We start from the raw sequence: 144,179 nt of genomic DNA, 5'->3' as shown, positions 1-144,179 counted from the left end.
GGGAATCTTCTTTGGGGAAAGACCATAAAGGGACTATCCAGCCAGGTGACCTCCTTTTCAGAAGAGAGATGACCACCATCCCCTTGGAGCCACCAATCCACCATGTTTTTCGTTGTCAGCTGTGGCCCTTGGAGGTAGAGTCAGCAGCCAGACGTTTCACCTCAGGGGTGCCCTAGCAGTGAGGACCGGCTGTTAACATCTTTTATGAAATGCTGGTGGAGGTGAGAGCTCGTGGTGTGTTTGTGTCTATCTGGAAATACACTGAAAACTCTTGGTTGGGCCCCTGGGCAGAAGATTGATCAATATCCCAAAGCTGTGATTGTTTACTTCTCTCTTCCATGCCTGCACCATAAAGCCTGGAACGGTGACTACTGGCCCACAGCCACCCAGGAGCAGCTGTATCGCACAGCTCAGGGCAGTAAGATACAGGCAGAAGTCCACAGGTAGTATTAACCTTACTAGGAGAAAGTGCTTCGTTCTTCACCTCTGTACCCTTTATCCTTTTCCTTTTTCCCCCTTCTCTTCCTTCCCTGACCTCCTGTTCTCTAGTAACTGAGACCCAAGTTTTGAAGCCACCTTCTTCCTAGGAGGAGACTAGCATGAGAGTGAAAACCAACACGGGAGGCTTGGCAGAGCAGAAATCAGAAAGGTGCTAATTAATGAAATCCGCAAGTTAGGACACCACACCTTGGTATGTCAGTGACGGAAACTGACTTGGAGTGTCTATAAACCTCGGTCACAAAATCTCATGGTCGCTAGAAATATGAAATGAAAGTTCTCTGATGGGATCTTTCAGTGAATTTTTGAGTAACTGTTGTTGAAAAATCCCGTCTTCTTTAGAGAGAGAGAGAGAGAGCGATTCCTTCAGGGCAGGGGGTGGTTTTTTGCTAACTCTTCTTCACCTTCCACCCCTCCACAACATCTAAAAGTAGATCCTTAAATACATCTTGGCCCACTGTGGCAGAAATGTCTGCAGCGAATGCCAGTTATCAAGGGGTTATCATTTTTACGAATTTATTTGAGTTAAAAACTCCTGAAATCTTTCTTGTCATTTCCTGGCCCTTGAGGAATTTCAGAAGGGACCCAATAATTAATAGCAACGTAGAGACATTTCTTTTTAAACTGACACTCAGAAGTGTCATTGCTCAAGTCATGCCACCTGTCCAGCCCGGGCACACGAAACAAATGGTCATTAGTGTCGCAATCTTGGCGTCTTGGCATCTGGTATGCATCAAGCGATTTAGATGTACTTTTCCTGATCCTCACAACCTGGATGTAGGTTATTCTCGCTCTTAAACAGATTTAAAAAAGAGAGTTTCTCAGGTAAATTAGTATCTCTAATGACACACAGTGCATTAAGTTTTGAAAGGGGTTCCTGGTGTCAGAGCCTTAGTTTTCCCCTGTCTCCACACTACGTAAAGGCAACTCTTAACATTACCTGCATGCTTAAAACCTTTTCCTATTCCTCCCTGCCCACTCCCACCTCTTCCAAACCTCTCAATCATCCCATTCACAGGATTACCCAAAGTCAAAAGTTTCCTCTGGGGTTGCCACTCTCTAAGACAGTGATGGAGTCTGAATGACCCCCTTTATGGTGTGAATTCTTAAGTGTTCTTCTTTGTTTTCAGCCACTCTGTCTATTCTGGAGATTCTGTTACAGAGGAACTCGGTGAAGTTTCTGTTTATCCTTATAGTTGTTGATCTCTATAGTCCCAACACTGGTGAGAAGAACTTCGAAGCATATGTGAGTAAATACGATATTTTCTATTAACTAGAAGTTCTGCAGCTTGTTATTGTTACTTGTTATTGTTACTGTTACCAACCAGTATTGTACCAGTATTTGGTTTTCCGAGCCTGCTCCTGAAGGGCAACAGGCAGCGGGTGTGTTACCAGTGGGGGATGAAGATCTTGAGGAAAAAGATTGAGTCTATTCAAGCGTTTTCCACCTCCTCCCTCCTCAGGGTCTGCATTCTTGCCGCCTTGCTCCATGGAGCAGAAGTGCGGCCTCATGGTGCCCTCTTGTGGTCATGTGTTTAGTTGCAAGATGGTGGGGGAGTTCTTTGCAACTATGAATAAAGAAAAAGAGAAGGAAAAAAGGTCCTGCATATGTTTTTAGTCAGCAACAAGTTTTGAGATGTGACAGTCCTGTCAAAACAAAAAAATTCAACAAACTTCAAAGGAAGCACAACAGAAGATATGTAGACACATTTTGGAGCCTCGTGACACAGCCCCGCTGGAAAATGTGCCAAAACCATTTGAAGGACAAACAAGAAGATCCGAAAGGGAAGTAGGGTCCCTCACACTCAGGTGTGTGGTAGTTCGGACAGAGACCTGGGAGCCAACCAGCTGAGATGCGGAGGGAGAGCAGTAATGCCAAGGCCAAACAGACCTTCACTTTTCCTGTTTTCTTCTGTAGGAAGATGAATTTACTGCCCATTTTTAAAGAAAGTGTGAAGATCTTTTTCTGTATATGAAAGGCAGTTCCCAAATAAAAATTATGCTCTTTAAAAAAAAAAAAAAAGAATGTAGGAAGTTCTGTACCCAGCGCAGGAGTCTGCTTGTCCCTTTCCCTCTACCCTCCCCCACTCTTTTTTTTTTTTTAAAGATTTTTAAAAAATTTATTTATTTGACAGAGATCACAAGTAGGCAGAGAGACAGGCAGAGAGAGAGGAGGGGAAGCAGGCTCCCTGCTGAGCAGAGAGTCCGATGTGGGGCTCGATCGATCCCAGGACCCTGGGATCATGACTTGAGCTGAAGGCAGAGGCTTTAACCCACGGAGCCACCCAGGTGCCCCTTCCCCCATTCTCTCTTAAACAAACAAACAAATAAATAAAATCTTAAGAATGCCAGAAGTTCTGCAGTTCCTTCACATACTGTCCATCCAGGCATGAACAAGACAGTGTCCCTGCCTCCACAGAGCTGACATTTTAGTGGGAGGCGAAGGAAGACATAAACAAACAAGGAAACAAGAAAACTTTAAGAAGTGAGTGTCCCCCGGAGAAAAGAAAAACAGGAGGATGAGATGGAGACAGACATGGAGGAGAAATGGGAAGAGGGAGAGGGAGAGAGCCCTGGAGGTAAGAAGTGGTTACATTCTGGATACATCGTGGAGGTGAACCTGATCTGTTGACAGATCGGGTGTGGGCCGTAATGGAGAAAGGAGCCAGGGTGACGTCAAGGGTCTGGAGATGGGGAACCTGCCGAGGGGGCCACCTTCTGGTGGTCAGGTCTTGCAGACGATGAGCTGGCAGCGCCCCCCACCCTGATACCCGATCAGTGGGCGCCTAGATGTGGGCTACCCAGGGCTGACGGGGGAGGGGGAGCTTCCCGCTCACTTGATGGACCTGCTGACTTGCCACACGTGTGCACTGGGCGGGCGTGTGCTCTGGGCGGGAGGAGCCAAGGGGGCAGCGTCCCAGAGGAGACGGAAACTCCCAGGGGCCACTGGGCTCTGAAGGCAGCCCAGTCAAGAGGAAGGAGGGGGCCTGCCACCCAGCTTGGATGGGGGGGCCTTGAACCTGGGCACCTCTTGGTCAGGGGGCCAGGGAAACCCTGGAAACGACTGGGTTTTAAACCCAAGGAGAGGTAGAAAGCCCTAGGAATCCTGGAGAAGATCTGCCTGTGATGAGGTTAAGCTGTTTTCTCCTAAGCGCAAAGGAGTCATAGGAATCTGGTCATGATTTCCATTCAGAAAGTTAAAAAAGAAAAAGAATTGACACACGGGGTCACAAACCTGTGCCATTCTTAAGCTTTCCGACTCTGTCGAGCTCTGAGAGAGGAGTCCCCCTCCTGCTTCACCAGAGTCCTGGCCCTGCTGGGAGTCCTGGGGGACAGCACATATGGCAGTTAGCCCCCCCAAGGGGCATGTGTTCATCCACCGACAGCCGACAGCCATGCATAGCTGCTCCCAGGGGCCTCTGGCCCCGCCTGTGTGTGTGGCCGAGCACTCAGGGGGATGCAGGAGCTGGCGGAGGAGGCTGGGGGTGCCCTGAAGTGGTGGGACTGGTGGGGGTGGGGAGGCACGGTGACATCTCCCACAGCTGTGCTTCCCAGCTGCTGCTCCAGCGCAACCTTGTCCCCGGGAGCTCCCTCGGGTGCTGGCGACTATAGTCAATGTCCTTTCGGGGTGCAACCTCACATCTTCCTTCCTGGAGCTCGTCACTGTCCCTCTGAGCCCAGGACCTCCCTCCTACAGCTCAGCTCATGTTTGATGGTGGCATTCCCTCCCCACTGCACCCCAGTCTTCTTTTCTGGGGATCAGTAGCCGCAGTTTCTTAAATGCTCCTCACATTCTGCCCAAAGGCAGGAGAGCTCTTAGCATTTCTTTGCTTTTTGGTTTTGCTAGTACAGAGAGACCTTCGATGAATAATCATGCATATGTTCCATTTCACAAGTGGGCAACTATATTTGTTAGATAAAATCCTAGAGGTAGGAATCCTAGAGGTAGGAATCTGGCTCCAAATGTATGTGCTGTTTGCTTCTGAAATAATCTAAACTATTTCCTTTTCTTCCTCCAACCCTCCCTCTCCCCCCACCTTTGTCTCCCTCTCTCTCCCTCTCTCTCTTGCCTCTCCCCTTTCCTCTCTTTTCCTCCCGTCCTCCTTCCTGGAAGTGGGAGCTGGGATCTTGTGCTGGAACGTTTGGGGAAGGTGCGTAAGGAGTATGGGGAATATTTAAGGTTTGGGTTCTTTGTCAAATCGGGATCGAAACTGGCCGATTTCTGTCCGCTCTTGGAGAAGACAAGGTGAGGATCCCGAATTCTAACTTGAAGATCCTGTAGGATCCTGAAATCTTTTTTTCCAAGTTTCTACCAGGAAACATCATTCGCCCATGTTCTTTCTCCTGATGGCCAAACACGCATTCACACCACCCGGCGTGGGCTCTCCGTCTCTGAGTGACACATCCTAGGATATCATCATAAAACAAAAATAGCATATCTACATCCTCAGAGAAATAAAAAATAGAACTACCACATGACCCAGCAATTCCACCCCTGGGTACTGATCCAAAGGGAAGGAAAAGAAGAACTCGTGTTGGATTTCCCTGCCTGGCAAAAAAAAAAAAAAGACACCTTCACAGAAGCAAAGCCTTGCTCTGGAATGTGAGACTCTGCTGTGACAGAAAACAAAAGCTCAGTGGAAAGCACCCCATGGGTTGAGAACAAGTCCCTTCAGGGCACCGAGCTTTGAGTCTGAAGAAAACCTAGACAGAAGCCAGCTTCCTGCCCCAGCTTGGCAGGAGGGATCCTTGGAAGCTCCCTGGCTCGCTGGCTCTGGGGAGGGAGCAGGTAGCGTGGGAGGCGGGACCCTGCGGGGAAGCAAGTCTCCACTTCCGCCTGTTTCAAACTGGCAGTGCCTGCTCTCTGCTCTGCTCTCCTCAAAGGGCCTGCGGGGGTGGTTTGCCGTGTAGCTAACGAAGGCGCCTCTGTGCAGACCCTCTCAAAGAACACACCGGAGGCAGGAGCATTTCCTCTTGGAAGCCACCATCACGTCACCGTCACCGCTCACTGGCTACCTCCTGGTTCCCCCTGGGTGCCCCCCCTCCCCAGGGGAGCCAGCAGCCAAATCAGCTGTCCTCTCCAAGTCTCTTTTCCCCAGTCTGCAAATGGGCACAATGGTAATTTTGCTTTTTGTCCTCATTGGAAAGATGAAATGTGTGTTATTGGGACAGTTTAGCCTGCCCTAAGATCCGGTGGCCTTTGGGATTCCAACCTGGCAGTTTGTTGTTGCTGTTCATTTATTTCGACAGCTCAGCCTGATAAATGGGCTGTGTCAGAGGACAAGCAGACAAAACACACTTTTAGAGAATCCTAGGGAGGCTGTTGGGTGCGTGTCCCTGAGACTCAGCTCCAACCCTGTTACTAACCTGTTTGGTCACTGAGTGCAGGTCCCAACTCCCCCTGGGTCTCGGTTTCCCAGCTGTATGCTGTGGGGTTCGATAGAGCAGAGGTGTTTTTTGTTTGTTTGTTTTTTAAATCTATTTATTTATTTGACAGAGAGATCACAAGTAGGCAGAGAGGCAGGTGGAGAGAGAGGAGGAAGCAGGCTCCCTGCTGAGCAGAAAGCCCGATGCAGGGCTTGATCCCAGGACCCTGAGACCATGACCTGAGCCGAAGGCAGAGGCTTTAACCCACTGAGCCACCCGGGTGACCCTAGAGCAGGCTTGTGTGAGACCCAATTAGAGAGATTTGAATATATGTGCCCAGTCCCTAGCTCGGGGTTCGGAGGCTCTGGTCAGGGAGTCTGGAGTCTGAGTTATAAATGAGGGGTCCCAGGCATTCTGATGGACCAAATAGCCAGAGTAGACCAGGTGTCTCTGGGGTGCCGCTGCCTTTCCTATACAGCAGTTGAGGGAACTCTTAGAAATGAACCATGCTCAGGCTCTGGAAGCTTGAGCTTGGTGATGTGACCACCTCCCTGTGCTTGGGGTGCCCACCACATGGGGATGGGGAAGGGTTGTTATTTCTGTTTCCCAGGTTGGGGGAGGGAAGAGAAGAGGAAAGGTAGGCACACCTGGCCTGTCTGGGATCTGAGTCCTTGACCTCTAGGGAGTTACCAGACCCAAAATCTGGGTGGGAGGGGCGGCCTGCAGTTTCCCCGTGCCTCTATCTGGCCTGAGCAGGCAGCAGAAGGGAAAGCTTCCGTCCCCCCACCCCCCACCCCATGACAGTCCCTAAAGAGGGGAGGAACCAAAGAGACCCTGGAAAGTTGATTGAATCTTTAGTAGTTCATTTCTTTCTAATGACTTCATTAAACAAGCAAAAAACCCCCGGCTTCTTCCATGGGAAATGAAACTGAAGAGTATCCTTCTTAATATGGAAATCGTTTCCTGAATATGCAACATGATTTTGCATTTATCTACCTTAAAAGTTTGTTTGTTTGTTTAGTTCAGTTGGGGGAGGGGCAGAGGGAGACACCCTGAAGCAGACAGACTCCCCACCGAGCTGAGTCTGACCGCCCCCCCCCCCTGAGCCGAAACCAAGAGCCGGATGCTTCATTGAGCCATTCAGGTGCCCCTGTATTTATCTGCCCCAAAATTATTTTTAAAAATCTCTAAACATCTATCTCCCTTTCCTGTGCCTTAGAGTCATACAGACCTAGACTAGGTCCTCCGGTTGCCATTAACTAGCCGACTGACCCTGGACAGATTATTTTTACCTCTCTGTGTCTTAGTTCTCATTTTAAAATTAAGAAAAATAAAACCTACCTCTGAGGGCTGCTGCAGCAGATTGTGATTTCCAAAGATCGTGGCAGTGTGACCCCCACCCCCTAACACACACACTCTTCATCTCATGTGAGCTCCACAGTCCTTCCAGCAAGAGGTGGGGCCCACAACAGGTCTCCTTGAATCCGGCCAGGGCTGCGGTATGGCAGGAGGGGGTCCTCTGGCACTTCTGAAACGAGATATAAAAACACCTCCTTCTTTTGGAATGGAGCCACCATGTTGTGAGGAAGCCCAACCCAGCATAAGCAAAGGGCCAGATGAGGTGTCACATGTAGGTCATCTCAGTGATATCCCCATGTCCACGGGCAGCTTCATCCACCAGACCTGTGAATACAGGTGCCTCCAGGTGGTCCCCGTGCCCAGCCCTCCATCACTCCAAGCATCGGCTCTGCACACCGGAATAGAAACCCTGCCCGACATGAATGACTGACTCACAGAACATATGAACCTAACAGCACGGTTGGTTTTCTTTTGCCATTCATTTCGGGTGGCGATGTCCTCCATAGCCGTAATAGCAGGAATGGTTGCTGTAAGACTTAAATAAGATATGGTATGTAATGTGCTTAATTGTTCCATCACCATCGTAGGGAGAAATTCTAACATAGACGAGCACGTAAAGGTGTAATTGGTATGTAAGGGGAGTTTGTAAAATCCTGCTCTCCATTAGAGAAGATACCTCCTTACCAATACTCAGGAAATAGTTATAAAAATAGTTATAAAAAATGTCATCAAATAAGTCTCAGCACATCTAAAATTACTGCTATCATAGCTCACCTGCCATTCAACACATACTGAGAGCTGTTGTGGCCCAGGGACCAAGACACAGCAGTGAACCAAGGGGAGCAGAGTCTTGCCATCTTTCTTCCAGAGGGAGAGATGGACAATAAGCACCAACTGTGGCAAATACCTACTATGTCATGTGGTGATAACTTTTTTATGGAGGCAAAAACAGAGCAGGACAGAGCAGACAGGAAGTGCTGGGGGAGGCTGTCCATTATATATGGGGTGATCTGGACAGGCCTCTCAGAGGGAACTTTGGAGAAGATGTAGGTAGGAAGTGAAGGAGCATGTTGTGCAGATGTCTGTGGGAAAAGTAACCTGGGAGGAGGGCGGCACAGCCAGTGCAAAGGCCCTGAGGTAGGAGTGGCTGGATGTGGGAGAGCGAGGAGGCCAGTGTGGTGGGAGTGGAGGCAGAGAGTACGCTCTCCACCAGGCAGTTACATTGGCAATTAATAATGTCAAACCATGGAAATGCCCTCAGGTGTTTAGAAATGTCAAACTATTTCTCGAGTAACTTAAGGGTCAACAAATAATTCATAATGGAAGTTTAAGGTGCTTAGTGTAATATGTGGCTTGATCCATAGCAAAACAGCACAGACACTGAGGGCCGAGTGGGTGGCTGAGGGTGGAGGCTAAAAGACCCCCCAGGAGCCATGTAAGAGACCAGCTCCAGGCCCCTGAGGCCAGAGGAGGCCCGCCAAACCCAGGACGCCCAGTTCAATTTGAATTCCAGATACACAGTAAGTGACTTTTTAGTTTTACTTATTTATTTAAAAAAGATTTCATTTACCCATTTGTGAGACAGCACAAGCAGGGAGCGCAGACTCCCCTCTGAGCAGGGAGCCCGCGCAGGATTCCATCCCAGGACCCTGAAATCACAGCCTGAGCCAAAGGCACATGCGCAACCCACTGAGCCACCCAGGCATCCCAGTAAGGAACTTTTTAGACTATGTATGTCCCATGAACTCTTAGAGGCCAAAGGTAGGCCGCCCCCAAATGTGCGGCTTTGGCAGGCTGAGGATGAAGCTGGCGTCCTTCCTGTCAGCATGAACAGCACAGGTCACCTCAACCGTGGGCACTGCTGACCAGCCCAGCAGCACGTAGGCGCAGGCTCCAGGGAGAGGGACGCTCTCTTATCTTTCAAAGGGACCTGCGGGACACGTGGTTAACCAGCACCGCCCTGGAGACAGAATCACCAGGTGTACCTAATGAAGAAAGGCAGGTTTTCAGAATCCAAGTCTCTGGGGCAGAGAAGAGCATGAAGGGGGTGGGGGAGGGGTGGGTGTGCAGAGGAGCCCCGCCCGCATCCAAACCTACCCATCCACAGCCTCCGCCTCCTCAGGAGACCCCGCCCCAAATTTAACCCTTCAAAATCCTCACTGGCAAGTCATGGGGGGGGGGTGTTGGGGCCTTTTTGAGCATCAGGTCCCCATTGTCCTGGGTGACACTACACCAATAAGAAGGCTATATCTCCTTATGGCAAAAGCTCGGGGTTCGTTTTTACTGACCTGGTGGGGGACAAACTCTTCTTTGTTTTGGTTCCAATTATTTCACACAGAAGTTTCTTCGGAGACAACCTGGGCAAGGAGGACACTCTGCCCCTCCTCGTCCCCCTGAAAGCAGGAAATACATCGCCCACGTGAGGTACCCTCCCGGCCCCAGGTGGTGAAGAGACTTCCCATCAACAGAGATGGGAGATTTGGAGCCCCGAAGGCTATAGAAACAACTCCCGTTTCTTTCTATTACTTTACAACCCCAGCCTAAGTTCTGTTTAGAATTCCTTATGAACGGAAGCTCCCAAAGTTAAGCTTTCCCTGTTGTATCCATTCCTCACGGATGTATTGTCTTTTTGTCTGAAATGTATAAAGACGGCCTGCCTTGGTCATTTCTTTGGCTCTCAATCTCATTTTCAGGCTTTCAGGCATAGGGGCTGAAACGGTGTTTTTTTCCCCCCTCATGTCAATTTAATTCGTAGCCCAGTTGGAAGACCTTGACGGGTAGAGGAAGAATTTCTCCCTCTCTATGCAATATTTGTGATTATACTTATGCTAAAAAAAAAATCGTTTTGTATATGAAATTCAAATTGAGCCCCCGTGTGTGTGTGTGTGTGTGTGTGTGTGTGTGTGTGTGTGTGATTTCAATCTGGTCATCCTAGCAGGACACTGCAGGGGTGGTGTGAGGGAAGGTAGAGCAGAGTCACATCGGTCTCCAGCCAGCCTGTAAGGTCTGAGGAGAGTGGGATGTTTTCTGGGCCTTCCCTCTGCTTCCCCGCAGCCCTGCCCCGTTTCATAGCTCTCAAGGAGGTGCACCTGGGCAGCAGAGGGCACTCACCTTCCCAGCAGTCTGAGGGGCTGGCTTTGCCAACATGCTCCACGCCAGGACTGCAAACCACCGTCCACCCAGCCAGCCTGGGTCAGCTTGTAGCTGCTCCCACCGGGAGCACCTAGAGCCCAGGCTGTGGGGACGGAAGGCTCAGGATGTCGTCCCTGGGGTGTGGTGGAGTGCGGAGGACCCTGGATCTGGAACTAGCTGCAGCCGGGGCTGAAATCCCACCTTGCGTTTCGGAAAACAAGCGAAAGACCACACAGCCTGGAATCTTTGAGTGGAAAAACCAAGTGCACCTAGCCTGACGTCAGATAAAGCACATAGTTTCCGACTATGGTTTTGTCTGTGCAGTGGGGAAAACTGTACCCATCTCATGGATTCATCCTGAGAAGAAAGTGAAAAGCTGTGTGTGGGAAGTGAGAATATGCTTGGGGACCAATACATGGCATCTTTTTGGGGTCCATGGGGCTCTCTGGGTGGGGGGTGGTGTCTGGAAGCTGCGTTACACTTCACATAGGCTAGAAGATGTCATTCTTAAAGAGTGGGAGTGGGGTGAGTTGCTCATGAGGATTTCGGGAGCCCCCAACTTTGTTTCTGGCACCCTTGTTAGTACTGAAAACCTTTCTGAGTCTCTGTTTTCTCATGTGAAGTAAAAAATACTTCCTCACAAGAGCCAGATAAGAATGAACCTGAGGCTTGCGTTTGGTACATCCTCACTCAGAGCGGGTACCCAGAGGCTGTTAGGGTCAGCATCATGTGTCTCTGTGTCTCCGGTGCCCTGGGGAGTCCTTCGAACTTCAGAAGTGCAGAGACATAGCCCATGGAAGCAAGCACGGGAAGGGCCTTTTTCCTCTAGAACCTTCTTTCCGGGGCAAGAAGTCCACAGGAGGGAGCTCGGGGAACTCTGATCAGGGAAACCAGCTGCAGAGTGTTCTAGAGAGTTCCAGAGGGAACTGGTGGGTAATTGCTGTTGTGACTACCAGTTGTCTTCTCAAGTCTTTTCCAATTTAACTACCGGGGATTCAAAATTTTTCTTAGACACTTGAACAAGCCTTTAGCCTTTCCCCACTTTTCCTGCAAACGCCTTCCCCTTGCTTTTCCCCCCTTTCTGTGCTGGTGTTGATTCTACCAGGTTCTAAATCATGAATAAGTAAACCCAGGAGTTCCCCAAACTGTCTGGGGCTCAGATTCACCTGGAAGGATGTGTCTCAAAAAATGCCGACTGTTGGGCCATCTGAAGGTGAAGGGAGTGTGTCGTTCATCAAGCGGAAGAGGATGGGGCATAATTCTGATGGGAAACCAAGTCTGTGAACCACTGGTCCAGTTCTACTTGGCTGTTTATAATTTCTTCCTTTGCTTAAAATAGAATAATTCACCGTTAAGATCACAGACCATCTGTTTCCAATGTGAGGCTCTGTGGTCTTAGGACCATCAGCTTCACCTGGTACCTTGTTGGAAATGCCAACACTCAGGTCCCACTGCCGACCTACTGATTCCCAACTCTGTGGCTGGCATCCCACGCTGGTGTCCTAACAAAACCTTCAGATGATTCTGATGCTCCCTGAAGTCTGAGAACCGCTGCGACCACCTGAATATTTGGTTCTTTAAATTGAGGTTTTAATTCACCTGGGGTTGGATTTGTGGTGTGGTTCGAAACCGTACACTTCCCCGCAGTCGTTAGGAATCAATCTCCTGTCATTAAATGTTTCTTCTGTTTGTGAACACCCATTATAGCTGATGCTCCCTCCTGGTCGCGGAAATGTTCAAAATCTAGGGGGCAGGGCGCCTGGGTGGCTCAGTGGGTTAAGCCTCTGCCTTCCGCTCAGGTCATGATCTCAGGGTCCTGGGATCAAGCCCCACATTGGGCTCTCTGCTCAGCGGGGAGCCTGCTTCCCCCTACTTGTGATCTCTGTCAAAAAATAAATAAATAAAATAAAAAATCTAGGGGGCATTTAAGACCCTTATGCCAAAATACACACCCTGAGCGCCAACGGAAACCGGCAAAATATGGGGGGATAAAGATGGGAGGGATGGTGCCTAAAGTAGAAAGAAATTGCATCTCCTCCCCTGCCATCTTCCCATCATCAAAGAGCTCGTGTCAACTATCTGGAGTGTCTCCTCTTGTTTATACAGATAGGTTAAAAGCACCACACACTGGGCCCGGCACAGAACTCTACCGTTGTTCTCAGCAGTATACACACCATGCCTCCAGGCCAGCGGACCTGGATTATCCTTGTTCTAATAGTGTACGGTATCCCCTCATGCTGAACCCATCGTTTGATCACCTCTTGTGTGTCGGTTTAGGGCCACTTGCGATGATCGAGAGGTGGTTTGGACAGGTTGGGATGATGGGGAGGGGGAAGGGGGATGAGCTGTGCAGAGCAGGGTAAGACATTTCGGGATTTTTCCACTTCAGCAGGGGAGAACACTTGTATCAAGAAAGTGGGGAGATACTGGTTTTTCTTTGGGAAACGCCTACAGATTTAAAACAGCGTTGTTCAGAGAATGAACTCGATGGGTTTCTCCAGTGGTAGGATTTCCAGCAGTGCTGGTGCCCCTCCCCTCTGCACCCTGATACCCACATGGTCTGGGCGCCCAGGCAAACATCCTACAGCTGCCTTAGGCTTGGCAGGTCCCACCCCCAAGTTCTGCCCCAAACCTTACTTTCTCTTCCTCCTCCTCCCCACCCAGTCTTGGGTGGATTTCCTGGGAAATCACCTCCCCATATTTCCATACATTTGCACCAGAGTCATCAAAGGGAATTGCATAAGAAATGTTGGCAGCCCACTGGGGCTTTGAGCGCTTTAGATCCGGTCTTCTTGGCAACCGAGAGGCCCTTTCTTGCTCAGCATAAACAAACCCCAGCACTCCCCCCACATCCCCTTCCCCTCAAGGTTCAAGTTTGCTTTGAAATCCGTAGCAAAGGATTCGAGGTGTGGCCTCATCTTGGCAAAAGCCTTAATTCCCATTATCTTAAGAGACTGTACCTATTACCCTCTCCCTCCCACATGTAATTTAATAAAAGTCATGTGTGAGAGGGGATTATCCTTCATTCATCTGGAGTAAAAGGTCATCTCGAAGTCCCAAAGGCCACTTCCCGGTGTGCCTGGGGAGCAGGCCCTGGGGAAGGGGGTGGCATGAATGCTGGTATTGCAGTTTGAATAATGACCACCAGAGGGCGCACTAATACTTGGGAACTGCTTGGTTCCACCTCCATTCTAGAAAAAGGCCTGTTAGTAATAGAGAACCAACCTTGTGTGATGTAGGAGTTCTCATCTCCTCTCCACACGTGGAATGGCTAATGAGATAAAGTGAGAGGCTTCTTGCTGGGAATTGGAGAATTCAAGGAGAAGCGTGTCCAGTAATGCAAATATTAAATTCTGCCAGTAATTAATACCATTGTTATCCCACGAGTGTAGACCAGCTTGGCTGGAATCATTGGCATTTACAGCTCCGAGTGGACACTGCATACAAATGTATTTCCCGCCTTAATGAGGAAGTCAGAACCTGCCTCGGAGGCACTGTTCATGGTGAAAACCTGATCTTTGAGCAAGGTGGTAAACGAGAGACATTCATGTTTGGGCCCCTGGAACCTGTGTGAAAATTAGTTTCAGCGGTCTGCTACAGCCATCGAGAGACCCGTGCCGTACCTGGTCCAGGGACCATTACAGGTTTAAAAGCCCAGGGAACAGCGGAAGGTGGCAGAAACATTGCCTGACGGAGCTGGATTTCCTCTAGAAAGACTCTTGTCCACCTGCCCTATCCTGGATGCTTGCTGTGGTATGGACGCTGGGCTTCATAATACCTTCATGGGTATCATCTCGCTCACCTTCATGATAGTTTGGGGAGGTGGGAGCCTTTACCTCACCCACTGAAAAAATAAGGAACTTGCTCAGCATAGTTCAGTGTTTACCCCAGTTCCGACAGGGACGGAGGTGGGATCTGAACCCACGTTGGTATAACATTCATTCCATACATTTGTTCATCAGACATAGATTTGGGGCCCTTTGTTCAAGGCGGTGTGCTAGGTGATTGGGATACAGCAAGGAAGAAGGAAGAGGAGATCCCTGCCCTGACAGAACTTGTGCTCTAGTAAGGGGTGGCTGACTCTAAATGAACCAATAAAAACCAAGATACTTTTGAGGGATACTGGTCAGAAAATAAACGGAGATTTTACGGTGATGGAAGTACCGGACAGACAGAGTGCCTGGGGAAGGCTTCCTGGATAAGGAGCCCAGGAGTGAGTGAGGAGACATCTCCATCCGTGGCAAAATCTGGGGAGGAACATTCTGGAAAGAGGGCTCAGCCAACGCAGCAGCTTTGACAGAGGACAGGGTAAGAGGAGGCCCGCGAGGCTGGAGCTCAGGGAGAGAGGATGAGAGACACAAGGGACAGGGGAGCTGATGGGGCTGGGCCTGTGTGTCCTACGCCCCTCACCGTCACACCACAGCTCCCCTCAGCCGTCTCCACACGAGAGTCCAGCTCCCAGACATATGTGTCGCTGTCAGAGGCAAGATGAGCCTGTGGCTGGATTCCAGCTCATTTCACCTTTTTTTTTTTTTAAACACTTAATTCATCCTTACTGGCCTCCCTGATTCCCAAAGGAAGACCCAGCTGCCAATTCCCTCTTTATTTTAATATCTCTCCGGGTCCCTCCATCTGCTTTGGATCAGGGTAGAAACTGTCATCGTCACGCCTGCCAAATGAAGCCCTACATCTCTGTTAACCTAACTGGCAGCCAGACACCAAGCCTTCTGATCAAGGGCAAGCCTGGCCTTTGGGACGACCAGAGGGTGCAGGAAAAGCCATCCCAGCTGAGTTTTAAGGAAAGCTCTAGGGCGATGCTTATGTCAGGATGGTCCCTGGGGTTCGTCCCCCAGTGTAGGAAAATGAAAACAAGTTAGCTGTCCATCCCCAGAAGCTGGTTAACTAAAATTTGATCTCTTCATATCATGGAGTATCAGGCAGCCATTAGAATAAGGACCTGGAGCCATGGTCATGACCTCACATGAGGGAGGTTGGAGGGGGACCACTGTGGATGAAGAGGGAAAAGCAGACTGGGAAACAGACCGTGGTCTGGCTGTGCATCGGAAGAGGTTATACAGAGCTCCATGCTTGTGACGGTGAGTGCCAGGAGCAAGTTTTGGAGAGTTCACAGCAAAATATTAACTGTTGTCTGGATGGTGGGATTTGGGTGATTGTCTATTTTCACTCTCTAGCTTAAACCCCTGCAGGGGTGCCCATTGTCCTAAGGATGAAGTTTCCACACTTCTCACAGGACACGCTCACTCAGGAGGCCAAGTGCTGTCTGACTTGTCCCCACCTTGGCAACCCGATCTACTAGCTCTTTCTTTTTTCTTTTTTTTTAAAAGATTTTATTTATTTATTTGAGAGAGAGACAGTGAGAGAGAGCATGAGCGAGGAGAAGGTCAGAGGGAGAAGCAGACTCCCCATGCAGCTGGGAGCCCGATGCGGGACTCAATCCTGGGACTCCGGGATCATGACCTGAGCCGAAGGCAGTCGTCCAACCAACTGAGCCACCCAGGCGTCCACTACTAGCTCTTTCTTAGAGCCCGTGGGCTGTCTCTCCTTTTCTCCAACAATTCTTGTCCCTTCTCTTGAGGCCTTGGCTCAGGCTTTTCCCTTGTCGGGAATCTTCTTCCCCGACGACATGCCCCAGCCACTTTGCCATTGCTGCCTCTCCTTCCTGTGTGGGTTCAGTCTTCACTTTCTTGGGGAACCCTCCCTCCTGTTGACTCCAGGGGGCTGCCAGGCTGCCCTGCCTCTGAACAGCTAACATGTACCCCCCCTACCTGTACCCCACCTGAGAGAAGTGCTCAGCCATTCCCTTGCCGGAGTATGGATTCCAAGATGGTGGCTGTGGCACCCGCCTCATTCCCGGGCCGGAGGGTCGCACGCATGCCACAGCTGCTCACAGCTCTGTTGAGTGAATGACACAAATGCCTTCCTGTACCGACTGCCTTTTTCTAACTAATGTTTAACTTTCCTTTGAGAAAAAAAATACTAAATAAAAAAAATATATATTTTTAAAAGGTTTTATTTATTTATTTGACAGAGAGAGATCACAAGTAGGCAGAGAGGCAGGCAGAGAGAGAGAGAGGAGGAAGCAGGCTCCCTGCTGAGCAGAGAGCCCGATGCGGGGCTCAATTCCAGGACCCCAAGATCATGACCTGAGCCGAAGCCAGCAGCTTAACCACTGAGCCACCCAGGCGCCCCAAAATAAAAATATTCTTCCTGACGATACACGATCATGGCAAGAATGTAAAATAGTTCTGAGAATGTTAAATTACCTCTGTGACATCATTTTTGGGATCAGAACACTAGAGCTATTCTCATGGGAGAAAAGGGACCAAAACAAAAATAAGACTTTTCCAGATCTCTTCCTTCCCTGAAGGCTGTGGGTAGGGTCGAGTGTGGGCTTTCGAGTCGGGCTGCCTAAAATCTACCCCTGCCTGGCACCAGTCTTGACCAGCTGTGTGACCTTGGGCACTTGCCTATACTTCTCTGATTCTCCAATCACTTTTTTTTTTTTAAAGATTTATTTATTTATTTACTTGTCAGAGAGAGAGAGAGAGAGAGAACAAGCTGGCAGAGCGTCAGGCAGAGGGAGAAGCAGGCTCCCTGCTGAACAAGGAGCCTGATTGATCCCAGGATGGTGGGATCATGACCTGAGCCAAAGGCAGAGCCCCCCAGGTGCCCCTTCAAGTCACATTTCTTACACGGACAAAATAATAACTCCTGCGTGTAGTGAGGGCTGAATAAGATAACACGTGTAAAGTGCTCAGCACAGGGTCACCAGTGCATTGTCTACCGTGGGTTTCCTTCCCCGCGGTCTCCGAATCCCCGCTCAGGGCTTCCCTTGGAGCAGGGGTTCAGTCCCTGGAGTAAATTTGTGGAAGTTCTTGTGATGTCAGCGTTACTCATTTTCTCCCAGGCTACCCAGCTCCGGGAAATCCCTCTGGGGTCTCCTCTCGGCTTGTTTTGGAAGCAGCAATCCTGAGGCCAAAACCTGTGCCGGGTGGAAGGCATACTTGCACCTTCGGGGTTGGGGAGCTGCAGCCCGCGGTGGTGAGACTAGAAGGGCCCTGAGTGGGTGGGCTGAAGTGATGTGGTTCTGTCTGGTCCCTTGAGATGGAGCATCGTTTGATGGGAGCTTGTCGTCTTTGCCTCTTCTCTTGCTCACGGGCCGCACTGGCCACTCTCTCATGGCCAGATTCTGGGAGTTCATTTGCCCCCATTGGCTGGGGACAAAAGTCAAAGCGGCTCCTTGTCTCATTCTCTTTGGTTTAATGAATTAAATTCAAAATCTTTATTGAAAGGCTTTGCGTTCAATTTCTCGTCTTTGGCCTCAGTTTATGCATTGGGGAGACCATTCCAAAGAGATCAGTGAGGGGCTTCAACCAGAATGGAACTGAAATTGTAAACCTAGTTTAAAAATGAAAGAATTTTGGTTTTATACCTAAGAGCTTTTTGTCAGTAAATTCACGAAGTCTGTTTTTCTGGTCCTGAGTCAAAAAACAGAATTTGGGAACTCCTCGGAGCCCGGGGATATTTATGAGAATTAGTTCTGGCATGTCCCAAGAATGTCCTCTGTTTTATCTTGGAGAAATGTTTGGTCTCATCTGGTCTGGGGAGCCCACGCCCCAGCCCGCCCTGGGCCTCCAGGAAGACAGATGGACATGGATGTGCCAGGGCAGCTGAGGCCAACCCCGGCCCCTCCTGGGCAGCCCTGCCCCACTCTGGTTTGTTTGGGGAGCATCCACATACCTTGAAGGAGAGGACACTTTGACCCCGACCAGGCGGGGAAACACTGAACATACATGATGACTTCACACACATAAACTTGCTTGCGCAAGCCCTTGGATTTCAGTGCATTTCAGTGCATTCGGTGAATTTCAGTGCATCCGGCAAATACTTCATTTTCCCGTAAAGTGTTTGGATTGAGCTCAATTCAGTGTTGCTAAGGATAAGGCTTGTTTTAAATTCTGGGCATAGGCTGCTGGTCCTTGAACGGCACCACCTCAAAACTCAGATGGCTGGGTCCGCTCCCAGAACTGCTGCTTCAGGGGTGCTGGGGTGGGGCCTGGGAATGTGCATCTCTCGCGAGTGTCCAGGTGCTGCCGCCACCAGTGGTCTGTGGACCACATTTTGAGAGTCAGTGATGGAAGAGCTTCTCGGTCTGCGTCCCCTGGTTCAAACTCCCAGCTGTGCCACTAAAAAACAAATATTCATGGGAAACACGCATAGTAGAAATGAACCATTTGAAAGTGAATAATTCAGTGGCATTTAGTTTATTCCCAGTGGTGTGCAAACACTGTCTCTATCAAGTTTCAGATCATTTCCATCATTTTGAAGAAAAAACCTCACACCCATAAGAAGTTTCACTCCATTTCCTCCCTTCTCTCCTATTGGAGTTTCTGTCTTGGGTTTATCTGTTCTGGGTATATCATATAAATGGAATCATAATACACATGACTTCTCATTTATTTATTTTTTTCTACACTTACCATGCTGTTTTTGAGGTTGACCCATTTTGTCAAATGTTTCACTACTCCTTTTTATGGCTGAATATTCCATTGTATGTGGATATCTACAATCTGTTCATTCATTCATCCATTGAGGTCTGCCCCTTTTTGCTGTGTGTTGTTGCTCAACTTACTTAGCCTCTCTGAGCCCCTGCTTTTTATCAGACCATTATCACAGACATTTCTTTTTTGTGGAATTGTTGTGAAAATGAGTTAGAACCCATGTGTAATAAGCTTCCTGGTACAATTCTAGGCACATATTTAATGTCTCAGAAGGGGAAGCTGTTATAAATACTCTTCAGTTTGACTTAGTATTTCTCAGAAGTAGATCCTGTGATAAGGATTTGAGCCCCCAGTAGCTTATTTGGGAGGTAATCCTGAGAATCATCTTGAGGGGAGTTAAGAAGGACACAGGGCATGGAAAGAGCCAGAGTGGATTGTGTTATCAAGCCAGCTATCATAGCCTGCACCTAGAGTGGAGTCTTTCTATTTTTTTTATTTTTTAAACATCTCTTTCCCCCATTCCCCATCCCCCCACCCCCCAAGTGGTTCATGCAGCTAAATCTTGCTGGAAACTCTGGGAAACGGTGTAGAGCACATTCCCTAGAGTTGTCCTGCTAGGAGGTGGGGTGTGTGTCGGGGGGTCTGGGATGTTTATATCCCTGCTCCTGCCTGCCACCCAGGGAAGGTTCATCCGGGTATGAATTCTGCAGCCCTCGGGGCTAGAGAGAGAAGTGTGGTAGAGAAAGCCCCGGGCAAGGAGAGGCAGGTGCTGGCTGTGGGCAGTCCCACTGTGTGCCGTGATGTGGCAGGCCGAGAGGAGGTGGGCTGGCACGGCAGCATCCGCTGTGTCCTTCCCGGCCAGTTCTGTCTTTGTGCCAGCGCTTAGCATGTCTATGCTCCATCTTTGCCATGAGATGAATGGGCTTGAATGATAGCTAGTTGGCTGTTTGGAGCCTCTAAATTCTGATCTGAATTCCTCCCTGGAGCCTAGCCTGGTGCTAGTTCTGTAGAACTTCTCACCGTTGCCCCTTGGGCAGCTGATGACGGTATCCTCAGTGGAACCCTCTCCGCGAGGCTGTTGGTTTGCCTCACCGGCTCTGCGGCCCCAGATACTTCTCTGCTGCCAACTGAACTGATGGCACACCCCCCGTCCCTCCACCGACTGAGTTAGCCCCCAGACCTGTTCATGTTAGTTGTGCGGTAATTTAGAATAAATTCAATTTAATGGATTAAATAATAAATAAATTGAATATCGTGTGATCCAATTAGATATAAGTGCAACATTTAACATTTCTCTGAAAACTACAATGAATGCTTTGGGAAGCTAATTTGCTGAACAAAATTGCTGTTGAATTCGGGGCAAGAAATAGTGAAAAATGGTTGTTAAAATTTGGAAGAATCCTTCATTCATAGGGCTTTGGAATGGGTCTAGATTCTCTCTGCTTTTGAGACACTGTTGACTGGGTAACTCAGTGCCTGATTCATTCCCCTTTCTTCCCAGTCTGCCTCTGTTACAGAGGCTATAGGCCAAATTCCCTGAATTTCCAGCTTTCTTGGGATCCTGGTGTGTTAGTGACCTAGTTCTTACTAATGAATACATGAAAGTGTGCTGAGGGAGGACGTGGTTATGAGAAATCAGGAACAGGTATATGTTAAGCCCTATGCTTTCCTCTTGTTTCTGCATTAAATGTAGGTAGAGTACCTGGAGCTGTAGCAACCGTTTTGTGATCATGAGGCTCTAACCCCAAACCAAAAGTCAGTAGAGTGGAAAGTCTTTTATGACACTCTAGAGCCACAGCACCAATGCAGGAATGTTTATCTTCAGACTTTGACATATTAGATAATTGAATGTTTGTATTACTTAGTTCATTGTTAGTTGTAGCCCAAAGCATTCCTAATTGATACAGCTTCTTCAAAGAACTTGAACCCAAAATTCATGGATGTGCATTCGGGGTATGGTTTATGCCAGAAAGGCGGCATGCAATCTTGGGTGACCCATCCACACGAGGATTGGTCATTCATCCCGCTGTTGGCTAATGGTGGTGTACCCATATGTTTTAGTTAAAATGTTACATAGGTAACTGGAATCTTGTCTTGAGAAGAACAGCAGTCTGACTCCCCACAGCAGACATTCTAGAGGACATTCACCAGTTGTCCTCAAGACTGTCATGATCATGAAACTAGACGGAGAAACTATCACCACCCAAAGGAGCCTGGGGAGACATGTCCCTAAATGCAACATGGGGGCCTGCCCTGGATCCTGGAACAGTAAGAGGACGTTAGTGGAGAAACTGGTGAAACCAAATGAGTCTGAAGTCTCATTAATAGTAACATGCCAAAGCGAGTTTAGTTTTGACAAACGTGTCCTGCTAATTAATAAAGGCTGTTAATAATGGGAGAAACTAAGTGATGGGAACTCTGGGTCCTGTTGGTGAAAACTTTCACTGCAAATCTAAAGTCATTCCAAAATAAAAAGTTTACTGGGGTACGTAGGGTGGCTCAGTGGGTTAAAGCCTCTGCCTTCAGCTCAGGTCATCTCAGATCATCTCAGGGTCCTGGGATGGAGCCCCACAATGGGCTCTATGCTCGGTGGGGAGCCTGCCTCCAGCCACCTCTCTGCCTACTGTGATCCTTCTCTCTTTGTCAAATAAAATCTTAAAAAAAAAAAAAGTTTACTAAAGGGGTGCCTAAGTGGTTTAGTCAGTTATGTTTCTGACTCTGATTTCCGCTCAGGTTATAATCTCAGTGTTATGAGATTGAGCCCTGCATCAGGCCCCATCCTGGTGGGGAACCTGCTTAAGATTCCCCCTCTCCCTCCCTATGGCCTCATTCTAAAATAATAATAATAATAATAATAATAATAATAATAATGAAATAGGAAAAACCCCCATTCATTCCTTTAGAAAAAGTTTATTAAAAATGCTCTGTAGGCATTATCAATCGCTTCTCTTGTGGTATCCTCACTTGGACAGACACTTGATGGACTCACCAACTACCAGTCTTCTAAGTAAGACATGGGCGTTTCTAGTGCACTTGGGGTGCTCACTTACGCTGCTTGCCTTGGTGATACAGAAAAAGAAATAGTTTACAAACAACGTTCTCTCCCTTTTTAGTCTACATCTCATAGCTACCTTATCATAGAGCTGCTTGGGGCTTTAAAATTTCAGTTTTAATATATTTATCTAAGGGCGCCTAGGCAGCCCTGTCGGTTAAGCCTCTGCCTTCGGCTCAGGTCCTGATCCCGGGGTCCTGGGATTGAGCCCCTGGTCAGGCTCCCTGCTCAGTAGGGAGTCTGCATCTCCCTCTACCTCTGCCCTCCTGCCTCTGTCTCAAATCTTTAAAAAATACTTATTAAAATTTAAATTTGTATTTACTTTTGAATTTAATCTATTTTCACCATTTTACTTGCAATTAATTATTTCTACTAATCTGATTTAATTTTATCTTCAATTTGATTTTTATATTTTATTATTATATCATGCTGGGCAAGTAGATAAACCAATATGGTGGTGAGAGGTGGTTTACGGATGGGCACGGGGCTCAGGACTTTGCTGGAGTGTTCCCAGGAATGACGCCCTCTCCTTTGGCTGGGGATGCTAGCTGATGGATGTTTGCCTGGTGACATCTGTGCCATCACCAACCCAGAAGCCTGCTTGACAGTGACCCTGGAGGCAAACAGAACCCACACTTAGTAACCAGCTTTCTTAACATTGTTTGAGCTCCTGGGATCTAGCCATGTTCCTATCCCCGGACTTTTCCATTTAAGAGCCAGTAAATGTCCTTGTTCTCTTTTTAAAGTCACATGGAGTTGGATTTCTTTCTCTGTCACTTAGAACCGTAGGATTTTTGTTGGAACAGTAGACTTCTCGCTCTTGCGATTTTCAGTTGAGTCCTTTCCCTCTGCCTCCCGTGGTCCTTAGCACGAAGCTATACACACCGCCTACTCTTGCGGCGAGTCCTGTGGCACTGGGTTGACTTCCTCGCTCTGCCCGCTCTTACCTGTGCAAGTTCTAACCAGGGCGAATTCCCTGACTTCTTAAGAGCCTCAATTTCCTTGTTTGTAAAGTGGGAATGAAAGCCCTGCCTGTGGGTCTTATTTAGATAATGAAATGAGGACATGCCTGTGCAGCACGAACTGAGTTTCATTTTAAATAATGAAATGTCAGTGATTTGGTCTCCTTTTATAAGTGGCCAGGTTGTCACGGACAGCAGCCCTATCTTACTTATCTTCGTATCTTCCACAATGCCCGGAGTCCAGCGGGAGGTTGAAAAATTTTAAAAAGGGTTAAGGATCTCTGTGCTGGTTTCTCAGAATAGAAAGCTGAGTAAGACACAGTGTGTCCCCTCAGGTCCTTCAAGCCTCGTGAGAGCCATCGCCAGGTTGAAGGCCAGTCAAGAACAAAAAGAGAACGTACCTGAAATAACAACAGACGGGTTCATAGACGCAGCCAGATTTTCTGAGCACCTACTTCATGGCAGACCCCGTGTTGGGGGAGGGGCTGTGAATAAAGTCAGGTGTAAGCTCTTCTCATTAGTGGGTAATGAGATGGGTAAGCAACTTGTGCATACGATTTTAGGAATGGGGAAGGGATATTATACAAATGGACTCATCCCCGTGCTTGAAGGTCGTTTCTCCAGCAGGGATCTACGTTTTTGCAGATACTGGATGGATGGCACACTGAGAAATGTTTCCCCAAGATCCGGCGGGACCATGGCCTCCGGCAGGCGGGCGGCTACTACTTTTAAATTAAAGAGAAAAAGACTTGGAATTAAAAAGACTTGATAAAAAAAAGTAGCAAGACTAAAAAAGAGAAAGAAAAGAGAACAACATGAGCACTGAATGTATTAGCACTAAAATAAATGTGTGGTTCCGAACACCCTTACCCACACACAAACTGGACTTGAAATAGTTATTATTTAAAAATATTTATTTTCGGGGCACCTGGGTGGCTCAGTGGGTTAAGCCTCTGCCTTCGGCTCAGGTCGTGATCTCAGAGTCTTGGGATCGAGCCCCGCATCGGGCTCTCTGCTCAGCAGGGAGCCTGCTTCCTCCTCTCTCTCTGCCTGCCTCTCTGCCTGCTTGTGATCTCTCTCTGTCAAATAAATAAATAAAATATTTAAAAAAAATATTTATTTTCAGGGGCACCTGGGTGGCTCAGTCGGTTAAGCGGCTGCCTTCGGCTCAGGTCATGATCCCAGGGTCCTGGGTTGGAGCCCCGAGTTGGGTGTGTTCAGTGGGGAGTCTGCTTCTCCCTCTGCCTGCTGCTCCTCCTCCTTGTGCCCTCTCTCTCTGGCTCTCTCGCTGCCAAATAAAATCTTTAAAAAAATAATTATTTTCATAGTATATGGTTTTGTAAAAACAAAACAAAATAAAACCACCAAGATATGTCTCTCTTGTTCTTAGTTGTCGAACTTGCCTTAAAAATAATGTAGATTTCCTCTTATCTCTATTTTTTATAAAACAAAATTAAGCCAAATGTAAGGCATTTCAGAATTGCAGACATGCAGAATCTTTACGAGGACCATTTGACCTGATTTGTTTCACTAATTAACAAAGCACCCTCCCCTGAATGGCATGTCTCACCCTACAGCACATTTTTAATCAAGGCATAAATTGTAGCAAAACCAAGGTTTTCTTAGCAAACCAGGAAGCACCACCTCGATGGAAAGAATGCATTTGTGTCGCAGCAATAACACAGCGGGAACCTGGATGAAGGGAGTGGGGAGTTAATTGCAGGGGGAATGAAGGGTCCCGAGCAATGACAACTTCCTGCCCCACGACAAGTGGCCACGAGCAGATGGCCGGGGGGTGTCTCCCGTGGCAGCTCACGGGAAGGTCCAGGTGCTGTCACAGGGCTGATGGCATCCAGTGACCTAAAGAGCAATTAAAGGAGAAATCATTTGGAGGAAAAAATGTCAAGAAGGACATGTCCCGGGGCACCTGGGTGGCTCAGTGGGTTAAAGCCTCTGCCTTCGGCTCAGGTCATGATCTCAGGGTCCTGAGATTGAGCCCTGCATTGGGCTCTCCGCTCAGCAGGGAGCCCGCTTCCCCCCTCCTCTCTCTCTGCCTGCCTCTCTGCCTACTTGTGATCTCTGTCAAATAAATAAATAAATAAATCTAAAAAATAAAAAGGACATGTCCCTGTGAACAACAATGTCTGCGCCAGGTAGCCTGCCTGACTCATTCTAGCTTGAGCAGTAAGAGGGGTCAGAGACAGAGGGCTCCCTGTGGTCCTGGTCCCCAGGGAGCTGGAGGGCTCAGATCTGAGCTCTGAGGGGCCTGCCCTGGGGGCCATGCCCACAGGCCTCAGTGATGGAGAAGTGAAAGTCTCCTGCTGGGATACAGTCCCCCCAGTGTTTAGGGAGACAGGTGCTACCTCCAGCTTTAGGGCTGTTTATATTTGGGGGCATTGCTATGTTTCATTTCCAACTTTAAAAAGTTAGCCTTTGCTAGCCCCAATGTAGGCAGGTAGTTGAGACTATTCTCTTAGGGCTCAAAGTGCTTAGGATTCTGCATTTCAAGAGAGCTTTGTTTCCGTCTCAATCTCTGCTCCCTCTTTCTGCCGCTCTTTCTGAGAGGGGTTCTCTGTGGAATTCACAATTCTAAATGACAGCTAAAATTTTTTGAAGTAGATTAAAGAACCTTAATACATCTGGTTCATAAAAATTCAGTCGTGCAACAATCTAACCTCTAGAACCGAGTCTTTCATGGTCCCATTTCCCAAGGACGATGCCTTTGCATGGCTGGGTGTATGTTCATCCAAACAGATTTTTAAAATTTTAATTTTAAATTAAAAAATTGTTTTCAGAAAGGGGTTGGGAAAGGGGTAGAGAAAGAGAAAGAACCTTCAGTAGGCTCCATGCCCTGCATGGAACCTGACACGGGGCTCGATCCCACAACCCTGAGATCATGACCTAAGACGAAATCAAGAGTCAGGTGCTTCACCGGTGGACTGAGCCATCCCGACGCCCTCTTCCAAATTTATTTTTAACGTACAAATGAATATATTATCGTTTTAACAGAAATGGAGCTGTTCATACATCTTGACTTGGCTCCCTATTGATGGATATTTGTTTTTGTGGCTGCCTAGTATCTGTGGACACACCCTGCTCATCTTGTGACAGTTTTCTGGGTAGCTCTGCTTTGTTTGCTTAATGATCCGTCATGGAGATTTTTCCGTATTGAGACTTAGAGACCCACTGCTTCCCTGCTTCCTTTGTTTAAGGACTATGGCTATGCGGTATTCCATTATATGGATATATCACCATTTTTTTTTCCATCTATTTCTCACCGATGGACTGGAGCAGAACATACATTTGGAAACTCTATTTCTCTCTCCATGCACACACACACACACACACACACACACACACACACACATTTATGGCACTTAGAGAAGTGCCGTAGGGTTAAGAAGAGAAAACTTAGGGTTAAGAAGAGAAAATAAGGAAGAGAAAAGTGCATACACACACACACACACACACACACATGCAAGATCTTTACAGCTGTGCATGTGTTCAGTGCTAGTGGAAATGGTTTTGTATGAATTACTTGGATATGGTGATCTATATTGCATAGGTTATGAAGCAGCTGTGCTGGTGAGGATGGGACAGACCTATTCTTTCTAGAAAGCCTTGATAAATAAGAAAGAGACTGTAGACTGCAGTCACACTTCAAGCTTTGCAGGTGTAGACGTGCGAAGAATAATATAGCACCCCTGCTTGGATAAGAGAAACAGTAGCCACGAGATCCTGACACTAAAGTCCAGCGTATAGTGAGGAGGGATGTTACTATAGGATGTTTGAGCCAAGACCGTGTCCCAGGAACTTGTGGTGGTAGGAAGAAGGATGCTAGGAAAGGATATTTAAAGGGGAGTTTGGGAGAGATAGAAAGTACAAAATAGGCTGGAAGTTAAGAGTATCAGGGTTGGGGCACCTGGCTGGCTTAGAGGAACATGTGACTCTTGATCTTGGAGGCATGGGTTCTAGCCCTGTGTTGGGTGTAGAGATTACTTAATAAAACTTTAAAAAGTGCAGCAAAGTTGCAGTCTTGCCTAGGATTTTGGGGTCAAATTTACCAAGCATGTAGACTCTTAGGATAAATTTCCTGTCCTTTGCCCATGGTGGAGGTTGCAAACCCATACGGCATCATTTTCCCTTTGAACCTGAGGTAGCTTCTCGAATCTTCTCTCACCATTGTTCTCAGCCAGTCCGAATAAAGTCAGGCCTGACAGGAGGGATGAATTTTGTTTGCAATCCCAGGTCTATAGGGACCTGTTCTATAGGGGATGGGTTTCGGGGTGGTGGAGCTTAGAATCGTCCTTGATGGATTCCCCTGTACTTTCCAAACCTTTGGCATGCCAGAATAAAAAACAAACATACCCCCAAATAAAAAAAAAAAAAAAAAAAAAAAACCCCAAAAAAACAAAAAAACAAAAAAACAAAACCCAAACCAAAAAAACCCAGTATGGAATGGTAGGACAAGCAAGGACTTTTGAGTTAGCCAGAGTGGAAGTAAAGACACTGGCTCGTCTGGGAACCTTGGATAGGTTAACTAATTTGCTTGGACTTCGTTTCCTCATTTGTAAATCAAGGAAAGGAATACGGCACATGAGAGCGCAGGAGGTATTGGAAAGTGAAGAGCATGCTATTGGAAATAATGCAAGTGCTCGATAAGCATTATTTCTGCATTTCTTTTTCATCTTCTTGCTTCCCTGTCTCGTTACGTGTCTCAGGGGAGGCTGACTGGCAGGACCTGGTTTATACGTGCACCCCGAGCTGCAAGGCAGTCTGGAAAGTGTGGTACCTCTAAGAGGAAGTGACCCAGTAAGTGGGCAGAGCGGGTGTCAAGCAGCACAGTTCTAATATGCCCATTGGAGCAGCTCGCTGTGCTCACTCAGCTTCTCCTTCATAATCTAACCTTGTAAATGACATGTCACTGGCATGTCACTGCTTCACGCACAGGCTTCACAGCTCATTGCTGTAGTCTCCCTGTGTTTCCCAAACCAAACGGGCATACATGAGAGCCTGGCTTGTTCTGCTCACTTTCAGGTGCCAGGCCATGACTCTGGTCACCGGACAACTCTTGGGCTGATTGGCTGTCCTTGTGTCCAGCTGCGCTTCTCCATCTAGTCTGCTTGGTCCAAGAAAGATGGGGTTGAGGGGCCAGGTTCCTGGTGACACAGGGTGGCTGACTGCCTGGGCTCCAGTGGCTGGGGTGGGGGATTATGCAGGAAGGTGGGAATGTGATAGACAGTCATGGATGATTCTAGCATATTTCACATCCATGATTCAGCCCAAACCTAGCTTCTGTGACATCACCCAGAACCCTGCCGCTAATGTGGGTGGTTTCTTTCGCTGACTCCTGAGTGTCACATGGCAGGTTGCACAGCCCTGGGTTTATCCTTCTCCTAGGGCCTTAAGCACTTACGTTCTGTGTCCCAGAACTACTGTGTGGGCCAACTACAAGACAAGCGTGCCTCAGACTACTGGTCTCTTGGGCTGGAGGTGACCTTGGACGGAAGCAAGCAGGCAGCCCAGGATTTGTGAGGAGCCCAGAAACCTCCTCTTTTCCCCCTGTCTTCTCTTCCCTGTGGCTTTTCTACTTTAAAGGAATCACCAACCAAAAGCACACGTAACCAAAGAAAAATGGAATAAATCAAACATCATGATATCTAAAAAGTTGCTGGGTCAAAGGACACCAGCAAGAAAGTGAAAAGGTCATTCACAGAATGGGAAGGAATATTTGCAAATCATATATCTGCTCTAGGAGTAGTATCCAGAATGCCTTTAAAAACTTCCATAATTCAACAATAAAAAGACAATGTAATTAATAAATGAGCAAGAGATTTGATTAGGCATTTCTCCAAAAGACAGATATATGGCCAAAAGGCACATGAAAGATGCTTAACAAATCCAAACCACAGCCAGTTCTCACTTTACACCTGTAGGATGGCCACAATAAAGACAATAATGAGTGTTGGTGAGAATGTAGAGAAATTTGAGCTCTTAACCCACTGCTGGTGGGGATATAAGATGGTGCAGACACGTTGGCAAATAGCCTGTTGGTGCTTCAGAAAGTTAGAGTTATCTTGTGACCCAGATTTCTCCTAGGTGAATACCAAGAGAACTGAAAACCTACATGCACACAAAGCTTGTGCATGAGTTTTTATAGCGGTGTGATTCAGAGTAACCAAAAACACAGAAACAAGTCCCGTGTCCCTCACCGGATGAACAGGTGAACAGAATGTGCTCTATCTGTCCGATGGAGTGGTATTCCGCCATAAGAAAGGATAAATCACTGATACATGGTGCAACATGATGCATCTTAAAAGCCTGATGCCGAGTGAAAGAAGCCAGACACGGAGGCCACATAGTGAACAATCCCATTTATGGGAAATGTCCAGAACCCCCAAGCCCCTGCAGACAGGATGTAGGTGGGTGGTTGCCAGGGGCTGCGGGTGGAGGGCATGGGGACTGACGGTGTTGTCTCACCCGGTGAAGAGCTTAAACAAAAGGAAACTGTATATTTTATTATTATTATTATTATTATTTTATTTTGTGTTTTGGAAGGAAGCCATTTCTAACGAGGCTGACGGTGTCAACTGCAGCCCCCAAATTCCATCGATCCTTTGCTATGGTGACTCTACTTTCTTTTGATTAATGGCCTTTAAGAAGAATTTTATTCCTGCGGGATGTTGACAAATTGTGGGATGGACGGAAACCACAAAACGTGTTATCTCCTGGGGCTTCCGTGAGGTTAGAACCCAGGTCTCTAGAGATGAAAAATTACTTCTTTGACCCACTACATGAGGAGACTTCCCTTAATCCAATTCCAGGGTGGCCTAACCCAAGCTAATCATATAGCCTCTGCAGCACTGAAGATTAATCACCGTGCCCGCAGATGTGGGGCCGTGGCTCTGAAGACTCAGTTGGCCCAGCTGTGGTGTGTCAATAAGCCATGTGATCAATGAAGGAATGGCCATAAAACACCCTTTTGAAGGCTTGAAAGGACGGGGACAGTGACAATAGTGGAGAGGGATGTTGGGTATCAAAGGATCGGTCACTGCTGCCGTTCAAATAAAGGGTTAGGGATTTATGGCCGCTCTTGGCCTATTTTCCCCAATTGTTAAGGGATGGTATTGGCCATATGGCCTTTCCTGTTGTGAAAACTCCCGGGTCAAATGTTATAAATTCTGTCTTTGACCGGGAGAAAGGATGAAAGCAAGGGACTTCCTTGTTTGAGCAAGGAATTAATAATAGAATGTATGGAGAAGTTAGGTTTTAAATCAACACTTATTTAGAATAGGCACTATTCGAAATGCTTGACTGATAAATTCATTAAGTCTGCACGACAGCCCTATTAAATGGGTGTGATTATTATCCCCATTTTACAGATGAGGGCACTGAGCCACAGAGAGGTTAAGTGACCTACCCAAGGTCACATAGACAATGAGTGGTACAGCCAGGATAAAAACCGAGCCTGCATTTTAATTTTGCTGTTCTGACTCTCAGTGACCTGTTGGGTTCATCCCACTTCAACAGCTTTCCAGACATCAGGGCTTCCAGAACTTTTAATATGGTAATCAGTATTATAAATCTTTAATATCTAGATAGAGGATATGATATTTTTCATATTAATTGCTCTCACTCAGGACATCTGTAATTTTGCAGAAGAGCTGAATTCAGATCCACACAAATCTGGTTCCAGGATCCAAATATTAACCATTCTGTCACACTACCTCTCAATGTGGCCCACTCTCCCAAAGATATTTTTCCCCTCAGACGATCAGAATGGCAGTTGTGGATTTTAAGTCTATGTTAAAAGCTGATCAGAACCGCGCTGTTAGTAATACAACCTGTTTGTCTCGGCGCAGGACGTCTGTCACTTTCCCCAGGCTGGCAGAGTGTCTATTCTCCCTTCTTTTTATTGCATTCCAGTTTTCCTTGGCGGGGAGGGGAGTCCCACACTCTCTCATCGCATGCAGTCAAGGCGTCCAATAGAAGTCAAGCAGATACTTTCCTGGGAATTTGAATCTTTCGTATTTGAGCTAAAAAAAATCCAGCACAAAACATGGTGGGAGCTGCTGAATTTTTCCAGGAGAACCTTGAGGCCGTTATGCTGCCTCCAGTTCCTTTGGTTCTAGCTTTTCTGACCCTTGGCTGTTGCATCAGTTACCAACGGCTATGGTAATGCTGTGTGACAAATGGCCACAAAACTTTCAGTGACATTAAAAAATAAGCTTTGGTCACATGTGTGGGATCAGCTGGCATTTGGTTCTTCCACCTTGCTGGGTTGCCCACAGGATTGGGGAATGGCTGGCAATCGGCGCATTCTGGGACAGAATCAGCTGGGGCAGCCTCCTCTGCTCCATGGGTCTCTTACCTTCCAGCGGGTGAATTGTGGCATGTTTTCACAGCTGCAGCAGAGGCACGAGAAAGTGCAAATACACAAGCCCATTAAAAAAGGGAAATTCCAACTTTAAAGAATTTTAAAAACCTATCTTGACACAATTATAGAGTCACATGAAGTTTTAAGAAAGACAGCAAGATCCTGTGAACCTTTTTGTGATTTCTTAACACTGAGATGTTGCAAAGCTGTATAGTGCAGTAGCACACCAAGGATTCTGATGCTGATACAACCCATTGATCTTGTTCAGATTTTCTCAGTTGACTGAGAGTTGACTCACTTGGTGCAGGTCTGTATTTGGTTCTTCCCAGTTTTATTGCAAGGGAGAATTGTGTATCCGTTACAGTCAAGATATGGTGCTGTTCCAACACGACAGAAATAACTTTGCATGGCCATGCCCACCTTTCTCTCATCCCCTGCCCCTTTCCCTTAGAAATCACTAATCTTTTCTCTGTTTTCTTTTGTTTGTTTAGATTTGTTTATTTGCTAGAGAGTAATGGTGTATAAATCTTCTTGTTTTACATTGTTAAAAGTCTGTTGGTAATATTTTGTTAAGGAATTTTATATCCATGAGAGACACTAGTCTACAGTTTTTTCTCTTTTTTTCTTTTTTAGTATAGTCTTCTGTTTTTAGTATCAGGGTAACACTGACCTCATAAAATGAATTGACAAGCATTGCCTTCTCCTCTGTTTTCTGGAAGAAGAGATTTTATGAAGCTGGTGTTAATTATTCTTTAAATTTTGGTTAAATTCTCTAGTGAAATCATCTAGTCTGGAGAATTTCTTTTGTAGGTATCATTTAAATATTCAGTTTCTTTGCTGACTATCATATTCACATTATCCATTCTATCTTAGTTTTGATGGTTGGGGTCCATAAGAATTTGTCTGTTTTCTCTAAGTTGCTGGATATATTAGTCTACAGTTGTTTTTAGTATATATTCCCTTACTATCCTCCTTTTTATGGATTCAGGATCTGTAGTAATCTCTTGTTCTCTTCCTGACAATGGTGATTTGTGTCTTTTTACTTTTATCAGTCGTAGAGGTTTATTAATTTTATTGGTCTCCCAACCCCCCAAACAGTTTTGGTTTTATTGATTTTCTCCATTTTCAATTTCATTGATTTCCATGCTTATTATAATTACTATTATTGCTGTTATTATTTCCTTTTCTCTGCTTTGTATTTTTATTTTCTTTTTGTAGGTTTTTTTTTTTTTTTGATTTAGAAACTTAGGTTATTGATTTGAGATCTTTTCTCTCTCTCTCCTTTTTAAAGGTTTATTTATTTGAAAGAGCCGGGGTGGGGGGTGGAGAGCACGTGTAGGGGGACGGGTGAAGGGAGAGGGACCAGCAGAATCTGTTGAGCAGGGAGCCTGACTTAGGGCTCAGTCCCAGGACCCTGAGATCATGGCCTGAGCTTAACTGACTGAGCCACTTAGGTGCCCCAAATCTCTTCTCTTTTCTACTGTAAGCAGTTAGTGTTATAGATTTCAGTCTCAGAATTGCTGAGCCACATATTTTTATTTTATGTATGTATTATCTTGTAAAGACGTTTCCTTGCCTTTTTTAATTTTTTAAAGATTTATTTATTTATTTTTTATTTAAGAGAGAGAGATCACAAGCAGGAGGGGCAGAGGGAAAGGGAGAGAATCTCAAACAGATTCTTTGCTGAGCGTGGATATGCTGGGCTCCATCCCTGGACCCCGAGATCATGACCTCAGCAGAAATCAACAAACTGAGTCACCCAGGCACCCCCGTGTCACATGTTTTTAAACACCGTATTTTCATTTTCATACTTTAAAAATTTCTTCTGAGGCTTACCCTTTGACCCATGAATGATTTAAAAGTGTATCATTTAATTTCCAAGTGTTCGAAGATTGTTCCTTTGTCTTTCTGTTACTGATTTCTTGTTTGATTCCTTTTGGGTCAGAAAACAAATTCCGAAGCTTTAATTTTTCAAAAAAATTTGGGGAGTTTGTTTTAAGATCCTGGATATGGTTTATTTTGGTGAAAGTTCTATGGACACTTGAACACAATGTGTATTCTGCTGTTGTTTCATGTTTCATAAACGTTGTTGGTCTCTACTGATTGCCAGGTTTGTTCAACTATTGTAGAGTTCGGCCCGTTTTCTTTCTAGTAGACCTGTCTCTTGCCAAGTGTCTCCAGGGATGACTGCAAAAATGTCCATTTCTCCTTTCAGCTCTATTAGTTTCTGTTTCACGTATCTTGAAGCTCTGTGGTTTGATACACACACAGGCAGACTGCTGTAACTTCTTGGTAATTGTTTTATGGTTACGCAATGTACTTTTTATGTCTTTTGTAATTCTCATTGTTCTGAAGTCTACTTTATTTGAATATAGCCATTCATGCTTCTAAAAATTATTAATCTTAGCATGATCTGTCCTTTCCTTTTGCTTTCCAATGTTGTCATTGTGCTTGAGGTGAGTTTCTTATGGACAGTGTGTGATTGTGTCATGTATCTGTCCTTCTGTCCTTCAGTTGGTGTATTTAGACCACTTACATTTACAGGGACTACTGACAGGTTAGGGCTTAGGTCTACCATTTTATTATTTATTTTCTGTTTGTTTCCCCTGTTTCTCATTTCTCTGTTCCTCCTTTCTTGCTTTCCTATGGTTTTCTGAATATTTGTAAGGGATTCATTTTTTGTTTGTACTATGTTTAGTGTATCTTTGTATTATTTCTTGAATTGTATTTATATAGTTTTTTCTTTTAGCGATAGCCCTAGGTTTTATAATACATGCACATAATTTATCACAGCCTTCTTGTATTGATGCTTTAGTACATTTGATGGAATATTAAAATCTTCTATTTAGTTTCCTTTTCCTCTCTACTGTTGAAATGTGATTGTCTCAAGTGGTTCCCCATTATGCACTGAGTACCACAACATAGGATGTTTTCATTTTTGCTGCAACCATAAAACATGATTTAAATGACTCAGGATGATAAAGACAGTCTATTTCTTAAATTCTGTCATTACCTATCTCACTTGTTTTTCTTCCCATTGTGAAGTTCTACTACTTCTGCTCCCATTCTTCTGTTTGTCTGAGAGCTTCCCTCAGCCATTCTTTATAAGGGTAGGTCTCTTGGCAACAAATTATCTTAGTTTTTGTTCATCTGGAAATGTCTTTATTTCTCCTTCATTCTTGAACAGTCATTTCATCAGATCCAGAACTCACGTTTGACAGTTTTTTTTTTTTTTTTTCATCACTTGAAAAAACATTGTGTCTCTTTCTTCTGGCTTCTATGGTTTCTGACAAGAAAGAACTCATCTGAGTTGGTGATCCCTGTTAAGTACTAGTAAGTAACCAGTTTCTCTCTGGTTGCTTCTGAGATTTTTCTTGGTCTTTAGTTTTCTGGAGTTTAGTTATGATGCGCCTTTGCATTGATTACTTAGGTTTATCTTACTGAGGGTTTGCACAGCTTCTTGGATCTGTAGGTTTATGAGGTTTTTTTTTGGTCAAATTTAGATTTTCAGCCATGATTTCTTTGAATATTTTTCCAGCTGTCTCTTTTCTTCAGAGACTCCAAAAATAGGAATGTGTGATTGGCGCATAGGTCCCTGAGTGGCAATTCATTTTTTTAAGTTTGTTTTTCTCTTTTGTTTAGATTAAGTAAATTCTACTCGTCTGTCCCCTTCTGTCATTTCCACTCTACCCTTGAGCTTATCCACTGAATTTTTTTTAGTTACTCTACTTTTGGTTCTATAATTTCCAGTTTTTAGTATGTGTTATTTATTTGTTAAAGTTTTGTCTTTTCATTTGAAAAAGAGAATTAATAATTACTTTTTGAAATAATTTGATGACAACTGCGTTAAAATTTTTGTGAGAAAGCTCAACATCTGATTTATTTCGGCATTGGTATCAGTTGATTGTCTTTTCTTGTTCAGGTTGAGATTTTCCTAAATCTTGATCCTATTTAATCTTTTTAATTTTAGCAGGAAGTCACTCTGTTTGGTTTAGTGTATAGGTTCTGGTCCATCTTTGAGGACTGTAATTCCAGTGGCAATTGAGTTTTTTGAGCTCTTGCAATGTTATTCTGCTCTTTGTTCTTCTGGCTCCTTGGAGCCCTTGCCAGATCCCTCCTGGTACTGCCCAGTGTTTGGGGGAATAGGTTCTGGTGGTTCTCTGCCACTGGGTGGGGGAATCAGAAGACCCTGGGCCTTATTTATCTCCTATGGCTGGGTAGGGAGTTAGGGATGCCAGACCTTGGCTGCCTTTTGGGTGGAGTGTCCGGAGATGCAGGTTCTGCTGGTGCAACCAGGTGTGGAATGTGGGATGATTCCCCCTGCTCAGGTAGTCTTTGTTGATGCTGTGGGAAGATTCGAGTGGGTTGTTCCCTGGAGCTCTGGTGCCAGTGCTGTAAGTAGATCGGGCTATTACTGATACTAGTTTTGGGTCTCCCTGCTATGTCCCTGATGGGGACTTTGGCCAGAGCTGGACTTTTTTTTTTTTTTTTTTTAATAACTCTTGGTGAATCTGGGTTGAAGGCTCTCTGATAACCAGTCTGGAATACATGTGAACTAAAGAGAAAACCCAGGGAACTTACCATGGTTTCTTTCTGTAAGTCCTGAGGTCCCTAGCCAGTCCACTTTCCTCTCTCCACCTTTTATGGTTGTTGGATTCTTTCCAGGGTATTTCGTTGTACTCAGAGGGCAGATATAGAGGGAAATTCATCTGTGCCCCCTTGGTACCCCCAAGTCCAATTGTAGCCTCTGCTAATGTTGCCCTGCTAGCATTCCATTGGCTAAAGCAAAGCACACAGTTGAGCCTAGTGTCAAAGGGAGGAGTGAGTCGGTCCAGCCAGGCTGGGGGGCACTGCCTGCTTACGTGCCAAGGACATGGAGATCTGGAGGGGTGAGAAATTAGGGTGGTACTTGCAAATAACCACAGTTGTCCTTCTAATTACATCCTCTTTTCCCTTAGCTGGAGTTGGTTTCTCTTGCTTGGAAGCAGAGAAGCTAGATGATAAACCATGCTCAAGTAACAGCTTGATCTGTCTGTAAGTTCTGAGTCTCGTGGGGGTTGGGACTGTGTGTCCCCAGTTAGCTGCTATGTCCTCAGTGCCTGGGAAAGACAATTTGGCAAAAAGTGCTGACTTGAACAACACCGGCATGGGGCATCTACCATCTCTTTTAGGACGCATAGTCACCGTGATGTACATTTGGTCTTCTTCACTGTAGCTTTCTCGTTGGGAGTCTCCAAGCCCTAGCTTGGAGCCAGATATCCCATGCAGACATATTTCCGTGACCATGAAGTAACTATGATCCAGATTCATGTTGTTATACTACATAGTATGGTGGGGTGAGTTGCAAGCAGCCTTTGACCTTTCTATTAAGATGGCTACCACAGACCCCAAACCTCAGTGCTGAGAAATCTGGTCAGTCTGGGAAGCTGGACTGGTACACATGGAGCTCTCCATTTCTCTGAAGTCATTTGGATCCAGACTGAAGAAAGCTATGAGACTTGACTCTGTGTGACCTCCCTAGTACCTCAGAGTTGGATTTTACAGCTCGCTCTCAGCAGAGCATAGAAGGAAGAGGACTGTGACATAGTCTCCCAACACACAGTGACCGTCCTAAAGTGGGCTGTGCCTGTGCAAACAGATGAACAAGGAGGACATTATGCCATGTATTGGGGCCAGGCACGTAGAAACACAGCCTTACTAGTGTCTTTTATTGTTCCCTGCACGTTCAATTTTCCTAGTAATGAAGATAATATTGATATGAGTAATACTAATGTCAACTTATATTTACTGACGCATTCATGCCACAAATATTTATATAACCTTATAACATCCTAATAACCGCTCTAAGAAGGGGCACTGTGACTATTCCCAGCTGACTGGAGGCCCAGAGAATTTAAGTAACTTGGAGTACTATCTCTTCGCTAGTGAGGAGTGAGCCCGAAAATGCCCTCCTGGTTCCCTGCCGCCCTGAGGAACCAGGGTTTTGGGAAAGGAGATTATAACAGGCATTGGAATTCTCTGACCGGCACTGGGGACTCAGGCAGACCCTATGCTCAGCGTTTTGTCTTCTCTAGTGGTTCTTCAGTACCAGAGCATGGCTTCTGATTTCTCTGATAGATCTAAATGCCAATTTAGAGCTGCATATTAATTTCCTCGCATTTTTTTTGCTTTTCTCACATATTCTGAGAGCACAGGCTGTCCCCTATAAGTCACTGTCAGCCACCTGTCCCTTCAATCAGTCCTGCACTCAGTCCTAATAGGACGACAGAAAGAGCCACAGAGCAGCTGCCCCGCCACCATCGGGAATGCCGAGGAAATTAATTGAGAATCAAATATTTGCCTACTCCAGAGTGATTTATCACAATTAAAAGGAATAATTATGGGCCCTTCGGGTCGTGTCAGAGATTTCGAGGGGTTGACTGCTGCAACATGTCCATAAATCAAGCCAGAGAAGAGTCTCCTTGGGTTTCAGTTTGGTCCAGCACAGTTTTCCAGTTGGGAAGCCAGGAGGTGTTCGGCGGAGTGGATTCCTACACCGAGGCAGCTTGTAAAGGCAATGCTTCAGGAGCATGTCGAGGGCAGCCAAATATTCCTTGAGAATCTGGTGGAGAGGCCCCTTTCTGGAAACTAAGAGCCCATCTGTCAGTAAGTCCACCATAGACAACTCACCCCCACCCCTGCTCACGGTGGAATTCTTCATGGTTTCTTAGTTGAGCACCAGATGTGGTTCAGAGCAAGTTCAGGCTGAGAGTGACCTCGGGGACAGCTGAGTCATATTTCGGATCTCCGTTCTCTGTAGGACATGTGCTCAGCAAGTGTGTGGAAGGCAGAGTCATTTGCACTATTTCAATTATTTCCCTTCCCCCCACCACCCTGGTTCCTTCCCCACACTCTCCGGCCAGTACATGTGATTGAATTTGCAAAAATCAAACCTACCATTATGCAGCCCTACTCCAGGGAGATGCCGAAAAGCCGTGACTTTTCAAAGTTAGAAAGCGCTTGGATGGCAGTTCTGGAAAATTCTCTCCTATAAACCATGATGACAGCTGGGATTGATTACCTTTCACTAATGATTCCAGCCCATGTGATCAAAGCAGATGGAGGAGTTAAATCCGAACAGTGTATTGGTTGTATAAACCTTTATTTGTCTTTTGTAAGGCTCTCAAGGTCAACTTTTAGGGACGTTACCTTTCAGAAATATCACACAGGTGTTGAAGTTTTCCATTGACAAGGAGGTTTTCCTTACGCTCACACTATCAGATGTAAAAAAGGTGCCCATGAGAAACTGTTCAGAGGGGAGGGCTTGCTGCTCCAGGACATCATAGGCTTTTGCAGAGTGGAGACAGTTTTTGTGATTAAAAGAAAGTGCGTGGGGTCTGCGGCAGTCTGCTTATCTGAGGCGTGCAGGCTTGCCGGAGCGACAGCCTAGTCTCCTAATTAACTCGACACAAACATCCCACACCTCCCTTCAGGCACTCAAGGTCTTTGCCATTCCAGTCACCTGAAACTCTGCCACTTCTTCTCCCCAGGGACAAACGGCTAGCCACGTGGCATTCACGCAGAAGAAAGGGACTTGCCCTGGGATGCCCTAACCTACTCGGGGTCACCGTACTGTCATTTTCCTCTGTATTCGCTCCATTTTTTCTGCTTTAAGGACCAAGTCTACCTTTTGGCTCCCTGTTTCCCAGGACGGCCTGTAATTCAGACTCCAATAGTAAAATATACATAACCGGCCATTTTACCGAGTCATCATTTATGAATACAGCTCGATTAATTTGTTTAGTCAGATGTAGAGGGGCAATAAAAAGTGATTGACGAAAAACAATTAAAACAGTAAAAGTAAATTGTTTGTGTCCATTAAAACCTGCTGAGGCCGTCAGTTGAAAATTGTAGGGCCTCAATGTGAAAATTAAAACTATTGATTTCCCCCTTACGTATGTGAATATCAGAGTTCTAATTTGTTTTGTTTTTACTGGCTGAAAGCCCCTGAGGTCGAAAAGAAGGTGCGCCTTCAATAAGCTCTTTTGGTGGAGTTAATAAAGATTTGGGAAGACAAATACGGGTGAGAAACAGAGGAGATGTTTTAGGAAAGAATTATGCGTCTGATGAGCACCCAAGGTGCCCTGCTGCGCTAATACTTGGTAATTTATTGCATTTTGGGGGCGAAAGTGGAAAATCAGCGGCAGAATATATGATATTCATAGGTTGAGTTTTTAGGGCTTTGTGTTAATTTATGTGACTAAGTGAGATATTTTTTTATTATTGTCATTTTATTTTTTTATGCGCTGCACTAAATCTTGTATTCCACGAACTATTATTTTTTAGTGTTCAATTAAAATACCGACATAAAAGGAATTACACATGGATAGATCTTGACTCCTAAGACGAGAACTTGGGGGAAAAACCCTGTGGATCAGATGGGGAGGTTTTCAATCAAGAGATATGATGGCGTTAAACCTTAGAATTCTGTAAACACAGACTAGCGTGTTTGGAATTCCAAGTATTAGGCTATCTGTCACTGTATCAGGTTGGGCATGAGTTGATATCAGGCTTACAGACTTAATAAATCACACATTGAGAATGCAAAGTGTTATATTTGGTGATTAAGTGAATTATCAAATAAACAAGTCAGACTTTCTCTTCATCTCTAAGGCATGGTTTTCGAAGAAGTTTTAATACAGCTAGAAAGTCAGCCCTTTGCATACAGCGTTGAAAAGGCTGTTACATGTGTGGTGTTACCCGAGTTTGACTCTCACACACTGATTTTTCAGGAAATAAAAGAGTCAAACAAATAGCTAATTTTTCCTTCTTGGGGAGTTGTTTCATTCACTCCCACCCAATGCTACAGAGTTCTCTAGAGAGGATATAAATTCTTTATCTGCAGGAAATGCTGTGGCTTTTTCCCCCTTCAATTTTATTTTTTTAATAGCGTTATGGAGGTGTACTTGAGAAGTAGAATTCGTATATATTTAAGGTATGCAGTGTGATGGTTTGATAGCCATATGCATTGTGCAATGATTACCACAATCAAGCTGACTAACCCAACTTTCCCTTACCTAGTTACTGTTTTCATGTGTGTGGTGGTAACTGTTAAGATTTACTCTTTTAGGGGCGCCTGGGTGGCTCAGTGGGTTAAGCCTCTGCCTTCAGCTGGGGTCATGGTCTCAGGGTCCTGGGATCGAGCCCCACATCAGGCTCTCTGCTCAGTAGGGGAGCCTGCTTCCTCCTTTCTCTCTTTCTCTGCCTGCCTCTCTGCCTGCTTGTGATCTCTGTCTGTCGAATAAATAAAAATAAAATCTTTTTTTTTTTTTTTAAAGATTTTATTTATTTATTTGACAGAGAGAAATCACAAGTAGATGGAGAGGCAGGCAGAGAGAGAGAGGGAAGCAGGCTCCCCGCTGAGCAGAGAGCCCGATGTGGGACTCGATCCCAGGACCCTGAGATCATGACCCGAGCCGAAGGCAGTGGCTTAACCCACTGAGCCACACAGGCACCCAGAATAAAATCTTAAAAAAAAAAAAAAAAAAAAAGATTTACTCTCTTAGCCAGTTTCAAGTGTGGAATGCAGTATTTAGTGACTGTGCTATACATTGGATTTCTGGAACCTAATCATCCCGAAAAACCAAACCTTTGTGCACTTTGATCCTCATTTGTCTGTCCACCCCCCGCCACGCTGCCTCCCGCCCACCCAGGTCTTGGTCCCCGGCAGGCACTGTTCTACAGTCTGCTTCTATGAGTCGGACTTTTCTCCTAGTCCACATATAAACAAGTTCATACCATATTTATCTTTCTGTGTCTGGCTTCTTTCCCTTAGCATCATGTCCTCAAGCTTCATCCTTGCCGTAAGTGGTCAAAACTCCTTTTTTTTTTTTTCTAAAATCAAATACTATTCCATTGTATGTATATATCCCATTTTCTTTATCTCTTCAGCTGGAGACAAACGCTCAAGGCTGTTTTCCTCCCTCGTTCATTGCAGGTTATTCACAATAGCCAAGATAAGCACTTGAATATTTCTTGAATCATTGACTTTCAAACATGAGCGAGCTGGAGACACGCTGTTCTGTTCGAGCGGTGTATTCCCAGGCACCACCTGCAGATCCTCTGATGTGAGAGGGTGGCAGACTTTGGAAGTACGCATTTTAATTAATTAATTTGGAAATAGGCATTTTTAAAAAGTGTTCCTGGTGGGAGGCCTTAGGACTGCCCATTGAAATATAGACTGCAGAACAGTGATGCTTAAATTTTGGGCGGGGGGTCAGAAATGTCCTTTAGAATCTTCTCAGAACAACAACCATATATGTATATGTGTGTGTATATATATATATATGTATTTGGCTGAAGGTGTCTGGATTTTATGGTCTGATATTAAGAACTTCCACTACTATATATATATATATATATAGTGTGTGTGTGTGTGTGTGTGTGTGTGTTTGTGTGGTGGTGGGTAAGCATTTTCACCCAGAAGAAGAATTAAGCAGGGAAATGCCTAAGTATCATGTGGTTTCTGTGCAAGACCTTTTTTTTTTTTTTAAGATTTTATTTATTTATTTGACACAGAGAGAGAAAGAGAGAGGGACAGTGGGAGAGGGAGAAGCAGACGCCCTTCTGAACAAGGAGCTGGGTGTGGGACTTGATCCCAGGACCCTGAGATCATGACTTGAGCTGAAGGCAGACGCTTAACTGACTGAGCCACCCAGGCGATCCTGTGCAAGACTTTTTATGGTCCTCCAGGGTTCATGCAGCTTCTGAGCTGAGGGTTTTGTGATTATTTGGTGGCTTTGGCTGTTTTCTGGTTGTGAGAGATACCGGGTGAGTAGGACCAGATGTGCAGACTGTGGTGTTCTGATCAGCCCTTTTCCTTACTGCGCAGGTGTTTTTATATGGCTATAGTTCTGAAGTTATTTTATATGGCTATAGTGAGCGGTGAGTAGGGGCTGGCACATGCTTGGGATGAAGGGATTTCCGCCATGCCCAGCGGGGAGACTGGGTCACACAACCTGCCCCACCTCACTGGGGGACCCACAGGAGGGTTGCGCTGACCTTGCAGAGTCACAGGGTCCTGCTGGACTGAGACCAACTTTTGCTGTAGACTGCAGACTTCGCGACACTTCATGTAATCTTTTCTTAAAAACAAAACTAAAAGTGAATTGGGTATTTTAGGTGGGCAATATCATTGCAAGGCTTACAACAGGAAAAGCATAAGACTCCAGGAAAAGCCCTCTCCCATCAGGCCTCTAGTTACTTGACTAACTTGGGAGAAATTTTACATAAAGGAAAGCAGATATATTTGTACATGTCATTATCCTTATCCTTTTAATTTTAACACAGTTGGTGGTGTATGAAACACATTGTTTTTTGTAAGTTTTTTTTTTTTTTTTTTTTTTTTTTTTTTTATTTTTTATTTTTTATAAACATATATTTTTTATATACATATATTTTTATCCCCAGGTCTGTGAATCACCAGGTTTACACACTTCACAGCACTCACCAAATCACATACCCTCCCCAATGTCCATAATCCCACCCCCTTCTCCCCAGCCCCCTCCCCCCGGCAACCCTCAGTTTGTTTTGTGAGATTAAGAGTCACTTATGGTTTGTCTCCCTCCCAATCCCATCTTGTTTCATTTATTCTTCTACCCACTTAAGCCTCCATGTTGCATCACCACTTCCTCATATCAGGGAGATCATATGATAGTTGTCTTTCTCTGCTTGACTTATTTCGCTAAGCATGATACGCTCTAGTTCCATCCATGTTGTTGCAAATGGCAAGATTTCATTTCTTTTGATGGCTGCATAGTATTCCATTGTGTATATATACCACATCTTCTTGATCCATTCATCTGTTGATGGACATCTAGGTTCTTTCCATAGTTTGGCTATTGTGGACATTGCTGCTATAAACATTCGGGTGCATGTGTCCCTTTGGATCACTACATTTGTATCTTTAGGGTAAATACCCAATAGTGCAATTGCTGGGTCATAGGGCAGTTCTATTTTCAACATTTTGAGGAACCTCCATGCTGTTTTCCAGAGTGGCTGCACCAGCTTGCATTCCCACCAACAGTGTAGGAGGGTTCCCCTTTCTCCGCATCCTCGCCAGCATCTGTCATTTCCTGACTTGTTGATTTTAGCCATTCTGACTGGTGTGAGGTGATATCTCATTGTGGTTTTGATTTGTATTTCCCTGATGCCAAGTGATATGGAGCACTTTTTCATGTGTCTGTTGGCCATCTGGATGTCTTCTTTGCAGAAATGTCTGTTCATGTCTTCTGCCCATTTCTTGATTGGATTATTTGTTCTTTGGGTGTTGAGTTTGCTAAGTTCTTTATAGATTCTGGACACTAGTCCTTTATCTGATATGTCGTTTGCAAATATCTTCTCCCATTCTGTCAGTTGTCTTTTGATTTTGTTAACTGTTTCCTTTGCTGTGCAAAAGCTTTTGATCTTGATGAAATCCCAGTAGTTCATTTTTTTCCCTTGCTTCCCTTGCCTTTTGCGTTGTTCCTAGGAAGATGTTGCTGCGGCAGAGGTCGAAGAGGTTGCTGCCCGTGTTCTCCTCAAGGATTTTGATGGATTCCTTTCGTACATTGAGGTCCTTCATCCATTTTGAGTCTATTTTTGTGTGTGTGGTGTAAGGAAATGGTCCAATTTCATTTTTCTGCATGTGGCTGTCCAATTTTCCCAGCACCATTTATTGAAAAGGCTGTCTTTTTTTCCATTGGACATTCTTTCCTGCTTTGTCGAAGATTAGTTGACCATAGAGTTGAGGGTCTATTTCTGGGCTCTCTATTCTGTTCCATTGATCTATGTGTCTGTTTTTGTGCCAGTACCATGCTGTCTTGATGATGACAGCTTTGTAATAGAGCTTGAAGTCCGGAATTGTGATGCCACCAACGTTGGCTTTCTTTTCAAATATCCCTTTGGCTATTCGAGGTCTTTTCTGGTTCCATATAAATTTTAGAATTATTTGTTCCATTTCTTTGAAAAAAGATGGATGGTACTTTGATAGGAATTGCATTAAATGTGTAGATTGCTTTAGGTAGCATAGACATTTTCACAATATTTATTCTTCCAATCCAGGAGCATGGAACATTTTTCCATTTCTTTGTGTCTTCCTCAATTTCTTTCATGAGTACTTTATAGTTTTCTGAGTATAGATTCTGTGTCTCTTTGGTTAGGTTTATTCCTAGGTATCTTATGGTTTTGGATGCAATTGTAAATGGGATTGACTCCTTAATATCTCTTTCTTCTGTCTTGCTGTTGGTGTAGAGAAATGCAACTGATTTCTGTGCATTGATTTTATATCCTGACACTTTACTGAATTCCTGTATAAGTTCTAGCAGTTTTGGAGTGGAGTCTTTTGGGTTTTCCACATATAGTATCATATCATCTGCGAAGAGTGATAATTTGACTTCTTCTTTGCCGATTTGGATGCCTTTAATTTCCTTTTGTTGTCTGATTGCTGAGGCTAGGACCTCTAGTACGATGTTGAATAGCAGTGGTGATAATGGACATCCCTGCCGTGTTCCTGACCTTAGCGGAAAAGCTTTCAGTTTTTCTCCATTGAGAATGATATTTGCGGTGGGTTTTTCATAGATGGCTTTGATGATATTGAGGTATGTGCCCTCTATCCCTACACTTTGAAGAGTTTTGATCAGGAAGGGATGTTGTACTTTGTCAAATGCTTTTTTCAGCATCTATTGAGAGTATCATATGGTTCTTGTTCTTACTTTTATTGATGTGTTGTATCACATTGACTGATTTGCGGATGTTGAACCAACCTTGCAGCCCTGGAATAAATCCCACTTGGTCGTGGTGAATAATCTTTTTAATGTACTGTTGAATCCGATTGGCTAGTATTTTGTTGAGTATTTTCGCATCTGTGTTCATCAAGGATATCGGTCTATAGCTCTCTTTTTTGGTGGGATCCTTGTCTGGTTTTGGGATCAAGGTGATGCTGGCCTCATAAAATGAGTTTGGAAGTTTTCCTTCCATTTCTATTTTTTGGAACAGTTTCAGGAGAATAGGAATTAGTTCTTCTTTAAATGTTTGGTAGAATTCCCCCGGGAAGCCGTCTGGCCCTGGGCTTTTGTTTGTTTGGAGATTTTTAATGACTGTTTCAATCTCCTTACTGGTTATGGGTCTGTTCAGGCTTTCTATTTCTTCATGGTTCAGTTGTGGTAGTTTATATGTTTCTAGGAATGCATCCATTTCTTCCAGATTGTCAAATTTATTGCCGTAGAGTTGCTCATAGTATGTTCTTATAATAGTTTGTATTTCCTTGGTGTTAGTTGTGATCTCTCCTCTTTCATTCATGATTTTATTTATTTGGGTCCTTTCTCTTTTCTTTTTGATAAGTCGGGCCAGGGGTTTATCAATTTTATTAATTCTTTCAAAGAACCAGCTCCTAGTTTCGTTGATTTGTTCTATTGTTTTTTTGGTTTCTATTTCATTGATTTCTGCTCTGATCTTTATGATTTCTCTTCTCCTGCTGGGCTTAGGGTTTCTTTCTTGTTCCTTCTCCAGCTCCTTTAGGTGTAGGGTTAGGTTGTGTACCTGAGACCTTTCTTGTTTCTTGAGAAAGGCTTGTACCGCTATATATTTTCCTCTCAGGACTGCCTTTGTTGTGTCCCACAGATTTTGAACCGTTGTATTTTCATTATCATTTGTTTCCATGATTTTTTTCAATTCTTCTTTAATTTCCCGGTTGACCCATTCATTCTTTAGAAGGATACTCTTTAGTCTCCATGTATTTGGGTTCTTTCCAAACTTCCTTTTGTGGTTGAGTTCTAGCTTTAGAGCATTGTGGTCTGAAAATATGCAGGGAATGATCCCAATCTTTTGATACCGGTTGAGTCCTGATTTAGGACCGAGGATGTGATCTATTCTGGAGAATGTACCATGTGCACTAGAGAAGAATGTGTATTCTGTTGCTTTGGGATGAAATATTCTGAATATATCTGTGATGTCCATCTGGTCCAGTGTGTCATTTAAGGCCTTTATTTCCTTGCTGATCTTTTGCTTGGATGACCTGTCCATTTCAGTGAGGGGAATATTAAAGTCCCCTACTATTATTGTATTGTTGTTTATGTGTTTCTTTGATTTTGTTATTAATTGGTTTATATAGTTGGCTGCTCCCACGTTGGGGGCATAGATATTTAAAATTGTTAAATCTTCTTGTTGGACAGACCCTTTGAGTATGATATAGTGTCCTTCCTCATCTCTTATTACAGTCTTTGGCTTAAAATCTAATTGATCTGATATAAGGATTGCCACTCCTGCTTTCTTCTGATGTCCATTAGCATGGTAAATTCTTTTCCACCCCCTCACTTTAAATCTGGAGGTGTCTTCGGGCTTAAAATGTGTTTCTTGGAGGCAACATATAGATGGGTTTTGTTTTTTTATCCATTCTGATACCCTGTGTCTTTTGACAGGGGCATTTAGCCCATTCACATTCAGGGTAACTATTGAGAGATATGAATTTAGTGCCATTGTATTGCCTGTAAGGTGACTGTTACTGTATATGGTCTCTGTTCCTTTCTGATCTACCACTTGTAGGCTCTCTCTTTGCTTAGAGGACCCCTTTCAATATTTCCTGTAGAGCTGGTTTGGTATTTGCAAATTCTTTCAGTTGTTGTTTGTCCTGGAAGCTTTTAATCTCTCCTTCTATTTTCAATGATAGCCTAGCTGGATATAGTATTCTTGGCTGCATGTTTTTCTCGTTTAGTGCTCTGAAAATATCATGCCAGCTCTTTCTGGCCTGCCAGGTCTCTGTGGATAAGTCAGCTGCCAATCTAATATTTTTACCATTGTATGTTACAGACTTCTTTTCCCGGGCTGCTTTCAGGATTTTCTCTTTGTCATTGAGACTTGTAAATTTTACTATTATGTGACGGGGTGTGGGCCTATTCTTATTTATTTTGAGGGGCATTCTCTGAACCTCCTGAATTTTGATGCTTGTTCCCTTTGCCATATTGGGGAAATTCTCCCCAATAATTCTCTCCAGTATACCTTCTGCTCCCCTCTCACTTTCTTCTTCTTCTGGAATCCCAATTATTCTAATGTTGTTTCGTCTTATGGTGTCACTTATTTCTCGAATTCTCCCCTCGTGGTCCAGTAGCTGTTTGTCCCTCTTTTGATCAGCTTCTTTATTCTCTGTCATTTGGTCTTCTATATCACTAATTCTTTCTTCTTCTGCCTCATTTATCCTAGCAGTGAGAGCCTCCATTTTTGATTGCACCTCATTAATAGCTTTTTTGATTTCAACTTGGTTAGATTTTAGTTCTTTTATTTCTCCAGAAAGGGCTTTTATATCTCTCGAGAGGGTTTCTCTAATATCTTCCATGCCTTTTTCGAGCCCGGCTAGAACCTTGAGAATTGTCATTCTGAACTCTAGATCTGACATATTACCGATGTCTGTATTGATTGATTAGGTCCCTAGCCTTCGGTACTGCCTCTTGTTCTTTTTTTTTTGTGGTGAATTTTTACGTCTTGTCATTTTGTCCAGATAAGAGTAAATGAAGGGGCAAGTAAAATACTAAAAGGGTGGCAACAACCCCAGGAAAATATGCTTTAGCCAAATTAGAAGAGATCCAAAATCGTGAGTGGGGAGAAAGGGGATAAAAAGAGGTTCAAAAAGGAAGAAAGAAAAAAGAAAAAAAAAAAAAAAAAAAAAGAATTTTTTTTTTAAAAAAGAAAACACCTAAGAAAAATGTAAAAATATATATATATATATTAGATAAACTAGTAAAAAATCGTTAAAAAAGAAAAAGGTAACAGTTAAAAAAAAAAAAAATTTTACCCGAAGGCGAGAAAAAAAAAAAAAAAAAAAATGAAAAAGAAAAAATTAAATTAACTGCAAGACTAAAAAAAATCACAGGGAAAAAGCCTTGAGTTCCGTGCTTTGCTTTCTCCTCCTCTGGAATTCTGCTGCTCTCCTTGGTATTGAAACCGCACTCCTTGGTAGGTGAACTTGGTCTCGGCTGGATTTCTTGTTGATCTTCTGGGGGAGGGGCCTGGTGTAGTGATTCTCAAGTGTCTTTGCCCCAGGCGGAATTACACCGCCCTTACCCGGGGCTGGGGTGAGTAATCCGCTCGGGTTTGCTTTCAGGAGCTTTTGTTACCTGAGCGCTTTCCGTAGAGTTCCGGAGGACGGGAATACAAATGGCGGCCTCCTGGTCTCCGGCCCGGAGGAGCCGAGAGCCCAGGGCCCCACTCCTCTGTGCGCCCTCAGAGAACAGCGCCCAGTTACTCCCGTCTGCCTGACCTCCGGCCGCGCTCCGAGCTCACCGAGCCTGCGACCGGTTCAAGGTAACACGGAGCTGCGAGCTTACTGTCGGCTCTGTCTCTGTAGCCGGCTTTCCCGTTCCAATACCCGCAAGCTCTGCGACACTCAGACACCCCCGATCCTTCTGTGACCCTGCGGGACCTGAGGCCACGCTGACCCCGCGTGGGCTTCGCCCCGGTTTAGCCTCTGGAGCGATGTCCCTCCGCGGAACAGACTTTTAAAAGTCCTGATTTTGTGCGCGGTTGCTCCGCCGCTTGCCGGGAGCCGGCCCCTCCCCCCGGGGTCTATCTTCCCGTCGCTTTGGATTCACTTCTCCGCCGGTCCTACCTTTCAGAAAGTGGTTGTTTTTCTGTTTCCAGAATTGCTGTTCTTCTTCTCTTCGATCTGCCGATGGATTTTCAGGTGTTTGCAATCTTTAGATAAGCTATCTAGCTGATCTCCGGCTAGCTGAAGCAGTCTCAGCTTGCTACTTCTCCACCATCTTGACTCCTCCTGTTTTTTGTAAGTTTTAACATTTACATTTGTATTCTTCTCTGGAGAAGAATTTAGAAAGGGAATGTGATACCGTGTGTGTAAATTTTATCGCTCTTTCTCTTATACTGAACATTGTGTATAATCCTAAACAGATGTTGTCAGGGGCGCCTGGGTGGCTCAGTCATTAAGCGTCTGCCTTTGGCTCAGGTCACGATCCCAGGATCCTGGGATCGAGTCCCATGTCTGGTTCCCTGCTCGGCGGGAAGCCTGCTTCTTCCTCTCCCACTCCCCCGCTTGTGTTCCCTTTCTGGCTGTCTCTCTCTCTGTCCAATAAATAAGTAAAATCTTAAAAAAAAGTCCTAAATAGATGTTGAATGGGTACAAACATTAGCGCATTTCCTGAGGGTTGAGTCTTAAGATTTGGAGCCAGGTTCTGGGGTGAGGCCAGAGGCATTGGTCGGCTAGCATAGGCACACCTCAGAGATGCTGTGGGTTCCGTTCCAGACCACCATAATGAAATGAATATTGCCCTAAAGTGAGTCAAATGAATTTTTTGGTTTCCCAGTGCATATAAAAGTTAAATTTACACTAGAGATTAGTCTTATTAAGTGTGCAATAGTATTATGTCCAAAAGGACAATGTACGTACCTTGATTAAAAAATACCTTATCACTAAAAAACGCGAACCATCTTCTGAGCTTTCAGGGAGTCCTAATTTTTTGCAGCTGGAGGGTCTTGCCTTGGTGGTGGTGGCCCTGAATGATCAGGGTGTTAAGGCAGGAAGTTAGGGCGGTTGTGGCAATTTCAAAAAATGGGACAACAATGAAGTTTGCCTTATTGATTGACTCTGCTTTTCACTTGAACACTTAGAGGGCATTGTAGGGTTAGTAACTAGCCTAATTCCAATTCTGTTGCATCTCGGGGAGTAGGGAGGCCTGAGGAGGAGACAGAGATAGGAAAGCCTGACTGGTCGAGCAGTCAGAACACATGCTCACACTCAGCTTTTATTGATTAAATCACTGTCTTATAAGGGCATGGTTCTAAGTGCTGCAAACAATTACAATAGTAACATCAAAGATCACAGATCACCATCACAAATGTAATAATAACGAAAAAAGTTTAACATGAGGTGAGAATGACCAAAATGTGACACAGAGACACTGTGTAGGCAAATGCTGTTGGGAAAATGGCTTCATGAAGTGTTGCTGCAAACCTCCAGTTGGTCAAAATGTAATATCTGTGAAGCTGCATTTTAAGTATCTAGAAACTCAGTGGGAAGTTTTGTTTTTTATTTTTTTTTAAAGATTTTATTTATTTGACAGAAATCACAAATAGGCAGAGAGGCAGGCAGTGAGAGAGAGGGGAAGAGCAGGCTCCCCACCGAGCAGAGAGCGGGGCTCCATCCCAGGACCCTGGGATCATGACCTGAGCTGAAGGCAGAGACCTAACCCACTGAGCCACCCAGGGGCCCCTCAGTAGGAAGTTTTAAAGAATAAAACAAAGGAGTGGGCTTTGATACATAATAGGCGCAAAGTCCCCTCAAGCTGGTGCTTCTGCTTTCCTGGTTCTCAGTAAGGTCCCGGGGCAAAGGGGCTTTCCTGGGTGGTTAGTGTACCTGTCAGTTGAGCTCTCGTCTGGGGATCCGGGCTGGGGACTGTGGGCATGCCGCTTTTTCTCATCTAGAAGATGAAACTTTGTGGTTCTCAAGCCCGATGATCACCAGAACTACATGAGGCTTCTAGAGAAACATGCTTTCCAGTAATCCTGCTGTGGTGGGTGACTAGGAAAGGGAACGCTTAACAAGCCCTCAGGTGAGTCTGATGCTGGCAGTCCGTGCGTGGACCAGAGGCTTTCTAAAGTCTTGCCAACTGGAAATTGAAATTGTTTCATCAATGTCTCTAAGAGCTATCCTACGTTGACCACGAAGAGTTAACATAGATTTGACTACCCACCCTCAGGCTGAATCTACCACAGAGAAAATGTCATCTTAGACTACACAGAACTCCCTAAACCATAGACTACAGAGCCCCGAACTTTCCCACAAATTAAATACACCAGCTGTGATTCAGACACCCTTCCTGTTCTCAGCACCTTATTAACCTCCTCCCCGACCTGGGAATCCCACATTGCTTGCAGCTTGCTGCATGACTTAACACATACCTCTGTGTGTGTGTGTGTGTGTGTGTGTGTGTGTGTGTATGTGTGTGTGTGTGATATAAGTATAAGAAGCAGACAAGGTTTACTTCTTGTCCACTTTCATCTTGATAGTACCAACATTCCTTCTTCCAGCTGATATGGATAAGCATTTCTTTTTTTTTTTTAAGGATTTATTGATTTATTTGAGATAGAGATTGTGTGAGCAGGGGGAGGAGGAGAGAGAGGGAGGGGGAAAGAACCTCGAACAGGCTCTGCGTAGAGCCCGATACAAGGCAGTCTCATGATGCCGAGATCGAGACCTGAGCTGAAACCAAGAGCTGGTCGTCTAACTGACTGAGCCACCCACGCATCCTGGGACCAGAATTTCTAATGTCAGTATCATTTCCTTGATTTCACAGCATGATGGCCAAACCGTGCAGTGTGTATTACTATGTATTTTGGGACCAACCATCTGCGTCAGAAAGACCTGGTGAGCTTGTTAAAACATGCGGGTTTTCCAGGGTCTGGTCACAAGGCCGTGGAATCAGACTTGTAACACATTCCCCAAGGTGATAATCAGAATGCCAACACCACCATTGCACCGATGACTTACACACATTTGATCCTCTTTAACTGTGCTAAGCCAGTGAATGGAGGCAATTTCCTATTTTAATCAAGGGCTTCTTCCAAACCAGATCAATAGTCATTTCTAACTATGGAGCTTGTTGCTGCTGAAACTTTTTTTGTTTTGTTTGTTTGTTTTCATTTTTAATTAAACTCAGTTAAGTAACATACAATGTATTACTGGTTTCTGAGTGGTGGTCAGTGATTCATCAGTCTTATTTAATACCCAGTGTTCATTATATCACGTGCCCTCCTTAATGTCCAGTATCCAGGGACCCCATGCCCTGCCCCCCCACCTCCCCTCCAGCAGCCTTCAGTCTGTGAAACTTTCTCTTTGCGGCCCATCTTCTAGCACAATATTCCTCAAACTTCAGTGTGCTTGTGAATCCCTTGGGGATCTTGTTAAAATGCAGATTCTGATTCTATGGGTCTGGGATGGGGCCTGAGACTCTCCCCCTGCTGCCCACCGAGGCTGAGCCTGCTGGTCCAGGGACCACACTGTGAGGAGCTCTGTTCAGCAGGTTGATCTCTGCTTCTGCATGTCAGTAGAGCTAAGGTCTGTCACATGGATTTGCCCGCCCAAGGCTGACTGTCATAATACCAATTCAGGATTCCTCTGATTTTATTTAATTTTTTGTAGGTGAAGGAAGCCTGAGACCCCTGGGAGGGAGGCCCAGCTCCGTAGTGGAGGAAGGCAGCCAATTACATCACTAGCCAGAGGGCCTATCGATCTGGTGCAGCGGGGTTCATATTGAGTGGGAAACAGCCAACTTCCCACAATTCAGGGGAGCCTCGGGAGAGCGGAGACCACCTCTGCTTTATTTTATAATGAAGGGGAAAAAAGTCCGCCCTAAAATGTTCCTTAAGGGTCTTGCCTTTTACATTTATGTCAATGAGTCGCTTATGAATCAAACCACCCACTTTGAAGATGTCAGTTCAGATATTGGTTTTCCTGCTCAGTGGCTTTATGCAAATGTTCTAGCTTCTCCCAGGATGAAGCTTAATGGGGACTCCAGATCTAGTTGGCCTAAAGTGGGAATGTGCCCCCTTGGCTGTGCACTCATGTCTGATTACCGAACCCTTGCTCCATCATTTCCTTATCCTGGGGGATAGAGTGACATTGGTTTTTTCAGAGACCTTTTGAGGGGAACGGACTTCAGAGTTCTTGGAAGTATGAAGACCATCAGTGGAGGGAGAAATGTTCATACATATGCACTTTGTTGCCCTGGAATCCAGTCTGAGGAGACTTTCCAGATGAATTTGCTTGGTGTTGCTGGACCTAGTGAAGCCTCCTCATTATCCAGAGCTTGACCTGATTCCTCGCCTCGGGGGTAATGGGCCAGTTGTCTCTGCGGTTAGGGCTCCCATGCTTGTCTCTGTTCTTAAGGCCCCCATGCTGACCTCTGTAGCATGTTCAACCGCTGCGTCATGTTGATGTGGAAGCTTGGGGAGGGGCAGGCCTGGGTGTCTCGGGGTTCCTAGTAGTGTCCAGTGCCTGGCTTGTGCCTCATACTTTAGGAGCGCTCAAAACATATTCGGACAGATGTGCGTGCTCCTAGCAGACACATGCTTTTTATATAATTTTAATGGGCATTGCTCCAAAGTAAAAGAAGATGAAACTTCAAAAATACTATCCATTGTATTCACAAAGAATTTTCTACTTTTACTAGCAGAGTAAGCTATCAAGACCAAAATGACAATCATGCATATTTGTTTCAATTCAGTTGATACCAAGCTTTGTTAGCCCCGTTGTCCTCACATCCACTGAGTTAATCATATGCCCATGACCAAAAATGCTAGATACTTCTCTGAAGTGTTTCTTCCCTTATCACTTAGCAGTAGAGTCTCCAGTTTTTACATGGACACATGGTGACCTTAAGTAAATACATTTCCCAGTTTCCCTTGCACCTAAGCATGGTCATATGATGGCGGCAGATGGAGGCACTTGTGATTTCTAGGAACTATCATATTACTGTCTTCCTGCTGTGGGACTATAGATGTGATGACTGGAGTTCAGCAGCCATCTTAGGCTGTGAAGATGGTACCACAGCAAGAAGAGGGACCCTGAGTACTTTTCTAAAACTGCCTTACCAGCCCTGCACTGCCCGCTTCCAGACTTCATTTATGTGAATTAGCTACTGTTACTTTGGATTTGCTCTCTAAGCTAAATGGAATCCCACCTAATACAAGAACAGAAGAATTACAAGTCTCAGAGAGAACCTTTTAAAGGCCAGTCTTGAAAAACATGCTGCAGGTCAAGTTACCGGTGAGGGTTTGCATGTGACAAGGTTTTGGGTAATGTAGTGTGAGTGTTAAAAGCATGGACTTGGAAGAGTGTTGGATTTGAGTTGCCATGAGTTCTTGGACAGTCTCCTTAAGCTTTTAAACTTTTGTCTCCCTGTCTGTAAACTGGGGATAATAATATAGTGTCTGATTCCTGCTGTTTCTCTTGTTACTTTGAGTTATGGAAACTCCATATAGCTAATTCTCTAAGGGCCAAAGCAATTTCAGTTCAGTAAAATATCTTTCGTACAGTTTTTGTTTTTTTCTTTTCTTTTTAAATCAACAAAATGAAATAACAATAGAAATATAACTAGTTAAAGCACAAAAAATTGTTGGTTCCTTTCTGTGATAGTATGTCAATTGTAGACAGTTTTTACCATCTCAATGGCAGTTCATTTAGGTCTTCTTAATTTGATACTTAACCAAGTACCAGGCATTCTCTTAAGACCTGGGTACAAAAACCAAAATAACAACAACAAATGGTTAAGACATAATTGCACTATTACAGAATGTAAAGCAACAGGATGCATGTCCTTCTCTTTATGAAACAGTTGTAGTATATGCAAATAACGTGGTCTTTGGGGATAGAAATGTGGATGTTCTGACCATGAGTCTTTTGTTTGGTCTCATTGATGCAAGGATAGGTAAACTGATTCCAAGTTAGTGGGGCCATTGTATGTGTGTGATACATTGTATGTGCAATCCAGATGTTGGCTGCATGATCCTTGGCCCTCTGGGTTTGACCTGGACTCTGATTTTCTCAGTCTTCTGAGAGTCCAGAAACAAAGATTCCCTCTTCCCTAGAGTTCTACAACGTCCTGGCTTTTTCACCACTTCCTCTGTCTTGCACTCCTGTTTTCAAAGAGGGCCTCTTTGATTTATATGTGAGTGTATTTCGTCTTTCCACTGATTGTAAGGATTTTGAGATCAAGGACTATGGCTTCTTGTAGGATCTGCACATGGGTCTTCAGCCAGTGTTTTATGTGCATCCCTTCACAGTTGGACCAATTCCTGGGGCCAGCTAGCATTCTCAGAGCACACAACGTCCATCCCTCATTATTGAGCGAGAGACCTGGAAATGGGCTGCCCCAAAGACGTTCATCTGCACCAAGGGCCCTGAGTTCTACTTGGAAACCCCAGAGGGGTGGATTTCCTATGGCAGAGAGCTTGCCCCTGTGTTTAAAGGTCAGTACCTTTATTTGCCTCCTCTCCTTTGCCTTCTCCGTTTTATTGTGCCTAATAAAACGCAGTGCTTATTTTATTATTTAATAATTTCTAAGATCAAAGGAAGTGAAGTAGTCATTTCTGCTTTTATTAATTAGTCTTTTCTTTTTCAAATTAGTTTTCCATTGATGTTCTCAACAGATAAATGTAATATCATTTATTCCTCTCCGTGAAGGCCATTGAAAGTCTTAGTGGATTTAGCTTTTTAATTTATTCTTGAATTCTTAAGCAGGGAAAAAAAAATGAGAGTGTAAGTTAGAACAGATATGTTGAACAAGACATATAAGCTGCTTTTTGCCCGTTGGTTCTCATCTCTGTTGCCCATGAGTGCCATACGGGCCCCCAAGAATCCTACAAGACTGTATTTCTATGTACCATCCATAGTAGGGGAATAATTAAATCTAATGATTTTCTAATCTCCATGGCAAATGTTCCAGCGGTGGTTTTATTCTACTAAATAGTACTGTCTCCCAGAATTTTTTTTTTTTCACTCTTAAACTTTGGGATTTTAGGTGTTTTCATTATGCCAGGAGGCATTTCCTGATGTTCAAAAAGATCTGTGTAGTTTCATGTAAGTTTCACGTCATGCTCCCAAGTGGAGACGGGGGCATTCCGCAATTCCAGTTCTGGGGGGAATCGCGGCATGGATACCACTCTAGCAAAGAATCTGAATTGTGTTATGTATGAGCACAGTGACCTTCCTAAGTATGTTTACGGGCAATGCCAGAAATGTTATCTCTGGTTTAGGAAAACAATGGCTTGGCTTTGCTTTCCTCTGATCGAGGCTTGTGGGGAAGACCCAGTTCTCAAAGGGAAGGTGATTCACATGGCTTTTTAATCTTACCAGATTGCTTGCTAATTAGAAAGAAGAGACCTGGAACTCCCTTGAAAATGAATAAATAAACTTCTTAGGTCAGGAACTTAGGAAAAGCTGATACTCTGTATGTTACATGAAAGTCGTCTTGGGCTGATCGGAGTTTGATGTTTCTGTAGTGAAAACAACCCTTGAAAAAATGGAGAACATTCAGTGATAGCAACATGCAAATATTTGTAGGAAAACAGCAACAGACCATATTTCAAGGACTTGAAAGGATGCTTGGCTGGTGGTGTCTTCCCAGAAGCTAAAGGCGTAGAGCCAGCCGAGGCAGAGGCTCCTAGTTTGAGACAGCAGCTCCTCTTGGAAAATGCTCACAGCAACAAATATATCCAGACCCTTATTTTCCCTTTGATTTTTTTTTTTTTTAACTGCAGTTTTGATTAATGACAAACATATTGATGTTTGGCTTGTGGGGTGTGGGTGCTTCTCTGCTCTTTCTCAGTAAAGCCTAGACCAGGGTAGCAAACAAAATCTAATTAGTTCTTTTGAAGTAGCCCCCTCACCCCCTACTGCGCTATTTGTTTCCAAGCTCCTCCCTTTGATGGTCTAACATTGTGTGGTCTGTGGACTCTTCTGGCATGTAAAATTTTTAATATATTTGTGTATTTATTTATGTATCCAAAAGCAGTCTACACGCTATGCATATGGAAATACTTAGGGAAGAGTGTATTCGTATCTGTAACTTACTTTGAAATACATAAGATGGGTTGATGGATGGGCAGAACAGTGGTTGGATATCTGATAAAGCAAGGTAGTACAATAGTAATTGCAGAATCTTCACGGTGGGCATAAAGTTGAAGTAAAATTCAACTTTATGCATGTATGGAAATTTAAAAAAATATTTATTTATTTATTTATTTGACAGAGAGAAAAAGAGAGAGAGAGAGCAATCACAAGTAGGCAGAGAGGCAGGCAGAGAGAGAGTGGGAAGCAGGCTCCCCACTGAGCAGAGAGCCTGATGTGGGGCTCGATCCCAGGACCCTGGGATCATATTACCTGAGTTCAAGGCAGAGGCTAGACCTACTGAGCCATCCAGGTGCCCCTGTATGAAAATTTTTATAATAAAATATTATTATATTATAGGAGGGGAAATAAATACACAGGAGGAGCAAAGGAGAGGATACTGTCTGTCATTTAGGATTCTCAGATGAAGCCAAGCTTCTAGGAATAAAATAATTTTTTGCACAAAAGTCTTGATTTACAGGCAAACTCGGGTATTTATTGCCTCGACGTAGTAAAGGTGAAGTGGGGCATCTTTCCATGGTGTTACTTGTGAATCTGCTTCTGTATCTTCTTCAAGGCTGTATAGTACTCCATTGGGTGAATATGCTGTTAAGTTATGAAACCAACTTTTGCTTGGTGTTTTAGCTGGCCAGGCATTACCTGCTGGGGCTGTCACAATAAAATACCATGGATTGGGTAGTTAAACAACAGACATTTATTTTCTCAGAGCTCTGACATCCCAAGATCAAGGGGCCAGCAGATTGAGTTTCTGGTGAGGATTCTCCTCCTGGCTTGTGAACGCAAGGCCTTCTTGGGGTTGTCTCGTGGCCTTCCCGTGGTGCTTCTGTGGAGAGAAAGATCTCTGGTGTCAATCTTTGTCTCCCTCTAAGGACCCCCAGTCTATAGGACTGATGTCCTCTGATCACTCTTGTGTATAAATTTTACCCTTTTCTGTATAAATGGGACAATTCCTTGGCCTCCAACTTATCCCTTCCCCTTTGGTTGTATGGTGCTTTCCTTTTTTTTTTTTTTTTTTTAAGAGTTTTATTTATTTGACAGAGAGAGATCACAAGTAGGCAGAGAGAGGGGAAGCAGGCTCCCCGCGGAGCAGAGAGGCCCCACTCGGGACTCTATCCCAGGACCCCGAGACCGTGACTTGAGCCGAAGGCGGAGGCTTTAACCCACTGAGCCAAGCAGGTGCCCGGACACTTTCCTTTTTAAGAGAACACCTGGAAGCAGTGCCTCCTCAGGGCTGGCTGGGGGCTCGGCTTATCCACCTCTTGGGGTGCCTGTCTTGCCTTCTCTCATGGGCTCCGTGTTTAATGGTGTATATTTGTTTTCCCAGATAGGGGGCACATGCCCCAGCGACATGGTCCTCAACACAGTCCCAACTTCTGGGGCTCCGTGTAAGGAGCTGGGAGGAGGAGGCGGCACAGGAAATGGGAACCTAGCTCAAACAGGGGTTGAGGCTGGCACTGGATGAGGTGCTTCTGGCTGCCCAGCCTTCTGCCACCATTGCGGAGACTGGAGCAGCTGTTCCCATGGCAACACGTCCCCTCCTCCACCCCTCCCTGGGCCCCCTGGTGTGATGTCTATACAAAGGTACTTGTACTTTCCCCTTGTAAACTACATTTGACAGGAACTAAGTCCATATCCACAAATAAACAAAAACAAAAACCCCTGAGAAAGGGGAAGAGAGGCTCGCTCTCTCTCTGAGGGGTTGGCCTCCAGCACTCCAGCATGTTAACTTATGGGGGAAGGACACCATTTAGTCCATAACCATAAATATTTAAGTTGTTTCAAATTTGGCGTGACTATAAGCAATTCTGCAATGAATTTATATGTACACTGGGTGTGGAATTGTTGGCTGATAGATTAAACACATTTAACAATGGGTAATGCTGATTTATCTGTTTGAACCAAGTTGCGTGATCATCTCTGTGTTTTCTGCATGTCGTTCATAATCCCGCCACACAGACCAGTCTTTTTAATACATGTCAGTCTGATGAGTAAAATACTTTGTATGAATTTTTTTATCTTTAATAATCAGTGGTTATGCACTATTCTATTCATCTTTCGTATTCTTCTGAATTTGCCTTATGCATATGTTCTAGCATTTTCTTGCAAAGTCATTTGGCCTTTTAATTAGTTTCAAAGGCTCTCACCACATGAAACAGAGCAGACTTTGTTGGTAACAGAGTGCTGCTTTGTGTTGCTTTCCAAGTTCGTTTTTGCCTTTTAATCCTGGTTTTTGTATTTATAGTGTCTTACCATGCTGAGGCTTACTGGTTTTCTATGGGCCACTTTAGTATATTTATCAGAGTACGACTTTTTGCTATTTTAAATCAGCACTGTCCATTTGCCTATCTGTCCCTCCCCCTTGTCCTGTTATGGGCTGAATTGTGCGCACCCCCAATTCCTGTGTGGAGGCCCTAACCCCCAGTACCTCAGAATGTGGTTGTATTTGGAGAGAGAGCTTTTGAAGAGACAACTGAAGTAAAATGAGGGTCTTCATCCCTAATGAGTGGGACCCTTAAAAGAAGATGAGATTAGATGGCAGCACAGACCCAGCCGTGGGGGTAGGAGGGCCCAGGGAGAAGGTGTCTATCTGGAAACCAATGAGAGAGGCTTCCAGAGAAATCAATGCAGCTGACACTTTGAGTTTGAATTCCAGCCTTTGGAACTATGGGGGAGATTTTCTGTTGTTTAAGCCTCCCAGTCTGTGGGGTTTATTATGGTGGCCCTGACCGACTTCAGCCCACCCCACCCAGCAAACTGTCTCCTACCCTCGGCCCAGGATTCCTATACTCTCCTTCTCCTCACCGCCTGCTGCCTGTTTTCTATTTCTCTCTCATCCAAACTACCTAGAACAAGATTTGACACAAAGTAGACACCCAGATACCTGCTAAATGAATGAAGAGGATCTGAGCGCTTTTATTTTGGTTTTAATTTGAGAAGGTCCGCTGGACTGCGCTTAAGTTACTGCATCAAAGAGGCCCAAACAGGATAAAGTTTGTCTTTCAAGGGGCAGTCTCTGGGTGTCTCAGGGCAAGTAGGGAGGCTCCACCACAGTTAGTATACTCTTCCTTCTTGTTTCAGAATGGCTGCTCTTGCTCCTGCCATCTCATCAGCATTCTATAAAAGCATCATTCATATATTTAAAAAATCTGATTTGCATTGGCATGCATAATTTCCCTACACATTTGACAAGAAGTCACATGAGTACATAAAACTGCAGGAGATGCTGGGAAATAAGTCTTGGGGCAGGTGGCCATATTGTGAGCTAAACCAATTGAAGAAAGGAGGGGAGAATGTATATTGGACAGGTAGCTACTCTGCCACAGGGGACATAAGAAAATAAATTTTGATTGCCTAAGTGCTGCCTTGTAAATATTTTACTTTAAAAATCAAAAGAAAGGATAAGCAAAGTTACTTTCTTATGTGCTTTAAATTGCCGGTGGTGAGAGAACTTTACTCATATTCAAGAAATCCTATTCTTTAAAAAATTTAAGGCCACCTTCTATTTGAATGTGTGGATTTCTTTTTATGCCTCAAGATGGGAAAAAAATGGCTATATAAAAGGAATGAAGAAAAATTAGCAAATTGTGTGGTAGTAATCACTAGAAGAACTAGAAATAAAATGGTTTCAAGTGGTTGCCTTTGGGAGTAAAGGAGATGTGACATGAAAATATGCCTTTTATTAGATGCCCTTCTCTACTATGACTTTTTTAAAAAATCATGAGCCTGAACTGTTTTAATGCAAATTAGAGTGTTTAAAGAATAGGATTTTATAAAAATAAAGATCGAATGTATAAATTAAAATAAAGCAATGAGAAGAATACTTAAAATCAATGATGGCAAATTCAGAAGGTACATTTTTCACTTTTTTTTTAATCTTTGCCTTGATGATAAGAACCAAGAACATACAGGCAGTTCTCTGATCCAGAGGGTTTTTTTTTTTATAAACGATGTGCTATAGGGATTAAGAATAAAATGTTAACTGCTTCCTTCCTATGGTGGTTAAGCAAAGATGGACTTGTCCGGGAGCGAGGATCTACTTCTGTTCATACCAGCTTTCAAGATACTTCTGTCCACACCATTCCTCCGTTTTAAGGAAATCATCGTGTGACATTCTCCTTTTGGACAAGGCGGTGAGATTTAAGAGAGGGACTCCAAATGGAAGCACTGGGTCTTGGTCATATGTGAACATTAAGTTACAAGTACTGGAAGTAGGAAGACTAAAGTTTACACAGTTCTTTCATTTCTGAGCTGCTGTCTGGTGCAGAGTGGCAGAGAAGCTGGTGGGAGGCATTCCCATAGACATGTTCCCCTGTAGATGTGTTCCCCCACTGACCCAAGTGAGTTCCTTCCACCTCTAAAGTCATGGCTCTTGGTTAGTAGTGGGCCCTCCCCAAGATGGCTATCAGTGTGCTATTGAGTGTGATGGTGGCAGCCTGGGGTCAGCTAGCTGTCCTCAGAACCACGGGAGGCTTTTTTTTTTTTTCAGGGCAGTCACACCAGGGGAGAAAACCTGGGTGCTCACCCCATATTTACATTTTCCTTGCTAACCCAGCTGGGGTGACTTGTAACTCCTCTGGGTCTGGGTTTGTACCTGTACTACAAGGACCGTCCTAGGGTGGCTGGAGGCCCCGCTGAGAAATTGCCCGGTCTGGCTCGGTGCCTGGCGGGCGGCGGCAGGTGGCCAGTGAGTGGTGGTGTTAAATGCAATGATTTCATCCCAGCTGCCTGTTACCTGGGGATCTTTGAAGAACGCCACCTGCCCAACTTCAGACTCACCAAACAGAAAACTCTGGAGGTAGGGGAAGTTGAGGAACAACAGTATTAAAAACAAACAGGAAGGAAACATGCATATGCAGCTCTTCCCAGGCGATTCCCAGGAGCTGGGTTGAAGAAATACTGCCATAAAAGATAAAATGTAACTGTGTCTATGGGACCTTGCTGTAAGGTGTGTGTGTGTGTGGCGGCGGCGGGGGGGGGGGGTTGTGCAGGAGGGTGTGTGGATCAGGAGACACAAATGAAAACCAGAATTCCAAAGTAGTCAACCATTCACCAGTGCTTCAAACTGAAGGGGTCTCGGCAGGCTTCTGCTCTTTTCACATGATTGACAGTCCGCGACTGAGCTCCACCGAGAAAACCACTCTTAGGTTCTACCTTGTTTCCTGAAGGCCTCAGTAAAAAGATTCCAGGGCCTTCACAGCTGTTGCATGAACGTACCAGTCCTGTTGTTTTCGGGGGTCTCTTAGTTTCTGGGAAGAAAAGCCCAGATTTGTGACCTGACCTAACTCAGCCTGACGATGGCTCTGCTGACAAACATTGGAGGCCCCAGGGATCACAGGTAGATGGGTGTTACCTGTCTCTTCCTGCAAACCTCACCCAAGACGGTATGTTACCGGGAAATCAAACACATGAGCGTAAAAAGCCACCAGAGTGGGGTCCCAAACCCATACCTATACACTGGGTAAAGTGTGTCACCTACACTCAGACACTTTCATGAACCCTCGACTTTACTGCTCACTCTGAGGTCCATGTAGTACAAATCCAAGGGCAAGGCCAGCCACGCTTATAATTTGGTCAGACAACAGAGCACCCATTAAGCGTGTATGGGGGCAGGCACAGGAAACGGTGGTTTTAGACCTCAAGAGTGACTCCAAGCTGTTAGGCTGCTGTACCTACATTCTTCTCATTCCCATCAAGGTTGAGACCCCATAAAAATATAATCTAGCCAGTCACCGAATTGACCTCTAACTCATTTCTCCATTGGTAAATTAATTCCTATTAGGTCCTATTTTTCATTGGTGAAATGAGTGATGTTTGAGAAATACAGACAGGAATATTATGTAGGCACTCCTGCCTTACATGAGAGGGGTTATCACAGGGGTAGCCATCTTTTCATGCCAAGGGTCAGATGAAAAATGTTTTAGGCTTTTAGGGCCCTACAGTTGATATTCCAACTCTTTAGCCAAGCTATGGTGGCGGAAGTCACCACAGGCCACATGGAAATGGCTTTGTTGTAAGAAAATTTTTGTTACATTAGGTGGCCCACCTAGGGTGTATGAGAATCTAGCAAGTTCAGGATCTTGTTTCTTCTGGAACAGTGGAGGCCCCTGATTCGTCTATCCCTGTGCATTGCCTTAAGCAGGGGATTCTGTTCTGTGATCTCAGAGACCTGGAAGGAAAGGGGCTGGAACACGGTTGCATTTTCCTTGAGGGTGACTTCTGTGTGAGGACAGAGAGCTGGGACCTCAGTGAGCAAAGAAGAGCTCGTTGTAGGATGGGGGTGGTGGCCGTTGGTCCTTGGAACACACCATGTAACGGCAGGGAAACGGGAAGGACCCCCGTAGCCTTCCCCTCTTTTTTTTTTTTTTCAAGATTTTATTTATTTGACAGAGATCGCAAGTAGGCAGAGAGGCAGGCAGAGAGAGAGGAAGGGAAGCAGGCTCCCTGTTTCACAGAAAGTCCGATGTGGGGCTTGATCTCAAGACCCTGGGATCACGACCTGAGCCGAAAGCAGAGGCCTTAACCCACTGAGCCACCCAGGCGCCCCATCCTTCCCCTCCTTTTAATGGGAGGCTGCCACCATGTGCTGAAAAGAAGGTGGTGATTGTCAGTGACCCAGTGGGCATAAGTCGGTTTGTAGCTGTCACTGAGATGAAATTTCCAAAGCGAGCTGATCTGGCTTATTACGTGACTTTCAGTCCATCTTTTCCTGGAGGCTGGCCTCTCTGCATTCATCCTACGTGGATTGTAACAATGAAAATTCTTTTTTCTCTCTTGCTATACAAAATAGATTGTGTGTGTATATGTCCGTAGCATAAAAGTAACCATTTTTAACCAGTTTGTTTTAAATTGTGGTAAAATAGACACAACGCAGAATTTAAGTGTACAATGTGGTTGTTTTAAGGATATTCACGTTGTCAGTCAGTCAGTCTTCAGAACGGTCTTGCAGAACTGAAATTCTATGCCCATGAATATTAACTCCCATCTCTCCCTCACCCCCAAATCCTGGAAGCCACCATTTCACTTATTGCCTCTGTGAATTTTATTATTCTAGCTACCTCATTTAAGTGGAATTATACAGGATTTGTCTTTCTGTTACTGGCTTATTTCACTTGGTGGAATGTCTTTAGATTTATCCATATCATGACCTGTTTCAGTATTTCCTTTTTATGACCGAGTAATATTCCATTGTATGTATAGATTGCATTTTGTTTATGCATTCATGTGTCAGTGGTCATTTCTCTTTTTGTTTCTTAAATTCCACATAAAGTGAAATTGCGTGGTATTTTTCTTTAACTTATTTCACTTAACATTTTACCTTCTAGATCCATCTATGTTATTGGAAATGGCAAGATTTCATTCTTTTAGTGGCTGAGTAATATTCTGCTCTCTATATACACCGTTTCTTCTTTATTCATCTATCTATGGGTGGATACTTGGGTTGCTTCCATAATTTGGCTATTGTAAATAATGCTGTTATAAACATAGGGGTATAGGGTGCCTGGGTGGCTTAGTGGGTTAAAGCCTCTGCCTTCGGTTCAGGTCATGATCCCAGAGTCCTGGGATCGAGCACCGCATTGGGCGCTCTGCTCAGTGAGAAGACTGTTATCTGCCTCTCTCTGCCTGCCTCTCTCCTACTTGTGATCTCTGTCAAATAAATAAATAAAATAATAAATAAAATCTTTAAAAAATATATATTTAAAAAATAAACATAGAGCCATATATATATATATATATATCCTTCCAAATTAGTGCTTTTGGTTTGTCTGTTTGTTTTTTTGGATAAATACCCAGTAGTAGAATTCCTGGATCATATGGTAATTCGTTTTTTTGAATTTTCAATTTTTTATTTCGTGAGGAACATCCATACTCTTTTCCATAGTGCTACACCAGCTTGCACCCCCACCAGCAGTGTGTAAGGGTTCCACATCCCTGGCAACACTTGTTGTTTATGTTTTTGATGTTAGTCATCCTGGCAGGTATGAGGTGGTATCTCACTGTGCTTTTGATCTGCATTTCCCTGATGGTGAGTGATGTTGAGCATCTTTTCATGTGTCTGTTGGCCATCTGTATTTCTTCTTCGGAAAAATGTCTGTTCATGTCCCCTTCTCATTTTTTAATTGGATTATTTGTTAGTGATGTCTCCTTTAAAAAACAAATGGGAGCAGATTCAAAGTTATCTCTGATCCTTTACTGCATTCTTCTTGAAAGGAGAGAAAACAGTACTTTCCTGAGGGGTGGTTAGAGGAGTATGACAGTAATTCCATGTAATCCACGGTCTAATGTCTCTCGACTGTAGGAGCCAGCTGCTACTGTTGGACAGTTTAAGTTTTGTGGCAATTGCTGTTTATTGCAGTGATTTATTTATTCTTGATTTCTCTTGAATTCTGTCAAAATCTGATTAGACTTTCAGTGTTTTCGAAGAAAAACAGACGATCCGATTTACCAGTGGTTCTCAACAGGGGACAGTGTTCCTTCCAGCCCCAAGGGCGTTTCGAATGGGAAGGAGAGTTGGGAACATCCTAACTCCTCTGTGTGCTACAGGCCTTGGGTGGTCTGCTGCTCAGCATGCTAACTGCCCTCATGGCACCTAGCCCGACTTACGTTCTCAGTGTGACATCCCCCGCTTCCGCTCCTGTTACCTGCTCCTCTCCAATATGTGATAACTTCTTGTGCAAACGAACCTTCATCTCTTGTTTCCTCCATCTGGAATGCCGTTCTAGCCTTGAGTAGTTAAAATCTTCCTTCGGAGCATTCATTCCTCTGCAGAGCCATCTCCGATCCTTTCTCCTTGGGGGTGTGTTCTGTCCTGTGTCCCACAGCACCCAGCAGAGCTCTGCTAATCACCAGGGATGTTATAAATACACGATTTCTTTTCTGGGAGGATGGTAGGATTCTAGTTCTCTGGCCTTCCTTCCTTAAAGCACAGTCAAATGACTTGCTTTGGCCAAACGATATATGAGCAGAATTGATTTGGGTAACTTCCAGGTGGGAGCTTTAAAGGTAGTCCCGTTCTGCCAATTTCTCTTTCTGCTGTGGCAGCCAGGAGCAAGACGGACAGCGGCTGCTCTGTCCCTAGGTCCTGGAAGAAGGAGGACAAGAAGCAGAGCTCCGTACCAGTCACAGTTGATATGTAATGTGAACAAAACATAAGCTGTGGGGTTCTAAGTGTCTGAAAGGTGTAGGTTGTTGGTTACTACACCATGACCATGAGACTAAGCTCCACCAAGCTTGGTCTCCACCAAGCTCTAAGTCTCCACCAAGAGACTAAGCTCCATTCCTCAGTTTAGGCTAACTGAGTGACCCCTCAATTCTAACATGTATCCTATGGTATTGTTATTGTTGGTTTTACCCAAATGAATCTCCTCAGTAGGCTGTGGGCTTCTTCCTGGTAGACTGTGTTGTTTTTATTCCTTGTTGCCACAACTTTGCAAAGAAGCAAGTTACAGTACTTACCTATTGCTGCATAACAAACTACCTCAGAAGGTAGTGGCTTAGAACAACAACAAGCAATTTAATCCTCATGGTTCTGCGGATCAAGAGTTTAGGAGCCATCTGGCTGGGGAGTTCTGGCTCAGAGTCATTTATGAGGTCACAGTCAAGAAGTCAGTTGGAGCCCCAGTCATCTGAAGGCTTGCCTGAGCCTGAAGGATCCACATCCAAGGTTGCTTACAGCCGGCAAGTTGGTAGGAGGCCTTTGTGAGAGGCATCAGCTCTTCCCCATGTAGCTTCACAACATGGCAGTGATGCCAGTGATCCAAGAGCGAGTAAGATGAAAGTGACAATGTCTTTTATGACCTAGTCTCAAAAGTCACTTCTGCAGAATTCTTTGTGTTCCAAGTTCCTAACCGAGGTGGTTCACATTCACAAGAATTAGATTTTACCTCCTTTTGAAGAAAGGGGTGTTGTTATGTTTTGAACATTTAGGTAAACCCCAATTCCTATGTTGAAGTCCTAACCCCCAGAGATAATGGTAATAGAAGTTGAGTCCTCTGGGAGGTGCTTAGGTCATGAAGCGGGGGAGCTCTCATGAACGGGGTTAGAGCTGTCCTAGCAGACCTGCCCCTTCCCCCTGCTCCCTTGTCCCTTCTACTGTGTCTACACAGCGAGAGATACCAGCTATGAACCAGGAAGTGGGCCCTCACCAGAATGTGTGCAACCGTGATGTCACTTTGATCTGGGACTTCCAGTTTTCAGAACTGGGAGACGTAAATTTGTAAGGTATGCAGCCTGTGGCATGTTATTACCACAGCTTGAATATGTAAGACAAGTGTCAAGAAAATCTGTGGCCATGCTCTAAAACTACCTCTAATGAGGGTCACATAGTGGGCCCTCAGTAAACACACCCTGAAGGAAGGACTCACTGTTTTCATTCAGTCTTTTGGGAAGGTCCTCAGCTGCCTTCCTCATTTACTTCAAACTCAAGTTTTCTCCCCTTCAATTAGCCTTTATTTCAAGAATTCAAGAGACTAAGCTCCATTCCTTAGTTTCTTCAGTTTATTTCTGCTCCAGAGAATGAATTATGTATAACCAGTCCCAGAAAATTTTTTTGAGTGTTCCTGAGGAGCTTAAAATAGCAAGAGAGCTAAGTCTCACCAACCTTGTAAATTAGACGCCTCAAAAACTGTCACAGGAAAGTAATTTGAAATTTTGTCCTTTCCACACGTTGACAAAATCACCTTTATCTTCTTATTAGATTTTTTCCAACTGGTGGTGAGATTTGGGATTCCATAAGCACCCCTCATCACTGTGAAGAGGCTTGTTTTCCTCACCCGTGGGGTTTTTGGACAAAGCCCTTGCTGTCTCCTTAGCCAGGCCAGGCCATCAGCCTCAGGCCCCGGTGAGAATCTGAGTAGCAATTCTGTTAGCTGCGTTGATGGGTTGACCAGAGCTAACGGAATATAACCTTGTATTTCTCATAAGAGCAATGGTTCAGTATTCACTAACTCCGTGTTCTGTTTATAGAACCTAACTACCACAAGTAATCAGAAATGACTCTAACTCCTTCTTGAGGTCCCCTGTTTGATAATATTTTTTTGCAATTATTTAAGAACCTCAGGGCCAGGACTAGCTACACAATTTGTGGGGCTCAGTGCAAAATGAAAATGTGGGACCTCTTGTTCAAAATGTAAGAATTCTGGGACGTCCTGGGTGGCTCCATCGGTTAAGCGTCCGCCTTCGGCTCAGGTCATGATCCTAGGGTCCTGGGATTGAGCTCCATGCTGGTCTCCCTGCTCCATGGGGAGCTGCTTCTTCCTCTCCCTTTGCCTGTGGCTCCCTCTGCTTGTGCTCTTTGTTAAATAAATAAAATCTTAAAAACACAAAAACAAAATTTAAGAATTCAAGATGAGCACATAGGGGGCCTTCTGGAATGGCACACATCACATGCCCAGGTAGCCGGATCTGCTCATGGATGTATTCAAGCTGAAAGGCACCTCTAAACACCAGGCTGGGAGAGGAGAATCTGATGAGCTCACCATAGTCGTTGCCTCAGGGGCCAATGATGTCATAGTTGAAGGTGAGGCTGCACAGTTCAAAGGACACTGCTTGTCCCCTCCTATGTGATGGCCTTGCCAGACGAGTCCGGGCTCAGGCTGCCATGTTCCTATTCCTAGAGTTCCTGTTAAGTGATTCGTTACCATTCCTAAAGCACAAACACGGTAGCTCTTAGGAGACTGTGGCATGCCAGCCCAGGTTTCTCATAAGTTTTGAAGCTCCCTTTGAGGACTTAGTTGGCAGAACTCACCTAGCCAGTCCCAGTCCACGCTGATGGGTTTCTACAACTTTTGCTTTGGGGCAGTAGGTGTCCCTAATATTTTTATTCCAGAAGTTCCTAGATCTGGATGCTAATTTGCCTTTTCTTATCCCAGAGGTCCCAGAGGTCCCAGAGGTAAGGGGATAGGACTGCTTTGCTAACCTAAAGGACCAATAAATTCCTGCCTTCAAAGCGTGGAAGCATAGTGACGTTGGGTGCCCTTGAAGAGGCTGCATGGATGCTCCTTCACGGAGCAGTGACGGGCTCCATGGGTCTTTCTGGGTCAGCCTTTGCAGTAGCCGTGAAGAATTCTAGCAGAAAGGCCACATATGTTTATGTCTTTATTTGGTTTGGCCTGCAGAGATTATCATTATTATTTTTTAGGTTTCAAACTAGTTGCCAACATTTTTTTTTAATATTTTATTTTATTTTATTTATTTGACAGAGAGAGATTATAAGTAGGCAGAGAGGCAGGCAGAGAGAGAGAGAGGAGGAAGCAGGCTCCCCGCTGAGCAGAGTGCCCGATGCGGGACTCGATCCCAGGACCCTGAGATCATGACCTGAGCCGAAGGCAGCGGCTTAACCCACTGAGCCACCCAGGCGCCCCTAGTTGCCAACATTTAAATCAGGAAATTTCCCAAACAAGTCCAAATTCAGGCTCTCTGGGGGAAAAAAAAACAACCCTATATATATTGGAAGCAATAAGCTTACATTCCCACATCTGCCACCGGCAGAGGGGATGGCAGTTTTCTAGGGCCACTGACACGAAGCACTAGCTTTCGTCTCCCTCTTCCCCTGCGTGCCCACTCCTTCCCTCACCTACCCAGTCAGCGTGGGCAGGACTGGAAGGAACGGCGCAGAACATACCGGTGCCCAGCTGGGACCAGTTGTTAAATATTTCGACTCTCACCCTTGCCTGGAGCCATTTGAGTTGCTAACCCTGCTCGGGAGAGAAGCAGCTGTCAGCTTCTTGCTAAAAAACAAATTTAAATTCTGACTCCGGGGTCATTCTGTTACACTGATTAATCTGTTAGATTGTCAGTATCCTCCACTATTTCATTTACTGGGAGCAGAGCTTCGAGATGAAATCTGAGAGGGATTCAGAACGTCTGGCCATGTCTATCCTGATGGAATGGGGGCCCTGGGAAGCCAATTTGCATGAAGGCTGAGGCCCCTCCTGGAGGACAATTCATCCTGATGAAATGAGAATCCAGGTACTAGACCCTGACCTTGTTAGAGGAACTCACTTGTCAGATAATGGCATGAAGTCTGACATCCTGATTTCTCTCTGCTTCTAGCCTTCACCGGCTCTGTAGCCTTAGAGAGCAGAGCAACAAGTAAAAAAACGCAACAGTGTTTCTCTCCAGACGCTTGGGTATCCCCCTAACAGAGTGGAATAGAAAGGGGACAAAGAGATATTCTTTGATCTCTTCCCCCTGGACGCTTGCTACTCGATTCACACACCTGCAGGGTATTGGCAGTGCCCTGTGGACCCCTTAGTGCTCTGCGGGAGAAGACACGTGGGTCCATCTTGGTGGTTTTGGGTCCTCACTAATCACCCCCACCCTTTCCAAGGTCCTTAAATTGTTGCGGACAGACATAAGGAGCCAAACAGTTTCAAATCCAGAAACTGAGAGCATGGCAGGGTGGTTCTAGTGCCTGTAATGTTCTCCAAATATTTGAGTGTGGATAGTGGTTTCTGTGCATGTGCGTGTTAAGTATAATACATACCCTAGGAGCTGTTGGCCAACATGTCAAGAATGCTTAGCCTGGTTACCTGTTGCTGCATAACTCCCCTCACAGCGTCATGGGTTAGAAGGCAGCACCTTGATTATTGCTTGTTGTTCTGTAGATGGATGGCTCAGTTGGCAGTTCCCGCTTGGACTCTTGGATAGGGTTGCAACCTGCTGGCAGCTGGGACCGCAGGCTTCTGAGGCCTCAGTGGGGGTGAATGTTCCAGGCTGTGTCTTTCCTCACGTGGCTGGCACCTGGGCCAGGATGCCTGTCACGGCTGGGGGGTTCCCTGGGGGTCTCTGACTTGATGTGATCTCTCCACCCGGCTAGCTGGGGCTTTCTCACAGCATGGAAATCTCAGGGCAGCCAGACTTCCAAGAGAGCGTGGTGAGGCTGCAAGTGTTTTTACCACTTAGCCTGGAAAGCCGCGCTCCATCACTTCTCCTGTCACCAAGGCTGATGGGGATAGTTAATTTTTAGTGTCAATGTGGCTGGGGCTTGGTAACCAGATATTTGCTCAACTGTTATTGTAGATGTTTCTATGAAGGTATTTTTTAGATAATGGTAACACTTAAATCAGTAGACTTCGAGGAAAGCAGAGGGCACTTCCCAATGTGGGTGGGTCTCATGCAATCAGGTAAAGGCTTTACTAGAAAAAGACTGCCCCTGAAGAAGAGGAAATTCTAGCAAATTGTCTTTGGACGCATCCACCATCAACTCTTCCCTGTGTATCCAGCCCGATGGTCTACCTTGCAGATTATGGATTGGCTAGCCATGATAGAAAGGAAAAATGGAAATTGTGAGCCAGTTCCCTGAAATCTCTGTAGCTCTGTTTCCCTCAGTGGCAGGGGGCTTAGAATCACAATGGGAAAGGCATCCAAGAAAACGTTCAGTCATCTTTAATTCGTCACAGTTCTTATCTGAAATTTGCACTCTGTGTTTAGTTAGTTGTATACAATTTCTCAATGGTTGAATGAGTGGTGTTCAAGATATTTGGCTGGCTAGAAACACTCTACAAGCACCATAGTCCTTGAGCCAAGGAGATTTAAAAACCTGACAAGCCTAATATGACAGCACCTGCTCTTGGTCTAGAAAGTTATTTATCCTTGTGTCCCCCACTTATCAGAGCACCTGTTGCTTGATCTAAACAGAGGGATTACAAGTGAATGAAATTCTCTGTTAAGCTTCTTGTTGTAAAGCTCAAGGATAGAAAATCAAATGTCCCTGAGCTGACAGGATAGGTTATATATGATTACTTTGAGCCAGTCTGCTTTAAGAAACTGTTATACAAATGGAAAAATTTGGTCCACAGCTTGGTTTTATTATAAAATGCCATGCAGAAGTGAACCTTGGAGGAGCTACATAGCTCCCACATACCTCTAACTGTTGGCTATGACAATATTGGCTCCCCCAAATCTGTCCATATTGAATGGTCAAATGGGCTCAGATCAGTTTGCCCCATGAACATTCTCTCTCTCTCTCTAAACAAGAACCCTGGGATTCATGTGACTTTGGTTTGCCTATTTATTTACAGGCTAAAGAACTAAGAAATTGCAAACTGGCCAGGCTGGCCAGCATCTGACCCTGCTTCATCGCCTTACTAGAAGGAGCCAGGGGCACAAGGAATCATGCCTTCAACGGGCAGGTGGCTCTCGCTGTCCTTGTTCAGTGCAGTGGTCCTGCCCCAGGCACAGGTGGCCCACTGGGTGTCAGGTGGTCCCATCTCACCAATCATATTCATGACTCCTCATTCCAATGCCAGGAGCTAGAGAGGGCTACAGAGCTTACTCTATTGCTGTCCCTTTCAGGGAATAAGGGAGAAGTCTTCTTGTGGAAATAAATATGGAGAAAGGGATATCCCAACCCAGATATTAAAGATGACTCCTCCTAATCAGACACCACTACAGAAGGAGGGTTGGGATCCTGCATGAACGGTGTGGCCCTGAGCCACTGACATTGATGTTTTATTGGGACTCTGTCCTCAAGCTGGTTGGTGAGAGCCTTCTTCTATCCATGTGCATTGGTTGTATCCTTAAGTAGACATGAGGTCTATGTCACATTTCTTATGAACTGGACTTTTTTCACCCACTTAACACCAGGATAGTGCTCTGTACTGTATTTGTTGTCAACCGCGGTATTCGGTATTCATTGTTACGGAGTTCAGCAGTAGGAGCCCAGGGGCACTGTGGGTAGGTCTGTCGTGAACATTTAGAAGTTTCCAGTGCATCATTTTCAAACGTCAATAATGTACTGATAGACAAGGTCCTTACATGTTTATTTATCAGATAAAATTAAGTGTATTTAATAGATATAACATGATTTGATGGAGACACACGCATAGTAAAATGATTGCTATCGTCAAGCTAGTTAACATACCTTCTCACATACCTTTTTGTGCATGTTGGGTGCACGTGCTGTCTCTCGTAGCAAATGTCCAGTGGGAGGAGAGTATTAACTATACTCCTGCTGTCCATGACATCTCTAGACTTATTTCTCCCACGTAACTCCAACTTTGTACCCTTTGACCAACATCTCTCTATTTTCCCCCTGTGCCCCCTGCCCTCAGCCATAGGTCACTGCCATTCGACTCCCTGCTTCCATGGATTTGACTTTTATAGATTCCACCTCTAAGAGATCATGCAGGTTTTTTTCTTCCTGTGGTTGGCTTATTTCACTTAGCATAATGTCGTCCACATTTCCCGTTTGCGTGCACCAAGGAGAAAGCGGCTTTTAAATCAAAGGCAACTTACGGACTTTTAGAGTTGATTTAACATTTTTATAATGTTTTTAAATTCTTGGCATTACAGCACTCGGTTTGCATACACCGTATTCCTTCTCTCCACTCTGCCTGTGTCCTGCGGGGACGACCTATCTGAGCCACAGCAGCGGTCTCCTTTCCTTAGGGCTTCTGATTGGGGTCAGCCCACGGGGAGCTCAGGCAGGAAAGTCAGGCTCCGTACCTCTGACTGCACCTTGTACCTGCCGTTCTCAACTTCTGACAGGGCACTCTCTCTGCAGACCTGTCATTCCCCGCTGACCCCACAGTGTGCTTCTCCCCTGCTTTGCCCCATTAGGCCTTCAGTAATAGCCTTCCTCTACCCCTCCCCATGCCTTTATGAATGGCTTGCATGTTCAGCTCTCCTGACATTCATTACTCTGTCTCATCTCTTTCCTGTCTGGACGCTGACTCATACACTGGGCCAGTGGTTCTCATCTGGGGACATTTGGGAATGTGTGGAGACCTTTCTGGTTGTCACAAATTGGGCGAGGGGTTGCTTTTGGCATCTGGCAGGGAGAGGCCAGGGGGGCCGCAAAATGGCCTGGAATGGCCAGGACATCCTTGCAACAGACTCAGCAGGTCCCAGATGTCAGCAGCGGTGAGGCTGGGAGACGCGGCTCTCTGGGGGTAACGCTCATGTCTGCTCCACGTCTATAAAGGCAACACAGATTTATAAACCACATATGAAAACTACAGAACCAATGAAATTTTAATTAACGATGTTAATTGAAAGTTAAGGATGCGGTTGTTGAGCTGAAATGAAATATCACGAGGTCCCGACTGCTTAGGTCCCAGTTGGGCATGTGTCTGGGCGCCTAAGCCCATAACTCCCTCCCCCTCAGTATGTCTCTCTGTTCAGGCTACTAGGGGACATTTGCTCTTAGGGCACACGTTGCGGTTTTGTTGGCTTTTATTTGGCATCAATGTAATTTCCATCTGAAGTCTACCATTATCATTTCTCTCCTAAACCTGTGTCAACTGATGCTTTGTTAATTGTTGTCACTATGTTCATAAACATAAAACATAATCACAAAGGAGAACCCTATAGCAATGCTCTACTCAGTCCTTCAGATACACTTTCTTAAAGGTTTATTTATTTATTTGAGAGAGAGGGTGTGAGCTAGCACGGGGGAAGGGGCAGAGGCAGAGGGGGAGAGAGAGTCCCAAGCAGACTCCAAACCAAGCGTGGAGCTGGTCACGGTTGTGGACCTTAACCTCATGACCCAAGGTCGTGACCTGAGACCATGACCTGAGCCGGAACCAAGAATTGGACGTTTAACTGACTGTGCCACCCAGAGGCCCTTGTCTTTCCATTATTTTTAAGGATTTCATAGAGATTAAGACAGGAGGGTAAAATAAAATGTTTCACAGAGAACTCATGGGACCCTGACAATCTATCCTTGCGCTCCTATGAGGGGATGCCGTTCTGGTATTGGATGGAAAATGCGAACAGACCTCAATTCCTTCCTTGATGATGGAAATGCAGGAAGCTTCCACGGTGGGCAGAAGGTTTTGCAAACAGACACACAGCTTTCTCCTTGGCTCTTTCTGTAATGCCTCAAAGATAAAGAAAGGCCTTTCTAATAAAACCTTATCCCCAAGCTGCCCAGTGGGAGGTTCTCACACTTTCCAATCAACATGTTTTGCTTTCTCAGCTCTGGCTTTCTAAATGAAATTCCCCTGTGACATGAGGATGGCAACTTGAGGTTTTTCTCTTCATGAAAGAGATTTGTTGGATTTCCTCCTTTTCCCCCTGGCTGGGGGAAAGTGTGTCGGCTTCTGAGGGCTATTGAATTGTGTATGGTACAGACTAGCTTTGCAGAGAGCCTGTATTCTAAATTCTGCCTGGACAATGCAAACCTTATTTCTGCACCTAATAACCTCTCCGGCTGACCATATCTATCACAGAATCTTGTGTTGCTCTTTATTTTACTCACGTGTTAGCACCTTTTGCAAATCTAAAACAATTATGAAACCATTTAAAAACAATAATGCTTAAATGCAAACATTTAAATGTTATTAAACTGTAGCATCTTGCTGAATTATTTCCTTGTGGTTAATTACTTTATTTCTTTATAGCTAGCCATGATGGATTGCTGCCTAGTGTGGTTTCCACTCTGTGAGAAAATATAGTTGTGTGTTCTGAAACTGTTAAGAGTTCCCACCACTACTTTCAAAACTGTTTCAAAGCATTTGTGGGGTGGTGGGGGTGGGGGAGAGGCTGGGGAAACTCTTTATTTTAGTTTAGTTTTTATTTTTAAATAAATATTTAGCTACAGTGATTTTGATGAAAAGCCCTTTACTGGCTTAATGAAGGATTTTTATGGGTCTATATAACATCAGTGTCTTAATTACTACAAATGGATAATAAACCCTTTCTCATATGTGAGAATGGGAAACACACAGAGTGAGCGCCATTAGGAACAATTGGATTTTCACTTGATAATTTGGTAAAAAAAAAAATGTAAATACTGCAAATAACAGCCCAAGGGGTAGACTCTGCAAGCTCTACCAGAAACCATAGAGCATAACTAATTTTTACAGAGATTTTTCTCTGTTTTTCAGGCTGTGACAAAAGCAAAATATATATTCATGCAGGGAATGAAAACTTTGTTCATTTGGTGAGCACTAATTAATTCCTCTCTGTGTGCTGGGGACATTTAATTCCTCATCATAAAAGGTCCTTGAATTTAGGACATGGCCCAGGGAGGAATGTATGATTCCATCCAAGTGGACAGCAGTGCACCAGGAAGAGTGATCTGGAGGCTCAAAATGTGTGTGTGGTTCCAAAAAACAAATTCACTTGGTTTTAGAAACTAGCTGATTGCTAATACGGTTTGGCCTTTGTCATTTCAGCAAAAGGCCAATCAGGAAACCGTTTCAGAGAGGTAGTGGTTTCAGCTCTTCAAGTCAGAAAATGGAAAGCCATTGAGTAGATCTTGAAAGAACTATTAAATTATCACACTCTTCATTTCCTAATCAGAGGGTTTCAAGCCAGAGTGTGTCGAAGAACCACCTGGAAAACTAGATAAGATGAAGATTTGGGGGCTTTACTTCAAGACTTCAGCAGGCTTGGGTAAAGTCCAGAGACTTTTTTTTTTTTTTAATAGAAAAGGACCACAGGTATGGCCCATGTTTTGAAAACAGTGGTTTCTTTTTGTAGTTTAAACATTTCCCTTGAAATTGTTCTTTTTATTTTTATTTTCTTCCCAGATTACATTTAGAGTATTTAATGTTACTCAGTCCCTAATCAAATGGGCCCAAATTTCAGGTTAAAAATCTTAAAGCCTGCTCATACACAGGAGAGAGATAATCTCTGCTTATATATAGAGATCATTCTTAAAAATGGCCATTGTTTTCAAAAAGTGGCACATGAGTACATAGCTCTCTGTCTACCTTTCTGTATAGCTCTGGTTTGAATAAAGATAGGGCTCTGGAGAATCCAGAGTCTAAATCTGCAGAAAGAGTGTATCTCTAGCTCCAGAAACATATTTTGTAGGCTTCTTATAATGAGATCTTGGTGAGATCTGTCTCTGTAATGATATTTGATTAAAGATTTATCACTCTGACTGAGATATAGCATTTATTTCCATTAGCATAAAGCATTTCCTTTGCCCTGTACTTTGTTCCCCTTTGGAACAATCTTCTCAAGATTCCACAATGTCTAATTTTTAAGTGATCTGGTTATAAAACTGAAACATTTTCTTCTTCTACTTCAATTCAAGGATCTGCAAAACGGCTTCATTTTTCTTATCAAAAGAATGAGTCCACCATATCTAATCCAAGAGGGCCACTGGGGTCCTCTGCAATTATTTCTTTTTCAACTAAAATTACTTAATTTTATGAAAGTATAATTGGCATACAATATCCTATTAGTTTCAAGTATACATCATAGTGATTCAGTATTTTTATGCATTACAAAATGATCTCCAAGGTAAGTCTAGTTACTATCACCACACAAAGTTATTACCATATTATTGACTATGTTCCCTATGCTGTACATTCCATCCCCATGACTTTTTTTTTTTTTTTCCTGATTGAAAGTTTGTACTCCTTACCCGTTCACCTATTTCTCCCATCCCCGGATTCCTTCCCTTCTCTGGTAACTGACTGTTTCCTGTATCTGACTCTGTTTCTGTTTTGTTTTGTTTGTTTCGTTTTTTTTGGATTCCACATATAAGTGAAATCATACAGTATTTGTCTTTCTCTGACTTGCTTCACTTAGCATAATATCCTCAAATCCCACCCACGTGGTTGCAAGCGGCAGGATAGCATTCTTTCTCATGGCTGAATAATATTCTGTGTGTGTGTGTGTGTGTGTGTGTCTGTCCGTATTTACCTCTGTTTAATCCATTGAACTGTTGATGGACATTGACATTGCTTCCTTCTCTTGGCTATTACAAACAGTGATGTAATAAATATGGAGGTGCAAACATCTCTTTGAATTGGTGATTTTGTTTTCTTTGGATAAAGACCCAGAAGTGAGATTGCTGGGTCATTTGGTAGCTCTATTTTTAATTTTGGGGGGCGGGGAGCATCCATACTGTTTTTTATAGTAGCTGCACCAATCTACAGTCCTCCCAATAGTGTAGGAGGGTTCCCTTTTCTCCGTATTCTTGCCAACACTTGTTCCTTTTTTCCTCTTGATAATAGCCGGCTGATAGGTGTGAGGTGGTATCCCATTGTAGTTTTGATGTGTGTGTCCCTGACAATGAGCAGTGCAGAGCTTCTTTTCCTGTGCCTGTTGCTCATCTGTACGTCTTCCTTGGACAAAGTCTTTTCAAGTCTCCTGGCCATTTAAAAAAAAAATCACATCTTCTATTTATTTTTCAATATAAAGTTGTTTTAAGTTGTTTATATCTTTGGGATATTAACCCCTTACCAGATGTATGATTTGCAAATATCTTTCCCCATTTAGTAGGTTCTCTTTTCATTTTGTTGATGGTTTCCTTTGCTGTGCAAAAGCTTCTTACTTGGATATGTCCCATTTGTTTATGTTAGCTTTTCTTGCCCTTGTCTGCAGAGCCTGGTCAAAAAAAGTATTCCTAAGATCCCAAGGCTGAGGTCAAAGAGCTCACTACTCATTTTTTCTTCCAGGAGATTTAGCGTTTCAGGTCTTAAATTCACGTCTCTAATTAATTTTGAATTTGTTTTTGTATATGGTATAAGGTAGTGGTCCAGTTTCGTTCTTTTGCATGTAGCTATTCAGTTTTCCTAGCACCATTTATTGAAAAGACTGTCTTTTTCCAATTGTGTCCTCTTGCCTCCTTTGTCATAGGTTCTATGACCATGTATGTGTGGGTTTATTTCTATTCTATTGATTTATATGTCTGTTTTCATGCCAGTACCACACAGTTTTGATCACTTTAGCTCTGTGTTATAGTTTGAAATCACAGAGTGTGATGCCTCCAGCTATGTTATTCTTTCTCAAGATTGTTTTCGCTATTTGGGATCTTTTTTTAGATTTTATTTATTTATTTGACAGAGAGAAAGATCACAAGTAGGCAGAGAGGCAGGCAGAGAGAGGGGGAAGCAGGCTCCCTGCTGAGCAGAGAGCCTGATGCGGGGCTTGATCCCAGGACCCTGAGATCATGACCTGAGCCGAAGGTGCCCCTATTTGGGATCTTTTGTGGTCCCACACAAATTTTAGGATCCTTTGTTCTAGTCCTCTGAAAAATGCCATTGGTTATTTTAATGAGGATTGCACTGAATCTGTAGATAGCTTTGGGTGGTATGGATGTTTTAACAGTATTCTTTTATTCCATGAATACAGAATATCTTTTTATTTGTGTTGTTTTTAATTTATTTCATTATTGTCTTATAATTTGCAGGGTACAGGTTGTTTACATCCTTGGTTAAATTTATTTCTAGGTGGTTTATTCTTTTAAGTGCAATTATAAATGGGATGTTTTCTCAATTTCTCTAATAATTTGTTATTTGTTTATAGAAGCATGACCGATTTCTGTATGTTAATTTTGTATCCTGCAACTTCACTGAATTCATTTCTTCTAATAGTGTTTTGGTGGAGTCATTAGGGTTTTTCTATACAGTATCATGTCATCCGCAAATAGTGACAGTTTTACATCTTCCTTTCCAATTAAGATATAATTTACTTCTTTTTTTTTTTTTTTTTAAACCTGATTGCTAGGGCTAGGATTTCCAATACTCTGTTGGAATAAAAGTGATGAGAGTGGGCATTCTAACCTGTTCCTGATCTTAGAGGAAAAGCTTTTAGCTTTTTCACTATTCACTATGATGTTAGTTGTGGGTTTGTCACAGCCTTTTATTCTGGCCTTTATTTTGCTGAGAGTTTTTAAGCATAAATAGATGTTAAATTTTGTCAGATGCCCATCCATTCAGATGATCATATGATTTTGATACATTGTTTTGTTGATGTGGTGTATCACATTGACTGTTTTGTGGATGTTGAATTGTTCTTGCATCCCGTAATAAATCCCACTTGATAGTGGTGTCCGATCCTTTTTAATGTATTGTTGAATCCAATTTGATAATATTTTGTTGAGTACGTTTCCATCTATGTTCATCAGGGGTATCGGAGTGTCATTTTTGTTGTTGTTGTTGTGTCTTTGGTTTTGGTATCAGGGTAATGCTGGCCTTATGAAATGAATTTAGAGGCATTCATCCCTCTTTGGTTTTTTGGAACAATCTGAAAAGGATAGGTACTAATTCTTTAAATATTTGGTAGACTATCGACTATGAAGTCATCTGTCCTGATTTTTTTTTTTTGAGGGGGTTAGTTTTTAAGTTGTTGGTTAAATTTCATAACTTGTAATTGCTCTAGAAAATATTCAGATTTTCTTTTCCTTTGTGATTTAGTCTTAGAAGGTTGTGTGTTTCTAGGAATTTATCCATTTCTTCTAGGTTTCCTGGTCTGGTGACTAACTATTCATAGTAATCTCTTAGGATCCTTTGTCTTTCTGTGGTGTCAGTTGTAACTTCTCTTTCATTTATGATTTTATTTATTTGGACCCTCTCTCTTTTTCTTGATGAGTCTGGCTAGAGGTTTATTGATTTTGTTTATCTTTTCAAAGAACCAGGTTAAGTTTCATTGATTTTTTTTCCTATTGAATTTTTAGTCTCCTTTTCATTTATATTCATTCTGATCTCTATTATTTCCTTCCATGAAATTTGGGTTTTGTTTATTTTTCCTTCTTATAGTTCCTTTAGTATAAAGTTAGATTGTTTATTTGAGATTTTTCTTGTTTCTTGAGGTAGACCTGTATTGCTATGAACCTCGCTCTTAAAACCGCTTTTGCTGCATCCTATAGATTTTGGAAAGTTGTGTTTCCATTCTCATTTGCCTTAGGGCACTTTTTAAAATATTCTTTTTTGATTTCTTCTTTAACCCATGGGTTGTTTATTTTCCACGTATTTATGTTTTTCCTTGTTTTCTTCTTGTAATTGATTTCTAGTTCCATACAGTTGTAGTTGGAAAAGATGCATGATATGATTTCAGTCTTCTTAATATTATTGAGACCTGTTTTGTGGCATAGCATGTGCCCTATCTCAGAGAATGTTCCAGGTACATTTGAGAAGAATGTGTATTCAGCTGTCTTTGGATGGGAAGTTCTCTATGTGTCTTTTAAGTCCATCTGGTCTAATGCGTTGCTTAAGACCAATGTTTCCTTGATGACTTTCTGACAGTATGATTGATCTATTCATTCATGTCAGGGGGGTGTTAAAGTCACTTGCCATTATTGTGTGGCTGTCAATCTCTTCTTTTATGTCTTTTAATATTTGCCTTATATATTTAGGCGCTTCTGTGTTGGGTCATAAATATTTAATGAATGTTATATCCTCTTCTTGGATTCACCTCTATCATTATATAATGCCCTTCTTTGTCTTCTGTTGCAGTCTTTGTTTCAAAGTGTATTTTGTCTGATAGGAGTATTGCTATCCAGCTTTCTTTTCAATTTGCATGGATTATCTTTTTCCGTCTTTTCGCTTTCAGTCTGCGTGTGGATTCAGGACTGAAGTGAGTCTTTTATAGGCAGCATATAGTTGGGTCTTGTTTTTTCATCCATTCAGCCACCCTCTGTCTTTTGATGGGAGCAAGAATTCATTTACATTTAAAGTACTCATTGATGGGTATGTACTTAGTGCTATTTTATAGTTATCTGGTTGTTTTTACAGTTCGTCCTTTTTCCTTTCTTCTTGGTCTCTTCCCTTGTGGTTTGGTGGTTTTCTTTATCTTTTTAAAAAATATTTTATTTATTTATTTGAGAGAGAGAGAAACAGTGAGCATGACTGGGGGTGGAGGAAGAAGCAAACTCCCTGCTGAGCAGGGAGCCTGACATGGGGCTCAATCCCAGGACCCAGATATCATGACCTGAGTTGAAGGCAGACACTTAACTGACTGAGACACCCAGGCACCATGGTTTTCTTTTCTTTTTAATAATGTTATGTATTTATTAATTTGAGAGAGAGAGAGAGAGAGAGAATATGAATGAGCAGGGAGAGTGGCAGAGGGAGCGGGAGAAGCAGACTCCCTGCTGATTGAAAAGCCCAATGTGGAGCTCCATCCCAGGACCCCAAGATCATGACCTGAGCTGAATGCAGGTGCTTAACTGACTGAGCCACCCAGGCACCACCCTTGCTTTGATGGTTCTTTTAGTGTTATGTTTGGGCTCCTTTTGTCATTATTTTTGTGTATCTATTATTAGGTTTTTGGTTTGTGATTACCATGAGGTTCATACAATCAACCTATATATATATATATATATATATATATGGCATTCTGTTTTAAGCTGGTAATTGCTTTGGTTTGAATAGATCCTGAATGTACTATGTTTGTACTCCCCCATCCCAAGTTTTATGTTTTTGACGTCATATTGCATCCTTCAGCCCTCGATTGTTCTTTTATTGTACTTTCTGACTTTTTGTTGAAGCTCTCATTGTGTTCCTCCATTCTTCTCCTGAGTTTGGTGAACATCTTTATGATCAATACTTTGGACTCTTTATCACATCTATTACTTACTTACTTTATCACATCAATTACTTACTTCTAACTCATTCGAGTCCCCCCCCCCAATCCTGGGGTTTTATCTTGTTCTTTTATGAAACATATTCTTCTGTCTTTTAATTTTGTTTGACTTTCTGTGTATGTGAGTTCAGCAGAACATCTACCTCTCCCTGAAGGAGTGGCTTTGTGTGGGAGCAGCTGGTGTGGACTGCATACTTCTGACAGATTCTAGCTGGAGCTAGAAGAGCCAGGAGGGTCTCAAGGCCTGTCATGTCAGGGCCACCTTGGCTGGATGCTGGTGTTGCAGTGGGTGTGGACGGGGGGAGAGGTGTCTCAGGGTGTATTTCACCTGGGCCACCTTCATGAGGTTGTGGCTGGCTGGCTGGCTAGAGTGCCTAGATCCTGCTTCATTTGTGCCATCCAAGTGGAAGTGGAACAGGAAAAATGACACCCGCCAGCGCCTCTTACCCCAGAGAGAGTTCCAGAAGTACCCTGCCCATTTGGCAGATGATCTAGGGTTAGTAAAGGGATTTTCTTCACTTAGAGTCTAGTTGCCCTTTAAACTACTATTTATTCACTTTGCCTCAATGCAGGTGAGTCTGCACATGGGTTAGTTACATCTCTCCCTAACACAGATTTTCTTATGAGGGTTGGGATTCTCATATTTCCGTGTCTCCATTTGCCCCACCCTTCTCTATGTGATCTCTGTATCCTTTGTTGTGCAGAAGCGATTTTGTTTTATTTTATTAATATATAATATATTATTTGCTTCAAGGGTACAGGTCTGTGAGTCATCAGTCTTACAATTCATAGCACTCACCATAGCACATACCCTCCCCAATGTCCATCACCCAGCCACCCCATTCCCCCACCTCTTCCCCTCCAGCAACCCTCAGTTTGTTTCCTGAGATGAAGAGTCTCTTATGGTTTGTCTCCCTCCCCCGTCCCATCTTGTTAGCCCTCAGTTCTTCAGGGGAATTGCTTGTATGCAGGTATAGATTTGCTGTGTTTGTGGGAGGAGGTGGTGTCAGGGTCTTCCTATGCTGCCATCTTGAACCACTTTCCCTGTTATCCTACATACTTCTTATAATTTGCTTATTTTAAAAATTTTTTAAATTTTTAAAAATTTTAAATTTTTAAAAATAAATTTGCAAATTATAATTTGCTCAGTTTAAAAATTGAGGGGTAGGTTTTGATTCAAAAAGTAATACATTTTCAGGGACGCCTGAGTGGCTTAGTCGGTTAAGCGGCTGCCTTCAACTCAGGTCATGATCCCAGCATCCTGGGATCGAGTCCCACATCGGGCTCCCTGCTTAGCAGGGAGCCTGCTTCTCCCTTTGCTTCTGCCTGCCACTCTGCCTGCCTGTACTCTCTCTGACAAATAAATAAATAAATAAATAAATAAAATCTTTACAAAAAAGATAATACATTTTCAATTCTTGAAAGATTAAAACAGTACAAGGAGAAAGTGAAAATTGTTCATTTCTGCTACTCTGACATAATTCCATTAATATTTTGGCACAGTTGAATTTAAGCCTTCTAAATCTAGATTGTGCTAAAAAAGTTTAAGTTTTACAGCACTTCCACTTAGGAAGTTATTAAGAACATCTGGTCGATCTGACCACATTTTGTCTTTCTTTGGGACCACCTCCTAAGAGGACAAAGCACTGTGTGGTTCATGGGGCCACTCAGAGTCTTTGTAGCCAATTCTGTTCTCACCTCCTTTCCAAACTGGTTACTCTCCTAATAATCACCAAGAAATTTTATGAGATTCAATTTGGGGATGGGTGAGAGAAATTTCTTCCTCCTCCTTCCTTCTTATCCTCTGTCTTCCTTCCCATTCTTCCTCCTCCTGCTCCTCTCTGCCCTTCTCATTTCTTTCCTCAGCTGGCCCTTGATGGGTAAAAACACAGACCTTCCCATGGGCATCTTACCAATCAATATCCACACGACACACTAGAGATGTAGATTTTTCTCTGTTGCGACTGCTGTAATTTGATATTTGCCATGCCAATAGCCACCACATGTTTCTTTTAGTTAAATGACATTTATTTGACATCCTTTGTCACATGAGTAATCTTTATTCTATGTAGTCCATTTATCTTCTTTCAGTCTTTCAGCGACAATCTTTGTTCAAATAATAACAGTACCATTTATCCATCAGTTACAGAGCATTACAGCATGCCAGGTGCCTGGTGCTAATGCTTTAAGTATATTTACTCACCTAATCCTTGCACACCTCTTAGAGGTCAATGGTGGCCTCACGATTTGACAGGTGAGGCAGTGAGGCTCAGAGGGTTAAGGAATTTGCCTTAACATGGCAGGGCTGATAAATGGTGGAGCTGGGATTCCAATCCGAGTTTCTTGGATGCTAAAGTCAGTGAATTAATCAAATGTTCCCCCAACAATTGAAGGAACTTTATAGAATGGCATTAAGATGTCTGCCAGATGAGTGACCTCATAGAAGAGAATAGATTTATTTCCCTGGGAAGTTCAGTGAGATGAAAAGAATCCTATGAACCCTCTTGAGGCCCAAGCATCAAGTCTCTCAAGTCAGGGAATTCCAACCTGGATGTTTACTCTTGAGGCTCTGTCTGTATTCGGTGATGCCCAAGGCGCTAGCTTGGCATTTTGAACAAAGGACTCAGACAGTGGTGGACTTTGTGTCACATCCATAGGAAGTCTTAGGAACTGTCATAAAGCAGACAGAACATGGTAGGTTATGAAAATCCTCTGTTTGCTTAGCAGGGGCGGGTCATGGAATGAGCGCTGATGACATGAGATCTGGTCTCTTTCTCACATGGAAACATGGTAAATCTTGAGGTGCAGGAAGGGTGGAGATGTGGTGTGAGTCTGGGAAGTCCGACCTAGAAGAAATGATGTAGATACCAGTGGCAGGTCAGAATAAGCTCCATCAGGCAATCCTGAAGTGCTGAGAAACCTGAATTTGCTGTTAATCAAATTTAGGAGATAGTTTATTGAGAAAAAGAAATCAAGAATCCAAGCTCTTCACTTTTTCACTTTTTTTCTTTTTGAGACTGATGGTAGAGGACATAAAGTCTTCCTCTTTGATAAAGACTTAGCTATGGTAGCTAAGTCTGTACGCAGACGTCCTTTCTCTATTCAACAAAGTGATTTTCAGTAACAATTATAAAATAAAACAAGTAATAGTAATAGAACAGAGATGCAGACAGTCCAAATGTTCAAATGTTCTTTTTCTTTCTTCTATTTTTATTTTTTTTAAGAGAGAGAGAGAGAGGAGTATGGAGGGGGAGAGAGAGAGAGAGAATCTTAAGCAGGCTCCATGCCCAGCACAGAACCTGATATGGGGCTCCATATCATGACCTTGAGAGGTTGATCTCAGCTTAAATCAAGAGTCAGACACTTAGCCAACTGAGGCATCAAAAAGGAAAAAAAAAAGGATGAAAACTTTAAATCATATCGTGTTTTTTGACAAAAAAGAATCCTTATATTCGTTTGCAGCAATAAATACAGTTTTTCTTTTCAAGGCTTCTACAAATTTGACAATGACGTCAATCAAGTTGATCTTCATGGCTTTGGGGTCAATAGATGGTAGAGCCCGTTTTGCCAATCTAGCTTTACTCACAGCTGATCAGAGAATGTTTTCTGCTTTAATATGAAAACTTTTCTTTTACACGAAGCAACAGATTCTCAAATAGTTGGGAGAAATCTTAAACATAAGGGTAAATTTCACAGGGAGCCATACAATTTTTATATCACCACAACTTACCCAGAAAGTCACGACATCATCCATGTCTGTTTTCATTCAGGCTGGATTCTGGTGGCTTTCAATTATCTTGGCTGTTGAAAATTTTAAACACAGACACCCAAGTGGTCATACCGCATGACAGCTGGAGTAACTCAAATTCTATTTCTTCGTCTTTGCATCTGTTACGTTGTCTTTATTTATTTTGAAGCTCCTGTTCAATCACAGGATTGTGTTGCATCACAAGTGCTTGGAAATAGAAACCGTGCACAAAACAAGCTCACTTAGGAACCTGATCTTGAAACCAACACATGCAATCGAGTTCCTGTTTGTTGGGAATGACTGTATAATTAATTATCAGAATTTGCTTTCATATAGAATATGATTATGAAAGTATAAATAGCAGAATCATGCTAATTTGAAGCTTACATACATGTTACTAAAAGTGAACTGAGTAAGTGGTTACTCAGTTCGGTTTAGTAAACGAGTTAGTTTAGCAATTGTTTTGAACTTAGACCAATGAAAGTGTTGTTTTTGTTTCTGTTTTTAAGGGAAGAGTATTTTTTTTCATTATAGTCTTTAGAAGTGCTAGTTTATGGTGATAATAAAATGAAGACTAGACAGTTTTATTTTATTTATTTATTTATTTTTTAGGATTGATTTATTTTAGAGAGAGAGCACACATGCGGGGGAGGGGCAAAGGGAGAGGGATACAGAGATGAGCAGGCTTCCTACTGAGCTGTGTGCCAGGCGAGGTCGTGGGGCTCCATCCTAGGACCCTGAGATCATGACCTGAGCTGAAATCAAGAGTCAGATGCTTAACTGACTTGAGACTCTCAGGTGCCCTTTAAAATAATAGTTTTGGAATTCTCTACAGTCAGTGCATTTTCTTATTGCCTGACCTTGGGCAATCCCTTCCCTATCCCTTCCTTTGGGCTTTGGAATATCCCTCCTTAAAGGATTTCTTTGGATTCAGGTGTTTTCAGCTATTTCTGATATATTTCATGATTTTTTCCCCCCATGTCTTTTCTCCTAGAGGGCAGCCTGGGCGAGGGTTGGGATTCTTTGGAAATGTCACCTGTTGAAGGGCACCCCCATTCTGAGCCTATGAGCTCACTGCCCCATTGCCATGAAAATAGGAGCATGGTGTTGCTCACCAGAGGGAGTGAGGTGGCTCGGCTACTGGCAAGCTCACTCCCAGTCCCCAGGGAAATCACTGGCCAGGTGTCTCACTACACTAGGACTGCCTTGTGATCTTGGTAAATGGTCTGAATCAAGATTGGATCTCTTTCTAATTTAAGTTCTTTAGGGGGCCTCCAGTATACCAACCCTCCCTCTTTCTACCAGAGGCAGGAGTAGTGCCAACCTCGCTAGGCTACGCCAGGAAGTTGTTCTTACTGTGTTTATTCCCTTCCCCTGGTTGCATTTTTCTTCTAAAGTGCCCGCTTAACAGCGCACTATAATCTTGATCAGCTAATCCCATTAGGAGATGGTGCCTTTGCTGGACAATCTCATCAGAAATTCCCCTGGAGAAAAAAAATTAGTATGAATTTGGCAGAGGGAATCCTAATTCCATACAATACATCCTCTGTAAAACATATCCCTCTCCCAACGAGACCAGAAAGATCTATGCGCTCATTCTTATCTTGCTAGTGCTCACTTCTTAGAGATTTTATTTTTACTATAGAAATGATAAATACAGCACGTGTATTCCATTTGGTTTTCATTGTGAGGTAAAATACTTATTGAAATGAGCAACATCGGGAGCCTCTGAGAATGGTTAAGTCCATAGAACACCTGGAGGGGAGGTAAAGAAAATGTTTTTGCAGGTTTTTTGGAGGGGAACAAATGGGCCTTGGGTTGGTGGAGGTAGGGATCTGAGAGCATTTGGTCTCATATGAAAGATGAAACATGTTTAGGCCAGGAGGCCAAGGAGACATGAATCATGGAAACGAAAGCCTATTAGGCATAACATTATGTGTGGAGGATTGTTTGCCAGTCCTGGGTCTGTCGTCTGGGATCCACCCTGGGGCAGGAGGGGTAGCCCCTACGGTGGGATTTCTCAAGTTTCTGAATCACCTGGATGGATTGGACCAATGGGATTTGTGGATGGGAGGTCAAAGGGCAGGGGGAGGGACAAACTGGGTAATTCTCCCTCCCATCCCTACTTTTCTGCCCTGAATCAAGTCTCCCCCAGTCCTTGTGGTTCCTCTGTGGCCTCAGGCACGCAGCGATTCTAGCTTTGGTGGTGGCCCCAGCCCCTGGCCTGGGGTAAGCCCACTTTATAAACTCTGTTTATTCAGGGTGGTAATAGTTTTCCTGCTGCTACAGCTCTCTGGGACTGCTTCACTGTCCTATATTGGCTTCTCAGCTCTTTCCTCCCTTTGGTAATCAATTGCCTGTTTTAAATTCCCTCTGCTTTCATTACAGGGAAATTTCCTTTTTTTTTTTTTTTTTCTGATGGGCTTATAAAGGATACATTCCGAATAGTTCTGTTTTTAGAAGTGGCCCAGTGAAAACCATATATGAGGCAGATGTTTGGTTTATTATTTACTTACTAATGTTCTTGTCCTTCCTGTCTTCCCTCTGGGATTCTGTTAAGGACCAGACCTGAACTGTTCTAGACTGGTATCTCTGCTGACATGAACGTCATTGGAAAAAGAATACTGGTTTCATACATATAAGGTTAATTGATTGATGGATTTGGGGGCTCAGTAAATTCACTGGATGCTGGAGCCTCAGTATTGGGATTAGGTAGGAAGCCAGGCACCTTTATGGTCATAAGAATGTTCTTTTTGCCACCACCATGGCTGACTTCTAACCTGACCTTCCATCCTCATGAGGTCCAAGATTTCAAGTTGGCAGAGAAAATGCCACTGGTGAAGCTTAAGTCATGTGGCTCCCTCTGTCTGTACTAGAGGACATGGGAACAGGGAAGAAGGAGCTCTATACTTCAACTTGCATGATGGATGTGAGTCTAAGAGCTAAGACCCTGCTAAGACCACACACTGGGTAGAAGAGGTGGTTCTCTGGAGGAAATTGGGTCACTGTTGGGAAGGGAATATGGAGGCTGGGCAGCCACAGAAGGACAAATATTCACCACATTCTCAGGGAATGGTAGTTCTTCTTGGTTACCATTCCCAGTCCAGCCTCTCTGGTGAAGGTCTGAGAGTAACTGCTATTTTTTGATGCTCACTTAAGGGTATCTTCTCATTTAAGTCAGTTTACAGATGAGAAAACCATGGCTCAAGATGCTGAAGTGAATGCCAAAGGTCACCTTCCAGGAAATGGAGCACAGCTGGGTTTGAATTCAGGTGTGCCCCCAAGGCCTAGAATGGCAGCCTTGATGTCAGGAAGCCTTTTTCCAGAGGAGCAAATACTTTAGTTCACCAGTCACCCTCCTCAGAGCACCCATTTGATGTCCGGGTTGATTCAGGCACCAAGTTGCTTGCTCAAGAAAACCCATGGTGGGGGCACCTGGGTGGCTCAGTGGGTTAAAGCCTCTGCCTTCGGCTCAGGTCACATTCCCAGGGTCCTGGGATCAAGACCCGCATTGGATTCTCTGCTCAGCAGGGAGCCTGCTTCCCTTCCTCTCTCTCTGCCTGCCTCTCTGCCTACTTATGATCTCTGTCTGTCAAATAAATAAGTAAAATCTTAAGAAAAAGAAAAATAAAGAATACCCATGGTGGGAAATAGTGTTAGGGGCTGTATTCCAGACTGCGGTTCCAAAGACTTTCCTTTATTTTCTTACTCCTTGAGGTGTTTCCCGGAGAACTCTGGTCTTGTGAAGCAAAAGAGAGACAGACAAAAAAACCTGTGGTTGGACTGGAAAAACTATGTAGGATTATCGCCCTTCAAGACAGTCTACAGTGTTCATGGCGCTGAAAAGTCCTAAAATAATAAGCCCTGTAGAGCTTTCGGCTTCGTTTAACTCAAAATTTATGCACCTATTTTGACCTCGGAATGTGGAGTACTCATTAACATTTGTGTTAGGCAGGATTTTCCAGAAAAACAGACCCAATAGGATCCATATTCTAAGCAGGAGACTCAGGAAAGCCAGTGATGTAATTCTAGTATGAGTCCCAAAGCCTGAGAACCAGGGAGCTGGAGGTGTAAGTCCCCGTCCAGGTGCAGAGAAGATAACGGGAGATGTCTCAGGTCCAGTAGGCTAGAAGGGAAGGGAGTGAACACCTTCTTCCTTGCCTTTTGTTCTGTTCAGGCCCTTAACCGATGGGATAATGCCCACTCACACTGGATTTTATTGAGTTGACTAATTCGAACACTAACTCATCTGGGAACACTCTTGCAGACATACCCAAAAGTAACGCCTGGTCTGGACACTCTGTGGGCCGGTCAAGTTCACACATGAAATGAACCATCACAACAGATCATTTGATGAACATCAATCAGGGAACGTTTACTGTCGTACTATGTTCCCATCTAGGTAAACTGATGAGGAGGTGGTTTCAAGGCCCAAGCTGTAGCTGCTTTGAGGGATGGGGGGAAATATGCTGGTCGCTCAGGTACGCCGCACCACTCTGGTGGGGCGTTTTTGCCATGCAGTTTTGGTTACAGTCCAGAAATTCTGGGCCTTCCTCAGACCTGCCCACATCGCAAGACACAGCTTAGGTTTATGAGTGGCTTTCCCTTTCTTTTTCCTCCCCAAATGCATAGGTATACCGCTTTGCTATGTCACCTTCTAGAAACATGAAAATGAGTCTAAATAGATTTGGGACCATTATGACACTAGTTATAGTAACTAGGGATATCCCAGGTCTTTAAAAACTACGTTTGGGGACAATACTAGTTTCAGTGTTCAGCTAACTAACTCATGGTTGTTGTATCCTGGGTTTAGGGGCAAACTCCTGATGCCATTTAGTCTTTCCCTGACACAGGCACGGAGAGAAGAGAATTCTACAATATAATGGAGCATTCTCAATTAAAAAAAAGCAATCCCACCTCACATCTTTTATACCTGACCTCGTTTTAGAAATGAACAACACAGCAGTCTTTCCAATTGGAATCTTCTGGGTTTTGCGCTTGCGTGTGTGTTAATGGTGGTGGCAGTGGTGGCTGTTTCATGGAATGCTCATTAGAGAACTAAATAATAAGGTCTCTGTAGAGTTACAGTGACTATATTTGAACTGTCAGCCATCTTCCCATGATGCACTGCAGCTTGCATCTTTTGGCTGCAAAGCTGTGATGTTATAAATCTGGAAAGAGACAGGCAAATTACAAATTAGGCATATTGTCCTATTAGCTGCAGATTTCATGATAAATTCTGCACATAAAAACTTCCCAGTAATGGTTCTATCTACGAGACTTTGTACATATTCCGTATATATCTTTTGAAATGAAGACCGATGAGTAATGGTTTGGTTGAGGAATAAATACATAATGAAGAATCACCTTTGATCTTTCTTGCTTTCTATGAGGTCAAAGTTGGGATGGGTTATAAATCATGATTTATGCTTTAAAGTCTGTGGTATTTTTTTTTTAAACAGTCTATTTCCCCATTGTTTTGATTTCAGTTGTTTAATTATTCATCAACCTGCAGTTCTTCCACTTTTTCAATGTTAGGTGTATTTGTTTAATTTTGGATACAGTTTGATTTTCAAGACTTGACTTTTTTTCCCACCTCCGTGCATTGTCTTTGTGTTTACTGTGTTACATGACTATGCTATGAAGATTTAGTTGTGGTAAATAAAAAACCCAAAATACGTATGTGTATCCATCCTATGAACTGTGACTGCAATCAGGGATTTTTAAGTAGAATTTTCAGGTGTTTTCTTCACTTGCTACATTTTTTTTTTCCTTTCCTTCCTTTCTTTTTCTTTCTTTCTTTCTTTTTTTTTTTTTTTTTAAGATTTTTATTTATTTATTTGACAGACAGAGATTACAAGCAGGCAGAGAGGCAGGCAGAGAGAGAGGAGGAAGCAGGCTCCCGGTCGAGCAGAGAGCCTGATGTGGGGCTCGATCCCAGGACTCTGGGATCATGACCTGAGCTGAAGGCAGAGGCTTTAACCCACTGAGCCACCCAGGTGCCCCTTTTTTTTCTTGAAAAATAAAAAAATTTTAAATGCTTATAAGGAGCTGCGGGACCTCAAAAACATGACATGCTTCACACACAATTGTAATGAATTTTTGAACACAGCTTGACTTGGTAGTGTGAGCATCTGATGAGAAGGAGTTTTTAAAAAACGATGTTTCTTAATACGATAATAATAGAGGAAACTTGAACTGATTTTGCGGTCCCAGCGAGGTAACCTGCTCCCCTTAAACTAGAAAGACAGCAGGCAAATTTCTTTTTATCGTAGTGGTTGGTTTTAAATTTTGGGGTTGATGGGTGGACAAGACTCTGTGACACATACAGCCCCTAAACTCCATGCTATTCAGTGCTACAAAACATCAATCAACCTTTTAGCATAATGGGATGTTATAATTGGATACTGGCAAAAGCTTATTTCACACATTACTTCTGTTAATTTGTTTTTATGCCCCTGTTAAATATCCCTGCCACTTTGTACCTCCTGGGGAAGAAACAGTTGGTAACACACTTGAGACGAACCCCGGAGGGCTTCACATACAGGGTAAAATGCTTCTTTTCTCCCCCATATTGTGTTCCTACCTTGAGAGTTCTCTTAACTCCGAGACTTGGAACGAGCACGGAATATTTTAGCAAAGCCAGCGTCACCTCATTAAGCATCCTTCACAAGGGTTGAATGTGGCCGTGCGGCCATTCTAGTGAATATAGTCCCGGCACTAAAAAACATTTATCGCCATCATTAAAAAAAGAACTTTTAAAATGAGTTTGAAAGAAAGTCATTACCTCCTTAACTACCAAATAAACTCAGTGGTCTATGTAGATGATGATGAAATATCCCTGGTGCTTCCATCTTCCTCTCTTTGTTCCGTAAGCTGTAATTCATGCTGAGTCTGTGCTGACAGCTCTCCCTCCAGGACCCTCCCCGCGCCTGTCCGCTGCCTCCCCTCGCTTAATCGTGTTTGCCTTGTTTGCTCTCTGCTCTTGTTTTCATCTCAGAATAAACTTTATTCCTTACTGTCTTTTAAAGTGTGTGTGTATGTGTATAATCTAAGGTATAGAAACTTTAAATGAAACTTGACTGCTTTGGGGAACTATTTTTAGCAAATTTAGCTTTTGGATTTCTGTTAGTGTTTTTTGCAAGCATGGGAATTCACTGATGAGTAGAGGTTGTAATCTATTCAGGGAAGCTTAAATGAATTGACTTAAATCATCAGGGATAGAGAAGTGTCTAATTTCCCTACCTTCCACCTGTCCAAAGTCTAAATGCTTGGTGTCTGGAAAGCTCCACAGATCCTAAGCGGACACACTGGGCACTTTTTCATTAAGGGAGGGCAGATCACAGAAGTCTTCCCTTCTTCCCATTTTCTCCTGCCTGCTTTGTAGTGCACTCTAAACGTGGCTGTGCCCTATCTTTGATAGCAGTGGGGTTTGGCAAAGTCATTTGAAGGAGCAGTACAATCACCAGGGGTTGGTTCCTTTGTGCTGGTCGGCCATTTTCTTGGCCTCACATTTCCACAGCAATATCCAGAGGGCTTTGGGCAAGCATTAGCTAAGTCTCCCTTTTACAGACAGGTCAGAATTTTAAAATTCATGGTGAATCGCTGGTACCATTTCGTGACTGGAGGTTTCCTAAAATTAAATGCATGTATTCGAGTGAAAAGGGGCTTGGCAACAACCAACCAAGAACCACACCAACATGTGTGAACACTGTGAATATTTGTGTTAATGTGAAGCTAATAATGTCTCTAGCAGCATTGAGGCCCGGGTATCTACGTCCATTTAGGTCCCCTTCCATTAGCTCTGGGTCTGGCAAGCAGGACAAGGGATGAAGCCTTGACAGCTAAAGAATGAAATCCAGGGGGAGGCAAACAGTTGGGAGACCTGATTCTAGTTCCTCTCCCTCCTGCCTGGATTCTAGTTCCTCTCTCTCCTTACATACCCTCAGAGCTTTACTTTGATTAAGAGAAGGCACGGGTACGAAACTGGACCAAATAATGGATGTGAAAGCCCTTGCTGATAACATGGATTCATTATAATTGCTGTTTGGCTTGATTTGTGACAGGACCGATGTCACAGAGTGTGATCTGTGTGACCACACGGGCCCTGAGCTCAGAAGGCCCCTGTGCTTGGTGTGGTGTTCTACTGTTGCCATCTTGAAATTCTTAATAATTTCGGAATGAGGGGCCTCACATTTTCATCCTGAACTGGGTTCCCTTGTTGGGTAGCCCATCCTGACTGTGGGCCCGCAGTTGGCTCAGATGGCTGGATTGGTTCACTCAGCGAGTGTCACTGGGCCCTGCTCCAGGAAAGTGGGATTTTATTTTTTGTCCTGGGTCTGTCATGAGCCTCACATAGTTACAGTTGTGGGTCAAGGCTGTCACTGCTGGGGCTCTCCTCAGCAAGGCAGAGGCCTGTCAACTGGGAAACCACTGCCACTGAAGCCACAGGGAGCCTCCTTGGTAGGTCCACCTTTAAGACTTGGAGAAATGTTGAAATTATATTTATGCAAAATTTTATGACATTCTCTTTCACCTTTGGACCTACCTCTGCTATTAAGGAGTAGTGTTTGGAAAGGGATGGCGGTGCTGAAGGTTGTCATAATAATCGGAGCAGGGCAGGTGGAGGGACAACACTGGCCCTTGGTGGCACGGGTAAGGAATGCTAGATTTCCTGCCACGCATGGACAGCCTCACATCGTGGGTACTTTTCTTGCTTCCCATACAACATCCCACGTGCCGTTCACATCACCTAACCAGTCATTCTTGTAGTGAAAAGTGGTTTCCATTACTGAAGGTAGGAATGCCAGGTTCCACACAAGTACACTCTACTTTTTTTTTTTTAAGGTTGTATTGATTTATTTGCTAGAGAGAGGGAGAGAGAGAGAGAGAACACAAGCATGAGGAGCGGCAGGCAAGGGGAGAAGCAGATTCCGCGCTGAGCAGAGAACCCAACATGGGGCTCAATCCCAGGACCCTGGGACCATGACCTGCACTGAAAGCAGATGCTTAACCCACTGAGCCATCCACATGCCCCTTTACATGGTTTTTATATACCCTGAGTCATGCAGCAATGCAACTGCCGTCCAAAGAGAGAAGGTTCTAGTTTGTTTCGTCCAGAGCTTGACTGTGAACTATTTATTCAGTATTTTTTAAAAAAATATTTTATTTATTTATTTGACAGAGAGCACAAGGGGGCAGAGAGGCAGGCAGAGAGAGAGGGGGAAGCAGGCTCCGCCCGCAGAGCAGATGTGGGACTGGATCCCAGGACCCTGGGACCGTGACTTGAGCCAAAGGCAGAGGCTCTAACCCACTGAGCCACCCAGGCGCCCCTACTCAGTGTTTTTTGAAGGTTGTCAATGAGGACAGAAATGTGGGTGGCACTTGACTCCCGCTGAAGCACACCGGCTGTAGTGTGTCTACAGCGGCTCTGGCATTCGGGGTGGTTTGATGCACGTGTAGACACACGGCTACACTTATTAAGGTCTCGTTCTGACATGTGAAGTCCAAACTTCATTATACGTAGGTCCAAGCATCTGACATCTGCTTTAAGGTCTTCTTCAGTTCAGGGATCAGCAAACTAGGGCCAAAGCTGTCCTGGCGTCTCTTTCTAGACTGCTCAAAGCCTCACCAATACTCAAGTTGTGAAAAAGAAAAAAAAAAAAAAAGAAAAAAAAAAGAAACAAAGACCCTCTTCAGCCCACAAAGCCTGAAATACTGACCAGATGAGCCTTTACAGAAAAAAAATGTGCTGACTGCTGGTCTACTGTAATAATGCTTAAGTGGTGATATATCAAAATATATAGTTCATTAAAAATTATTTTCTTTTTTCACATCTCCTTTATATACAGGTAAGGGCATCATGTGGATTAAGGCCATTTGACTATTGGTTGGATATTTGCGGCTTTCCCTCAGAAAAGTAAAAGGAAATGACCGTTTGTTATGTCAAGGTCACTCTTTGGGAAGGGTGCTCTGGGTTGAAGATTCACAAACGCTGGCCTCCCGTCCACTGCTGGAGAAGTGCTTTCTGTCTGCACTCCCATTGTCTTTAGCTCGTGGTTTCCTCAGAGCACACTCACACTCATACCCCATTCCTCCTTTCCCTCTCACTTCAAGCCCCAGCGACTGACAGTGGCTGCACCAGAGCTAGCGAGGGGTTGTCTATGGGCAGCAGATTCCTGTGTGTCCCTCTGTGGGCACTGGTCTCCTGGGCCCGGCCCCACACAGCCCAGACCCGCAGCCTGCCTTTTGGCCCAGAGCTCCCTTCCTGATCCCGGCTGTCCTATCTGGCCTCCTCTCTTGCCATGTCCATTCTCCCCTTTTGTTGTCTGGTTCTCTCTCAGTTTCTCAAACATAATACGTTCACGTTTCCCCTTGGTCTTGGTGGATATTCCACCCACCCCCCACCCCCCACCATTGCTTGGCTTTTCCCAACTCCGCCTTCCTGCCGTGGTGCTGCCTCCCTGACTGGCCTCCGCCTCCATGAGAACAGACCTCCCTCATGCGCCTTGCTCCCTCCATTGCTCGGCTCCAGGCCTGTGCCTGGAGGCACAGTCACGATTCGTATGCCACAAGCTCACCCTTCAAACTCTGTAATTTTCTCCCGTGTGAGGCATATGTGGAAAAAGAAAAATTAGCCCTGATGTCTTAATACTATGTTGGCCTGCTTTTATAAGTAAGACCTTTAGAAGTGTATGTGTGAGTTTTCAGTACACACTGGCTGGTCAGAAGGATTAAGACCTCCAGCCATTCCATGTGGAAGGGTGAGAAACCATAATAAGGAGTCACTGGAAAGCTTGGACTTAGGCCTAGGGGATTCAAGGAACATGGAGACACCACTTTTTGGGAGGAATAGTCCTGTGGAACTTACCCGGACACCTTTTCTCTAAAAACTGCCTTCCCACTTAGCAACTAGGTCTTTGCCACACAAAGACCAGCTACACCTAGTGAGATCCGTGGAGATATTTGGCTTTTCCTCCGTGCCTTAGTCACTATCAGCATACTAGTGACTAGTCATTAGTCACTACTATCATCAGTTCACTTTAGAGTTTTTACAGTAATTTTCTGACTTCAGGAGCAAATCTATTACTCCGGTAGGGAGCAAAAATAATAGAGAGGCTCTCTTCTCTGTGATCCTCAACTGTCCCATGTAACAGCACCTTTGGTGCCCCTGGAGTTGCCATGTCTGCATTAGGACCCCTTCACAAAAGGGAACTTATTGGGTCACGTAACTTCTGGCTTCACTGGTTGCAGTTGTTTAAATGATCTAGTCAAGGATTTCTCTCTCTCTTCTCTCGGGGGTGCTTCATTCTCAAGCTTGTTTTTCTTCATGGATCTCCTCCCCCTCCATCTCATTTTTCATGGAGAAGAGGAGCAACATCCCCGATATTTGAAAGAAGACACTGGGCACAGGCGACTCAGCAACCTTTTGTTTTTTGGAAAGAATTGTGTTCAAGATGTTTGTATTGTTGGCCTTGTGTGTGGTAAGCTTACTAGGATAGCATCTCCCTGGGAGAGGCTGATGTCCAGTTTCCAGAGGTTAAGTTAGAGAGTATAATCGTGACTTGAAGTCAGGCTTCCCTCTCCAACATAAAGTGGATATTGTTTCTCTCTGTCATTCTGACTCCTCTGTACGTCTCTCTTAATTAGGCTTGTATACAGGAATTGGTATTTAAATGTCAACCTCCGAACCCCATCTGTGACCACAATTTGTGGTTTTCATCTGAATAGTTTAGCAATAGCCCAAAGAAAAGTTTCCTTTCTTTGTACTGTGTAAGAGAAGTTTCCGTGTAGCCCTCATTCGTTAGGCCTGATTCACATACCTAATTTTGAGCTGTTACTGATTGGCCACACCGAGGGTCACAAAGGACCCTCAGGTCCACAGGCCACACAAACTGAAAGGAAGAAAGGCGAATGTCTATCAACAGTTGTTCTCCAATGGTTAAGTAAATATCAATTACTTGGGGCTCTTGATAAATGTAGATTCAGATTCACTAGGCTCCAGGGTGGGGCCTGAGATTCTGCATTTCTTTCTTTGTTTTTTTTTTTTTTTTAAGATTTTATTTATTTATTTGACAGAGAGATCACAAGTAGGCAGAGAGGCAGGCAGAGAGAGAGAGAGGGAAGCAGGCTCCCTGCTGAGCAGAGAGCCCAATGCGGGGCTTGATCCCAGGACTCTGGGACCATGACCTGAGCCAAAGGCAGAGGCTTTAATCCACTGAGCCACCCAGGCGCCCCAAGAGATTCTGCATTTCTAATGAGCTCTCAGGTGATGCTGATGGAGCTGGTCTGGGCACCACATTTTGAGTAGCAAGGTCTGAAGGAACACGGGGATGTGGTTACTCAAGGTGCATGATGCTGGGCAGGGGAAGGGGACCAGAGATGGCCGCCATGATCCTTTCCTGTCAACCCATTTTTTTTTTTTTTTAAATCACTTCTGCTTAGTGAACACAAGCTCTAAATTTCTCAGGGGACTTACCTCAACAACCACAATGCAGTGTGACCTGTCCTTCATTGAACTCCTTGCATAAAATTCATCAAATTGTTGATGATGGTGAGACATCTGGCATGAAAAAATTCTCGAGGTTAGATTCATTCCTAAAACACTCAAAGGAAGGAAGAAACCTCTTTCTGACATGGGAGCACTGTTCTGTAGAGCTCCTGCTCTAAGGCCATCTACTCTGTATGGAGACTGAGATTGAGTGGGTTTCTGTGGCCTGGCCCACCAAGATAACTTGCTTCATTGGAGGAAACTGGTTCTACATTCCAAACTGATAACTTATGAAACCAGGCAGCTGGAACAAAAACTGCTTGGTGGAACACATTTTTTTCTTGGCTTGAGAATAGGCGAGAAGGCCACTTATTATTTGAGAGTACTGATGCTGATGAGGTAACAGGGGTTTATCTGGAGGTGATGAGGTGGTTCTGCTTACCTAATGCAGTATTAGATGCCCCCCCCCCCGCCCCTGCCGATAACAGCCTTTTATTTTACTCATAAGTGTGTAAACTGGTCAGGGTTTAATGGGACAAAGCCCGTCTCAGTTCTACTTGGTGTTAGTTGGGGTAGATAAAAGGCTGGAATCATCTGAAGGTTCACTCATAGATCTGATTCCTGAGGAGACTCACACAGCTGGGGGCTGGCACAGCTGGACTTCTGGGTGTTTCTAACTCTCTCTCGCTTCTCCATGTGATCCCTCCAGCCTGGACACTTCCTTCATGTGAATGCAGGGCTCCCAATGCACATGTGGAAAGAGCAGGAGTGGGGAGAGGGGGAGGGGAAAAGAGAGAAAGGGAGATGCACATGGTGGTGGTGGTGCTGGGGGAGGACCAAGCTGAAGCCCCATATCCTTTTATGACTTGTCCTTGGAAACCACACAGCATCACTTTCACTGAATTCTGATCTGTCAGTGCAGTTACAAAGACCCACAAAGTTTCAAGGGGAGGGAACTTGGACTTTTTGTGTAAAGTTTCAGTATTGCAGTATAAGAGGAACCTGAGGGATGGGGTGTGTGTGTGTGTGTGTGTGTGTGTGTGTGTGTGTAGCCATCTTTAGAAACTATGAACTGGCACAGAGACTATGGGTGACATGATAGCTTTGTAAGAATACACACCTGACTGATGTTTTCAAAGAGAATATATAGCTTTAATATCTAAAAAAAATTGCAACAAAATGACTTTGATAAAAAGTCCTATAGGGGTGCCTGGCTGGCTCAGTTGTTAACCATCTGCCTCTGGCTCAGGTCATGATCCCAGGGTCCTGGGATTGGGGCCCTGCCCTGGGCTCTCTGCTCAGTGGGAAGCCTGCTTCTCCCTCTCCTTCTCCCATTCCCCCTGCTTGTGTTCCTTCTCTCCCTCTCTCTCTCTCTGTCAAATAAATAAATAAATAATAAAATCTTAAAAAAAAAAAAAAAAAGGACCTTGTATAAGATCTAAGCACCAAAACCTTGGCCAATATGTAATGTCCTTCTCTGCCCTCTTCTCCTAGCCATTCCCATCACCGATTATGACAGAATCAAGCCCCTTCAACAGAGAATAAGGCATTGGTCATTGGGCTGGCCAAATCACAAACAAACCGATTTCTTCTCAATTCTTCCTGATATTACAAACCAGGAGCAAGTGAAAAGCTCAGGGTTTTCTAAGTCAAAGAGGTAGAGAAAACCTCCTTGAAACAATGGCCAGTCCTTTCTGTTCAGCCCAACTGTGTAATTTCGAAGCCTGGCGTTGGGCTCCAACAGCAATATCCTAGCTGCAGGGCATGGCGGCAGATGGAGTATGGCGTCTAATAAGCTCCAACTCCCCATTGCCGCCTGGCCACATAAGGAGAGCAGTAATAACACTCCAAGAATGAAAACATCCATCAAAGCCTGACAAACCTCTGACATAGATTTTCTTTATGTTCCTAAAAGAGCTAGTTAAATGTGATGGAACTGCTAATAAAAATTCTTTGGTGGTCCTAATGAAACAGCTTGGTACACCCAATCTCCTTCCTTGTTAGGCGAAAAGGAAAGCCATATTAGAATTTTTGGTGGCTAACATTGTTTGTGGTCTGGTGGAACGGAGGGGAACTGGATCAAAGCAACTCAACTCACTTGTCTTCTGGAATGGGAGACAACACAGTAATGAGTTTTAATGGTAGTCTTGCCACAGAGAGATCGACTTTGTCATTGTAGTCCAAGAACAGAAGCTTGGAGGGATCAGGGGATGAGGGGACAGGATTTGCTTTTCCCTTGGTGGGTCTAAGATGTTTTTTCTTTCATCGAGCATGGTCCCTCAGGCCATTGAGGTATTTCTTCTGGACTCAGCAGAATGGAGAGTGATGCATTCCATGCTGGCATTAGCACTGCCTGCAGAGGAATTTGTAAGGCACTTCATTGCAATGTAATGTCTTGGTCATTTGTAGGTGGTGTCCCCCCTCACCTGAACTGCACTGACCATAATACATCTGGAGTGATACAACATTGCATTAGCCCACCCTGATTACTTCCTGTTTCCCAGTGTCCACTGTTGGCTTCCTTGTTTCCCTGTCATTTAAGGGGGTGGTGGCTCCTTTTTTCTTTTTTAGAAACAGTGGGTGATTCGGGGGGGGGCAGAGGGAGCGGGAGTGAGAGAATCTTAAGCAGGCTCCACACCCATCATGGACCCGATGTGGGGCTCGATCTCACCACCCTGAGATCATGAACTGAGCAGAAATCAAGAGTCAGACACTTAACTGACAGAGGTACCCAGGTGCCTTGAGGGGGTGGTATCTTTGACCAAGCCAGGAGTCCTAAGGTCTGTGGTCTCTTGTCTTCTCATGCTCTACACAGCCATTCCTTCGGAAATCTGGCCAGTCTCCCAGGACACCGTTATGAAGCAGGGTCTATACTGAGACTATCTCTAGGACCCAAAACAACCCTGTCCCCTTTCTATAGAGTCTGGGGGAATTTCTCTTACTTTCTCTCCTTTCTTTCTGAAGCTCGTTCCTTCCCTGCCCCATCTAGCATTCTGGCTTTCCTGAATGTGGGCTTTTACACAACCCAGGGAAGGTGGTGACCTCAGAGAGGAAGAAACCTATGAATCAGCTTCTCAAAAGCATAAACTTATGTGTTGAGGATTCTGGGTGTCATGTTGATCTTATACAGGAAGAAACCAAGACCTAGGTAGATGAAGGGACTAGGATAAAATCACACTGTTAAGAAGCTGAGTGAGGCTTATGTTCTGTGAGTCCAAGCCCTGCATCTGGACACCTCTCTGTTGGTCGGAACCATCAGAGAGGTTCATCCAATAGGACCTGTTCATATAGACAATGCACTTCTGAATATTTAATGTCAACAGAGCCACTGATTTCTAACATTCTCTGGGCAGAGCTGTGGACTTAGAGTCAGAGCGTCTGGGAATTCTGACTTTCCAGCTGCCACAGGTGTGTGATCTTAGACAAGGCATTTGACCTCCCATGATCTCACAGTTTTGAAATCTAAAATCTTGGCTCAGTCAACTTCACAAATATGGATTGGAGGAAAATGTTGGCAGCCTTTAGTGAGTTAGAAGTGCCACATGGGTACGACATAAACAATCGCGATCATCATGGTCTGCCTTGACTTGCCCCAAACTCCAAGAGGTCAAGCTCTTCACTTCCTCCAGTCCCGAAAGTCTCCACAGACAGTCATGGCAGTCATGACATCACAATAGGGGCATTGGAGGCATAAATTTGCTTATTATTTATTTGTGTGACCCAGCTCTGTTTCCTGCCTCCTTGGGATTTGACACTCCTACACAGAAGTTTGGGATGCCGTCATGTTGACAGAAGTCACTGAACAATTAACCTGTATCATTAATAGTTTGTTAGCAACCTCCTTGCTTGGCTGATGTGTGGCCCTGGGCATCTCAATTAACCATTGTTCCTCCCTAGTGTATTATGAAAGGGGTTGACTATGCTCTGTGACAGTTCTATCCCGGAGGAAGAAGTTCTCCTGATTAAAAAATAAAAGACTCCTCTCACTTCTGCTTTGCAAACATGGCCCCATCCCTTGCTTAAGATCTGCAGATCTTAGGTGCCAAGTAGAGCAGAATGCTGCTTTTGTAGCGCTCTGTTACCATCTGCATAATGGGAACCCTTGTTCAGGGAACAGGTTGTTTCTTATTTATTTATTTATTTATTTATTTTCAAAGATTTTATTTATTTATTTGACAGAGAGAAATCACAAGTAGGCAGAGAAGCAGGCAGAGAGAGAGGAAGGGAGGCAGGCCCCCTGTTGAGCAGAGAGCCCGATGTGGGACTCGATCCCAGGACCCTGAGATCATGACCTGAGCTGAATGAAGGCAGTGGCTTAACCCACTGAGCCACCCAGGCGACCCAATTGTTTCTTTTACCAGGCTGAGTTGCCAGGGATCAGCCACCCCTCCCCCTACCCCCCCAATTTCTGATGGTATCACCAGCACCATCTAGCAATGTATTTTGTAAACAGTAAAGCTTGTCTGAATTGAATCTTACTACTGATTTGCCTTCTCTAGAAAGAATGGCTAGTGGACTTGTGAGAAGCCGTTATTCGTAGAACAAACTTGTTTGGCAGATAAATTGGTTGTTTAACTGCAGAGGGTGAATACAAAGAAAACACTTTCTACCATGTACTATTATATCAAAGAGCACACCACAGTAGGCAAAACCATGGCATGGACAGGTCAAGACAGCTTACTCTGACATCTGCCAAAATGCCTCTAAAGTTATTTTGGATGTTGCCTTGGAAATAAGCTTATTACCAGGCTCGGAACATGAGAGGGTCATGAAGCCAGAATTGGATATATGTGAGGTATGAGGGGAGTATTTAAAAATACATGTTTCTAGGCCCTCCCCTCAGAGGTCAGTATTCACTGTGTTTTTGTAGCTGAAAATAACCATTTTATTTTGCTTTTTATTTTTGGCATCCGGGTTGGGGAAGGACTTGGTGGGGGTGGTAGGGGTCTGAGCTGCAGGCCTCCAGCTATACTATGGGGACTCCACTTCCAAGATGGCCTCTTTAATTATATGTCTGCTGCCAGCAATGCTCCTTGGCCTGTCTGTCTGTGCCCTTGTAGGCCTCTCCATATGGCTTGGCTACTCGCAGCCTGGTGGTGTTCATGCAATTGTACTTTTTAATAGCAGCTAACTGTCAAGAGGCAGAAACTGGAAGCCATGGGCTCACTTAAATATCCTTGGCTCAGCCCTAGCCTGTGCATCTGGGGCTGCCCTGATTCAAGGGGCCATGGAAATAGGTTCCACCACCCAATAGGGTATTGCATGGTTTCACTGAAAAAAGAGTGTGGGGGATGAGGGATGTTGGGAAAACAAAATTTGCCACATCTAACGCACGCAAAAGAAAGGTCTTCTGGAGAAGATATGCCTAGATAGAGGGTCCTATTATGTGCAGAATTTACAAACAAGTGCATTCATTGGGAATGAAGATGTTGGTGGTAGAATTTTGTAGTCCATGCTTAATAATTTCTATGTTTACAGAATGTTCGTTTCTTTGCATATTTTCATGGCATTGTTGAGAAAAGCAAACTCACTTTCCCAAGGGCTGTTCTCTTTGTCCTACACATCTTCAAGAGCGTGTCTCCACACGAGATGTGCCTCCGACTTAGTGCATGGCCTTGGAATATTCTCATGTCTTCACGGGTCAGGTTTAAATGTAGATGTCCTCTGACTTTCGTTGAGTTTTAAAAAATTCATACACTCATGTCTTTGCTCCTCGGTGGTATTTCCTCTTTTCCAATAATACTTTAAAATCTAATTTCATTGTTCCATTAGATGTGGTTCTTCCATTTTGATTTCTGCTTTTTCACTCTTCTGCAATTGGGGCTATCATATCAGTGACACTAACTAGTGGTTTTATTACACTAGAGCGTAAAAGAATTGCATTTCCTCTACGTTTATAAATGTCGTATCCACATTCAGGCTGTGCATAGATTTCACTGAAATGCCTTGAACTTGTTAGTTGGTCCACAAATAGCTCCTTTATATATTTATGGTAATACTTTATGTTGAACAACAATTTCACACTTAGAACTGTCCCTACTGGTTTGTGTGTTTTAAATGTCATCTGCTCATATTTATAAATGTGGAATGAGCTCACTCAAATTGGATTTCTTGGGTCCAAGACACTTCTGATTTTCCTAATGACCAAATAACCAAAAAGCAGAACAGATTAAGAAGAAAAAAAATATATCTCAGGCATACACAATTTTCAAGCAGTCAGGGTTTGTTTAAAGCTGCTTTGTTCGGCAGGAATGGTTAATAAAAGAAACATTTCCCCGAAGAATTGTTGTGGTCTTTAATTAAACTCCTTTCCCATAGGTTTGTAATGTAGTGTTGAACAATATTTGGTCACTTTCTCTGCCTGGTTTTTTCAGTCGCAGGCTGGACTTTATTGGATCTCGGGTCCTAAGGGAACATTAGGAGCAGAGAGAGGCAGGCTGCGTCAAATGAAAAGTTAATTGTGTTTAAGCTGTCTTGGAAACCAACCTCCAGTGTGCCTTAGCTGAGAGCTGCTGTCAACCATTGGATACCTACCGGGCTGTCAAGCTGGGTCTGTGGCCAAGAATTTACCTGCCCCAGAGAAAGCGCGGCCTCACAAAGACTAGTGACTGCAGGGAACATCAATCCAGGTTCTCCCCTCTCGGCGGTCATGGGCTCAGGGACAGCGGGCCATGAGGCAATTCACTCGGCTGGTGGGGCTGGAAGTTGGGGGTTGCTCTGAGGAATGAGGGCAGTGGGCAGAAGTTTCTCCCTAGAGTTCATTAAGACTCAGAACTGTCTTGTGAAAAAGCTGTGATAAATTGCTCTAAATGATCTGGGAGCAAAGCACTGTGGGAGTTGTTGAGATATTTTGTCTGGCTCTCTTCCTGTCCTTGGGTCGAGAATTGTTCTATCAGAGCAGACACCTGCAAAGTGTGCCTGGCGTACCTAAAGTGGGTCACTTTGAGAAGGAACAGCCGCCTTCATGTCTGCAGCTTGGGGAGGGGGCACCCCCATCTCCTTCAGCCCCATGGCATGTCCCTGGACACACAACTTTGGGAAGGGAAACTTGGTGGTCTTCCCGGTCTCTGTGAATATTCCGCTTCCTCATCTAGATGGCGATGCCATACCGTTCATTTGATGATTATTAACTCAACAGCTCACATCTTTTACTTGCATTAGTATATGAGGTAACGTGTGAAATGGCTAGTAGTTGGCCATCTTTCAACTTACAGAAATGGCAGTTTTGTAAATTTCAGTACATTTTGCACAAGGAAATTAGAAAATAAGGTAGTGTAAATACCACCAAATCAGTAGTCACAAGATGGATTTAAGCCAGAAAGCAGCAGCTCCGTAATAGAGGCATTGTTGATAAGACTAGTAGCTTTTCCACTGAAGAAAGAGTACTTTCTTTTGCTTTGAGGGGCAGTGCAGTGTGGTGGTTAACACTCGGCTTCCATGGCCAAACATGCTTGGGTTTGAGTCTCTGCTTGACCATGTATCAACTGGCTGGCCTTGGGGAAACGTCTGAAGATGAGGCTGTTAATAGTCCCTCCTGCCCGGGATAGCTGAGTAGATCCCAATGGATAGTATCTACCTCACCAGATGTGTCTCCCACCACTTCCCTTTACAACTTATGACTGGGTATGCTCTGGACTTCTGGGATACCTTTGGCCACTGTGTCTTTGAATGTGCGGTTTCCTCACTCTCCAGAATGTTCTTCTCCTGTGCTTTTTCCTATGGGGTTCCTCCTTGCTTGAGATTTCTGCTCATTTCTTGTTTTCTTAGCTTGCTCTGGGCATCTCAGACTAAGTCGTAATTGTTGACTTTTACCCTCTAGTGGAACCCTATAATTTCCTCTTGTCATAGCGATCACAGGTGTGATTTCAGAGTAAGGTATGTATTGTTTTGATCCATCGATCACCCTCTGTGAGCTCCATTTGGGCAGGAGACAAGATGTTTTTTGCTCATTGTTGCTCCCTGGAGAGGCTGACTCATAGTCGGTCTTCTGGAAGTATTGAACGAATGAAGCAGCTTGCATTCTAGAAGTTCTTCCATTTTAAGGGTTTGGGGAGAGTTCCTGTATTTCTGTTAAAAAAAAAAAATGAAAAGAGAAAGCATGTATGTAAGCAGTGTGTACATGTGTTTGTGTGACAATCATGGATAAAGACATCGGTTTAAAAAAAATTCACTCTGGGCATTCTGTGCAAAGTGGTGGATAGGCAGGAAAGTGGAAGGTTTAATAACTAAGGTGCTGTCTGAAGTCTAGGCTCTGGCTTAGTTCATCATTTGTTTGCTCTGTGGTCTTGGAAAAGTTGCTTGTTCTGAAATTCATTTTCTACGTCTATACACTTGATATTAAAAATAGTACCTAAATGTTATGAGTTGAATTATGTCCCTTCCAAATTCACATATTGAAGTCTTAACCCCCAGTACCTCAGAATGTGACCTTAGTTGAAGACAGCATTTTTACAGAGGTAATCAAGTTCAAGTGAGGTCATCAGAGTGGGGTCTAATCCCATATGACTGGTGACCTTCTCAAGAGGGGTAATCTGGACATAGAAACACACAGAGAGGGACGGTCGGGGAAGAGATGGAGAGCACAGCTGTGTGTTGGCCAAGTTGAGAGGCCTTCTCCCTTGTCCCACAGACTTCAGAAGGAACCATCCCTGTGGACCCCTTGATTTTGGACGTAGAGACTCTAGAATGGTTGAGACAGCAAATTTCTGTCATTTAAGTCACCTAGTCTGTGGCACCTAGTTTGTGGTTTGCTTCAGCCCTTGACAACAGATACACGCAATTAGCCAGTTTAATACACAGTGAGACCATATGTTAAACAATCCAAAAATATCGGCCACTTACAGTGGAAAACATTTATTTTTCCTGCCCATGGGCCTGTATGTTGGTTGTAGTTCACCCAGACACGAGGCCAGCTGGGTTCAGATCTGCTCCTTGTGCCTATATCATTCTGGCCCTGGCAGCTACCTGGGGCATGTTCTCCTGGAAGAAGGCAGAAGAGGCCAAGGCAAACGGTGCACGTCCGTTGAAGGCCTCTCAGGGCACCATGCCTGGTAGCAAAGCGAGTCACCTGGCCAAGCCTGCTTCAGATAGGCAGAACATAGATGTCTACTGTAGTGGGAAGTATGGAACCTCACATGGAAAAGGGAGAGAGGGACAAAAATCCACTTGATCACCATATCTTTTAAAAAAATTTTTTTAAAAAAGATTTTTATATATTTATCTGAAAGAGAGTGAGAAAATGAGCAGGGTGGAAGGACCGAGGGAGATGGAAAAGGAGACGCCCCGCTAAGCAGGGAGCCTGACCCAGGGCTCTGCCCAGGGACCTGGGGTCATGACCTGAGCCAAAGGCAGATGCTTAACTGACTGAGCCACCCAGGTGCCCCTTAATCACAATATCTTTACATAATGGGGTTTTCTTAGCTAAATCAGATTATGCACTTGAAGCTCTGAGCCCGGGGCCTGGCACCAAGTTGGGGCCCAATAAATGGGTGTTGCTATTGTTATTCTTGTTTTTATTCTTGAACAAATTCTAGTGTTCATCTTCTATTGTGACTCTACATGGACTTTTCCCTTTCAAACAAGTAGAATTAGCTGAATAAATTGCATTAATATTTGGTTAAGTGAAAGTCTCTGTAGGCTGCATTATCGCAGCTGTGATTAATTCTTTTAAATTCTTTTAAATTGCATGTCTGCTTCAGTGGATTGGAACAGAGATATGATTTCAAGCTTATGTTTCTCGTTAGGACTTTGAGGCCACAATTAAATGTGCTTTTTCTTCTTCTTTGAAAAAAAAATCAAAGGCTCTTAAAATGGATTGTTGTGAAAGGACACATAAATAGGTTTTAATCAATAGCTGAATTCTCCAAAGCATCATCAAGACAAAGTGGTAAATGTTCGGATTAAATTTGTGATTGGTTAAGCTAGAAATCCATACAGTTGCATGTCACACAGTATTTAATAGATGGCATATAGAGTATCTTAATTGTACCCATTTATCACTTCCCTCTGTTTCTAGATGCATAAAGTTATCAAAATCTGGAAACTCAAACATTTTTATTTCCATTTCCTTGGTTGGGCTTTGTTCTCTGTCTTTCTTGGTGTATTGGGTCTGGTTTTGAGCTAAATATTTTTGACACAACCTTCACAACTCATTTGCATTTAAATAGTAACAGGAAATCTCTTTGCCAAGAAGGCTATTGGAATCAAATTTTACACCAGATCTTTTTTTTTTTAAAGATGTTATTATTGATTTTTTCTGTACATCAAAGTACTTTTTTTTGCTTTTTAAAAAAAAATCTAAGTACTATAGGCAGGGTACAGTTTTTCATTTTTCATCTTGCGTGTTTATTATTTCTTCTGATGCTCATAATTTATACCAGTTGCTATAATGTTAAAAATTAGAAATGAACTTCTGAGGTGTTCATTGCCTTTGCTATTGAAATTCCATTAAAGGGAGTTTGAAGTATAAATGCATGCTCTTGAACTTGTTGTCACATGTTGAATAAGATCTCCTTACAGGACAGAGAGGGTGTAATTATAGAAAAGGTGATGAAATCAAATAGATTCCTAATCAGCAAATTGAGGTGTGGTTTATAACATCCCCATGATGAGAAGATTTAATGTGAGTTGAGCAGATTGAAGATGATCAAGGGTGAACCTTTCTGGCTGGGAAAACCAGCGTCTTCAACAGAGGATCACAGAACGAGAACTCCTGGGCATCCAGATGAATTTCACCTTCCACACTACCTCATCATCCTAGGAATTTTTTTAAAGAAGGTATTAGAATCACAAGAAGGCTTCCCAGCTTGTAAAGCAAAGTCAGCTGCATCAGCGTTCTTAGACATTGTTATTCTAGACATCTTGGGAAGAAATTCATTGTGTGCTGAGATCTTGTTATAATTCTCCCTGAACTGGATTTAAGGAAAGGCTCAGTAAAACTTGTTTAATAATAACTTACATGCGATTGAGTGTTTATTCCTTTCTGGGTGTTGAGAGTCTTACATAGATTAGTTCATTTTATTCCTGCCAAAAGTCTTTTGAGGTTGGTCATCTTACTCCCATTTTCAGAAGATAAAACTGAGGCTTGAGGAGGCTGGGCAGTGGACCAAGTGCTGAGCTGGAAGCAATGCTTTGGCAACTAGCCTGCAGTGCCTGCAGTCTTAATTCACACATTGGTGGTCAAAATGTCTTGTCTGTCCTTCTTTTGGCATCTCCTTCTTTCCTTCAGCTGTTTGGGTAGACACCCTGTACTCTGTATTCTGTTTATGCACTAGGGATATGGTGTATTTCCAGCAGAAAAAGATGCCTGTCTTCCAGGATTTGATAGTCCACTGAGGAAACAGACAAGAACTCATACAAATCTATAATGTAATGGCTGGTCGACCAAAGTGCATTAATCGTAAGGCTGAATAAGGGGCTACAAGGTTGGGAGAAGTGATGTCTTAGAGATGGTGATGTTTGAGAGTTTTCAACAAAGAATATTAAGGGGTTCTAAAATTCATAGAGCCGCTGGCTGGAAAAGCAAGTTAGCATGCTCTACCGGAGTAGGATCACATCACGATGAAATGTGGTGTGCACATGACGAGTGTATGCAGTGGGGGTAGGTGGGGAATGACAGCAGAGATGGGCAGCCAGCTAGGACCAACTAGTCTCAAGTAGGGTTCTTTCTGTTCAGGTCACACTGGCATTCCTTCTGTCCTCCTCCCTGCCACCAGGTCTTTGTAGAGCACTTGGCAGACTGTTCCCTGTGCCCCTTTTCTACCACCTTCACCTGGAATTTTTAATCTTTCAGATCTCTGCTCATTTATCACATTCTCAAAAAAGCCTTCCTCGATTCCTTGCACAATGCCATATTCTTCGTTTGCGCTACTCCTAGAATGCTGTTCACTTCTTTTGAGCATGCATCTCTGGCGAATGAGCTATTTTTTGGCAGAAAAATAGCTGTGTGAGTGTTGTCTTCCTTGCCCCGTTGAACTATAAGCTCTTTGTGGATAGGGTCTGTGTCTCTTTGAGCTCATCAGTTGTCCCCAGAACTTACCAGAACATAGAACTTGTTAAATATTCTGCCATTTATTAAAAATGCATGAATATCGACAATTTGATATATCTCTCTTTGTAGGTATAAGTCAACTTTAAATTTTACTTTAGGAGTAGTTAACATTTGGATTAATCAGGGACCAATTTTCCAGGGCTGCCATCAGATATCACTGTCTGCTAATTAAACATAAGGGATGTTAGAAATAAACGTTATTGGTGAAATAAATGGTGTTCAAGATATCCATTGGTTAGAATCTGCCCTTGCACAAATGGAGTTGTTACAGAAAAAATGATTTATGACACTTGTTAAAGATTGTAAGGCAGACTTTATCTAGGACCATCCAGATAGGTGCAGAGAGCACTGTAATTGGATTTTACACTGGGGGAGAGAGAGACTGGATCCAACTCCCAATACAGCACAGACAAGTGGGAATTTATAGCAAAGGAGCAGAATGAGGGCTAGTGGATGGAAAATTACTAAGAGGGAACATGGGGGGTAAGAAGGAGTTCTGGCTAAACCAGTCTAACAGGATTCTTATTGAAGACAGGCCAGGTGACCAGACATCACCTGCGGGACACTGGGGATGAAGAACATGATGAGATATCGAGAATGATCAGTTGTCAAAGGTAGAGGCGTTCTGATTCAACTGACTTCTCAGGGTTCTTGCTAAAACCAGATTTTATGATGATGTGCACAGATGGGCCTGGGAGAAGGTTCAGGACCCCAAGTTTGCTCAAGCAAAGAATCTCTGCCAGGGTTGAAGAATAAAGTTAACATAGGCCCAGAACTCTGAAGGATCCTAGTCTCTCTTCTCCAGGGAAGACTCTGTTGCCTAAATTGACTAAATGAGAGGTGAACCTCGCTTTGGAACACGTTGTTACCTCAGGATGAAACTTCTGTGCAACGCGCTTTATCAAAAACCTGAAAACCTGAGAATGGAGGCCTGGCTTGGGCCAGGCCCAGATGGTTTGATTCTCTAGGACCTGCTTGCTCAGAACTCTTTGTAGGTGTGGTGACCTTCAGCCTGAGACTTGCTTACGTGTGACATACTGCTCAGGTGGGAAGAGGGGGTTGAGGAAAAATACAGCTCGAAATTGCCTCTAAACATTGGAGGTTCTCCAGATTCAGTAGGGAAGTTTGGCAACTGTGAATGGCCAAATTGGCTTTGGTCATCTTACAAGAGAGCAATAGACCATTGTTGAATGGAAGAGGCGGTGGTGGGTTAGAGAATACCAAGATAGCGTCAACACGTCCTGATGACTGATTTATTTGGATGTGAGGGAAGAGGTGAGGATGACTGATGCATTGGTCCTGGGAGCAGGTGTGGGTTGGTTGCAGGAGGCTTATGACTCCATCTTGTAAACTGGGCTGGTCCCTGACTCTATTAGGAAGCAGACAGTGTTGGTCTTTGGTAACCTCTCACCTCTTTCATTGTGCCCATTGTGAAATATTTCTCACCCAGTGCTCTGCCAAGTAACATCCCATCTGCTGATGTGCTGTGCCTGAAAGTCTCATGGTCTTTGTTTTCCAGAAAAGGCACTTTGGAATCATCTGTTTACTCAACCCGTATTGTGATGGTTATGGCTGGAAATCTGGGGGACTCCAGGCCATGTAAATAAATCTGTGCATTTTAGAAAAAACTTTTATTTTGAATTCAGTTTAGATGTACTGAAAAGTTGTAAAAGTAAGTGAGGTAATTCTCTTAGATCTCTTTCTCTCCTTGCCCCAATCATGACATGGCATACAACCTTGGTGTGATTATCAAGAAGAGGAAATTGCGATTGATACAGCATTCTCAACTACACTGTGGTCCTTATGTGAAATTCACCACTTTTTCTCGAATGCCCTACCATTCCCCTTCTTCGTGACCTTAACACTTTGGAAGAGGACAGGCCAGTTACTATTTTATAAATGGACCTTAATTTGGGTTTGTCCAATGTTTTCTCATGATTGGTCTGAGGTTATGCACTTTCAGCCACAAAACTACTGGGTTTTCCTCAGTGACTGACGGGCAGGAGTTCGTAACGTTGGTATGTCTTATCGTAGGTGATGTTTTCTTTGATCGCAATTCCTGTAAATTGTTGTTTGCCAGGTTCCTCCTGTATAAAGGAACTATCTTTCCCTTTGTAGTGGACAAACAAATCTGCGGTTTTAAACCTGGAATCTAGCCAAAGGAGGGCAAGGACATTTTGGGCAAAAAACAAAACAAAACCCTGTTTTTCTCCTACCAGCCTCCGTTTAAAAAGTATTCATTTGAGAGGCATCTGGGTGGCTCAGCTGGTGAAGCCTCTGCCTTCAGCTCAGGTCATGGCCTCAGGGTTTTGGGATCGAGTCCCAAATTGGGTTCCCTGCTCAGCGGGGTGTCTGCTTCTCCCTCTGTTCCTCCCCGACTCATGCGTGCTCTCTTGCTCACTCTCTGTCTCAAATAAATAAAATCTTAAAAAAAAAAAAAAAGGTATTCATTTGAGCACTGTATTTTGTCCTGGAAAACTTAAGCAGAAGGGTTGATGTGCTAAAATAAAGCCATCTTCTGGCTGCTTCGGTGGCAATTTGTGAAGATGAAAAAGAGTGATAATTCCTGTCTCTACACTGCTGGGGTCATAAAACCTATCTTTGGTTATTTTAGTTTCCTGATTAAAAATGTTTGTTGGGGGGGCACCTGGGTGGCTCAGTGGGTAAAAGCCTCTGCCTTCAGCTCAGGTCATGGCCTCAGGGTCCTGGGATCGAGCCCCACATCGGGCTCCCTGCTTAGCAGAGAGCCTGCTTCCCCCTCTCTCTCTGCCTTCTTGCGATCTCTCTCTGTCAAATAAATAAATAAATAAAATAAGAAAGTGTTTGTTGGGTTCCAAATGACTATAGGAAAATGTCCTGACTTCCCAGTGTGCTCCCCAGGACCCCCCACAACAGGACAGCTGTGCACTTTTCCACTTCTCTCCTCCCTTTGTCTTTTGTCTGTCTTCCGCTCTCAGGAGCCCCATGCACCAGCCACGTTCACCCAACAACTGTTCCCTGCGTCTCTGTTTTTGCTTATGCTGTTCTCTCAGCCAGAACACTCCGTCCTATCTCACCTCTACCTTTTAAAACCCTTGTTCCCTATGGATAAACATAATGATCTCATCAGTAATTAAGCTACTGTCTCTCAGCTCCCAAATCTCCCTCCTCTGTTCTGCTTTGTGATGCTGTGGCTGGGCTACTACAAGCCACATTTCTGCTTGGGCCAACTGCTTCCTGGAAGGCTCTGCCAGGATGAGGGACTAGAGGATCCTGGGAGATGTTTTGTTGCTGCGAACATCACTGCAGTAATGCTTCTCCATCCCAGCACGGCAATGGAATTCGTCTGCTGTTGGGCCAGCAGACCTGGCCACATTCTGCCTGCTCCAACACCAGAACTGGAGGCCAGTGGCCTCTCCTCAGAGGACTGGGTCCTGCCCCTGGGGGAGTCCCTCCTCTAAGCTCTGAGCTAACGGCACCTGCTTGGCAGCACCTCCTTCTCAGACATCCAAATTTCAGCTCAGCAGAAAATGTTCTCTAGGATTCTGAGCTCCAATCATTCCAACCTCTGCCCTGGGTTCCTGACTTCCTGGCAGTGATAACTGTCTCCCTATGTGATAGCTTAGTGTCTTCTTTTTGCTTTCTGTAAATTTAACAATCTTATCCCTAGCTAACCCTATTATTTATTAAATTCTCTCTTTTGAACAAACTAGAAAACATTGGTATGGTTCCTATCTCCTGCCCGGATCCTGAATGATGTGGAAGTCGGCGCCAGAAGCATTGTTAGGATGCTAGTACTCTAAGATGGGTTTGGGGATTTGCCCATGGGGTCCTCAGACTTGAGCACAGTGTTGAGTCTTCCTAATGGAAAAGGCACTGCTGTTGATCGTGGCACCCTGTGGCCTCATGAGTCATCAGCTTTGTGGTGAAACCCCTGCTGAGGCAAGGACTGAGGGGGCCAAGTCACTTCTGCCCTTGACTGTGATGGCTGTCACGATGACTCTTAGGACTGCATTGTGAGGTGGATTTCCACAAGGACACGGGGACTCTCACAGAAATGGAGTGACAAGCACAGACCTTCAAACTCTCAGCTCACATCCATGGACAGAGGACCAGAGAGCTTCCCCCGCAACCTTAAAGACTTTCTTACCATAACCACAGTTGGGAATGTTGATGGTGGTGTCTTCATTACCATTGTCTCCCAGGTTAGACAGAGAGAGGGAGAGAGAGAGAGAGAATATGAATCACCCAGTTTGGTTCAGCGGTCTTCCCAAGTCTGACTGGTTGTAGTCAGGAAAGAACCTCATAGGGGAACATGGCTGCTCGCGGTGGGAGACTTTTCCACAGACAAGCAGAGAGCTGATACCCTGAGAGGTGGCTCTTGATAATTATATGGGAGTACAGACCACAGCTTGGGGAGGAAGTCCAGTGCTTGGTCACCCTGGAGGTGGGAAGAAGATAGAAGAATTCTTTTCCACTTCAAACTCTGCTACGAAGTCTGACCTTGAAACTGAGACTGCCTCTGGTAGCTCTCTGAATTTCTTTTCCTTTCTTTTTTATTTCCTTTAAAAATTGTATTTATTTGTTTGAGAGAGAAAGTAAGTGAGAGAAGCATGAGCAAGGGGGAGAGGCAGAGGGAGAAACAGGTTTCCTGCTGAGCAAGGAGGCTGATGCAGGATTTGATCCCAGGACCCTGGGATCATGACCTGAGCTGAAGGCAGATGCTTAACCGACTGAGCCACCCAGGCAACCCTGACGTTGGTTTTCTGAGGGACTTTTAAGATTCAGAACACAAGGTTGGCCGCTCTGGGCCTTGGTAACAAAACAAGACTCATGTTTTCCTTTTTGCTCAGAACCCACTGTGGCTTTGGAACAAGGACGGAGGGAGCTCAGTGCTGTGTGGTCCCTCAAGGGGCTTGGATCTTCCGGCATCCAAACGAAGTTGTCCGGCAGGCAGAGGAGCAGCCTTCTTGAGGAGGGTTGGGGCTGCTGCGGTGGGGGATGGGGTGTGTGTCGTGCTGGTGGGGTTCCTCCATCCTGCAGACACCAGCCAGGACACTGAAATGGAAAGAGACATCAAAGGGATTCCTTTGAATAGTGAGAGCTTTGGAAGTGGGGGGAGCAGAGCCCGCGTAATTCAGGTAGAAATGGAATTTCATTTGAACTCTCATGCTGCAGAGACTGGGGATTGCGCAGGTGACATTAAAACCTGCTTAACAACTGTTTTTCTCCCTTTTTAAAGAAGCATCCTTCGCCTAGGGCAGGCTCTCGTCTTTCTGAAGACGTGGGCATCTGAAACTCAGGCCAAGAGAATGACAGAGGGAGCCCTGGACATGAAGGCCTTGGTTTTCCCTTACATGGGTTTTGTTTTGTTTTGTTTTTCTCAGTGACACTTTTCAGGGTTTCTAGAAGAAGGGAGCTAACTGGCACGGGGCTTCTGAGCGTATCAACTCCCCAGAGGCGTTTTGGGGTTTGTCGTTAACAGACTTGGCCAAGCACACATCGAAAGAACTCATTACTCGTTCTACCTGTTGTTTTAAAAAAGGCAGCGTTCAAACTCTTTGAATATTTTGCTGTGGGGGTTTTGGCAGAACATATTTCAGAAGGGGCGAGGGATAAACCGTGGGGAAGAGCACATGAATTTCCCGTGAAGGGCGGCTAGCTGGGACACATGGGTATGTTGCTGGTGGATTTTAAATTAGAATATTTGGAGACCCTGTGGTATTATTTCTGAAGCCCTGTACTTATTATTCATGGTTTCATTATGGCCCCTTTTATTCACACACACACATCTGAGGGCGGGGTGGGGAGGGGGCAGGTGCTGGGCTTGGCCTTAAAAAAACAAACAAACATAAAACTCGCCATATATTTTAGAATTATAGGTGCATGCATTTTTCCCCCTCCCATCAAATCTTACTTTTCCATTTTAGCCGCATAAATGGTTGTCATAGTGACATTTGCTTCAAGCCTTCATAGCTTTGGTACAGAGCAGAGAGCTCTGGCAGTGTCTGGTGACCGTAAATTCAGCTCTAACTGTCCCCTTAGCTCTCTGAAACTCATCAGAAACGAGGTCTGCCACGGAGCTGCTCCTGCTCTCACAGAGCAAGTGAAAATTACATTGAAATTAGGTTACAACGGCCCCTTTGTCTGAGTTTTACAGAGGGGTGCTGTTCATTTTTAAGAAAAAGTTTGCTCATTCAGCATTTTAAAGGGCGTTTAGCCAGTAAAAGTCATGGTTCTCTGCCATCCAGTGGTAAAGTAGGACACTGAATCCCTTCGAACAATCTCTGCATATCTTAGGTCCCGGGTTGTGTCTTAAAAGTTGTGAGATGGCCCAAAGAATAACGTTTATGAGACTGAAGTGCTACCTACTGCACTAATGAGGCACCTAAGAATAACGTTTAAAAATGTCTTGCAGTTGACCTCAATGTCTCCTCTTTGGTAATATTTGGCTAATGTTATTTGATAAAATAATAATATATTAAGATCTAGCATCGTCTCTAAGGCTATTTCTTCCCGGATTTTTTTTTTTTTTTCAATTAACAATAATCGCGCCTTGGATAAACCTCATTGACTACGATACTGCCACTGTGCAAAACTTGGATTTTTTTTTTTTTTTTAATCAGAGGGTAAAACTGTAATCTAAAGGCAGAGAATTGGGGAGAATCTCAGCATTTGGAGGCTCTAATTGAGTTATTGGCAAGACTGGAAGACCACAGAGGTGGAGCAAATCAATGCGAGGACATAGGAAAGCAAATTCCCCATCCTACCTCAGGATGGGGGTCTGTGAAGGGATCAGGTGTTGCCACCAACCCTTCCTAGGGGTCCTGTGGGCCTTCACTTGTGGCCAGTCTAACATCCAACAGACCATGGTAGACAGCTGCCATCAGTGGCATAAAATATGGAAAAAACAAACAGACAAAAAAAGGTAACACAGCATAACACAGAATAACAATTCTTCTGGGATGCTTCTGGGATGCTTTGAGATGCAAGAAATAAAATGGCACCCAAGAGTGGTTTCCTTAGTTTGGACTTAATTTTCTTCTCCTAATAAGACGTTGAGAGGTATAGAATTCCAGAGTTGGTTCTCTGTTGGCCCAGAATGCCATGGCTCTGGGTGATTGTCTCTGCAAGTGTCTGGTCCTTCCCTTCCTGGTTTAAACATGGCCACCACCACCCCTAAGTCCACATCCCAAGTCCATACTTCCGGAGTTGGAAGAAGGGAGAAGAAGTGCATGCCTTACTTGCTCATCCATCTCCCATGCTCTCTCTCTCTTTTTGAACTCCAGATCCTGGCTGGTCCCTGGAATGTCCACTTATGTTTCATTGATGGAACTATATCACACAGCTGTCCCTAGCTGCACAGAGGGCTGAGAAAGTGAGTATCTGGCATTTTCAGTCTCTGCTGGGTTGGGGTAGAATCTGCCAATAGAGTAGAAGAAAGAAGTGAATGGTTGCCATGCTGGCAACCAAAAAATCTCAGCCATAGACTAAGTTTTAGAAATGAAATGATTGAATGACATTGTTTTATCCATCTTATTTATGAGAAAACTGGCACCAGAGGAGGTTGGTGTCAGACCACAGATCTGAGTCTAGATCTTCTAATTCCCGATGTAGAATTTGAGGTTGACGGCGACTAACATCTGAGTTGCACATTCCAGCTGGCACAGCGAGGCCTCTGTTTAGCGTGTATTAGTTTGCTTAATTTTTGCCTTTAGCACTGGGGGATGGGGATGCTGCCTGCTTCTCGGAGCGGAGGGCACATATGCTGTAGTTTCCCACTTCTGCTGAAAAGTGGCAAATCATTTCTTCCTAATTAAAGATCAAACATTATTTCAGATGGTCCCCTTCCTAAGATGTCATGGGAGATGTTCCTCGTATCTGTCAGTGGTACTGATCATGTTGTCATTTTTGGCAACTAATTCCTGGAATGAATAATAAAATTATAATAATCTTGCACCAGAGGGAGGACGACCAATTTGTAAAGTCCATTAAGAACTGAGCAAAGGATTGTCCTCTAATGAGATGGAGCGCGTCAGGGAGACCGTACATCAAGCTCTTCTGTCACAGATGCACAAAAGGACCCGGAGGGAGGGGCTCCTGTAATGCTGGCAGACAGGGCGGGTTGTCTTGGATGCACATTTACATATTGTCATTGATCAGCTGGCAGAGAAGAGGATGACAAGCAGAACACCAGGGTTCTCCATTGTGAGGCTCAGGGTGTGTTTCTGCCACCATTGATTCATTCCCCAAGGGGGAAGGAGCATTACTCACCATTTCCTCGTGTGCCAGAAAGAGAAATGGAATCAACGAGCATATCATCTTCTTGTTGGAAAATGACAGCTCCCTGATTATAAATCCCGAATAAATTGATGGAAGAGCTGTTCAAACTTCGTAGATATAAATGTTTTCTGGGATTAATGGGAAGTTATTCCTAGAAATGACTTACAGTTCAGGAACCAATCTCTGAGCAATTGGTTTTTGGTTTTGTTTTTCTTCAGATGTCACAAGCCCCCTCAAGCAGCTGAGTGTGGATGGCCAAGGTGGTCCATGCAGCCCAGCCCTGTACACCACCACCTTCCTCATTTTCTGCTGCCACACATTTAGAGATTCAGAAAAGCCAAATTTTCCCTGCCTTCTGGAGGAAGCTTCTTCCTGTTGAAAGTCCTTAAGAGGAGAACTTAAAATGTGAAGATCTACCTGTGACCTCTGGGGAGACATAACTGCTCCCTTGAAGGACGGAAGCCAAAATACTGCTTGTTATTGGGTCTTTTAGAATAATAATAAAAAAACTTTATTCCGTAGCTATCTTAACATTTTTGTTTTCAGCGTCCTTGTAAACGAGGATATTGAGCCACTTAACTGTCACTTTGGGAAGGGATTGTACCAACAATGGCTTATTTTCTGAAACATCAGGATTCTTCTCCATTGTGACGTCTAATGGTCATTGGGGGACGACTCTTGTTATTTGTATTAATGTTGATACTCTTATTGAGTGAGTGCTTTTATAAGTGGGACTGGGCCTTTTGTCCAGCACAAGGAGCATGTGGGCACTTCATAAGTACCAATCAATACCTTTTGCTGATAGTGGAATGCAGACCCATCCACTTCCCAGATGGCTCCATAGGGAAAGATGCTCTTATCGCTTGTGCTTTATTCTAAAGAAGACATGAGGGGCTGCCTGCTATAGTCCCTTTGTTTGAGTCTGGGCTCAATGTGACATTTACCCAGGCAATTCCACTTCTGTGTGCTGGTTGCTGGGGAGCCAGAAATACACTTCTCCTTCCACTTGATTTGCTATAATTCTAATTTATCCCAAGAGTGGCCTGGGTGAGGAGTGGGGATGTTGTCTTTAAGTCTGCCAACCTTCTCAACTGCCTTGAGCCCACACTTTACTTAGCCTCTTGTTAGAGTTTGAAGAAGCTAGAGACTGAGCCTTGAGTTCTTCTGCCATTCAACCCTTCTCTTAACTTTTCCAAAGGAGGCAGAATTCTGAAACTCCTATCTTCTTGCTGTTTGTACGTGAATTGATTCATTCCACCTCCTCCTTCATCCTCCAAGGTCCTACCACCTTTGGTAGTGGTAGGTAGATGGATGTGAAACAATTTCCAGAATTGGATAGTGGATAGAGAGAAGGGCATAGGGAACACATTAAGAATTAGATAGCACTTTTTTTTTTTTTTTTAAACCAGTGCCTTGGTTTCCATCACCATGGGGAAACCTCACTGGTCTTGCCCGCTCAGGTTCTGACTTCTGTGAAGCCCTTCTGCCTTCCTGTTTGCTTATTAGGTCAACAAATAGGATTGAGCATGTTCTGTGTACCACGTGTGAGCAGTAGATGCAAACAGACATGATGCGACAGGGCTTTTGGTCTAGGATGGAGGGGGAGAGAGAGACAGGAGGAGAGATGAAACACATGACACACACATATTCTAGCGCAACTGTGAGAAGGCCTGGGAAGGAGAACAGGGTTCTGTGAGCAAGATTAATATCTTCCCTGCTTCTTTTGTATTTCTGTAAGCCTCCCTCTATTTCAGGTTGCCTATGAAATTCCCAGTCCCTCCCTCCTTCCCCCACCTCCTCCCTTCCTTTCTTCCTTCTTTCTGTTGACTCTTCGTTCCAGATCTGTCTCAGGTTTGGGATCCTCACCTCTCTTACCCAAGAGGTCACCAGGGTACTTCCTTAAAGAATGTGCTGTCTCCCCTCATAGGAAATATGTCGCCACTCTCCTATGGAAAGACAGACATCTAAGATTTGAGCTGTTTTAAGTCGCAGTTACTTCCTTCCTGAAATACTCTTGTCAGTGTTGTGTTTCTAAGTATGAGATATTCACAGTGAGGGGTGAAAGTTGTGTTTAGATGGTCTCTAGGAGAATGTTAGTTAACACACATCTCATGGAGATACAGAGATTTTCTCCTTTTTTGGAGATATAATTGATATATATATATAATATCATATTAGTTACACATGTGTAACATAATGATTCAATACTTATATTTATTGCAAAATGATTGCCATAATAAATTTAGTTACCATCCATCACTACCCAGTTATTTTACATGGGCATACACACACGCATACACATGACACCTGTAATTTCATTTCTTCTTATTACCTCTTCCTTCCTTCTCTCTCCTTACTTTCCACATTCACTCGGTGGTGACCCCTGACACCAATCAGTTACAAATGTATGTGACAACAAACACTTCTATAATACTTGTTATATTCCAGGCACTGTCCTAAGAGCCCATTACAGATAGATACTATTTTTTAATTGAAATATGTTTGACACACAATGTTACTTTAGTTGCAGGTGTACAACATTGCAATTGGACATCTCTGTGTATTAGGCTGTGCTCGCCCCAAGTGTAGCTACCATCTGTCACCATACAACCCTAGTATAACACCATTGACTCTATTCCCTGTGCTGTACCTTTCATCCTTATGACTTATTCATTCTATAACCAGAAGCCTGTATTTCTCACTCGTGTTCACCCATTTTGCCCACGCAACCACCAGTTTGTTTTTGGTACTATGTGTCTCTTTCTACTTTTTTTTGGTTCGTTTGTTTCTTGATTTGGTTTTTTAGATTCCACATATCAGTGATATCAAAGAGTATTTGTCTTTCTCTGTCTGAGTTATTTCAGTGAGCATAATCCCCTCTGGGTCCATCTGTGTCATTGCAAATGGTAAGAGCTCATTCTTTTTCATGACTGAGTAATATTCCTTGTGTGTATTTACCATCTTTCCCCTATCCATTCATCTATTGATGGACACTTGAGTTGCTTTTTATATGCTGGCTGTTGTAAACAAATTGATACTCTTAACTGGGTCCAGGAGAATATCTCAGCTTTATGCTGGTGTGACTTGGTTATTTTCCTCTCCAAACCCACAGTGAGCAGCCCTTGGCTCAAAACTCCAACATCTAGTTAGAGTTCTAGAACTCTGTCCTGTTTCACTTTGCTATCTTCTTTTTAAGGTTATCTCCTTCCTATAGCAACTGATTCAGTTTATTTTGAAAATAACATTTTTAACTCATATTCTAACTATGTAAGTGTTGATTGTGTCTGGGAGTAGGAAAATCATGCAGTTGGTTGCAGCTTCTAAGACTTGGATGTCCTGTTACCATATGTGTGAGCAGACAACGCAGTAGGCAAGTTGCTGTTCCATGGCACGGGTGGGGAGAGTGTGCGGGGGCAGTCAGAAGACCTGGTATGAATCCAGGTTTTGCCACATCTCCTCCACATGGCCTTGGACAAATCTCTCTTCTCTTTCAGCCTTGATTTTATCTCCTTCCAAATAATGATGAATACCAGACTGCTGTAAAGATTAAATGAGAAAAAGCTTGAGAAAATGTTTGGCATGGCATCTGGCAAGTAGTTGGTGTAGAAAAATTTTTGAGTTTAAGTGGGAGTTGCAACATTTTATTGAATTAGCAAGTGACTATTAAAATAAAAAGACATCATTAGGAACAGCTGCTGTGTGTTCCTAGCACTGGGTTGTCAGTGATGACCAAGACAGCCTAGTCCCTCTGCTCACAGAGCCTCTATGTGCAGAGACAGACGAGACACATTTTACACAGATTCTAGGAGTGAGGGCTGTGATCAGAGGGAGGAAGACAGTGCTATGGGAGCATCTGACAAGCAGGTCTTGCATTCACTGGGGAATGAAAAATGTTTAGCGGAACAACCGTAACAAGAAATTGCTTAAACCGAGCCCCCGGAACTGTGTAGGTGTTAGCGAGGTGAAGAGGAGAGGGAGAGAACAACATTCTAGACGGTAGACACTTCCTCCTGAGAACTTGACACCGACTTTTGTACACGGAGCCGATAAACTCATCCAACAAGCAAGCTCAGTTTATGGCCTCTATAAAAGGGTTTCATCCATCCCTAGTTCTCAAGGCAGTCCCTTTATAGTGGTGATCTTTCTTCCTGTTTTATATTACAACTGAAGCTGTTCCTTTTCCAAATTGCCTGGCAGCCGGAGAAGTTTTATGCATCCTTGGGTCTCTAGAAACAAGCCATTGTTCCAAGTCCTCAATTTCTCCCTCTCCACTGGCCTATTACGTGCCATTCCCTACTCTCCTACAGGCACTTCATTGTCCTTAAAATGAGAATCTCATTCTGTGATTGCTGTTTCTGGTTTTTTTTTTTTTTTTTTCCGAGAGTCTTATTTGATGAGGACAAGAAGATCAGATTAAATGCACTATTAGATACATCTCCCTCTCTATTTTTGGCTCACTTTGAAAGGAAGGTCTATGTCACCGTTTACCATGTTGCGCCATGTAGAGAGAACATTTCAGAAGCCAGAAGTGAAGCAGGATGGAGGTTTTTAAAAAATCACTATTTATGTAAAGGTAACTTGACCAGTAAGGGATATTTTCGCTAACATTGTGCTTCTCATGTGTTTCCAAGCCAGGAACTCTTTGGTTCTACAAGTTTCCATTTCTATTTTCATTGCTTTAGAAATAGCTCTGATTTTGTGTGGTCTAATGTCATCTCTTGCTGGCATACTAAGCATGAGCTATACCATGACTGTTTAAGATTTATTTATTAATTTTAGAGAGAGAGAGAGAGCATGAAGGGGAAGGAGCAGAGGAAGAGGGAGAGGGAGAATCTCAAGCAGATTGCCTGCTAAGAGTGGAGTCTGACATGGGGCTCGATCTCACGACCTTGAGATCATGACCTGAGCTGAAATCAAGAATCAGATGCTTAACCGACTGAGCCTCCCAGCTGCCCCCCTGAGTTTCTTGAATAGGTCTTGTCCCCACTCACCCCTTAGAATGTCTAATGAAGCACCTTCCTTGTAAAATGATCTTCTGCCTGGAATATAGACCACCACCCCTTATCCACCTGGACAGCACTTTATGGTCTTGGCTGACACATAACCTCTGGGAAGCTCTCTCTGAAAGTGCGAGATGAAGTTGGAACCTACCCTCCCCCGCCATGTTCATATAAGACTTGATAATTCTACCTTCAGGGTACTTATTGGAACTGATGGTATTTGTCTGGTTACTTGTTAGGTTGCCCCCAAGTCTACTGAGGTTGGGGACAAGCTGCCATGTTCACAGCTGTATGCCCTGTGTTTAGCAAAATCCCCACACCTAGTGGGGATTCAATAAGTATTTAAATGAATGAGTGAATGAAGTAATGAGTGAATAATGTGAGCAATTTTGAATTCAAAATCATTGACAGTATTTTCCGAGTCTTTTGATACATTTCTTTATTTTCACCCAAGACACATTTCTCTTAAAGATAGGCTAAAGATAAAACACTAGCTTGGGTTTCAGATCATCTTCATTGCTCAGGGCAATCCTGCAATATCTTTGTTCCCATTTTATGCTGCATCTATAGACTAGTACTGCAGGAATGGTTTTCTAATAGAAGGACTCTGCGCAAATAATTCAGCATCTGGGACAGGAATGTTGAGGAGAGAATAAAATTATTCAGATCCTGACTTGCTTCTGGCCAAGGGCCTTAGTCCTTGAATTCTCATCTGTAAAATGGGGTTATTCATACTCATTCAACTTCATGGAGTTGGTGTGATTAAATGCTGTATATATATATATTTTTAAAAATTTTATTTATTTGAGAAAGAGAGAGAGAGAGAGACAAAGCACAAGCAGGTGGGGGGGGCAGAGGAATAGGGAGAGGCAGGCTCCCCGCTGAGCAGGGAGCCCGTTCGGGGCTTGATTTCTAGGGCCTTGATATCATGACCTGAGCCAAAGGCAGACACTTAACCGACTGAGCCACCCTGGTGCCCCTAAATGCTGTCCATTTGGACGCAGCATCAGTAAAATAGACTGAGGTGACTGTAAAATGATCCTTAGAGCAGTGGCCTTTGTTGGCAGTATGAATTAAATTATAAATAAAAAGTTCAGATTAATTTTCGCAGCTATGATGCGATGCCAGGCATTGGCGCAGTACTCAGTAAATTCTAGCTGATCTGGTGGTGTTCGTTCCTATTCATTTATGAATACACTTGTCTGCTAGCTTCATCCTGAGGCACCAGGGAAAACGACATCATATTCTAAACTACTGGGAGTGACAGCAAATACGGCAGCGTTAGCCATACCTCTGCCATCTTGAGAACTCCTTGTCAAAGGAGATCTCAAGCATCTCTCACATCAGCCTCCCCTTTGCCACCCTCTCTTTCGCTCTCGCTCGTGGCAACTCCAGTGACAAAACTTCACCCTGTAACTGGGAGAATGGTGACAGGTGGCAAATGACTGTGAAGAAAAACTCTTGGGTAGAGGTTGAAGATGAACACGTGCTTTACAGATTTCCCTGGAGGCTCTCTTCAGAGAGTTTCAGCCAACTGACATTATTCATGATCTAGCGTGAAAAATTGGTACCGAGGCCACTTTCAGCTTTGAAGTTAATTTGAGCTTTTTATTTTCTTCTGTGCATTTAAGATATTGGACCACGTTAGAGGTGCTGCCGTACTGTGGGGCGAACCTCTCTCACCCCTGAAGCGGTATTCCTTGCCAATCAGATTGTTGTGGGTAATTAAATATCATTGACATCTTTTTGGAAATCATCTTGAGACTTAATAATATGCTTTTATGCTTAATTTTTGTGGAACTGGGTTCACGTTAGCGTTTGATTCTTCTGTTCAGTATGCTTTTCTGTTTGGAAGTAGAAGACAGGCATCTCCTCTCTACCTCTGTAGATGAGAGTATGCCTAGAATTTCTGGGATTTTACCAGAATTGGATTAACAGTAACTCTGGAGTTTATATAGCTTAATTAGAACAATCACAGTGATAGGATGTGAAAGGCAGAAGAATGCAGTTATAGTGTGCATGTTTGTACCTGCACCTACATATGAACACGTGTGTGTTCTGACATATATAATATGTGTCCAGCACCTTAAAACAGTTGTCACTTGCCAAGATATATAAATGACATAGAGCAACACTTTCAACTTAGAAATTATGCCTGGGAATGATAGTGATGTGAATGTGATCAGCCGTTTTTACCTGTTCCCTTCTGCTCCGGTTGATGGATCAGTCTATCATGACATCACCCATGAGACATTCATAGCTTTACAAATCATTCTATCACTACATGCTGTGTGTTATATGCAGCAGCTTGATTTTAAAATTGAATTATTGGCAGGACTTCCAGGTATGGCTGAGTAAGGAGGTCAGTAAATCCTCTCCCCAAAATGCATCTATAAAGCTGGACAAAATGGACAAAAACAAGCATTCCAATATCCTGAAAATTAGTCCATGGCAGGAAACAATCTGAGAAGCATTTGTGCTTTAAAAAAAAAAAATACTGGAATTTGGCTACTTCTGGGAGTCTGAGGTGTTTTAGTCTGAAGCTGCTCTCCTTCCCAGCTCAGGTTGGGTAAATTGCACAGCCACAGTAGAAGGGGGCTTGTGTGAATTTGGTGTAGGGGAGTTATTAATGAAAGTGATGACCTTGGTGACCGGGAAGTAGAAATGTCTACTAGCCTGAGTTTTCGGGCAAACATGTTCCCAGCTGAGGCTTTGCAGGTGCATAGTAGAGACCAGAGAGAGCCTCAGCTCTTTGTACACTCCTGGGTAACCCTAAAACTTTCCACATTGCCCAGGATACATGGAAAGGCCTAGCAGTGAACAAAAGCCAGGGCAGACTTAAGAAGAGCCTGACCTTTTAATGTCCACTCCTAACCTCTACCATCAGCAAAGGATAGTATGCTTCCTGGTTTAGGGATTTGAGTCCAATCTTTTCCCAGTCATTAGCTGACTACTGAGCGACAGTGATACAAGAGCAGCCCACACGAAGCCAGACTTATAAAACTAAAATCAAGGGTCCCCTGGGTGTCTCAGATGGTTAAGTGTCTGCCTTCAGCTCAGGTCATGACCCTTGCTCAGAGCACATTTACCATTCCTGTGCCTTTTTATTCTGTCTGGAATATGAAGGGATTGAATGGTGATTCTCCACATTGAGGTGGGCCATCTGTTTACTTGGTTCACTGATCCGAATGCTAATCTTGTCCAGAAATACTCTTACAGACACCCCCAGAAATAATTATTACTAGTTACCTGGGCATCCCATAGCCTGGTTAAGTGGAGGTACAAAACTAAGCATCAGAGGAAGTATGACAATAATTAACAACTGAGTCTATAAGGATATAGAAATTATGGAAAAAAAAACCCACATGGAGATTCTCAAGTTGAATACAATAACAGGAATAATTCACTAAAGGGATTCAAGATAGATGAAGAAAGCCTCGGTGAACATGAAGACAGAGCAGCAGAAATGATCTACTCCGGGTGCCTGGGTGGCTCAGTGGGTTAAGTTTCTGCCTTCGGCTCAGGTCATGATCTCAGGGTCCTGGGATCAAGTCCTGAATTGGGCTCTCTGCTCATCAGGGAGCCTGCTTCCCCCCCACTTCTCTCTCTGCCTGCCTTTCTGCCTACGTGTGCTCTCTTCTGTCAAATAAATAAATAAAATCTTAAAAAAAAAAAAAAGAAATGATCTATTCAGGGGGGGGAGAATAAAAATAACATAGCCTCAGAAAACATGGGGCATCAAATGTATCAACATAAATATAATGGGAGTTCTAAAAGAAAGAAGTGAAAGAAGGGAATAGAAAAGCTCTTTGAAAAAGCAGTGGCTGAAAACCTGCCATATTTGATGGAAAACACACATCTATCAGGGTCAACATCCCCCAGGTAGGGTAAAGCCAATGAGATTATCATTCAGACACATTACAGCCCAACTCTTGAAAGTGAAAGGCAGAGAAATTCTTGAGAATTTGAGAAAAATGGTTTCTTACAGGCAGGGGAAGTATTAGTATGATGAATGATCGACTGACTTCTCATCTGAAACAATAGAGGCCAGAAGGCAGTGGGTGATGTAGTCAAAGTGCTAAAGGAAGGAAACCAGGGGTGCCTGGGTGGTTCAGTTAAGTGTCTGCCTTCAGCTCAGGTCATGATGTCAGGGTCCTGGGGTAGAGCCCTGAATCAGGATTCCTGCTCAGTGGGGAGCCTGCTTCTCCCTCTCCCTCTGCTTGTGCTTGTGCTCTCTCTCTCTCTCAAATAAATAAAAATCTTTTTTTTTTAAAGAAGAAACCCAAAACTATAAACTAAAAATACTATATCCTGAAAAACCAGCCTTTCAAATGGAGGAAAATAAAGACATTCCAGGATAAGCAAAGGCTGATAAAATTGGTTGCTGGTAGACCTACCAAGAAATATTTAAGAAATCCTTCAGGCTTAAAGAACAGGACATTAGGTACATCTTGAATCCATAAAAGAAGACAAAAAAAGCACCAGAAATGATAAATATAGATTAACATAAGAAACTCTATAAATATATCTTTCTGATAACCTCTCTAATCTTTCTAAAAGATAAAGAGCTAATTATAGCACTGTTTTATATATATATATATATATAATATACACACATATGTTCATAGACACAAAAGAGCAAGGAATGGAGCCATGCTGAAGCAGAGTTTCTATATTTAACAGAATTATGTTAGTATTAATCTGAAGTAGGTTGCAATAAATTAAGACACATGTTTTAGTTCCCAGCGCAGTCACTAAGAAAATAATAAAAAATTAAAATATTTCATAGAAGAATTAAAATATTACACTAAAAAGTAGTTATTTAATGCAAGAGAAGTTAATCAAAAGAAGAAACAGGAACACAAAAAGGAAACAGAAAATAAGGTGGAAAATGTAAATCCACTGGGAATGATGTAAATACCTTAATCAAATGACAGAGATTGTCAAATTAGATTTTTCAAAAAGCAAGACAATATCTTACCTACAACACAAAGAGCATGATTCATAAGAGAGAAAAAAAATCTATATATTTGTTGTCCATCAACTGGTGAATGGATAAACAAAATGTGGTGTATCTGTGCAATGGAATCCCATTCAGAAATAAAAAGGAATCCATACATGCATACCATGGATGATTCTCAGAAACATTATAAGAAGCCAGGGGCAAAAGACTACCTCTTGTATCATTCCATTTATAGGAAATGCCCAGAAAAGGCAAATGTAATAGAGCCAGAAAGCAGAACAGTGACCGCCTTGGGCAGGGGAAACAAGTAAGGATTAAGTAAAAGTGGTCTTCATAGAATTTGGGGGGTTGGTGGCTCAGTCTTGTGGTATATAAATTAAACCTCAATAAAACTGTTTTAGAAAACACTAATTTATAAAATATTGAATTATAATTAGAAAGTCTTATTAAACAATTCAGATAAATTATCCCAGTATTTGGATTTCTGAACAAACGATCTTCTACTCTACAGTCATATAGGAGAAGAGCTATTTGAAATGAATATTTCTCACACACAATTTAATGTTATGTAGCTATGATTTGGACATATGCAGAATTATGCTGTGAAGTTACTGCTTTCCCAATGAATGAATAAGGACCTTCTTTTGAAGATACTCTTGTTACCTGCCAACTAGCTCAGGTTTTTTTTTATAATGCTACTTTATGGACATGTTTTCAAAATATCTTCCTACACAGCATTCCTTCCTAGTACATTTTATGATATAAATATGTTCTTTTCTATAGTCAGCATACTACACCCCAGCACTCATCACTTGTGTTTGGCAGGCAGTAGTGTGTAATTGCTGCTGAGGAGTGTCGCTGTGTGTACCATATAGTATGATCTTTTGGTCGATGAGTGTTCGCCATGTTGAGTTGAGTGTGGAGTTGATTTCTCTGCAGTCTCTCCTTCCGCCATTGTTGTGTAGAGTATAAGAAGAGTCATGGTTCCCAATGATACCAAAGGCACTCGAGTAGTAGTCCAGTGACTGCTCCAGAGAAGCAGTGGGAGAACCTCCAGTTAGATGGAGATGTAAGACTTGTATGTGGAGAGTGTGGCAGAGGCACTTGTAGGGGAATGCTTGAGGAAAAGCAGTCAACATCATCAGGCAGGCAGGGGCTGGTAGGAGTCCTTTGGCTTTCTGTTGGACAAACCTTGCTAGGTGAGATGAATGACCAACATTTGCCTGAGGGATTGCAAAAGAAAAAAAGCCCAAGATAGTCACATCTCCAAAGATTGAAGAACATGGAGATGATCACATGATTCAGGAACTTCTCAGGGCAAGGGTTTTCTGGAACACATGCCTGCAGCACAGATTCAGGTAGTATCCCCATTTCTAACCAAGCATTCCCATACCACTCCTGCTTCATGGCTGAAGGCTGGGGTAATATGCTTTTTTATTATAAAAATAAGCAATCCAGTCTTTCCTTCCTCAGTGCAACTACTCTGGTTTTATTCTACCAAGTCTTGTTTCCCCTACAAGCGTGCACCACACTGCAATTGGAGTGATGTTTCTGAGTGAACTTTCAGAGAGTGTCACTTCCCTGCTTTCAACTTTAGAGGCCAGCCAGTGCCCTCAGGATTAATATGGACTGCAGTGCCTTGTCCTACTTGCCCATCCTGCCTCATTCTTCGCTGCTCTCCGTGTCCTCCCTTTTAGCTTTTATACACATGGTTCCCCTGTTTGGATGATTTTTGTTACCTCACAGCCATCCCACTGCTCAAATACCCTCACCCCTGGCAGTAACTCTTCCTCATTTTCAAGCCTCTGTTTCCATGTCTGGGAGACTCCCCTCTCCCTTAAGTACTTCAAGATCATTTCTGTGCTTCTCCCAAGTGTTCCCTTAGTACTTCCTAAATCGATTTTTTTGCAGTTACCATCCTTATGGCAGATAGTACTAATTATCTCCCCAATAACCATTATACTTTTCTTCCTTATTAGAAGAACCCTGGTTTTTCTCAGAGTAACCATGTGCCCAGTTAAAAATACTTACCTTCCCAGACTCCCTCGTAGCTGTGTGCAGTCATGTGATCTGGTTATTGCCAATAAGGTGTAAGGAACTGTCTACTGGGTGCAATTTCCAGATAATCATTTCCACTTTTTAAAAAATTTTTATTTTTTTTTTTTAAATTTCAGTGTTCCAGAATTCACTGTTTATGCACCACATCCAGTGCTCCATGCAATACGTGCCCTCCATAATACCCTCCATAATACTACACAACCTCCCACCTCCCACCCCTCCAAAACCCTCAGATTGTCTTTCAGAGTCCACAGTCTCTCATGGTTTGTCTCCCCCTCCAATTTCCCCCAACTCCCTTCTCCTCTCCATCTTCCCCATGTCCTCCATGTTATTTCTTATGCTCCACAAATAAGCGAAACTATATGGTAATTGACTCTCTCTGCTTATTTCACCCAGCATAATCTCTTCTAGTCCCATCCATGTTGATACAAAAGTTGGGTATTCATCCTTTCTGATGGAGGCATAATACTCCATAGTATATATGGACTACAACTTCCTTATCCATTTGTCTGTTGAAGGGCATCTTTGTTCTTTCCACATTTTGGCGACTGTGGCCATTGCTGCAATGAACATTGAGGTACAGATGGCCCTTCTTTTCACTATATCTGTATCTTTGGGGTAAATACCCAGTAGTGCAATTGCAGGGTCATAGGGAAGCTCTATTTTTAATTTCTTAAGGAATTTGAACACTGTTTTCCAAAGTGGCTGCACCGACTTACATTGGCACCAACAGTGTAAGAGGGTTCCCCTTTCTCCACATCCTCTACAACACACGTTGTTTACTGTCTTGTTAATTTTGGCCATTCTAACTGGTGTAAGTTGGTATCTCAATGTGGTTTTGATTTGAATCTCCCTGATGGCTAGTGATGATGAATGTTTTTTTCATGTGTCTGTTAGCCACTTGTATGTCTTCATTGGAGAAGTGTCTGTTCATGTCTTCTGCCCATTTTTTGACATGATTATCTGTTTTGTGTATGTTGAGTTTGAGGAGTTCTTTATAGATCCTGGTTATCAACCCTTTGTCTGAACTATCATTTGTTAATATCTTCTCCCATTCCATGGGTTGCCTCTTTGTTTTGTTGACTGGTTCCTTTGCTGTGCAGAAGCTTTTGATCTTGTTGAAATCCCCAAAATTCATTTTTGCTTTTGTTTCCTTTGCCTTTGGAGACATATCTTGAAAGAACATTTTGTGGCCGATGTCGAAGAGGTTACTGCCTATGTTCTCCTCTAGGATTCTAATGGATTCCTGCCTCATGTTGAGGTCTTTTATCCATTTCGAGTTTATCTTTGTGTATGGTCTAAGAGAATGGTTGAGTTTCATTCTTCTACACATAGCTGTCCAATTTTCCCAGCACCATTTATTGAAGAGACTGTCTTTTTTCCACTGTATATTTTTTCCTGCTTTGTCGAAAATTATTTGACCATAGAGTTGAGTCCATATCTGGGCTCTCTACTCTGTTCCACTGGTCTATGTGTCTGTTTTTATCCCGGTACCATGCTGGCTTGGTGACCACAGCTCTGTAGTGAAGCTTGAAATCGGGCAACGTGATGACCCCAGTTTTGTTTTTCTTTTTCAACATTTCCTTAGCAATTTGGGGTCTCTTCTGATTCCATACAAATTTTAGCATTGTTTGCTCCAGCTCTTTGAAAAATGCCAGTGAAATTTTGATTGGAATGGCATTGAAAGTATAGATTGCTCTAGGCAGTATAGATATTTTAACAATGTTTATTCTTCTGATCCATGAGCATGGAATGGTCTTCCATCTTTTTGTGTCTTCTTCAATTTCTTTCATGAGTGTTCTGTAGTTCCTCGAGTACAGATCCTTTACCTCTTTGATTAGGTTTATTCCCAGGTATCTTATGGTTCTTGGTGCTATAGTAAATGGAATTGATTCTCTTATTTCCCTTTTTGTACTTTCATTGTTAGTGTATAAGAAAGCAACTGGTTTCTGTACATTGATTTTGTATCATGCCACATACTGAATTGCTGTATGAGTTCTAGTAGTTTGGGGCTGGAGTCTTTTGGGTTTTCCATATAGAGTATCATGTCATCTGAGAAGAGAGAGAGTTTGACTTCTTCACTGCCAATTTGAATACATTTTGTTTCTCTTTGTTGTCTGATTGCTGTTGCTAGGACTTCTAATACTATGTTGAACAAGAGTGGTGAGAGTGGGCATCCTTGTCGTGTTCCTGATCTCAAAAGGAAGGCTGTCAGCTTTTTCCCATTGAAGATGATATTCGCTGTGGGGTTTTCATAGATAGATTTTATGAAGTTGAGGAATGTTCCCTCTATCCCTATACTTCGAAGTGTTTTAATCAGGAACGGATGCTGGATTTTGTCATCAATTTTTTGCATCAATTGAGAGGACCATGTGGTCCTTCTCTCTTCCCTTATTGATTTGTTCTATCACATTGATTTGCGAATGTTGAATCACCCTTGCAACACAGGGATAAATTCCACCTGGTCATGGTGGATAATCTTTTAAATGTGCTGTTGGATCCTATTAGCTAGGATCTTGTTGAGAATCTTAGCATCCATATTCATCAGGGATATTGGTCTGAAATTCTCCTTTTTGGTGAGATCTTTGCCTGGTTTGGGGATCAGGGTAATGCCAGCTTCATAAAAAGAGTCTGGAAGTTTCCCTTCTGCTTCAATTTTTTTGAAACAGCTTCAGGAGAATAGGTATTATTTCTTCTTTGAAAGTTTGGTAGAATTCCCCAGGGAATCTGTCAGGTCCTGGGCTCTTGTTTTTTGGGAGGTTTTTGATCACTGCTTCAATCTTGTTACTAGGTATTGCTCTATTCAGGTTGTCAATTTCTTCCTGATTCAGTTTTGGAAGTTTATAGTTTTCCAGGAATGCATCTATTTTATCCAGGTTGCTTAACTTTTTAGCATATAACTGTTGATAATATTTTCTGATGATTGTTTCTATTTCTTTGGTGTTAGTTGTGATCTCTCCCTTTTCCTTCATACTTTTATTAATTTGGGTCTTTTCTCTTTTTGTTTGAATTAGTTTGGTCAATGGTTTATCGATCTTATTGATTCTTTCAAAAAACCAGCTTCTAGTTTCATTGATGCATTCTTCAGTATCTCCAGTTTCTGTCTCATTGATCTCTGCTCTAATCTTGATTATTTCCCTTCTTATGTGGAGTTGGCTTAATTTGTTGTCAATTCTCCAGTTATTTAAGGTGTAAAGACAGCTGGTGTATTCTGGATTTTTCAATTTTTTTTGAGGGAGGCTTCGATGGCTATGTATTTCCCCCTTAGGACTGCCTTTGCTGTATCCTATAGTTTTTTTTTTTAATTTTCAACAGTTTTATTTAATAAAAATCTTACATAATACTTGTAGTGTTTTAGATACATCATAGTATCAACTCTCTGAAGCCCCTATGAGCTTATACTCATTTTATAGATGAGGAAAGCAAGCCCTTCAGAGGGCAAATAATTTGTCAAAGTTGTTTCTCTTGGTAAGAAGCAGGGCCAGATTCTACCCTGGTAGGATGGCTGCAGGGTTTATACTTTCTTTTTTCTTTTTTTTAAATTTATTTTTTATTTATTTTCAGCATAACAGTATTCATTATTTTTGCACCACACCCAGTGCTCCATGCAATCCATGCCCTCTCTAATACCCACCACCTGGTTCCCCCAACCCCCCCACCCCGCGCCGCTATCCCATAGGTTTTAGACTGAAGTGTCTTCATTCTTATTGGTTTCCAGGAATTGTTTAAGTTCTCCTTTGATTTCCTGGTTGATCCAAGCATTCTTCTTTTAAATTTTATTTTATCTTTTTAAGATTTTATTTATTTGACAGACAGAGATCACAAGTAGGCAGAGAGGCAGGCAAAGAGAGAGGAGGAAGCAGGTTCCCTGCTGAGCAGAGAGCCCAATGCGTGGCTTGATCCCAGGACCCTGGGATCATGACCTGAGCCGAAGGCAGAGGCTTTAACCCACTGAGCCATCCAGGTGCCCCTGATCCAAGCATTCTTAAGCAAGGTTGTTTTTACCTTCCAGGTGTTTGAATTCCTTCCAAACTTTTTCTTGTGGTTGAGCTCCAGTTTCAAAGCATTGTGATCTAAGAATACATAGGGAATGACCTCAGTCTTTTGGTATTGGTTGAGCCCTGACTTGTGACCCAGTATGTGATCTATTCTGGAGAATGTTCTATGTGCACTTGAGAAAAATGAGTATTCTGTTCTTTTAGGGTGGAATGTTCTGTATATACCTATGAGGTCCAACTGATCCAATGTGTCATTCAATGCTCTTGTTTCTGCTTGGATGATCTGTCTATTACTGAGAGTGGCGTATTAAGATTTCTCACTCTTAATGTATTCATATCAATATGACTCTTTATCTTGATTAACAGTTTCCTTCATAATCATTTCCATTTAAGAGAGTCTGACCTGACTGGTCTGTACATTGCTTTGCCCTTGTCCTTTACTCTGTCTCCTCTGCTTGGCATTCTGATTTGAGCAGCAGCTAAAAGAAGGGAGGCAAAACATGAAGGATGGCAGGGTAGGAGAGCAGCAGTTGTCCAGAGAGAGGTAGTTGTCTGTGGTCTTTGTCGCACAGGGCAGTCCTTTGTCTGGGACTGCCTACCCTTGTATTTGTTTCTACGTGAAAACAGACCTGGTTAAGTCAAATCCCAGTTTGATTAAAGTATTAAGCATACAGCTGAACTCATTGCTAACTGATAGCAGCATTTCATTAAATTGGATATTTGCGTAACTGACTTTATTTCTAATAACTACCTTCTGCAGAAGGCAGGGACTCTGTCCTCTTCATTGCTGGAATCCCTGTGACTGCAGTGACACTGGGCACCACACTGATGTTTAGAAGTGTGTTGAATAAATAATTGGTTCAGTGAATGAATTCAGGCGAAATGGTATGAATTTCCCCATGACTTTTGATTAGTCTTCCTGGGTGTATTCCCATATGGAGCTGGGTCTCAGTATTCCATTGGGATTTTTGGCCTACTGTGTAGAACAGCATTTCTCAGCCATGGCATAAATGATGTTTGGGTCAGATGGTTTTCCATGTGGGGAAGTCTCCTCAGGATTGTAGGAGGTTTAGCAGCACTTTTGGCTTCTATCCACTAGATCCTACTAGCACCCAAACCTTCCAGCTGTGGCAAACACCACTGAGTCCAGATGTTTGCTAGATGTCCTCTGCAGGACAAAACAGCCCCTGGTTGAGAACCACTACTCGAGAGAAGGAATCTGATGTTAAGTTCTATGAACTACTGGGTGGGACGTGCATGTGTGGACCATTAAATAGCACGTAAAATTAGTTTCGTGTGTGTTCACTGCTTTGGGGAGAGGGCCTACAACTCTCATACATCCTCAAAGGAGACAATGGTCCAGCAAAATCAAGAACCATTCGTCTAGAATTTTCTAGCTGTTTTAAAACTTTTCACCATGATTTCCTTTAGCTTCCTGTACACCGTTGAATTTCATAGGTAGAGAGGCCAAGACCACGCTTAATGACTGGGAGTTCTAATTGAGTGTTCAAGCCCAATAACCTAGTAGTGCTTATGAGGCCCACAAAACAAGCCATCTGAAACCTTTTGGAGAGACGTTGTAAATGTGGACATTGAGGAATGTGCTCTCCTGCCTTCTAACCTGATGGTCAATCTACTTAACAAAGGAGAATCAGATTGCAGTTCTCAAGCTCCCAGTGCAGCAGTAATTGGGTGAAAAGTAAGAAGAGAAACTCTCATAAACAGGTTACTTAAAAATAGTCTCAGATGAATATATACCAGCAGGAAAATTTAAATTATAAAAAAGAAATAAGATGGATGTAAGCATGACTGAACTGAATTTAATGGTTGATGTTCTCACTTACTTAATCACATAATGCCACTACTTGGGACTCTATTACTGAAGCAAATCATTTGTTGCATCCAAAGGGAGCCATAATAATGCAAAATGTGCCATGAAATACCCAATTAAATTATTTTAACACATTGGAGATTGTGGGCTGGTACACGTGTCCTAGTCTTTCCTCTGCCTGACAGTCTGGAGGGTATGATATGTATTTAATATCTGGTTTTATGTCTCCACTCTGGCCTGTATGTTTGTGTGTGTGTGTGTGTGTGTGTGTGTCCATGTGCCTTCACCACTCTGCTCTAACCATGATAATGTTTGAGCATAACATGGCTAGGAATATAAAAATAAAAATAATCTTTAAATAAAACAGTCACCTCCTAGAGCATTCCTAAGGGAAACTGGGAGTGTGACAGACCAGGAACTAGGAAATGAGGTTTCCTAAACTTTAAACTATGGCCGAAGCTTAATGCGGTGAATCTGCCAGGGGCATGTACCTTGCTAACTGATAAAATTGAGCTGTCTGCTGGAAACACACGCTTCACTTGCTGGCTTTGCTTTGGGAGAGGGGGAGGGGAGAGAATGTGGGGAACTACTCTTTTCACCTGTAAAATGTTTCCATAAATGTAACTTTTAATCGTCCTTGTTATTTTCAACTATAAGGTTGTAGATGAACCATGTAGGGTTTAGCTATATATAGTATATTGTGTATATTAAAGTAGCATGCATTCATTATAGGAAAATATAAGATAATAAGAAATGTCCATAATATTACCGCCAAAGACAACCACTCAGTGTATTTTCTTTTCCTCTGTTTCAAAATCTAAAAAACTTTTTAAAAAAATTTATTTCTTTTCAGTGTCACAGAATTCATTGTTTATGCACCACACCCAGTGCTCCATGGAGTATGCGCCCTCCGTAATACCCACCACCTGGCTCCCCCAACCTCCCACCCCCTGCTCTAAAAAACTTTTTTTAAGAGAATCATTCTCAGGACGCCTGGGTGGCTCAGTTGGTTAAGCAGCTGCCTTCGGCTCAGGTCATGATCCCAGCGTCCTGGGATCGAGTCCCGAATCGGGCTCCTTGCTCAGCAGGGAGCCTGCTTCTCCCTCTGCCTCTGCCTGCCATTCTGTCTGCCTGTGCTCGCTCTCTTCCCCTCTCTCTCTGATAAATAAATAAAATCTTTAAAAAAAAAAAAAAGAGAATCATTCTCATTAATACAGAAAGCTGTGGACATAGACTGTAATAATGCCTGGGCCCAAGGATAGGAATTATTCATTTTCGTATATAAATGTTTGAGTTTCTTCCCTCCTGAGCCTTGCATCCACACATATACAGAAATGGAATGTTGTCCACCAAATTTTCTATTGTTTTTATTTCTGTCAATAGGCAGATCTATGATTCACACAAGGCTTTATTGCTTTTATTTTTTATTTTTAAAGTATTTCATGTATTTATTTGACAGAGATCACAAGTAAGCAGAAAGGCAGGTGGAGAGAGAGGGGAAACAGGTTCCCTGCTGAGCAGAGAGCCCGATGTGGGGCTCGATCCCAGGACCTTGGGATCATGACCTGAGCCGAAGGCAGAGGCTTTAACCCACTGAGTCACCCGGGAGCTTCGCTTTATTGCTTTTATACAAGAAGGTATATTCTGGGGGATGGGATGAGAAGGGCTCTGTAGAAAAGTTCAGAAGAGAGAATGATAGCATCCCAAGCCCACTATCCTGATAGAACTTAACGTGGATGGACACTTAGAAACATAAATGTCCATTTTAAAAAAAGATTTTATTTATTTGACAGAGATCATAAGTAGGCAGATAGGCAGGCAGAGAGAGGAAGGGAAGCAGGCTCCCTGCTGAGCAGAGAGCCTGACGTGGGGCTCAATCCCAGGACCCTGGGACCACGACCCGAGCCGAAGGCAGAGGCTTCAACCCACTGAGCCACCCAGGCGCCCCATAAATGTCCATTTTTAAATTTTTATTTTACATGAATGGGATCCTACTACCTTATCTCCACTGTGTTACAAAATGCACCCCACCCCCCTTCCAGGTGGACACAGTTCTCATTCATCTCCTCAGGTCTGTGGAGGGCTCCAATGGAGGCAGCAAGCCCTGACATCTTCCCCTCAGCAGTATGTGGAAGACACATAACGCTCATACGTAGATGTCCCTTCACCACTACATCAACGTCCCCCCACAAGAGGAAATATTGAATGTAATGCTTACTGTACATCAGGCATGGTTTTGGGGGCATTTAATAAGCACCGTTCTCTTTAGCCCTTCAACAGCTCTGTAGTAGTACTCTTACTTTCTCCATTTTATTGATGAGAAGATGGAGGCCTAGAGACATGAAGTTGCTTGTCCTGTGTCCCCCAGCTCATGAACGGCAGGGATGGAATTTGAATCCTGGCAGGTTGCTCCCAGAGTTCATGCTCCTCCTCGTTCTGCCATTCTAACTAATCTCTTGTTGGCAATTTCTCCTTTCATTCCTATTAAAATCATGTTTTAGTGAACATTTTAATCTGCTTGTATCCTTAGGATAATTTTCTATTTAGTTTTTATTTAACACACTATTAAAGAACACGGAATGCCTGGCACTATTCTGAATGTTTTACAAAAATTAACTCATTAATCTTCCTACAAATTTTACAAAAATTAACTCATTAATCTTCCTACCAACCCAAAGAGTCAGGATATTGGGGATGAGGCCGAGAAAGATTAACTAGAAAAAAATGCCAGAGCTGAGCTTCCAACCCAGCCAATCTGGATCCAGAGCCTGTTTCCTTAACCATCAAGTTATAGAGCTTCTTCCTCTCTTCAGGAAGCAAGAAAGTATCACAGACCATATCTGGGTATAAAACTACCAGTTTGGACTGAAGAAAAGAGTGTCCCCATGGATGATTCCCACATTAGGGAATTTTCTTCTAGCAGTCTGGATATACAGATACTGTATATCCAAACTTATCCAGTTATTTATTAAAATAATTTAGAAAACAAAAAAATAGGGGCGCCTGGGTGGCTCAGTGAGTTAAAGCCTCTGCCTTCGGCTCAGGTCATGATCTCAGGGTCCTGGGATTGAGCCCCGCATCTGGCTCTCTGCTCAGCAGGGAGCCTGCTTCCCCCCCACCTTCTCCCTGCCTCTCTGCCTACTTGTGATCTCTGTCTGTCAAATAAATGAAATCTTTCAAAAATATATAAAGAAAAAAATGACATACCTTTGCCAGTGAGAAACCACCTGTACATAATCACCTATGTGTGCTTTAGGCTTCACAGTATTTTTTTCATGGAATTGTGAATGTATGTGCACATTATAAATTGCTGTCCTTTTTGCAATGAAAATTATTTTTGCCATTAGTCTTTATTTTTTTTAAGATGTTACTTATTTGAGAAAGAGAGAGAAACAAGTGGGGGGAGAGGCAGAGGGAGAAGCAGACTCCTCAACGTGGGACTAGATCTCAGAGTCCTGGGATTATGACCTGAGCCAAATGGAGACACTTAACCGCCACCTAGGAACTCTCCATTAGTCTTTAAAACTAGTTGTACTGCTTGTACAACAATGAATTTTAAAAATGTAGCGTGTATTTAACAAGTCTATAACTGAAAGAGGTTCCATCCAGTTTTTGGATTTTGATGGAAAAAAATAACACAATGATGAACATTGTTATGCATTATTGTTGGTGTGATTTTCTGTTTCTTTAAGGTATATCCCAGGACAAAAAAAGTTACATCAAAGGCTATGAATATCTTAGGGTTTTACAGATACACTTTTAGTTTGTAACAGATATTTTTCTAAGTTACAAAAAACCATTCACGAGGACCATTTTACTCTCTAAATAATATAAAAATTACATATGGCTAGACCATACCTTGGTCATTTCACTCTTGTTTTATGATTTCTGTTGAGAGTGGTGGTCCTCGATCTTTTAAAGTTAGTGTCCCTGCTTGACAAACATTAATACCTCACACCTCATTTAATGTAATTTTTTGATAGTATTTGAATCACTAGAAATTTTAGGAATAAAATATTTTATTTTGATTTTGAAAAATTATCTCCCTTTACCCTAAAAATCTTCCTTTAGGATTTCTTGGAGTTAAGGTCTGAAGGGGACAGATTCTCTTAGTTTTCTTTCTTTCTTTTTTTTAGAGAGGGAGGGAGAGAGGGTAAAAGGGAGGGCCAGAGTGGGGGAGAGAGAGAGTCTTAAGCAGGCTCCAGGCTCAATATGGAGCCAGACACAGGGTTTGATCTCACAACCATAAAATCATAACCTGAGCCGAAATCGAGTCAGATGCTTAAGCTATTGAACAATCCAGGTGCCCCAGGTTTCTTTGATTTAAAAATGTTTTTTTATTTTGGAAAAATGGGGCCCTTGGGTGGTTCAGGGTCCTGGCACTGGCCCATACTGGATTCCTTGCTCAGTAGGGAGTCTGCTCCTCCCTCTCCCACTAACACTCCCCCCACTCCTGTGATCACTCACATGCATACTCTCTCAAAAAAATGGATAAAAATATATATTTTTTTAATTTTTAATTTTTATTTATTTATTTGACAGAGAGAGAGAGAGAGATCACAAGTAGGCAGAGAGGCAGACAGAGAAAAGGCGGGGGAAGCAGGCTTCCTGCTGAGCAGAGAGCCTGATGCGGGGCTCGATCCCAGGACGCTGAGATCATGACCTAAGCTGAAGGCAGAGGCCCAACCCACTGAGCCACCCAGGTGCCCCTGGATAAAATATATTGTTAAAAATGTTTTGATTTTGACTTCATTCTGAAAGATATTTTAGCCCGTTACTTTTTATTTTTCTAAGTAATCTCTATACCCAACATGGAGCTTAAACTCACGACCCTGGGATTAAGAGTGGCACACTCTACCAACTGAGCCAGCCAGGCACCACCAGAGGACATTTTGGTTAAATAAAGAATGCTCTTGTCAAGGTTTTCTTCAGGATTTTGCAGATGTTATTCCACTATCTTCTTGTCTCCATAGTTTCTGATGAGAAATTTGTGATAATTTAAATATTTGTTCCCCTGTGTGTAATATGCTGTTTTTCTCTAGCTGCTTTTAATATTTTCTGTTCATTTCTGGCTCTCAGTGCTTTGAGTATGAAGGGCTAGGCATTGTTTTCTTCGTACTCATCTTTTGGGGGTTTATGTAGCTTTGTGAACCTATGAACATATGATTTTAACCAAATTAAGAAAATTTGGGGTGTTTTATATTCAAGTATTTTTTTTCTGTTGATCTTCCTTCCAGGATTGTAGTTGTCTAAAAACTAGTCCATATGGTATCAGACCAAAATCCCATGAGGCTCTGTATATTTTCCATAATTGTTTTTCTCTATATGCTTTAGATTGCCTCATTTCTTTTGAGTTAGCTGTAATTTCGCTAATTCTTTCCCTGCCATCTCCATTCTTCCAGTAAGCCCATCCATTAACTTAAATTTCACATATTTTAATTTTCAGTTTGAGAATTTCCATTGGAGTTTCTCTCTCTCTCTCCCTTTTTTCTTTTTTGTAGTTTCCATTTCTCATTCATTATGATAAAATTTCTTCTTTATTGAACATAGAATAGTTGTTTCAAGTTCCAATGTCTGGGTCATCTCAGGATTGACCTCTATTTATTGTCTCTGGCAATTGGCTCACAGCCCTGGTTCCTTGCATACTGAGTAATTTTGGATTAGATTCTGGATATTGTGATGTTACCTTGTAGAAACTCTGGATTCCATTATATTCTTCTGCAAAGTCTTGATGTTCTTGTTATACCAGACACCTAACTAAGTGGAACTCAAAGAGTAACTCTTACTTCTGAGCAGTAGGTCAAATTTCAGTTCTGTTCTATTTATTTATTTATTTAAAGATTTTATTTATATGACAGAGAGAGAGAGATCACAAGTAGGCAGAGAGGCAGGCAGAGAGAGAGAGAGGAGGAAGCAGACTCCCTGCGGAGCAGAGAGCCTCATGCGGGGCTCGATCCCAGAACCCTGGGATCATGACCCGAGCCGAAGACAGAGGCTTTAACCCACTGAGCCACCCAGGCGCCCCCAGTTCTGTTCTTTTATCGTTAGCTGGGCTGCTTTGAAATCTGCTCTGTGCATGTTGAGTTCAGGTCAGCCAGACATGTGGACCAAGACTATGTAGAAACCGGACTTCTCCCTCTTTGGCTTTCTCTACTCTAGGCTTCTCTCCTTGCTTTCCAATGACTGTGCTAGCTCCAAACCCTGTCCTCCTGTGCTTTGGGTCCAAAAGAGTGGTATTTTTCTTTAAGATTTGATTTATTTACTTTTCAGGGAGAGAGAGAGACATAGAGAAAGAGAGAGTGTGCACAGAAGCAGGGGGAGCGGCAGGCAGAGGGAAGGGAAAAACAGACGTCCCTGCTGAGCAAGGAGCCTGTTGCAGGCCTCGATCCCAGGACCCTGGGATCATTACCTGAGCCAAAGCAGACACGTAACTGACAGAGCTACCCAGGCACCCCAAAAGAGTGGCATTTTTCTTTCAGAGTGGTAGCTGCCCCATGTGCTAATTCCAGCTCGTCTTCAGGCTGCAAGTTGTAGAGACAAGTAACTTGTACTTTTCTTCCAAGTTTTGACAACCCTCCAGAATGTCTGCTTTTCATGCTTCATACCTTCAGGTTCTTTTGTGTGCGCCTATGTGTGCATGTGTTGTCCAGAGTTTATAGTTGTTATGTGCTGGACCCCTCAGTTCCACAGGTACCTCTTTATACCAGAAGCTGGGCTTCTCTGTGTTCTAAAAATGTCAGATAATGTATGTTTCAACAGTTAAATCTCAGAAGCACTTACGCCCATTTCCAATTCAAATGGCACTTCTTTGGGTAGCATTTATTAAATAGGTTATTAAACATTGATTGGGATACTTATTTAATGTGGTTTTTTTTTTTTTTTCCGTGAGAGCATGTGAGCCCCTGTGATTCCAGCCCGTAAGCCTGGTACCTAGTAGCAGCTCCTCAAATATTTGAATAAACAAATATAGCCAGGAGATGAAGAGTGTCTAAACCACAGCAAAGTACCAATACTAGAAAGTAGAGAGTTTATTAAAAAGAAATGTTAGAGCTTTGAGGGAATTTGCTTACAGGCCAGATGCGTGGGGGTGTGTGGAAGAGGGAGGATCGTAGGACAGTCTCCAGGCTTTTAGCTGGAGCTACTTGGTGGGTGGTTAGAGAGGGCAGGGAAGAAGACTGGATTTCTGGGGGCGACTGGGTGGCTCAGTAGGTTAAGCCTCTGCCTTTGGCCCAGGTCATGATCTCAGGGTCCTGGGATCAAGCCCCACATCCGGCTCTCTGCTCAGTGGGGAGCCTGCTTCCCCCTTTCTCTCTGCCTGCCTCTCTGCCTACTTGTGATCTCTCTCTCTCTGTGTCAAATAAATAAATAAATAAAATCTTAAAAAAAAAAAGAAGAAAACTGGATTTCTGAGTGTGGAGAAAAATGACTCTAGTCTTTCCAGACTGGTGGTCCCTCCTAATTTTTTATTATAAAATATTTTATTTATTTATTTGACAGAGATCACAAGCAGGCAGAGACAGAGAGGGGTAAGCAGGCTCCCCACTGAGCAGAGGGCCTAAGCAGGCTCCCCACTGAGCAGAGGGCCTGATCCCAG

General features: G+C 43.5%; 1 long non-coding RNA gene and 1 other non-coding gene across 2 annotated transcripts; one reads left to right on the top strand and one right to left on the bottom strand.

Annotated features, from left to right (window-relative positions):
* Positions 1-51,591: 51,591 nt before the first annotated feature.
* On the top strand, positions 51,592-119,256 carry LOC106005351. Its single transcript, XR_006606022.1, has 4 exons — positions 51,592-51,655; positions 55,072-55,257; positions 117,742-117,830; positions 118,954-119,256. It is a non-coding gene; the product is annotated as an uncharacterized LOC106005351 (long non-coding RNA).
* LOC123394470 lies at positions 116,913-117,052 on the bottom strand. The gene has a single exon (XR_006609249.1). It is a non-coding gene; the product is annotated as a U4 spliceosomal RNA (small nuclear RNA).
* Positions 119,257-144,179: the final 24,923 nt, after the last annotated feature.

The sequence above is a fragment of the Mustela putorius genome, unplaced genomic scaffold (genome assembly GCF_011764305.1).
Source record: "Mustela putorius furo isolate JIRA1106 unplaced genomic scaffold, ASM1176430v1.1 tig00000095_pilon_pilon_pilon, whole genome shotgun sequence".
NCBI classification, from domain to species: domain Eukaryota; kingdom Metazoa; phylum Chordata; class Mammalia; order Carnivora; family Mustelidae; genus Mustela; species Mustela putorius.
The sequence above is the reverse complement of the archived record's forward strand: the minus strand, read 5'-3'. Positions and strand labels throughout refer to the sequence as shown.